Source organism: Dipodomys ordii, unplaced genomic scaffold (genome assembly GCF_000151885.1).
Source record: "Dipodomys ordii isolate 6190 unplaced genomic scaffold, Dord_2.0 Scaffold14, whole genome shotgun sequence".
Taxonomy (NCBI): domain Eukaryota; kingdom Metazoa; phylum Chordata; class Mammalia; order Rodentia; family Heteromyidae; genus Dipodomys; species Dipodomys ordii.
In genome coordinates, this window is record NW_012267230.1 from 9184156 (window position 1) to 9328334 (window position 144179).

The 144179-nt window shown below is 43.6% G+C and overlaps 2 pseudogenes; one reads left to right on the forward strand and one right to left on the reverse strand.

Annotated features, from left to right (window-relative positions):
• Positions 1-33559: 33559 nt before the first annotated feature.
• LOC105981860 lies at positions 33560-64254 on the forward strand (annotated as a pseudogene).
• A 43144-nt stretch (positions 64255-107398) lies between these two features.
• LOC105981861 lies at positions 107399-107934 on the reverse strand (annotated as a pseudogene).
• Positions 107935-144179: the final 36245 nt, after the last annotated feature.

Sequence of the window (144179 nt, forward strand, 5' to 3'; positions counted from 1 at the left end):
GTGTTTCCCCAAAGCAGTCTGGGCGCCTTTTTCATTCAGTCCAAAGGACAGATTCCTCATGGCCAGAGTCTAAGGAGCAAGGTACTTGGCCCCAAATTGGATAGAACTCTGTAATTCTTGCCTGATAATATGAAGCCAGGTAGAAGGCGCTTAAATGCTTTCTTTTCCTCTGTTGGAGTTTATCACCAAGAGACAATGAACACCTAGATTTAGGTGTGATTTTTTTTTAATCTTTGGGTAGTTGTGCAAAGGGGTTGCCATTTTACACAGCAGTTTATGAATAGACACTATTATCTTGATCAGTGTTTCCCCTTTCATTCCTCCCTTTCCCTCACTCTTAATTTTGTAGGATATACATCGGAATCTCGACCGCATTCTACCCCTCTTCTCCTCTTCATTCCTCTATCTGTCGTTTTCCCCTTGACTCCACCTCACCCCTTTAGAATACCCACATCCTGGTGTTTTATTTTGCTGTAGTTTGGAGGTTGCCATTCTAAGGAATTACACTATTTGAGATCTCCCTTGAATCTACTGTATTTCAGAAAATATATTTGTATACAATTGCACACCAGCCAATGTCTTCACTTTTGACTTTGCCAGCTGAATCTCGCTTCCGCATAAAAGGAAGAACATAGATCCTTTGTCTCTCTGGATCCTTCTCCCCCCCGCCCCCAGTTTTTCAATTTCTTTAAAAATGGTTCAATATCATCCTTTCTAATGGTTGGATAAAATTCCATTGAGTATATATAACACATTTTCTTGACCCATTCATCCATTGAGGGACATCTGGACTGATTCCCTATTTGGCCATAGTGAATAGTGCTGTAGTAAACATGGTTGTGCTAGTGGCTTTACTGCACCCTGGTTTATAACCTTTTGAGTCAAATTGCTGGGCCATAGGGTAGTGGTTTTTTAAAATTTTTATTAATATCTGTAAGTAGTTGTACAAAGAAGTTTCAACTCAACATATCAGCTTGTGAGTTCAAGGCTTCTTGATCAAGGCGCCCCTGTTGGTTAATGCACAGCTGTGAAGCACCATATTCAATCTTGTCCAGTGTCCACTACTGAAAGTCCTAGACTTAGTCCTTTATTGTCTCAAGAGCAGGAGATTGAGACCAGGTGTTGAGCATGAAATGGTCACTGGCTGTGACTCACTTTGGTTTCCTTGCATTCTGTCTTTGGGGAAGATCAAATTAGTGGGCAAATGTTAACTTCTCCACCCAGCACTGCTTAGGGATGCCTTTATTAATAGTGAAACTGAGTATTAAGTTGGTGTAATGGCACCCTTAATGGATTGAATCTGTAGATGGACCATTTCTTCTTTCTGTCTTATTTTGTTGATGATTTGCTGGATACTGAAACCCATCCAAGATCTCATAGCTTATAATCCTCAGGGAAACCCCAGATACCTTGGAGGTAAAACAGACATGAGATGATTGTATGGATTCTGAGATGTTAAGCTCTGTAAAACTCTGAGCCTCATGCTTAAGACACAGTAATCATTCATTCAAAATATATTTTTTCCTGCTTATATGGTGCTGAGGAATCAAACCCAGGGCCTCATGCATGCAAGGCAAGCACTCTACCACTGAGCCACCTTCCCAGACAAGGACTTTAAAAAAATTATTTACTTATTTATTTTTTAGTTTTTGGTCGGTCGTGGGGCTTGAACTCTGGGCTTGGGCACTGTCCCTGTGCTCTTCAGCTCAAGGCGAGCGCTCTACTGCTTGAGCCACAGCTCCACTTCCCATTCAAAATATTTTTAATCAAGTTTATATAATACATACATATATAATTCATGAGTTTTTTCTTTTTATTGTGCAACTGTGGTTGCATAAACCTCATCAACCAAATTGTCCCTAAAGCAATTTTTTGGGTATATGTGTGATTGTCAAGACTTACTTAGGAAGTTAAAAAGAGTGAATATTGACTATTTCTTTCCATTATTATCACAACAATGCCAATTTCTTTTGAATGATTCTGATTAACTAGGAGATGGGGTATGTATAATGGAGTTGGGGAAAAAAATCACAAAGATTAATATTTCAAGATATTATCTCATCATAAATGAATGTATCATAATTTGCTTAATCACTCTTCAATCACTGGACATTTAGAATATTTCCAATTTTTAGCTATTAAAATGACATTGTGATTAACATGGCTAAAATCCCTTTCATAATTTGGATGACTTCAGATAAATGACCAGAAATAGAAATTCCAGATCAAATAATACAAAATAACAAAAGCATGCAAAATGTTAGTTCACAAACAAGGCTTTAAGAGTTTCCTCTCCTGGGTTAGATATAAACTGTACTGCTCTATCAGGTAGCAAAATTTTAAGCATAAGACTCGGGTCAGATTCTTAAGAATATTGCTGCATGTTTAATTGTCTGGATGCCTGTAATATTCTTAAGTGTTGACTAGGAGATACCTAGTAGTTTTTATTGTGTATGTGCTGGTAGTGAGGCTTGAACTCTGGATCTCATGCTGTTGCTTGGCTTTTTTCCACTCAAGTATGGCAGCTCTCCCACTTGAGCCACACCTCCACTTCTGGCTTTGTGTTGGTTAATTGGAGATAAGCATCACATGGACTTTTCTTCCTGGGCTGGCTCTTTGAACTGGGATCCTCAGATCTCAGCGTCCTGAGTAGCTAGGATTACATCCATGAGCCACCAGTGTCTGTCCCTGCTAGCTTGTTGTTGTCTGAATTTCTCTAACGACTTCATTCTCCTATTAAACAATTAGTAAAACTCAAAAAACTATCCAGTCAAAAAATATCACATTTTCCAAAATCTTTGCCAAGAATTGATTCTTGAGGTAAGAAGACAAAAACAACCAAGATCATAAAAGTAACAGGAGAGTGAAAGGAAGGGAGAAGGGGAAGGGCAGAGGGGAGGGAGGAGGAAGGATAAGAAAGGGGAGAACATGATCCAAGTACATAACTTGCATGATTGCAATGTCTTGATGAAACCCATTACAATAGACAATCTAATAGACACCATGGTGAAAAAGAATAGATTAGAGAGAGTGGCATGGAGCAGGTAAAGTTTGGCCAGGAGACATAAATGCTGGCATGTATAGCAGGTAGTGATGGGCTCTTGGTGGCATCAATTGCCAATGCTCAGTATGTCAATCTTCACCAAGGGGTGTAACTTCAATGAAATTATAATTCACTATGGACACATCAGTGTCTTTATCATGTTTTCAAATGAGCGATAGAAGATCAAAGCAAGAACCAAGAACAGAGCTCTTCAATCCCAATGGGACTTTGCCGGGGAAGGAGAGGGTTGTCCATTGTAAGTTGCTGGTGTCATGGAGTACCTTTTGCAGGGGCCGCTGTAAGCCCAAACAGACCATGAATACCAGATTCTTGAACAAGGTGGGCTTCATAAACCAGGCATGAAGGCGAAGGAAGGTTTCACTGGCAATGGGTAAACGCTATCATGGAATATTATGCACAATTCTGTCATGCACTTGGCAGAGTGTGATTATGTATCAGAAGCTTTAAACGCAATAATGTAGGATATGTAAATGGGTAACCAATAACCGTGCTTCTTGAGAATTGCTGGAAGCTCTCCTGACTTGATCTTCCTTTTGCAAAGCACCTACGATCTGTGAATTATGTTTTTTTCTGCCTTCTTTGACGTTCTTCTTGCCTTATGTGGACCTCTGCTGGAATGCTTGCTTCTCTGAGTTAAGAGAACTCAATACCAAAAATGACAGAAAATGTGGTCTCTGGAAAATATAAAAGCTTAACATTTAATTTAAACACGGAACCGTCATCCACCGAGTTGCTATGGAGACCCTTCCTCCATGTGCTCCGTAACGTGTCTGCTGCCAATTATCCAGAAATAACTTTTCTATTTCTATGGAATCTTCTGGGTCTCACCTACTGCTGCTTCTATATTCTGTTTTGGGCTTTGCTGAAAGGAGGCGGGCTTTCATTTCTATTCCTTATAGGCAAGAAAAGGGGGGAAAAAACTTTTAACATGTCCAAGCTGAAAAGGATCCCCTACTGAGTCACTTCCTGTGTAACACCATTACACATCCTTCTTAACTGAAACAGATGAAAGTTAAATTTTTCCCCTTCATTTTTTAACAATACAGTGGGTTTCGACCTTGATGGCTATGGTTGGAAAGAGCATTATGGGTTGATTAAATTTTTCTTAAAAAAATTATCTTTATAAGTCGTTACACAAAGGGGTTTTAATTCCACATGTTAGTTTTGATGAGTACAAAGCACCTGAACCAGTGTCACCTCTTCCATTATTCTCCCTGATCTCTCCCAGCCTCACCCATCCCCTCCATTATATCAGGTCCATTTTCACATCTCGTCATTGAATATTATGATTGCACTTGCCCATCCTTCCTCTTACCATTACCACTGGTCTTCCTTCCTTCCTTTTATCTTCTACCTCCCCTGACAATATGTGTTTCAGCTTCCTGGTATTCTTTTTTTTTTTGTCGGTTATGGACCTGAACTCTGGGCTTGGGTGCTGTCCCTCAGCAGCTCAAGGCCAGCACTCTACCACTGGAGCCACAAATCTACTTCTGGCTTTTTCTGCTTATGTGGTGCTGAGGAATCGAACCCATGGCCTCATGCATGCAAGGAAAGCACTCTACCACTGAGCCATCTTCCCAGGCCCCCTGGTATTCATTTTGTGAGACTGTGAATTCCTTGTTCAAAGGACTTAACACTACTGGAATCTTCCCCTGGGCACAGTATGCTTTTAGTCCACTTATTTATGTATAGATGTCTATGTTATAGATTAATGTGATATTATTTTTTAAATTTTATTTTATATTATGGGATCTCTGGTCTCCTTCATCCCCTTTCCCAGTAATTTGATAAGTCACTCTTTTCCCACTGGACCTGCCATTTCAAAGTCAGTTAAGGGCTGAGGATGAGATTTGCCTGCTTCCTATATCTTGATGTGGGTCATCTATGTGTGGCTGGGAACTGAAGAGTCTTTTCTCCCAACCATTAATCCTCAGGTAGGCAGATCTGAAAACACATGGTATGTGAACACTAGGGTAGACTCCATGGGTGGCTCTGCAGAAGAGCAGGCTTTGAGTGGGCTGTGAGAATCCCTCGCCCCTCCAGTGGGTCTCTCTGTGGGCCAGCAGCTTCCTGTGCATTGCTGACTGCTGATAACCTTTTGGTGGCTCACCACTGCTTTTTGGAGGCTCAAGCCAAGCAGTGATCCAAGTGACTTGTGGAGAAGAGTTTAATCACACAGATAAGGCCTTGGAATGTGAACTTTCCCCAGATGTTCAGCAGGGGTGGGGAAAATGAGGGGGCTATATAAACACTTTGCCCAACTTAGAGGCCACTGCAGGAAAGGAAATGGAAAGGTTGTTTGGCCCCTTCTCCCCCTCCAATTTTACTACTGACTCAAAGTTTGTAGGTAAAATGTAATCACAAAGGCTTGCCTACCATCTGGGAACAGATCCAACATCTGTATAACATGGACCAGAGCTGAACGTGTCACTGGCTGGGTCTGAGATGAGGGCTAGCAAAGGGAGGATAATGAGGAAACTCTCAGCCTCCTACTGTTTCTAGGTCAATCTCCATCCTTCAGATTTGCAGATTTCAATTCTGCCAAATCATTAAAACATCCTGGACCAAAATCCCCAGAAAGTCAGCGGAAAAGAATGGGGTCAGTAAATATGATACTTAGCTGGGTTTCCCTACTTTAATGTATGTGGTATCTATTCCCTCCTTCCTTCTTTCCTCCCTCTTTCCTTCTTTCCTCCCTCCTTCCTCCATCCTCCTTCCTCCTTTTCTTTTCCCCTTCTGTTCCCAGGGCTTGAACTCAGGGCCTAGGCACTGTTTCTGAGCTTCTTTTCTCAAGGCTAGCTCTCTACCACTTGAGCCACAGCTCCACTTCCAGTGTTTTGGTGGTTAATTGGGAATAGGAGTCTCATAGACTTTTCTGCATGGGCTGGCTTCAAACTGTGATTCTCAGGTCTCAGCCTCCTAAGTAGCTAGGATGTCAGGCGTGAGCCACCAGTGCCTGGGTCACTCTCCTTGATCCTTTAGTTGACTAGAAATCACCATGTCTCTTAAGAATTGCCAGTTTCCTTCTTTCTTCCCAAAACTTGATAGTGTAAAAGATTACCATTGAGTTGCTCTGAGGAGTTGAAATGACCTTGTAAAGCTCAAGGGAAGGGACTTTTTGAGTTGTGATATTATTGCCTAATAGTATTTTTTTGGCTGGGGGGTCAGTTGTGGAGCTTGAACTCAGGGCTTGGGCACTGTCCCTGAACTCTTTTGCTCAAGGCTAGCACTCTACCACATTGAGCCACAGCTCTGTTTCTTGCATTTGAGTGGTTAATTGGAGATAAGAGTCTCATGGGGACTTTTCTGCCTGGGCTGGCTTTGAACTATGATCCTCAGATCTCAGCCTCCTGCGTAGCTAGGATGACAGTCATGAGCCACCTGTGCCAGGCACTTAGTAGCATTTCAAGAATTTTATCCTTTCCCCAAATTCAGTCTCATTGATACATAAGCCTGTACACATAGGGCTGTCCATTGCAACATCATTTAAAAAGAGGCAGTTGATCATCTCCATTGTCTAATAAAATGTCTCCATTAACAAATGGAAAAAAAATCTAAGTGTCTTACAGGAGAAAATGGATGGAATGACAGGGCACTGGTATTATGGAAGGCTGCGTTGGCTTACATGGGCTAGAGTAGAGGATTTTTTTGTGGTGCTTTGTATTGAACTCAAGAGCCTACATACACAGAGTCAATGTTCTACCACTTGAGGTTATGCTCCTAGCCCTTTGGTGGTAGTGATTTGTTTTTGAGATAGGGTCACACTGACTTTGCCCAGGCTGGCCTCACCTTTGTGAGCCTCTAGCCTAAGCCTCTCAAGTCCCTTGGGAAGAGAGGAGCATTGCATCATAGGCATGACTCCATACAAGAATACACAAGGGCTTCTGTGAACACAGAGGGCCGTGAGCCATCCTGCTGGCAAACGATTAGCATGTTAAAGTCACAGAAGGGTACAAGGGGCAAAGACTCATCTCTGAAGAACATCAACAGCCTCCATGAAGACAAGGGGCCTGTCCAGCGGCCATGGAGAAAGGGCTCCACAGATCTGTGATTCCATTGCATACATGACGAGCCCACATCTCTACCAGCAACATGGTGGTGCATTCTGGGAAGCGCTTCCCTGGCTCCCAGCACCCCATGGGTAAAGCATCTTCTTCACATAAGAGCTGTGGGGTGTGCCACAGAACCAGTCCTCAGGAATAGACCTGGATGATGGATTGTGGCTGGAGTCCAATGACTGAATAGAAGATGAAGGGGAGGACCTGTGCCAGGAAATGTTTTCCTAACTCCTCTGTGTGACCAGTTTTTCATAAGCTGCATATTTGCTGAGCATCCTACATTCAAGTCTGTGTCCAGGTGACCTCCTAGTAATTCCAGTCTGGTGATGGACAGTTTGAAATATTATTCCTCTTTTCTCATATACCCATAATATTTTTATTATATTCAAGTAGTTGTACAAAGGAGTTGCCATTCAACAAAGCAGTTTGTGACCACAGCATGTCTTGATCTATGGCTTATTATTCCTCTTATACCACCCCTAGGGTCTGGAACTAAAGGGACTCATCACTTGCCTTGCAAGATCAGGAGTGGTGAAAAAAATAATCATAAAATCAATTTCTCAATCTGGCTGTGATTCTCTTGCTTCTCACCTAGGCTGGGACCCTTGCCAGGACTCCGTGAGCACCTTAGTAAATTCTAGGAGGTAGTGCTTGCTTGCTGTAATTAAGGTACGCAGAAGAGGTTTGCAGTCCTCTGGGAGAAAGGGAAGAAAATGAGATAAAACAAACAAACATGTACCTCTAAGATTCTTCCTCAGCTTGAGGGTTACAAATAGGCCAGAACTATGGGAAGGGGAAGCTTTGGTTTTTGAGTCTGGGAATACCAAGAGGAGAATTTGCCTTTATTCTCTTACTACACCCCGCCTTAATTAGAAGTCTTGTTGAAATTCTTTTTCTGGTTTTGTCTTTTGAAGATAACCTACATTAATTTCTGATGAGGAAACTCATCTTTCCCTGTCTGCCTTGCAATAGTTTTTTTTTAATTTTTCCTCTAAACACTCCAGACATTTAGTTGGTTAAGTCTTGGTTTATGCTGAGATTTAAAGGTTAGCCTTGGAATAACTACGTGAAATATTTGTCCATATTTTTTTTCATTTGCGTCCTCAGTACTGACTTACCTAAGATTTCTCTCTTTTCCTATATCTAAACTCAGCCTCTTTCTTTCTAGGAATGCATAGAAGAAAGGATGTGGGAAATGTATCCAGTCAACAACAATTTTCTATGGGCACCCATCAGCTATGTCGATTGCTATGTAGCAAATGAGCACAATGAAGTGACACGGGCAATGCATAAATGTTACCCCACATTTCCCGGTGGGCCAGGAGTTCAGGGACAGAGTAATCAGTTCCTCCGCTCGGTATCTCATTGTGGCATCTGAGGTCAGGCTGGAATCTAGGTTCTGAGCCAGGCTGCCATCTTTCTTGCATGCTTCTCAGCGTGTTCTCTCAAGCTAAGGGGTTGTCCTCAGAATTCATTTGTTTTGCTGTGGTTGGGTGGGTGTCCTGGTTATTGGTTAGTGCCTTGGGTCCCAGATCCTTGCTAGATAACTTCTTCAAAACTCTGCGCAGGCATCTGCTGGGGGCACTCACTTCTATGACTGTGTTGAAGGCTGCACCTTCCTGGAAGTGAAACTCCATCATAACACCAAGAGTGAGGACCACAGTGGGCACCATGGTGGACATCTGTCTCCCTGCTAGGCAGAACATGCCAGAACTTTCTCCTGATCACCTATGTGCTGGAAAAGCCAGAATATATCAAATAGACCTTTAAAAAATTGTGTCAACAGCCATAATGTACACAAGCCAGGATCATTTGAAAAAAAATCACTACAAGAGTTGTGATTTTTAAATGGATAACATAACAGAACACAACGAAGGAGAAAAGGAGTGATCGGCAAAGAAAGGTTAAGAAAGAAGATTCCATGCGGGCTCACCAGCAAGATGAAAAGTGAAGATGCAAGAAAGAGGTTGGCATTTGAGGACCAGAGAGGAGGCTGAGGCAGTGGGAGCAGTGTGGAGGAGGAAGTGAGATCTGAGAGACAGACTGGGGACAGGTTGCTTGGGAACCTGAAGCCAGGAAGCTGGTGGCTCACGCCTGCCATCCTAGCTGCTCAGGAAGCTGAGATCTGAGCATTGAGCTTCAAATCCAGCCCAGCAAGAAAGTCTGTGAGACTCTTTATCTCCAATTAACTAGTAAAAAGTTGGAAGTGGATCTTTGGAACAAGAGATAGAGCACCAGCCTTGAGTGAAAAAGCCAAACAAGAATTCAAAGTCTGGAGTTCAAGCTCTGGTAATGCTGCACACGTGCACGTGTGCACACACACACACACACAGCCATGAAAAGAAGCTTCAGCAATGGGAAGCTTAGGAGTCATTCCAACTGGGGAGAAGTATGATCTGTTTTGTTTTGAGACCATTCTGCATGGAAATCGAATTGCAGAAGATCAGGTAAAACAAGCAGAGTCCCCAGATTGGCAACTCCGAAGAGAGTTCAGGAATCAGAAGCTGATTAGATGAGCAGAAATGAGGATAAAGAGGAGATGTAGGTACGGCAGCCAAACAGTAGGACATGAGTTGCTAACAGGTAGAATGTTGTATGGCGGGGGAATTTCAATACCAAAATATTCAGAACTGGAGATCATCCAGTTCAGTAAAGTAACAGACTGAGAGAGAGCTCTGGCTTGCTTTCCCTCATACACATTTTCTCTCATTTGGGAACATAGACAAAAAGGAAAAAAAATATCATGGGCAGAAGACCATGGAGGAGGTGAACCAGGAGAAGGAGAAAGGGTGAGAGCAGAGATGTTTGTGGTGTGAGTGCTTTGATCTGTGTGTGTGAAGATAAAGTTGTGAAGAGGCAATGTACTTTGCTTAATCTTGCACAGTTTGAGGGCACCACAAGGCAGGCTCTGCCTCCAGCCTGCCATTCCCATTCTGTCTCTCTCATTCTTGAGTGAAAGGACCAGGAGAAGAAGGCCGTGGACAACCTTTGGAGAGAAGGTTGGGAGTGTCAGGTTTTAGGAGGGTCTAGCTAGCTCGTGCGGGCTGCTCAATAAACACGGCTCAGTGATTTCATTATGGCAAACCCAACTCTGGTGATACTTGGAATCATGATCTGCCAGGGTGGATCCAGCACTGGGAGAAACCAACCAGCTCCTCACTAAGATGTCAGAAGAGAAGAATTGCTCTTCCCGGAGTCGTTTTCAAAGGTACTTGTCATGGATTTCTAGATTCTGACTGGGATTTGTCTTGTAAAAACACCACTGTGTGATAACCAAAGGAAGAGGGCAAAGAGCAAAGCACCTTGCTAGATTTGGAGGTCATTTATGAATTTAATTTTCCATTTGCAAAATCAGGTTTGAGGACTAAGATGACCCATGGAGTCATTCAAATGGCCATAAAATCAAACTTGCTTGTTGCCTGACCCCCTCCCCTGCCAGAGCAGTGTCCTAAGGCAGACAGAAACATTTGCATAAACACCAGACTAAATGATTGGTGCTTATTAGTCCACAGGCTCAAGATAATAGTTTTATTATTATTTTTTCTTTTAAATAGCTGTAAATTATATTAACACAGACAGGGCCAGTGAGAACAGAAGTGCCTTAAACTGTCAGAGCGAAATTAACAGGCTTAAATGGCTACTTGTGTCATAGGGTATGTATGTATGTATGCATTTGTTATTATTTTGTTGTTGTTGTCGTTGGCTGAGGGGCTTAAACTCTAGGCCTGGGTGCTTTCCCTGAGCTCTTCAGCTCAAGGCGAGCATTCTACCACTTTGAGCCACAGCGCCACTTCTGGTTTTCTGGTGGTTCTTTGGAGATGAGAGTCTCATGGACTTTCCTGCCTGGGCTGGCTTTGAACCACGATCCTCAGATCTCAGCCTCCAGAGTAGCTCGAATTATAGGTGTGAGCCACTGGACCCAGCCTTATTATTATTTTTTTAATCTTATATCAGCTCAAAGCCTCTTGGTCTCCAAAGAAACATGATGAGATGTCTCTGAAGAGAAGCACTTCAAGGAGGATTGCTGTCTGTGCAATAGATTGGGAACTACTGTGACAACATAAGGGCCATTGAGATGTGTTTCCAAGCTTTCTGTGTTCCTTGGGTTTTTCAGCTGTGGGAAATTCTGCCATGCTACAGTTCATAATCATAGCAACATGTACATGCTAACAGAAAGGATAGATGGATCTCTATCTAGGCATTGACTGTTTTACATGAAATAGATCATTTAATTCTTAGGATAATCTTACTCTGCAGATGGCTGTATTATCTCATTTAAAGGAAACACATGCTTGGATTGGTTAAGGAACTACTTTCAGGACAAATAGTGAATGACAGAGCTAGTATTTTAACTCAAATCTCTCTCTCTTTCTCCCTCTTTCTGTGGGTTCAGTGCATTTCATCCCTCTACCTATCATTTATTCTTTGCCATCACTGTAATTATATTTATAATTACTTTTAATCATGATTAACATAGCATATTATTATACTAATTACTATGATATTTTTTTTTATCATTATTTCCTTTTTTGTGTTTGTGCAAGGTCCTGGGGCTTGAACTCAGGACATGGGCATTCTCCCTGAACTTCTTTTGCTCCATGCCAGCACCCTACCACTTGAGCCATAGCTCTATTTCCAGTTTTTTTTTTTTTAAATAATTTGTTGAAGAGTCTTACAGCCTTTCTTACCAGGCTGGCTTTGAACCATGATCCTCAGAGCTCAGCCTCTGGGGTAGTTTGGATTACAGGTATGAGCCACCAGAGCCTGGCTTCTTGTTTTTTTTTTTTTAAATTGTTAATTTTCTTGTTTGTTTACTGTGTGCTGAGGATTAAACTCTGGTCCTCCAACATGCTAGAAAGGTGCTACACCACTGAGCTGCATCCCCCGCGCCCCCCCACCCCCCCCAACTTCCGACCACTTCCCACTGGATTTAGCATTTTTGTAGTCTCTCTGTATATAACTGCTACCTGAGATGCTTCAGACCTTAAAAACAGCAGATTTAACCCTACTCATCTCTTCTCCTGGTCAAACTACAAATGGAACTACTGACTGATATGGCGAACATCTTCAAAACAAAAGAAAAGCTCACTGAGTGCAGGTGTTGAACCAGCTCATGTTTAATTGTTAGAGCAGTTAAGTGATAAAGAGAAGGTCACAAGAGTATTCCAGCTTTTTTTTAAATGTCCCTCACTGTGTAGAACTGGGGTAGTATCAGGATTTGTGAGAGGAAAACTACATGTAAATACTGGATGTAGAAGACAGAGCGGGGTGTGTTCAAAATCACAAAGGAAAAAGATCTCCTTTCCCATTTAAAAATCTCAACAATCTGTGAAGTCTGGTGACAGAAAAGAAGTCCTGGAGCCCACGAGGTCTCCTTAAATTTATGTTGGAGGTAATCATCATTATGGAATGTGATCTTCTCAATGAATCTATCAAAAAAAGAGAGAAAAGTAAGATGTGGAGTTTTTGTAATACAAACCTCCCATTTAGGAGAGAGACAAAGGGACTTTCTGGGCTGATGAAAGGGCTTTTGAGGATGCTTAAGTCTTGGGTAGTAAGCTTTGACAATCAGAGATTATAAGTGGAGCAAGGAAAACTGGGGGGCTGTCTTTAAGTAATTGAAAAAAAAGAAAATAACCACCCACTTTCAATACTCCTCTCTCATGTTCTTTGTCCTCCTTTCTCTGCTGGAGATGACAAAATTTGTGCAGATCAAGACTTCTGCACCTGGCTGATGTATTTTCCTCTACAGTACAGATTAGGAAATCAAAGACCAGGGAACTTAAAAATGTTACCATATTCTAGACTTTCACATCTGTGGACTCCAGGTGAACTGCCCAACCTAGAGATCTATAATTGAAACAGGATGCTCAGACAAGTCTGCGGCGCTAAATGCGCAGGAATTAGAAACAACCTGTATCCATTTAAAGGTATTAAAGAAGATCAAGGAGTCGCACCCCCGAGGATGGTATTAGTGGATTTTGGATTATGCTGGATTTAAATCTGAAGACGTAACCCTAACAAAGCCCTTTTTTTCCCCTTCGGAAGAAATGAATCTAATAAACACTACCCATTCCAAGGAACAGAGGACAAGAAGAGAGCTTAAGTACCTTGTGCCACTAATATGTGCCAAGTCTTGTATGCTCAGTGTGCAAACGTGACATGATACTTTCTCGCACAAGTGATGGAAAGATTTGGAGCATTCCTTTTCAAACCTTGTGTTCTTCCTCTTCTTCTTTTATTCTTCCAACTCCACAGCTAGTGAGCCAGTCTTTGCCAGGAATTCTGAATGGAGGGAGGAAAGAGATGGTGTTGGCATAGAAGAGAGCGACCAAAGAGACTATGGCTGCAGAGGGGGGCGTGAGGGGCGTGGAGAGATCAGAATTTTCCCTAGAAGCTGAAGAATGCTGGCCTTTTCCCTCACCCATGATATTTTCATGTGTCCTTGTTTCCTCCACCTCTCCTCCTTCCTCCTCCTTTGTTATATTCTCCTCCTCTGTTATAGTCTGAAATAAACCATATCAAGCCCTGATCTACCAACTTCTCTTCATGTATACGAGAAAAGAAGAAAGTGATTTTAGTGATTTTAAACTACTGACATTCTAGGTTCTGTTACAGTCAAAACTAATACAAGTCCCTTACCCGCCCTCCACTGAACATTCCATTATTCTTTCCACAAACTTTTTAAAAAAAATATATATTAAGAACCTTCTATGAGGTTGGCACTGTACTGGCTTTCTGGGTATAGGATGATAGCTATACATCCAGTGGCAATGTCCAATGGGAAATAATGCTACTTCTTAAACCACTAAGTAAGTGTGAGTGAATATATATCAGATTAAGCTGGGATGACAGGCTCTGGCCTGTCACCTTAGCTTCTCAGGAAGCTGAGATCTGAGTAGCTTGGTTCTATGCCAGCCCAGGCAGCAAAGGCCATGAAACTCTTATCTCCCATGAACCACCAGAAAACAGGAAGTGGTGCTGTGGCTCAAAGTGGTAGAGCAGTAGCATTGAGCAAAAGAGCTCAGGGACAGTGCCCAGATCCTGAATTTAAGTCCTATGGCCAACAAAAATTTAAAAAAATATTAGTAAGATGAAGACTTGGAGTACAGTGGGAGTAAGATACAGGGTAATGAGATTTAAATGCTGGGAATCCCAAGATCTTTTGAAGATGAGTGACGTGTGATACAAGGTGGAATGGAGAGACGAATCAAGACAGAGAGCTTCTCCATCTTTGGCATGGAGGTCCATGCTTTAAGGCTTCAAGCCTTCCCCATCCCACATGACCACTATGGCACCTTTCCTCTTTGACCTTGTCCAACACCTGGGAAGGAAGAGAAGGCTCATTCGTGTGTTTCAGCCAGCCTAATACATTTCAAATGGGCCTGTAGAAGTAATCTTTGGCTGCCTCATAGATGAGATCTGTATAGGCTTAAAATAACTTCTATCACCAGTGTCACTCACTGCCAAAGATGTTCTTAGCCAAGAGCTGCCATTCATTGGGGTGGGGGGAAAATCCACAAAGCTCTCAGTAGTTTAGGCATAAAGGCAGATGATGAGAAAGAATTCAGAACCTGATACCTTCGTCCCAAAATACCTACTGCCAGGGTATATCGTTCACATGGCTACAAACTCAGGGAGGTCGGAGAATACATTTGGGCAAAGGGTGGGAATAGACTGATTTCTGTAGGAAACTGCTGCCCATTCAGTCTGTTCTATGAATATTTGTCAACTCCCTACTCTGAGACATTCCCTGAGCTCCAATGGTTAGAAAAGCCAGATCTGTCCCCTGCCCTTCTGAAGCCCACAAGGAAGCAGAAATTGAGAGCATACAGAGAGAGGGAGAGAGAGAGACAGAGAAGGAGAAGGAGACAGGGAAAGAGCATGGCGGGTGGGAGGAAGTTACAGGAAAAAGGCAGAAAGAGGACATTAAAGAAAACATTTTTATGGATCTTAGTTAATCTCTGCAGAAACTAGGAAAGACATTATTATTACCATTGTCTTCATTGTAGGGCTCAGAAAGTTGAGATAATTGTTCCCAAATGGTTTTCAAAGTAGCAAAAACAACCCCATAAACAGAATTCTCATCTAGGTCAGCCTGACTCTGCCACTTAATCGGCGGTTAGATGAATGAATGTCTTCTTATCCATTTCTTAGTTTACTGTAAGTGAGGGTTCGTGCTGGTCTCATTTTTCTCTCTCTCAAACCCACCATCAATCTAAGTACCCCAACCATCAGGAGATAAAATCCACTTTACTATGAGCTGTAATCAAATACAACGAAGAGGGCAAGCCTGCCACTATATAGATTTAAAACATTTAACCCAAATCATTTTGCCATGGCATTAAAAATGATCAGGCTATCTACTCCTGGTAACTTCATGTGCCTGTATTTTATGGCCATAGTTGTGGCTTTCATGTGTAGGCAGATGGATGTGAAGAATCATTATTGATGGTATAGTCCATTATTTGGGAACTTTGATTTTCCCCCCGATTGCAAAGTAATGGAAGCAATTTTTAATAATGCAGTCCAATCAGATGTCTGTAATAATAGATGAAACCAGCGCATTAAATTCTAGTCACTTTTCCCAGTGCTTTTAAGTATATCATTTCATCTAATCCTGGCACCGCCCTTCTGACATGCTTCTGATTAGCATCATTTCGTCTTACAAAGGATTCCAGCTCAGACAAAACCGCACACCCATTTTTTGTGGGCAATACTATTTGTAATAGTAAGAGAGTCAGCTTAGGTACCCCTCAACTTAGGAGCAGATGAGGAAATGTGTAGATTCCCAGAGGAATATTATTCAGCCAGAAAGAGGAATGAAGTTTGGCCATTGGCTGGGAGGTACATAGAACAGGAGAAACAGCATGACGTTCAGATATATGGATCATCTAATTCACTTGCACATCATCTTATATATATATATCACTGCCTTTTGGTGGCAACACTTAACTCCTACTCTCTTGGGAAGTTTCAAGTATATAAAACGATGTTATCGACTGTTGTCCCCACTTTGTGCCATCCATACTTGGGTTTCTCAGCCTTTGCAGTGGCTTCCACCTCTGTACCCCTCACTCCAACCACTGTTTGTTTGTCCTGAAGATATTAGAGAAGAAGGGGCCACAGGAATCAGGAAAGGCTCATTCCAGGCCCAATCCTGTCCTCCTTTTTTTTTTTTTTCCTGTCCTCCTTCTGGCCGTGTGACCCTGAGTAAATCATCATCTCCCATCACCGGGAGTCAGTTTTTCCCATCATTAAGAAATAAAAGGATATGGCTAAATGAAGTATTATTATTATTATTCCTCTGAGGGTGCTATTTAAGTGAATACAAAGTATTCCCTGATGTCTTCTCCTTGTTGACTTCTCATCATCACAGAATCATGGAAAGCTCTCATTATACAACACAGACTCCGCCATCCCTATTCTCGGGGCAGGATCCCTGGAAGCAGGGAGAGGCAGGGAACGGCGAATGGCCCCCAGGTGATTTCATCTTCAGGGAACTTTGAAAAAAAAAACACAAAAAAACAAAACTGCTCCACTAATTGGATTTCATGGCCGATATGCTTTGATGTGGTATTTGTTCTAGTTAAAATATTTACCCTTAAAAAGAATCCTGGCTGTCCAAACCCACAGCGGCTCAGTGTGGGTTGAGGCACGATAGGGTGAGGAGGAAGGGCTAGTGGAGAGCCTCCAGCGAGTCAGATCACCTCCTCTCCTCTAACGGGTGGCCATGACTCCACGTGTGTGTTCACTTCCCCAGGACTCGATTTCCTTGTCTGTAATGGGGTTAAAAAAATTGTACAAAAAAGCCGGGCACCGGTGGCTCACGCCTATAATCCCTAGCTACTCAGGAGGCTGAGATCTGAGGATCACGATTGGAAGCCAGCCAAGGCAGGAAAGTCTATGAGACTCTTATCTCCAATAAACTACCAGAAAACTGGAAGTGGTGCTGTGGCTCAAGTGGTAGAGTGCTTGCCTTCAGCTGAAGAGCTGAGGGACAGTGCCCAGGCCCAGAGTTCAAGCCTCACTGATGACTGTACGAACTTCACTGATGACTAAGAGAGCGCTTTAGCATTTGCAACATGCCTTGGCACCTCAAATACCGATTTTTCCATTGGATCCAAGAAGAAATGTTCATTTACCCCATTTGTTCAGCACTCAGGCCCTGAGAGCTGCCCCTGAGCTTTTTTGCTCAAGACTAGCAACATTTGAGCCACAGCTCCACTTCTACTTTTTTGGGGGAGGTGGTAAATTGGAGATGAGAGAGACTTCGCTGCCTGGGCTGGCTTTGAACTCTGATCCTCAGATCTCAGCCTTCTGAGTTGCTAGGATGGTGGGCGTGAGCTGCCAGTGCCCAGCAGTTAATCCCGATTTTACAGGTCTGGAAAGTAGATTTGTGCAGCTCAAGTTCAGAATGCAGAAGTGAATTTATTGGTAATTTGTAAGTGATGGAAATGAAATTCTTACTCGGGTCTCTACTGACCCTAAAACTTTTGTTCCTGTCATAGGCGAGTGGGGCAGGAGCTAGTTAGGCGATTTGGTTATACAAGCGGCCCATGCAAGAGTCTCTGTGTTCTCAGTGGTTGCATCCTCCATGTTGGATGATTAGATAGATTAATTAATTAATTCCTGTTAGTAGTAGAACCACCTCTGGGTGGCACATTCCTCAGGTGTAGGGGGTGAGTTTGCTTCTTCCTTCCTCATTGTGGCTCGGTTCAAGGGCTCTGGGCAGATCCTTCTCTTGGAGGTTTTTTTTTTTTTTTTTAATAATTCTCTATGTTCCTTTCCTGGCTGCATCAACTTTGATATGCGTTTCTGGTTTGATCTCTTATTTATGAGAGGCAGTTTTCACAGACAAATAGAGTAGCAGGCTTTTCCATCCCAGCAGCAAATGTTGGATTTACTTCCTGAGCAGGGAGCAGGGAGCCATGGTTTGACTCCTCGGTACCCACACCTGGATCCAGGTGCAGAATTTGTGCACTGAGTGGGGACATTTAGTGCATCCACCGTATTTTGCATCCACTGCAAAAATAGGCCAGTGTGTCTGCACCCAGGCCAGGCTCGGCGATGGGGGCTGGGGACCTAATGCTTTCCCCCCTCCACCACCTATTCATATATTGAAGCTCTAACCCACAGTGTATCTGTGTTTGGAGATCAGGCTTTGCTGGAGTAATGACAGGATAATGAAATTATAAGGATGGGGCCCCTCTCGACAGATATTGTCCCCATAAAAAGAGAAAGGGAGGAGATAACACGAAGGCAGCAGTGGATTCATCACAAAGATCGCCCTCACCAGAGGCCAATGAACCTGGAAAACATGGGCGCCAGACTTTCAGCTTCTGTAAATTTAAGGGATGGGTGTCTGTTACTTGAGCTTCTCCTGTATGGCATTTTGTTATAGCATCAAGGACAGTCAAAGACAGAGACATGCTGTCTTTGGCCAGATGAGCCAATCCAGATAGCAAGTTCCATTTAGACTTTGCAAATGTAGACACCCGGGCAGCAGCCCCAGCAGAGTGAAGCCTTACCTGAGTGGGGGTAGCTGTGAGCCATTTGGGTTGGGCAGTTTGGGAAACGTAACTCTGAAGAACAGGAATGTCTGGAGACTCGTGCCTCCCTTCTGAGTTTTGGCATGTTTATTATAATTTAGACATCCTCAATTCACTGTATTAGTTCTTTTGAAAAAAAAAGTATACTTCAAAGTTGATGTGATGGTGAATTTTATGTTACATGAACTTACTTCAAGTTTAAAATGTAGTCAATCATACTTATTAATCTACAAGGGTATAGATTGATCTATGAATAGGTTAACCAATGCATTAATATATTAATCTATAAATGTAAATCTATAAATCTAAAATCTATAAATCTAGTCTATAAATACATAATAGATGTAGTTGTACATAATATATAATGTAGTTATATATTATATTAATATCTAATTAGTACAACATATAATAATATACACAAGTCTATTTATATAACTATACTATATTAAAAATACACATATACTTCTGTATAAATATGTAAATATATAGTATATACTTATACATGTATTTATAATATAAGTATAGTTATAAATATAACCTATAAATATATGTTAATTCTATTAACAAGAGTATATATTATAAATATATGAAATATAGTGTGTATCAATACATTATATATGAATATATTACATACCCACAAATTACATATCAATCTATTATATTAATGTATATTCATCAATTAATAAATGATTTTAATATAATTTACACTAATATTCTGTGTCATAGAGCTGTGGTAATGAATATCAGTATATGCTAACCCCCAGTAGGTCTTTGAAGATAATGTCAAGGACAAATAAACGTTGCAGGAAATCAATGAAAGCATGCAGCGCAGTGCTATATGTTGTTGTACGTTGTTTATGGAATTTACACATGGCAACAGTAATCCCTCGAGCAAATGCTTGGGTAAGAAGATGGTTCACCTGGTAAAGAGCAAGCTGTCTACAAAGCCTGGATGGAGTCGGGAGAGGCAAAGAGGAAAATTCCAGTGTTACTGAGTGTCATTCTACGTATTAAATACAATCTGACTCAAATGTCAACAAACATTAACTTTTAATTGCTGAGGGTGGATGTGTAGGCATTGGGTTAATTATGCCCTATACCTTTCTGTATACATTTTCTCCTTCAAAATAACGTTTGGATTATGCACATAGTGTTCTTGGAAAACAAAAAAAAAAATTGGTCTCAGTTGTTTGGGAAAGAGGAGGGACTGGAGGAGTAGGTGTGAGAGGTGGTAGGAAATTTATTTCCACTCCATGAAATTGGGGGCCACTGCCTAAAAGCTGTGCTTCCCCCCTACCCCCCACCTCCCACCCCCATCCCCCATTCAAAGGTGGTGCTAGGGGAATGTGCCCGCAGGGGTATAGCAAGAAGAGGATTAAACTTAATTATCATAGAGAAGAATCTCAGGCACAGACTTTGTGCTTAATGATTATTAACTGCTTTGGGTACTACGGATGTTACACATGATATATTTTCTTTTTATTATACCATCTGTTTTGTTTGTATTTTTGGAAGCTTATTTAAAAGAAGCTAAATTAGTATAAGCTCTTCTGATTTCTGGAAGTATTTGAACTTTTTTCCTAAGGTGGGAAAAACTCTGTATTCATTGCGTTCATTGACTTTGCGGTGCTTTTCTCAACTTGTGCATGTGTTTGCAGGTAGCTGAGCACCAACATACACAACACACACAACACACACACACACCACCTGTCAGCCATCCATGTATCATTATCTATTCATCCATCTCTCTGTGTGTAGAGTGTTTGTATAGTACTTGCTTAAGGAATGTACATTTCCACCAGTAAGTTGGCCATTCTACACCATATGAAGCACAGAACAGAGCTGCTTGTGTTTTTTGCTTTAGAAACCAAAGCTCTAGAACATTTTATTTGTAGTGGTCTGAGAGAAAGGCTTTGGTATGGAGGTAACCTGGGCTTTAGCGTGGATAGAAAGGAAGGCCTCACACTGGTAATCAGCAGCTTCAGCTTGCAGGTGTGTGCTTTGTGTAACTCCTACATTATTGGATTTTTTCCCCCTACATTGTTTTAAATGGGATTAATGAAAAAAAAATCCTTAAACGGTGTTTGACTTCGGGCATCCCCTCTTGTCTCTCTGTTTTTTAACCTAAAGCATAAAGGTTAATGTGATGTTTCTGTGAGCCCTAAATGAGAGATTGCCAAGTGTATGGTTGAATCCATGATGAACACACTGAACAACTCAGTGCCTTGTGAATTTTTGACCGCAGCCCTTCATGGTGGGGAGTCACTTTCCAGTCTGATGAACTGAGAAGCTTTGCTGATGGCTTTTTCCTTCCCCTTCAGAATCCAATAGCTGCAATTGCTGATGACCTCCAGATGTCCTGTGGAGGAGCTGTTCCTTCTGAAAGCAACAGCTTTGGGAAGCTGTGATACCTAGCTTGGGATGGGGTATGCTGGATTTGGCCCAGAGTTGAGCTCCGAGACCTTGTGTCCTTTGGGATTTCAGACCATGTGTCCAAGGATGGTAGGAGAGATGGCCCAGATTCTTTGCTAGTGGGCAGGACAGATGTTAAGTGGGACGTCAGAATTCACAGCAGGGAGGAGGCCTCCCTGCAGGATCTGTCATGGAGGGTCCCTGTGTGGGAATCTCCTCTTTGCCTCTTAGACTTGTGAACTGGTATGTATATAATGTGGTTGAGCTGGAAGTCAATGGATTACTTGTCTTTGTCTCATTCTAGCATGAGATCCAACACAGAGAACAGCTCAGTATGAGCTTGTTAAATCTGCCTCTAAACAACTATCTTCTTTCTTTCTTTCTTTCTTTCTTTCTTTCTTTCTTTCTTTCTTTCTTTCTTTCTTTCTTTCTTTCTTCCTTCCTTCCTTCCTTCCTTCCTTCCTTCCTTTTCTTTCTTTTTTCCTTTTTGCTGGTCTTGGGCCTTGAACTCCAGGCCTGGACACTGTCCCTAATCTCCTTTGGCTCAAGGCTAACACTCTGCCACTTGAGCTACAGCACCACCTCTGGCTTTTTCTGTGATTAATTGGAGACTTACCACCCAGGCTGGCTTTGAACTGTGATCTCACATCTCAGCTTCCTGAGTAGTGAGGTTGACAGGCATTTGCCACCTGCACCCAGCTACTACTTTTTAAAAAATGATTATCAGTTTTGGTGTCAGTCTTGGGGCTTAAACTTAGCACGTGGACACTGTCCCTGAGCTTTTTGCTCAAGGCTAGCATTCCACCACTTCTGGCTTTTTGGTTTGTTTGTTTCTTAATTGGAGATCAGTCTCATAGACTTTCCTGCCTGGGCAGGCTTTGAACTGTGATCCTCATCTTCCTGAGTAGACAGGATGACAGGTATGAGCCACTGGTACCCGGATTACTTTTTATTTTTTTCAATATTTTAATTAAAAATTTCCAATGTGTGCAAAAAATAGGACAATTATATAATAAACTTCTAGGCACTAATCTTGTGGCTTCTATAGTTATTGACATTTGTCGATCTGGGTCCAGATCTTCTCCCCAACTTTTATTTCTATAATAATTTAAAGCAAATAAGATATTCTAGCATTTCACTTACAAGTACATTAGTATGCATCAATAACAGATAAAGAACATTTAAAGGCCACACCGACATTTGACAATAATTTCTTATGTATCATCTGTTGCTTAGTGAGTATTCAACATTCTATATTTGTCTTAGAAATATATCTCTGGTTATTTTTTTCAGATCAAGATTCAAATAGTCCTTACATTTTAACTATAATAGTAGTGTAGGACAATCAGTTACGATAGTGAATACTCGTGGCATTTACTTGTGGGGAAAATCTGCTCATTTGCTTACAGATGCCCCATATTTTAGATTTGACTGATGATAATCATATTTTTCTTTAACATCTTACTTTATGCTCTTTATTTCAAACTATATGCATCCTTAATATATATCCAAAGGCATTACTTGTCTTCTTACGGTTGAAAATAGTGATTACCTGTATTCATTCATTGGAGTTCTCCTATTAAAACCCATTTGGTGACTCTGAAATACCTATTTACAAAAAAGCAGAATAGAGGCTTCGTTCTCACTTAATTATTAGTTTAAATTAATGATCTGGTGACCTAGCAATGTCCAAAGTTGATAAGTTGCTTCTTAGGTTTGATATCGAGAAGTTACAAAGTCTTGCATAAAGGATGTGTTTCAACTTTTGGTAGGCACATTTTATGCTCAATTTGTTCTACCTCTGGCTAGTTGACCCCCTTCACATTTTTTTTTGCCAGACCTGGGGCTTGAACTCAGGGCCTGGGCACTGTCCCTGACCCTCTTTTTACTCAAGGCTAGTGCTCTACCAAATGAGCCACACCACTACTTCAGATTTTTTGAGTAGTTTATTGGAGTTGAGAGTCTCACAGACTTTCTTGCCCAGGCTGGCTTTGAAATGTGATACTCAGATCTCAGCCTCCTAAGTAGCCAGATTAACTTTTACATAAAACACTTTTTTTTTTTGTCAGTGCTGGTGATTAAACCCAGGGTCTCATGCATGCTGGGCAAATATTCTACGATTGAGCAAAGCTTTCATGTAGCAGGCAAGCTAATAATCAGCTTATGACTTCTGATTTTTTTTGGGGGGGGGGTCCAGTCGTGGGGCCTGAACTCTGGGCCTGGGCACTGTCCCTCAGCTCTTCAGCTCAAGGCTAGCGCTCTACCATTTGAGCCACAGTGCCACTTCTGGCTTTTTTCTTTTTGCTTATGTGGTACTGAGGAATCGAACCCAGGGCCTCAGGCATGCAAGGCAAACGCTCTACCACTGAGCCACCTTCCCAGCCCTGACTTCTGATTTTTTTAAAATCTCCTCTGTTTCAAAATACAAATAGTAGCTCCTCTTGCTTATCTCCTAGTTAGCCCTAATATCTAACATTGCCCAGGTCACCATAATTATTTTTCATAGGGAACTCCATATGGGGAAACTACTCATTGCTATTAGGCTGGTGACACCACTTTAATATTCCATGCTTAGAAATACATATTGTCTTAGGAAAAAGAAAATAAGTCTTGAATCCAGGCTGATATATTCTTGACTCAGATAAAAGTCACTGCTTTAAAAAAAACTTATTTTGATTTTATATTTGCATGTGTTTTCACTTACATTAAAAACCTAGGTACAAAATGACATAAGCTTTGTGTTTATCTGATATCGATTTATATGTATGTGTAGGGATAATTTAAAACTTTATTAACATAAAGATTAATAGAAATCATTTGTTTTTTTTCCTCTTGGCATACATCCTACTTTGAATATAAGAGTCCACATATTTATATGGAAGCCGCTTAGGTTTGGTCTCTGTAGGCCACTCCATACACAAGTTGAATCCTCAGTTTTCGTCTCTCTTCTGGGTTTAGCTCTAAGGACTTCATGTTGTATCCTTCAATCCCTTCAATCACAGAGGCCCCTGAGCTATGGTGTGTATGAAGATTTCATTACAGAGTCATGATGGATCAAATCATTATCCAATTGATTAAATTCAATCTCCATTTCTTCATTTCCCTGGACTTCCAGTGACTGAAAAGCCCAACCCTCTACTTACCTGGATTTTTTCTTTCCTGCTGAGCAGGGTCCATCCCAAAGCCATCTAGGGGGTGGCCATGTGTTATTCGACATGCTCTACCACTTGAGCCACGCCTCCAGTATCAAGTTGCATGGATTCTAATCCAACTGATCTGAGTTGGGCTATGGGTATTGCTGTTACTGAAAATGTCCTTGGGCAATTGCTTGATAGTTGATGAGGGGTGCAGTTACAAGTGTTCATGGGTGTGTGTGCGTGTGTGTGTGCATGTGTGTGTGTGTGTGTGTGTGTGCATTCATGTATTCTCTGCCAGTTGAGAGGACTCTGAAGAAATGACAGGGTAATAGCACCAAACCCTCCTGGAGTCGACATTCTGGTTTCAGGTAAATCTGGAGCCTCTTAAAATGCCAGAAACTACAGAAGCAGCGAAAACCAGCCTCTACCATGATGGGGGACAGGTCAAAAGCACACAGAAGTCGATTGAATGAACTTCTGCTGGCTGAGGCTGGATGAGCTGTGCAAACTAAGCATATAACAGAGCTGGATGATAGCTCCGGATGCATACAATATTCACCAGTGCATACTGTTTAGGTAAATCATTTAATAATAAATAAAAATTAAAGCTGAGGAAGCAAACCTTCCATAAAGAAGAAACTTTAATTTGTAATGGATAGTCTTTCTTCAGGGAGGGAGATACCAATCCCCTCTGCCTTCACTGTGGGCTGCGTGGGGAAACCTGGAAACCATGTTCAGTATCAGGACCAAGTTTACCACCACCAGCCATAATTGAATGCGGATGATGTGGACCCTTCACTGCACAGCATGGCACTGTACCTCAATGTGTTTCTCTTCCAATAGACTCAGTGTCTTCAGGAGACTGAATAAATGAAGGGTTGGAACTCTACCAAATACTCGACTGGTACTGTTTAAACTCTCAAGATGACCCCAGACAAGTTAACCCTCAAGATGACCCCAGACAAGTTAACCTTGCCAATCAGATTCTAAGGAGACATGATGATGAGATGTACTTTTCCTGTATTATGTACACCTGTACATAATGCAGATGTTTTATGCCTGCGTGACATAATAAGCTTCCCCGCATGGGAATCGCAGCCCTGAAATAGGATGTTCAGTGAACATGGGGGTAGCCTGAGCAAGCTAAAAGTCAATAATGTGTCAATATAGGCCCATTAGTTGTGACAAATGCACTGTGCTAGTGTAAGATAGTAATAAGAGTACCCACGTGCAGGCTATATGGAGACTCCGTCTTCCTTCTATGACTTTTTTGTTCTGTGAATCCAAACCTGTCCTAAAATGAAGAGTTTATATTTAAAAGAAAATGCTTTTCTCCTTTGCAGTATCTCAGCCAAATGGAAAAGAAGAAAATGACTCATTATACCACACAGTTCCAAAACGCATTCACTATGCTTCCCAAGTAGAAATTGGATTATCTAACTGTTAAAATGGAGGTGTGACTTTCTAATAGACTTAACATTTTTCAGGTGGTATTTACATCTTAAAAGAGGCTCTTATTTACTCAAATCTCAAAATATAATACCCAGGAGAGAGAGGTTTCTGAGCGGAGCCTTTTGAAGCTGTGTGTCTGTGATTGCCCTAGGCCATCCACAGAGGGCGGGGGAAGAATAACACAGAGTGTCACCGACTTCCCAACAGACTTCTGAGTTCTGCGTAGCAAAGATGATGGCATTTGCATGATGTGCTTAATTAAAATTTCAAAGGACTATCAAAGTAGAGACAGAACTCGGTGCATTAGAAGGAAGATGGTGACTGATATCAAACAGAGCAGAGTTTAATTATGAGGGCTACAATTGCACCTTCCTAGCTTGGGCCTTGCTGTGTAATTGCTCTGGCTCCTAAGTAGTGTGTGTGTGTGTGTGTGTGTGTGTGTGTGTGTGTGTGTACGCACGTATGCTCTAATGCCTGTGCATGTGTGTGCAACAGTATTAGAATTTGAACTCAGGTCCTGAGTGTTTGCTATCCCTTAGCTTTTTCTGCTCCAGATTAGCACTCTAACACTTGAGCACAACTCCACTTCTGGCTTTTTGGTGGTTAACTGGAGAGAAGAATCTTACAGACTGGCTTCAAATCATGATCCTCAGATCTCAGCCTCCTGAGGAGTTAGGTTGACAGGTTTGAGCCACCAGTGCCTGGCACTTTACCTTACAAGGGATAATGACAGATGTATTATGCCTCAGTGACATAATACATACTAAATACCAAATACAATAGCCAACACGGAGGGGATCTTTTAAAAGATGATGATGATTGTGCTTTATTACTAGCAGCACCACTACCACTATTATCACCCTCTTCGCCATTGACTCTTTCATTCAAAGTGAAGGACAAATTATTCAGTATCCCCAAACTTCATTTGACTCATGTAAAAGGTACAGGGATGGTGGTGGCAGCGGTAGTGTAAAAATTCAGGTTCTGTGCAAAGTTATGTGATGATTGCCAAACAAATGCTTTTACTAGGGAGTTTTCACTGGTGGGTGACACACATGTTTTTGTTTATTTCTACATAACCTATTCTATCTATCTACCTATCCAATCTTTCATTATCTATCATATCTATCTAATCTGTATCCTTTACTAACCTATGAATCTATCTGCAAATCTGTTCTGTCTCTGTTTCTCTGTCTCTGTTTAATATTTAAATGAACAAATCCAAGTTCTCCTAAACCTGATTAACAAAGCAGGGCTACACAGGAATGTGTCATTATTAATAGTGGAAAGGAACGCACATGAATTCTGATCCCTCATGAATTCTTGGTTTTGAAAAGGCTCCGGGAGTTGTGTTTCAGAGGAAGTTCTCAAATAATGCATACAAATGAAGGGAGCTTTCACCTGCAATAACTTCAGGAAAACATTGATTCGTTTTGAATACGACTGAGATGGTGGGTTTATTTCATCCTGCCTCCCCCCAGCATAGTGAATTTAGAGTATAAAACCCAAGGCCAGGAAGTTGTCTTCACTTCAAGGTTTTGCCCCCTGATAAATATATTTTTTGAATTAAAATATTCTTGGTGTTTTCTGACTGGCGGTACTGAGGCCAGTAAGAAATCATTAGTAATTCTGGACGCTTTGAAGGCTGGAGCTAGACATGTTTCTTTTATTTTCTCTTACATCTATCCATATTGTAGTATCCTTACAGAGCAGTTGGACAATAAATATTGAAACATTTATGGCCACAGCACAGTGATTAAATATGCTTTGTTATTCGGGTCCTCTGTCTCTCCATTGACACCTGCTTATGATCACACACAGACACCCGTTTGCTTCCTCTGTTCCAGCCACAAAACACGCAGACAAAATATTCAGGTTGCCTGCCTGAGCTCAGCACTCAGATCTCCTGGATTAATTAGGAATCGAGCGTGGAAAATGAAGGAAGAGAACCTGAAGAGAATGTCTCCTAGGAATTGTAAAACTAGTTCGCTGAGGGTATACAGGAGATCTCATGCAGTTCAAAGCCAGGCATGGTGGAGGGGAAGGGCGAGGAAGCTCAAGTTTGTCATCTTAGCTACATAGGAGGCAGAGATTACAGCCCAGCCCAGCCCTACTACCACAACCACCAAAAGGAAAATGTTTTCAAGACTCCATCTCAGCCAATGGCTGGGGCATGATAGCAAGAAAATGTCATTTCCAGCGACTCAGGAAAGCATAATAAAGACTGGCATTGCCTGGCATAAAATAAGACCCTATCTTATTTAAAAAAAATACCACCAGGCACAAATGGCTCACATCTGTTATTCTAACTACTCAGGAGGCTGAGCTCTGAGGATCACAGTTCAAAGCCATCCCAGGCAGGAAAATCCTTGACACCCTTATTTCCAATTACCCACCAAAAAGCTGGAAGTAGATCTGTGGTAGAGTGCCAGCTTTGAGTGGCAAAGCTAAGGGAGAGAGGCTTTGAGTTAAAGGCTTCACCCAGGGTAAGATTGATTGGAACATAGTACACCTGTGTGCATATGTAATAATGAACTTCCTTCCTGTGTTACCATGATAAGCCAATAAAAAATATTACACACACAGATGCTGGCAGTGTGTGGGCCTAACAAGTGTGAAGCCCTGAATTCAAATCTCAGGATCACCAAAAATCAAAACAGTTTTCATGGTGACTTTACCTAGCCATAACTGGACAGTTGGTTCAAAGGACATTTTTTTCCCCTGGATGATGCCATTTTCTTTCCTTGGGAATTCTCCAGGCATTTGGTGGTTACGGAACCTACAGATGCCTGCACCAACACCCAGCAGAGTTGGCATCTGTGGTTTTCAGAGCGTAGGCTCTGAGCACTGAGGCCACGCCTGCCTTCATTAGATCTTGGCTGTAGTTCTTCCAACGTGCAACTTTAGGAACGCTATTTCATCCTACCGTGACTTGGTTTCCTCATGTGAAGACGAGGATGGTAACGTAGGCTAGTCCTCATGCACAGCTGCGAATGAAGACTCTATAGTTAGACACTAATGAGATGTTTAACTCGCTGCTACTTAGGCTTTTGAGTAAATGTGATAGGAGACAATCTGTTGTATTTAGATCCTGACAAGTGTGTGTGTGTGTGTGTGCGCGCGCCAGTCTTAGGGCTTGAATTCAGAGCCTGGGTGCTGTCCCTGAGGTTTTGTTTTTCAGTGCTCTTCCACTTGAGCTACAGCTCTTCTTCTAGCTTCTTGCACATTAATTGGAGCCAAGAATCTCATGGACTTTCCTGCTCTGGTTGGTTTTGGACTGTGATCCTCAGATCTCAGCCTCCTGAGTAGAGCTAGGGTTTACAGGTACCACTGGCACTGGGCTTAACCCTGATAATTTTAAAAGCAAGGCCAATTTCAATCTTATTTCAGGGAACCAAAGGATTCTGATCTTTCCTGGCACTTGGGACATTTCTCTTGTTCATTTCAAGCAAACACTCATGGGATCCTACATCAATTCTTGGTTTTTTAATTTCTCCCTTAGTTGTATTAGATTTTTTAAATGCTTTAATTATGCAGAATAGTGAGTCCTAGTTATGTAGATAGGCAATCACCTTTGGTGAATGTATTCTGTTTTCCTCTTTCTCTGGCTTCCCATTGTGTCTGGCTTCTGTCAATCTCTGACTTTGTCTTCGTCTGTTTTTTTTTCTGTCTCTCTCACACAAAAATAAGACACGTGTGTGTGTGTGTGTGTGTGTGAGAGAGAGAGAGAGAGAGAGAGAGAGAATGCATGCTCATATAAAGATCTGATTACTTCTATTTCAACTCTCCTTTCCCTTTATCACAGGAGATGATACACACATATGATCACATATATATATACACAGTATATATACATATCTATATATATGTATATATATATATATATATGCTATAAACCTTGGAACTCAGCCAGGATTAGGATTTCTCTCCATGGCTCTCTTTCCTGTAGATCTGTATCACAAACCTGCTGGTGTTTATCTGGAAAAGGGTTCTGTTTGGGAGGATTTCTCTTCCTACTTGAAACCAAAAAAAAATCTCATTTAACATTATCCATTTGCACTATCATCTTTCTCTCTATTTTACGACTCAGACCTGAGGTCAGTCACCTTTCCTTTCTGCTTTTCAATTTTCTTCCAGGCTTTTATTTCCATTGACAATCTTAGTTGTTACCTAGCAATTTGAATCATGGTGTTCGGCCTCTGAGATTTTTCTAGAGAATAGCACCCTTGATAATAAGCACTTTGGCCTGCATTGTTTAGTGATGAGGGGGAGAAATAAAGAGCAAGTCTAATCCTAGTATCTGCTTTTGGGTAATTCTCCTATTAATTTTCCTCAGAGCTGAGGACCCGTTTACTTCATTGGAGGGAAGGATTCTTGACACAAATGTTGTTGTTGTTGTTTAAATCAAATTTGTCCAGAGTAGATTAGAAATGGATTTTTGAAGACACCAAGCCAATATCAACAAGACTGTCATCTTGAGGGATGCTTGATGGGTTAAAAAAATATGTGTGTGTATGTGTGCCCATGTGCCCAGTAACTTTTTGACCTCTACAATCTATATTTGGAAACTCTGTCCCACACAGGTGACATATTCAGACCACCTTGGAAAAACCCATTTTTTAAAATTTGACAGTTTTAATATGTTGGGCATTCTGTTGCTGATGTTTTAGATCAGATTGGGTTGGCAGTATGAGCTTGCAAACTAATGAAGAAAATAAGGAAGAAAATTAGCTTTGAAGTTGTGAGTTAGGTGCAACCAGAAGGTAAATGAAGAAGGTACCAGAGTCTAGAAATAATTACCATCATGGCCCTAGTTCTCCATTAGGACTGACAAAAGACCTGGGGCTCTGACAGTTAAATTAAAGCTTGCAAACCTGGGAAAAAATGAGCTGCAGAAAGCTTTAATTCTGGTGACATCCTGATACATAACAGTTCCCGTGGAACTTGCCAGGTTTATTCCATTCTACGATGCAGGGGTTAGGGTAAGGTGGATGGGAGAAGGCAGAGAATGAATTTCCCCACAGTAGACAATGTTCACAGTCATGGTCCCACCAACTGGCTAGGAGAGCAGGCGCTCCTCCAATAGAGTTCTTTTGTTACATAGCTCTAGGTAATGACAAGAGCCTTGTCCAATGGAATTCTTTCATTACTCAGCTCTATGATAATGACTAGAATCTGGGCTTTGAAGTCAGGCTGACAAGTAGGGAAAGAAACCCAGCTCCAGCCCTTCCTTAATGGCTGTGTGCCTTTTGGGTTAATAACAAGCTTTCTGAGTTTGCTTGCCTTCAAAATACGGATAATAGTATAAACGATTTCTATTGTTGTTGTTGTTGTTTTGTGGTTCTCGGAAATGGACCTGGGGTTTGCAAGTGCTCAGTCACTTTGGGCCATGACCATAGTTTTTTTTTTTCCTTTTTCTTTTTTTGATTTAGTTTATTTTTCAGGTAGAATCTTCTGTTTTTGACAAGGACTAAATCCTCCTTATCTCTTATCTCCTGTCTAGCTTCGATTACAGGCATGCATTATAACCTCTGGCCTTTGTAGGCCATTTTTCTATGTGACTTTTTTTTTTTTTGGCCAAAGGGGTTGGCCTTCCTGAAATAACCTGGTGACATCCTTACAATGAAGTCTTCTAGTCTAGTTGTTAAACATTCAGGTCACACAGAGGATCCACAGAAGCTGTGCTGTTCAGGTGGTTTGGCATATCTTCCAAGATTTCCTGATGCATTAATATTTGTCCCTTCACTTGGTTTGTAATTACTGACCTAATGGATCAAAAATGGCACCTGCTGAGACCTTTCCATGCATGCTTACACTTTCAAATTACAGCGTCCATCTGTTGACTTCCCATCTGGAAAAAGGGGGTACAATTCAAATAAAAAGAAATGAATGCCACACGTCTAATGAAAGAAGAGATAGACTCTTAGCTTATGAGTCCTACTTTGAGGCATCTATTGCATAAAAGTAAAAGCGCAACCAGGTGCTGGTGGCTCATGCCTGTAATTGTAGCTACTCAGGAGACTGAGGTCTGCCGATCATGGTTCAAAGCCAGCCCGGGCAGGAAAGTCTATGAGACTCTTATCTCCAAGTAACCACCAGAAAACCAGAAGTGATGCTGTGGTTCAAGAGGTAGAATGCTAGCCTTGAGCTGAAGAGCTGAGGGACAGTGCCCAGGCCCAGCCCCATGACCGACAAAATAAAAGTGCAGGCAGGGTAGGGTGGTATCTGCTTGCTATCCTGGGTACTCAGGAGGCAGAGGTAGAAGGATCATAGATTGAGGCTGGGCTGCGCAAAGAGTGGGAGACCCTGTATGAAATACAAACTGGAAAAAAATACCATCAAAAAACCCAGAAGGAACTGAGGTGTGGTTCAAGGGGTAGAGCACTTGTGAGAGGCCCTGAGTTCAATCCCCAATTTTTTTTTTGTCAGTCATGGGGCTTGAATTCTGGGTTTGGGTGCTGTCCCTGCACTCTTTAGCTCAAGGTGAGTGCTCTACTGCTTGAGCCACAGCACCACTTCCGGTTTTCTAGTGGTTTATTGGAGATGAGTCTCACGGATTTTCCTGCCCAGGCTGGCTTTGAAGCACGATCCTCAGATTTCAGCCTCCTGAGTAGCTAGGATGACAGGCATGAGCCACTGGTGCCCAGTTCAATCCCCAATCCTAAATGAATGAATGGAGGAATGAATGTCCTGGTGCAGGCATAAAGATAAATACACTTGTATGTATACTATAGCATTCCTGTGAATGATCAAACAAGGTGGAGACAGTCTCAGTATTGTTGACTGATGGAGATGAATGACCAGAGGTTTGGTGGTTCTGTGGAATACCCTATTATCTTTGGTGGGACTGAATTACGTCCTATTATCTGAGCAAGTTGCATGCAGCAGGAAGATTATCATGATTCAATTTATTTGGTGGGGGGGAGTGGGGGAAGAGCCTTTCTGTATGTGACTCTATACATTTTCATATGCTTGTGCAAAAACAGGGAGAAAGTAGAGAGTCATGCTCTTGTTTCTCTGGTGTGAGAGGGGCCGGCAGTGAGCAAGGAGGGAGAAAGCTTGGCTTTTCCTTGGCAGAACTCTGCTTCTGATTTCTTGCTGTCCATTTGCATGTGGCAGCTGGGTAGGAAAATCTAGGAACATCCATGGTCCAGGTCCTTTCCTGCTGAATGGAGACCCAGTGACACTGAAGGGAAGTTGGGGAAGTATAGAGAAGAACACGAAAGCTGCTTTTGTCCATTTCTATTCTGGATTGACTTAAAAAAAATGTGCTGGAGATGGGTGGTTCCTCCCTTCCCTCTTATCCTCCAGATAAGCATATATGCTACAGAGTCTGCGTGTGCAGACCGCTGATCACAATCAGGGTTTCTCTGTCTTGCCAGCCTTGATGTTTTGGGGGCTGGCTGGGTCTTTGTGGTGGGCATCTGGTCTGGAATGGTTGTGGAATGGGGTCCTAGTACCCATGGATGCTGGGAGTGATCTTCTCACAGTGGTGTGAGTACCGCCCCCTCGTGGACATCCTCTGAACTACACATGTTCTCTCTGGATGCACCTGTTCTAGACACCTACGGTGGAGTTGGGGGCGGGCAGGGTGTAATTCATTTTAAGGAAAGTGGTTGTGTTAGCATCCTGCCCCTGTGACAAAACAGCTAAGAAAAACAACTCAAGGGAGTGGGGGAGGAAGGTTTGCTTTGGCTCGTGATTTTGGAGGTCTCGGTCCCTGGACATCTGGCTTTAGTTGTTTCTTCGCCCGTGTGGAAGTCCAGTGTTGAGAAGCATGTGGTGGAGTCGCATGACCACCTCATGGTGGATGGGGGTTGGTGGGAGCATGAGGAAAGGGCTGGGACAGACTTTCAGGGCTCACACCCAGTGGCTGCTTTCCCCATGAAGGCTCCCATCTCCCAGGGATGTCACCGAATTACGAGTCCATCAGTGGATTCATCCATGGAGGAAGGACATCCTTCAGCGCTGCTGCATTGGGTGCCAGGCTGTCGGCACGCCAGCCTCCGGGCACATTTCAGATCCAAACTCTCAACACTGGGTCATGACATTCTATATTACTCATTCCCTGTCATCTTGTTGACACCCGATGTTGATTTCGGAACATCTCCCAATATAGAACTTCATCCATGTTTCCTCGAAACAAGCCTCTCCTGGCAGGTATGGTGGTGTATGCCTGTAATCCCAGATATGCAGGGGAGGCATAGACAGGAAGATCACAATTAGAAGCCACCCCTAAACAAACAAACAAAAAAGGAAGACCCTGTGTGAAAAAGAACTAAAGCAAAAAAGGGCTGGGAGTGTGGCTCCAGTGGTAGAGTGCCTTTCTAGCAAATGCAAAGCCCCAGGTTCAAACCTCAGTACTGACAACAACAACAAAAAAATCCTTCCTATTTCTAGAGAAGTGTATGTATACTGTAGAACATGTTTGACCAACCGGGGGAAAGAAAATGTGAACACAGACCTTGAGGGTTAGATTCAGCCACATCCTCAGCAGGATGTTGCTTGGGACAAACCCACTGAATTCTTCTGGAACCTCTCCCTGAAATGAGAACGGTCATCACTAAGCAAGTGAGTATACGGACAAATGACTTGCTACCACGGAAACCATGGAAAGAGAAAACCATTATATGGATATTATCATCTATTATTTATTATCTGTTACTTGATGACAGATATCCTCCCTGGACACGTTTGAATTCATGGGCTGCAGAATTAAGAGAAGCAGTCAAGTTTCTGAGCAAGTTTTGTGCAGCAAATGACAGCAGTGTTTACCGGTTTGTATTGCAAGTAAGGAAATCTTGTTCCCAGGGTTCTGGCATCGAAGCATGCTGGAGAGATGCTGTGTTTTATGTTTGGTGGCGAGCGCAAGGCCTGCAATATCAACTGTAGGGTTAGACAAGAAAATGATGCTTGATTATGGTATTCCTCGGCCAGTAGTGTCAGCACAATAATTAAGGGGGTAAAAACTATCAAGTGGAGACTGAGACGTTTTCCCTTCTGACAATTCCTCCTGCTTTTGTAAAATTGTAAGAACCCAGCAACTCCGCTGTACCTGTACTGTTTTTTATCAGGCACTGAAATCCTTGTCTCAGAATCTCTTCCATTGTACCAGTCGCGATAATGTGGTCTATGGTTGTAGACATCTTCCCTGCGGCCTAAAGATTGCACAATGGTGTAATCAGAGCGGCATGTAAGCTAATTATCTATGGTGGAGTTTTGATTCATATTTGGCTTTCTAATGAGAGCTTTCAGAATTGAATTTTGTAATGCTATGTGGGTGGAATTTCTTCTTGTATGTCTCTATGTATACACACATGCGCGCACGAGAAGGTGAAGCAAGTCATGTGTAGAAAGGTGTCTGGAAAAATTGTGAATGGTCTCCATTCAAATGCTGAACTTCTTCCTAACCAACATGTGGTCCTACAGGGACAGAAATGGGAAAGTCTGGGTTTTAGCCGGGCACCAGTGGCTCACACCTGGAATCCTAGATACTCAGGAGGCTGAGATCTGGGAATCTCGGTTTGAAGCCAGCCTGGCCAGGAAAGTCCTTGAGACTGTTATCTCTAATTAATCACTCAAAGGAGCTGGAAAGTAGAGCTATGATTCAAGTGGTAGAGTTCTGTCCTTGAGCAAAAGGCTCAGGGATAGCATCCAGGCCCTGAGTTCAAGCCCCAGAACTGGCACATACAGATGAAGTCTTGGTTTTGCTTTCTATCTTTCAATTTCAAAAGCTATGTGTTTATGGAATCATGTGTGAGAAAATAAAAGAGACTACAGGTTGGCCCTACAGTCTTATCAGGACATTATAAATACTATTATACCTGGAGACAGTGACATACTTGATCTTGCAGTGACCAGAAATGCTTAAATGCAAGTCACCTAGGATTTGAACTACCTCGTCTCTATGGTATGAAAAGAACATGCAGATCAGCAATGAACCATTTAGTGAGTTCAAACCATTTAGTGCATTCATTTCAGTGTGCTGATAAAATAAGAATGTCCTTCTGGTCTCAGCTGGACTATTCCTTATTAAATAAGATTTGGGTCTGTAACTATTCGATATCAAAGCAACTGTTTGGGGTTTCTTTTCAGTTGTTATCCATGGCTGTTAAGATAGCTGTGGGAAAAGTCATTAATTAAATGACAGAATTAATTGATCTGATGTGGTCATTATGATGCTAGCAAAAAGCAGTTCACACACAAGTGGCAGTTTTGGGATGGTAGTTGTTCTCAAGATGTCATAGTAATCTCTCCTCAAGATGTCATAGTAATCTCTCCTCAAGATGTCATAGTAATCTCTCCTCAAGATGCCGATTTCACACATTTTTCTTACTGGTAAAATTTTTGGAACAAAGAAATTGTGAGGTAAAGCTTCACAAGACGTGGTCTTGACGAAGAAGTCACAGAGTTAACATCAACAACCTTAGTAGCCAAAGCAAAAGCAGAAAAATGAGACTGCATTGAACTGAAGAGCTTCTGTGCAGCAAAAAGAAATCACTGACAAAATGGAAACGTGCAAAAATATGAGAAAACATTTGCAAGCTCTATGCATGCCTGTGGAAAGAAAAAAAAATTGGTAATTTCTGAAATACACAAAGAACTCCTACAGCCCAGTTACCAAAACAACTCTAACTAAAGTCCATTAGAAAATAGGCCAGAGAGTTTCTCCAAGGAAGATTTCGAAATGACCAAATAACCAAAACAGAAAACCTTCCCGGTTACCAGTAATGAGGGCAGTGAAAAATCAAAGCCACCAGGAGATCCAGGCTCAAACCTGTCAGCATGCTGAGATCAGAAGAAGATAGTAAATGTTTATAAGAACAGAACGAGGAGGACCTGGAGCCTTTGTACACGGTGGAGGGAAATATGGAGGTTTCTTCCAGCTTTCTGTGTGGCAGTGTGCTTTGTCCATGAAACACAGCAACTCAGAGGCCTTTCTGCATCCCCTGTGTTTGTTCTGAGCACTTTTAGTGGAGTGTTCTCCTTCTGTTGCCTTGTCCTAGCTCATTCTCAGAGAAGCCGTGTTCCCCTCATAATTCCAACTTGTGTTTTGGTGTTGTGTGCTGGGGACAGAAATACATCTTCCCAGGCTTTCCCTGGAGGAACCAAAGGCCAAGGAAATGGATTGCTTAAGTTAGTGGTAGAGTGACGATTAGAAACAGGAACCTTTATACCAGTTTTCTTTCTCTACATTGGATGGCGCTTTTAAGGTTCATATCAAGCTGGGCGCCAGTGGCTCACACCTATAATCCTAGTTACTCAGGAGGCTGCGATGCGAGGATCATGGTTTGAAGCCAGCAGGGGCAGAAGAGCTCCTCTGTAAGACTCTTATCTTCAATTAACCAGTCAAAAACCAGAAGTGGTGCTGTACTGCTCAAAATATTAGAGCGCTAGCCTTGAGCAAAAGAAGCTCAGGGACAATGTCCAGGCCCTGAGTTCAAGCCCCACAGACCAGAGACCTCTGACTGTTTTTCAAAATCAGACCCTGCTACTTCTTCATAATCCTCGTAAACTCTGATAATACCTAACATTTCTTGGTTCCCCCATACCCACACCCCAATCTCCTACATCTCCTGTACTTTCAGATAATTGGTTCCACCAGTGTGGTGAGGAAGTCATCCTCCTCTTGTTTCAAATGTCACTTCCTCTGGGAAGCCCTCAAGGCTTGCCTTTGTTTCCCTACTTTTGAGCCGACTCCTTCTTTTCCTATTCATCTACAAGGTGAAGATTCATTTTTGAGAGTATAGATTTGAGGTGTTTTGTCTTAGGCACAGAAGGTAGTAGTAGCCACATACAATAAGGGATAGAATTCGGTGGCTGGACCACGGCAGCCATTCCACTCTGCTCACGCATCTAAACACATTACCGCTGTCCAGCCTTACATATGCAATGAAATGGTGAACACTTTAAATGAAAGCATTGAACTCTGGTCGAAGGGGAGACAGGAGAAGGTCTGATATCTTTGTCCCATATCTACAGGGATTCTTTGCACAACCTGAAAATTACATTCCTCTGGTCCTGTCTTGTTTTGGAGCTCTAACTCTAGGGATTTCTCCCTTCCTGCTTCTTACCTCTCACAGACTTTTATTTTTTTTGAAATAATGCCGCTTTATAGCAGCAACTTCTTTAACTGGAGGCTCTCTCTCTCTCTCTCTTCCTATCTTCCTCTCTCTGTCTTTAGCCAATGGCAGGTAATTACAGCATGAACCATGATAAGCAATCACTTGAAATAAAATATTAGATGCCATGATACCACCAACTCATCAAACAATTCCTGGCACTGGGAACTTTGTCCCTGGTTATCACTTTTCTGAGGAATTAGCTTTCTTTGCTTCTCTTTATGTCTTTGGAGAATTCTTCATTCCCAAAACTTCCATTTCTAGTATTCTTGTGTCTTTCAAGTACAAGGCATTCTAGTTTACCCCTCTTATCCCAAACTAACCTCTGGTCTATTTTACCTATCCAACTTTTATAACAGCATTTCTACTAAAGGAGAAATAGGACTTAAAAATCCTATCTATCTTTATGATTTGCATTTTATTCTTATAAATGAGAGTTAGCTTGTTAATTTGCAATAACAGTTGCTGAAGTAAAGTTCAAAGTACCCTTTAAAAGCAAATTATAGCTTTTTCTCTCCTCCCCTCCAGATCACCAAACAGAGATCAATTTCCTATACAGGAGTTTCTTTCGCAATGATCTTTTTTTCTTTTTTCTTTTTTTTTTGTCAGTCGTGGGGCTTGAACTCTGGGCCTGAGCGTTGTTCTTCAGCTCTTCAGCTCAAGGCTAGTGCTCTACCACTTGAGCTACAGCACCACTTCCTCACAAGGATGTTATACAGAGGAGGACATAAAGATTTATCTTCCTTCTCTCCAGAACCAAAGCAAACTCTTGATTTATGTCAGCTCTTCCAGAGGCCCTGAGAAATGTCAGATTGTGTCTTCATTATCTTCTTAGTGTAAAGAAGAATGTTAAATAGAAAAATGAACCTTCCGGCTTATTCAATGCTAGCTTCCTGTTCCACTGATAGCTCGGTGTGTTGCAGATAGCTGTAGCAATGGACAGTAATCCCCACCCATCCATGTGTGTGCACGCATTGCCGGGACTGGACATGCAGCTCTGGACGGAGGAGACACCCCCTGGTGGGGGAGGCCTGACCCACTTTCACAGTCCCTTCATTCCCCCTGACACGCATGTCTGCACTGTGCTTTCTTGTCACCCGGCAGCCAGCAGCGTGTTGTTACCTGTTGACTTGCTAATGAGTTAAATCTTTCCTGCAGCACCCTGGCACTTTACATCGATATGTGAAGACATCCTTTTACCCCTGTTGGGAAATGAGAAAATTATTCTCCGAGTGTTTCACGATTACCCAGGAAAACCAGGAGATCCTTGTTGTCATTATTAGGCTGTGAGTGTCAGGGTGGGCATTGCTAATATGCTTGAACTTGAATGCTACTTATTTTCTTTTTGGTGCCATTTTGGGTTTGAACTTAGGGCCTGGGCGCTGTCCCTGAGCTTTTCTTTTGCTCAAGGCTAGCACTATACCACTGGAGCCACAGCTCCCCTTGTGGCTTTTTGTTGGTTAACTGGAGATTACAGTCTTAGGGAGTTTTCTGTCCAGGCTGACTTTGGACTCTGGTCTCAGCCTCCTGAGTAGCTGGGATTACAGGTGTGAGCACCGCCACCCAGCTTTTGAAGGCTACTTTTAGCTACTCTTAATGTTTGGGATCACTTAGATCTTTACCCAAACTAGATTCATTTGATTTTCTTTCTAGTTAGACAAATATTCTCCACAGAAGTTGGCCAAAAAATTGAAATTAAAAAGGATAACAATAATGTATTTAAAAGTCATCCCATAATCTCTCTGCAGAGTAACCTCTATTAATTCTTGGCTGATGTCCTTCCAAGTCTTTTGCCAGCCCCCATTCACTTGGCAAGAAGTAAGTGAGCACTTCCCTGTAGTAAGCAGAGCAGTTAACAGCAGTAGAGAAGGTGGCCAACCAGGGTTTGCCCTTTCTAATTAGTGGAAAGGAGAAGAAAAAGAACAAATAAATACCATTCTTGAATGTACATCCAAAGGAATGTAAATCAACATACAATAGAGACACCTGCCCACTCAAATTCTGTAGTCGCCATATTTACAACAGCCAAGCTATGGTATTCTACGGTTCATTCTTTACAATAGAATATATAATTTATGATATATTATAGGTATATATTATTGGTTCTTCTGGAGAGCTGTGGCTGCTGTGCAGGTTTTCCTTGGGAAGTGCAGGCTGGTTTTGCTCTACTATGTCCAGATAAGCTGTTGCAATGTTGCGGGAGTGAGGCCCTGCCTGACAGGGGCCTTGTTTCCCCGGGGTTGACGTGCATTCACTGGTTCCTGTCTGAGTGGCATTTCTCCCTTCCCAGACTAGCCAGAGCCATTGATCTCTGAGTGCAGCCGGCTTCCCCAGCCCCAGAGTCAGCTATAATTAATGGCTGGCACTTTGAAAAGGTTTCCTGAGCTGCAGCAGAGTCATGAACGTTTGTAAACAGGAGTTAGTTGGAAGAAAAGGTAGAACTTTGTAAGTGCCAGCCTGTTTTCCATCACACGTATTTGGAGCTTCACAGGGATTATATTCCATATATTAATATAAATATCCCAGCACTCTCCTTTGTACCTGCCTTCAAAAGAGCAAAGGAAACTGGATGCTGGTGGCTCACGCCTGTCATCCTAGATACTCAGGAGGCTGAGATCTGAGGATTGTGGTTCAAAGCCAGCCTGGGAAGGAATGTCTATGAGACTCTTATCTCTAGTTAACCAGCAAAAACTCAGAAGTGGAGCTGTGGCTCAAATGGTAGAGCACTAGCCTTGAGCAACGGACTCAGGGACAGCACCCAGGCCCTGAGTTCTAGCCCCAAGATTGGCACCAAAATAAATAAGCAAATAAATAAATGGGCTAAGCTTTTAGTGAAGGAATGCAGTGAATCCTTTACTTTTTCTAAAGTAAACTAAAGCAAAGAATGTAGGAGGTGCAAAATAAGACTAGTTTGTTTTGCTTGTCACTTAATGTCAAGATAGGTGTATGGTGAGACTTTAGTTAGTTTAGTCCTAGGGCTTAAACTCAGGGCCTGGGCGCTGTCCCTCAGCTCTTTGTGCTCAAGGCTTTGAGCCACAGCTACTTCTGGTTTTCTGGTGATTGATTAGAGATAAGAGTCTCATGGACTTTCCTGCCCAGGCTGGCTTTGAACCACAGTCCTCAGATCTCAGCCTCCTGAGTAGCTAGGTGCCACTGGCACCTGACTTTCTGAAAATATTTTAAATGCAGTGTGTGTTGGTGCCTGGGCTGAGGATTGTCAGACTCCTGATGGAAATTTGTCCTTGATCTCTTAGTACTTCCATGGACACTCAGGTTCCTCCGAATGACACTCACTAGGGGCAGGGAAGATCAAGTGATCAACCCCAGCAGCAGGAAGAAGGTCATTCAAATACATTGCCAATAACAGAAACTCAAATTAGGGAGACACTTTCCATTGCATTTTTTATGATGTGTGTCTTAGGCCCTGTCTCTATTTGCAAAGAGAAAGGCAATGAATATTTAATCCTGGCACAGTGGAAGGAGAAGGAGGAGGAAGCCTGCAGGCTCTGTTGAGGTTTTGAATCTTCAGTAGTTTTTAAAATGGCAGGCTGTTGTTACCTTTTGCTTAAGAGATGGACTTGTTATTACTATTTGCCTTTGACTTTGGGCCAGAATTTTTTTTTTTGGTTTTGTTTTTCCTTTTTGTCCTGAGGCTTGAACTCAGGGCCTGAGTGTTATCCTTTGAGCTTCTTCACACAAAGCTAGAGCTCTCCCACTTGAGCCACAGGTCCACTTTTGTTTTTTGTTGGTTTGTTTTTGGTAATAAATTGGAGTAAGAGTCTCCCATAGACTTTATCCAAATCCAAGCCTAGGCTTGGCTTTGAACTCTGATCCTCATATCTCAGCCTCCTGAGTAGCTAGGAGTACAGATGTAACTCCTTGAGTTTTTGATATGCCCACAGCCTCCATGCTCAGAAGGCATATGTGTGGTTTAGTACCCCACTGCCGCAACCTTTGCATTGCTGCTAAGTTTACTTTTTGGATTCCCTTTATACACTGCACCTTGCAAATAGCCTAAAATTGGTCCCGAAGAAGCAAAGAGACATTGCAACAAAGTGAACTGAAAGCTGGAATTCTTTATACCTGCATAGAACACTTGACAGAATTGCCAACCACCTCCCCACAGATTAACTTGCCAACATTTTGTGACATTGCCTGGGTATTTTTGTACCTGGTGTTCAGGTGAGGAAATTAAGCCTGAGAGTACTCGAGTGACACCCCGAAGGGCATACATCAAGATCACAGAATCACCTGGCACCTTCTTCCTGCAGAAGCAGGGGATGGATCGGGGCTTACACATTCTTGGGGTCCCCTGTGTTATTAACTTCTCCAGGAGGGGGCCTAGGAATTCACATTTTTCTACAAACATTCCCTATGCTCTAAAATACGATTGCTTAGGTTTGGAAATTTCTGACTTATAGTAGTTATCCAACTCATAGGTTCCTAACCTGACTGTGGGGCTGGTTTAAAAACATCTCAGATCTTACAGCTTTGTGCAGGCTGATCAAATGCACATAGTGACTTGGATGGTTGATTTGGGCACTGACCTCTCAGACAATTAAGTCTTCAAGACTTATATTTTGCATTGCCGGGCCTAGTAGTACTTACCTGTAATCCCAGCTGTTCAGGAGGCAGAAGGAGGAGGATCGTGGCCTGAGGAAAGCCCAGGCAAAAGCATGAGAACCTACTTGAGAAACTAAAAGCAAACAGACTGAAATGGACTGTGGTGTGGCTCAAGAGGTAGAGTGCTTGCTTGGTGAGCATGAGGTCCTGAGTTCAACTCCCAGTACTGCCATGAAAAAAAAGGGAAATTAAAAAAGAAAACAAAGAAAAACCTACAGTTGTTCTTGGTGCACTGGCCCCTGAGAGGCTAATGGATTACCCACAAAAAGGCAAAACAGACTTAAACCATAGATTTGTGAGGTTCACATCTCTGAAATTCTAGAGCAGAGAGAAAGATGGACATTGTGGCATCAGTTGATAATCATCTTTCCAGAACGAGATGTTCTTTATGCTATTCTTTTCTAACAAAAGCAGATCCAAGGAGAGTGTATTCGTCCATTTTCCATTGGCAGAATGAAATACCTGAGGCCCAGTGACATATAAAGCAAAGAGGCATAACAAAAAGAATTGCAGGTTCTAGGCACTGGGCAATGTAGCTCAATGGTTAGAGTACCTGCCTAGAGCATGCACAAGGCTCTGGGTTTGATCTCCATGGCCCATATAAAATGATCAAAACAGGCAGGTGGGAGGCAGACGGGAGACAAGAAGCATCACGTGCCTGTCTGTCTTGTACCAAATGATTTCACGGACCTTACATGACCTGTGAGCTACTCTTCTTAACCTGCATGGAAACAACAAATTCTCAATGAGAACAAACCCTGTATTGATTCTTTATGACTCTTCGGTCCTATGACCTAGGGTCTGGGTAGGGGCAGGGATGAGGATTTTGGAATTCAGAAGAAAGTCTTCATGTGTGTGGCAGAAGTCTTGGGGAATTGGGACAAAGGCTCAAGGTAAAGATCGCAGAAAAGTTTGTTCTTGTGATTTTACTTTATTTTTGGTCTAGCCTCTCTGGCTAATTGGTTCTCCAATGGACATGCTTGGAACTGAGCCTGGAAAGGGCTCGGACCTGCAGGGCCTGTCTCCTGGGGTGGTTGTCAAGCTTATCTAGGTATGATAAATGAAACATCGTACTTAGCTTATTAGTTAATTCATTACATGCTCATCCAATATTTACAGAGGGGCTTAGAAGCAACTCACAGGTGGACAAGGTAGATGAGATCTTTTCCCCTTGTGGAACTTAAAATCTCCCAGGGCAGACAGACGTGCTGCCATTAAGCTAATAATACGTGAGCCAGATGTTACAGATGTGGTGGACGTCTTCATTGGATGTTGCCTCCATTGGTTGGTGTATCCAGGTGCTTGCTGCTTACCTGCTCCTGCCCGCATCCTTGGGTGATGGCTTACATTGGGAAGCTAGGCTTACTTCTAAGTTTTTAATCCTCTCCTCCAGGGCAGCCCTGGGTCAGGAGCAGCTGGCTTTGGGGCAGGGGTGAGGACACAAGCGATCAGCTCCCTCACATAAGGCAGGGAAGCAGCTTACACCCAGAGCCGCCAAAGAAGGTGACCCCAAGAGAGTAAGGGGAGGGAGAATGGTGTGTTTGCTGGAGGCCAGAGAGTTTCACGTTTAGTTGGAAGAGCCTGGTAGACATTTAAGAGTTCAGCTGCCCGGTGAACAGGCAGTTGATTATGTGTGTCTCCAGTCAGGACAAATGTCTAGGCTGGTGAGAAGTCCCAGCTTCAGGGCATTGAGGATGGAGGAACAAGGAAGTAAATATAGAAAGGAAAAAAAAAGAAAGAAACAAGTTCAAGGACAGAGCTGTGGGGGTCTTCCAAAAGGTAGCAAACGGACTATGCCATAGTGTTGATTTATATTCTGATTCTTGCAGGGAGCAAGAGCCGGCTTTGTGTAAGAGCAGGAATGGATGTACTAGAGAGGGTGTGTGTGTGGGGGGGGTGTGTGTGTGGGGTGTGTGTGTGGTGTGTGTGTGGTGTGTGTGTGTGTAAGAGCCAGCTTCCAGCTTTGTGTAAGAGCAGGAATGGATGTACTAGAGAGGGTGTGTGTGTGTGTGTGTGGTGTGTGTGTGTGTAAGAGCCAGCTTCCGGCTTTGTGTAAGAGCGGAATGGATGTACTAGAGAGGGTGTGTGTGTGTGTGTGTGTGTGTGGTGTGTGTGTGGTGTGTGTTGTGTGTTGTGTGTGTGTGTGTGTGTGTAAGAGCCAGCTTCCGGCTTTGTGTAAGAGCAGGAATGGATGTACTAGAGAGGGGGGTGTGTGTGTCAGACAGAGACAAAGAGAGATTGAAAGAGACAGAGATATGATCTATCCAAACATGGAATTGTTTTTACTGTTTCTCTTTTCAAATTTTTGTGCCTGTCCTGGGGCTTGAACTCAGGGCCTGGGCACTGTCCCTCAGTTCTGCTCAAAGCTAGCACTCTACCACTTTGAACTACAGAGCCACTTCCAGTTTCCTGGTGGTTCATTAGAGATAAGAGTTCTAATAAACTTTTCTGCCTGGATTGGCATGGAACTGCAATCCTCAGATTCAGCCTTCTGCGTAGCTAGGATGACAGTCATGAGTCCCCTGCTCCCAGCTGACTGAATTCTTAGTCCCTGCAGGACCCTAGATTGAACGCATCGTGTGCCTCATTCGGGTCTTTTGTACAGTATCTTGTCATCTCAGGCTGCCGTGTCAGGACCACATAAACTGTACGACTTGTGGACAGCAGAGATGTGTTTTCACAGTTCTGGAAGGCAGGAATTGGAGGTCAGGCTGCCAGCCTGGCTGAATTCTGGCAAAGTTGTCTTTTTAGGTTTTTCTTTTTTGACTTCGCACAAGGCAGAAGACCAGGATTGGGATCCAGGGATGAGTCTAGCTTTGCTTATCAGGGCACTAATCCCATTCGTGGGGTAACACCCCAGGTCCTCATCTACTCATCTTAATCATCTTCTAGAATTTTCAAAATATGAATTGGGGAAGGGCAGTAGAAATCACAGATACCTATTACCCAACACACATAAAGTCGAGAACTGTCGAGAAATGAGAGAGCTAGGATTTGAACCCAGGCCTGGCTATCCGTGGAATCAGCATTATTAGTACTACTACTACTTCTACTACTATTATAATTTTTTTTTCAGGTCTAAACTCTCCCTTCCCCCTTCCACCAGTTTGAAAAATCCAAACAGACTTCTTTATCCAGCTGCCATTATCTGAGTTGCTCCACGAACAAAATACTTTTGCTGTCAATCCTTCGGGTCAAAACCCAGCTGCCAAGACTTCCCCTTTGCATTCTAGTTATCTTGTTTTATGACAAGTGGTTTAATATCCTGGCAACATCAGCCTTGGCTTTTTTTTAACTTGTTTTTTAAAAAAATTTCCCCCTTGCTTCCTGGAATTTGCAAGGAAAGGAGAAGCGGTTTGAGTTCATTATCCGAACCTCTTGGCCTGCAGCATGGAAGCCAGGATCAGCATGGGCCCCCGTGGCACGCAATCCCTGTAACAGAGGCAGATGTAATGAGGCTCCCGTGTGGCACGGGGCGATGGGAGCACTGTCTTTTCTGTCAGGATTATGGAAAGTGCTTCTCCCTTCCCCATGGTCCAGAGATCCTGGAGAAGAAAATGGCTTCCTGTTCCCAGAGGCTGAGCTGCCAGGGAGTTCAGATGCTGGCTGAGACCTGGAATGAGCTTTCGTGCAGTTGCTTTCCTGGGAGCCATTTGACAGGTTCCACGTGAGCCTGCGCCTCGTGCAAGCCTGAGTAGGGAAGGAGGGAGATCGCTTCCCTTCCACTTGCCTTTAGGAGAGCCTGGAGGACCAGGAGGCGAGGGTGGGCCCCTCCAGGGGAGATGTGCCTTGCAAGTCTTCAGCCTTCCGGGCTGCTCTGAGCTATGGGCCTGGGTAGCAGCTCCATGTCTTCCCCAACTTTTCTTCTTAACTCAGCTGCCAGGCTTGCTTCATGCTTCACGTTTTCAGGGAAAACCATCCTCCATCCTTAGACAAGGCTAAATACTTTTTGATCCAGAGTTTCATAGCACACGTATCATGGCTATGTTTCCTTCTTTTCTTCCTTCCTTCCTTCTTTTAAAAGATTGCTGTGTGCATTTAAGGTATATAATGTAAGACATATATGTATGTATTATGTATACATACACATGTCTTACATGTATGTAAGACACGTATGTATTATGTTTCACTGTATAGGTTTCATTATATATACTACATATATTTTACTACATATATAGTTCACTACATATAAAACTATTTCACTATTTATATATAGTGATATATGTATAGTAAAATAGTTACTGTAACTGCAATAAACTAACAGAATGCTTGGGTACATGATTACCTATTTTTCTCCATTTCAAGAGCAGCAATAGCTGGGTGGGTACTGGTAGTGGCTCACACCTGTAATCCTACCTACTCAAGAGGCTGCAGTCTGAGGATTGTGGTTCAAAGCCACCCCAAGCAGGAAAGTCCATGAGACTCTTATCTCCAATTAGCCAGCAAAAAGCCAGAAATGGAGCTGTGGCTTGAGTGAAGAAAACTAAGGGACAGTGCCCAGGCCCTGAGTTGAAGTTTCAGTACTGGTCCACAGAGAGAGGGAGCTGTAATGCAATTATTTAGCAAAAATCCTGAATAGAATACACTATTATTAGCTAGAGTCCATGCTGTCTATTAGATCTTTGACCCATTCAGCCTGTTTTGCTATTTTATACATGTTTCATCTCCCCATTCTATAGGTACACCAACACTTTTCCAGTTGTAATTTGCTTCACAGCTCCTAGAGTCTAAAGAGCTCCTTCAGAAAACACTTGAATCAATACAAAACACAATTGTACTAGTCAGCTTCCCGTTACTGTAATGAGACATGGAGGCAGGACACATTATAGGATAAGAGGTTATTTGCTGGCCTTAGATTGTAGGCCCTCGGGTCGTATCTCTTATGAAGGCCTCTGGCTGGCAGAGACTCGTGTAATTCCAAGAGACACAGGGTAGAGGGAGGAGTCTGCCTGTGAGTAGGATGGATAGATGGCTTCTTACCTGGTCACCAGGATTCAATCCCAGGGCCTCCATCCTAACAACCTTGTCTCATCTCCTAGTCCAATCCTAAAAGCCCGTCTCTACGTGCCATCATCAGATTTAATTTATGCCCTGGAATCCCGCTAGCTATGGATTAAATTTCAACCCACAGAGGACCCTAAAGCACACTACAAAGCGCAGCAGTGACTTGCATGAACACACCCCACGATTTTATTTCATTTTGCGAATGCAGGAATTGGTCAAATAGTAAAACTTACTCTGAGAGCATCTTCAAGAACTGAGAATTTATAGGCATCAAAAAGAATGTCGGAACAAGCTTGCTGGGTTAGATACAGAACTAATTGATGGCCTACAAGGCACTAAAACCAATGCCTTTAGGTTATTTTTTCTATTGCGTGGGGAGCGACAAGGTTTGGAGTATTTAGCTTCTAGCCAAAAGACTGAAGAGCAAAGCCAATGCAGACATGTTTTTCTAAGAAAATTCAGTAAGTACTGTCAAATAATGCCCTGACATGACATTGAACATCACACTGTGCTCTGTCCAATCTATCATCAGTCTATCTATCCATCCTCTCTATCAATTATCTAATCATACTAGCTCTCTCTCCATCTAGCATATATTTCTGTATCTGTGTATTTGTATGTGTTTGTGTATGTATTTATCATGTATCTATGCATGTATGTCTTTGTGTATGCATGTATCCATCCATCCATCATCCTATCCAGCCATCCATCTGTCCATCATTCCGTATGTTCATCATTCCGTCTGTCTGTCATGTATATGTGTATTTGTGTAAGTATCATCATTTTATTATCTTGGCTTTATTTCTAAGTTTGGATAGCCCTTCTTAACAGTTCATATGTTTCTGGCCCCTTTTGAATCATAGCATGGAGTCCTGTGCTGGTCATAGAAATTTTTGCTGTGGTCAGGATCTGGTAGGGAACTTATCAAATCTTGAATCAAAAGTACAATGCAGCAACTGATTTAACTTCGGGTCCATTTTGGGGGGGAGATTGAATTGAGCAGGTGGGGTGTGAATTAGGTTTGTTCCCTTTGTATATGGTGGACCTTTCAGGTTTTCTCTTGGAGCTTTTTCCCCGTCTTGTTACCAATACATGCTGTCATTTGCAATATCATTTCTCCAAGTCTTTAATTCTAACTGTGCTCCCTGCAGTTCACTGCAAGGCTGACACTACATGGAGCTAGGTCAGACTCCACAGACTTAATTCCCAGGCCTATTTGGCTGTTGTGTGTGTGTGTGTGTGTGTGTGTGTGTGTGTGTGTGTGTGTTTTAAACTCACCTTCACCCTTGAGTGACACCTGTAGCTCTTTTTTTGCTTTGGTTTATTTTTCAAATAGGCTCCTATTTTTTATTTTTTTTTAGCCTGGGCCCAACCTCACATAGTGGTTTGCCCCTACCTGTGTCTATTGCGCAGCTGAGATTACAGGCATGTTCCATCGTGCCCAAATTCTCCGTGCTTTTTTGTTGCAGGGGCAGGGGGTTGTATTGGGGTTTTGGACTTGGGGCCTTGCACTGGCTAGGCAGGTGCTCTATCATCTGAGCCACATCTCCAGACATTTTTTGAGATGGCGTCCTGCTTTCTTCCTAGGCAAGCCTGGTCTGCCATCTTCCGATTTAGGCTTCCTACTGTAGCAGAAATTCCAGGCATGTGCCTCTATGCTTGGCTTTGTCTGTTGAGAAGGTATCTAGTGAACTTTTTGCCTAGGTTGGCCTCAAACTGCAACATCAGAGCCTCCCAGTTAGATGGACTTACAGGTGTGAACCACCATGCCCAGCTTTGCTGTGCTTTTTTTTTTTTTTGAGGGCAAGTCCTTGTTATTAATACATCTATTTCTGGCACCTAGTATATACTCAGTAAATATTTAGTTGAATGACCAGAACACATTATAAAGCTGCTACATGTGCATATGTGTGTGTGTGCACGTGCGCACGTGTGTACCAGCTGGATAATGTTTATCATTAGCCTGAAGCATTGGCTAATGTTAAATTTAAATTAAAATACACTCTTGGGTGACTATGTCTTCAATTTCATGGTTGATTCCTTCATGATTCGCTTATTAAACTAAACCAGGAGTTGCAAACTAAAATACCTCCAGGGGCTTGGAGGGAAACATACTGAACATATGATCAGGTGTAACTGAAAATACCCCAGTGCCTTCGCATGGATGGAGACTTTTTTTAAAATAATAATAATAATTATACATGTAATAATGATAATAATTATATATGTGTGTTATAAAATGCAAACACTCATCAACATTCCAAACTAAAGTCCAGAAATCTGAAATAAGGTCTAAAGTATGAATATGGGGCCAATAAAAATATACGTAAAGACTAAATTCAACTCTCAAGCTGTTGGGTCTGAGAAAGAGAGCTAACTGCTTTACACCTGAAATTGTATCTTCCTTTGCAATGAACATTTAATTTATAATGACTAATTTGGATTAACACCAAATACCACTTTTTTAAAATCGGGGAGCCATAAAATAGGGCACTGATGGGATTCAGTGAAGAATCTGTTTTTCAGGCTCCAAATATTCTTCAGATAGCCGTTCTGGAATTAGACTAGTGTTCACGATGTGCCTTTCCATTTTACTAAGTATAACAGATGACTTGGTTTTCAGGTCATTGGTCTCTTATGCACGTTGCACACGGACCCTTGAAACATTCTTCACTACGCCCTCTGACCTTGTCCCATGGAACCGACAAATGATAGATATCAGTATTCATAAGAAGGTTGGCCTCATGCATGCTCATAATTCTGGATCATTGTTCTGGGCTGAGCCCTCTCAGTTTAGATGCTGTTAGCCAAGTGTGTTGGAGTTCTCTGTTGCCTTTCCTAAGGTAGAAACCAGACTCCTCCCTTGGAAAAATGAGCATGTTTACCCAAACCCTAAAATTTCCAACCAGCAGAGATCTACTAGCAGATTTCTTTTCAAAGCACAAATGAAAGAAGAAGAAGAAAAAAAAGCATGGCTATTATTTGTGCCTAATTGACCCTAGACAGTGAATTGATAAAATGTCATATAACATTTTAAAAAGCACATGATTTTCAAGTAAACTCTGAGACTTAGCTAAGAAGTGCCATGTGGTCTGGGATCCTGCCTCTCTGTGGGAAAATGCAGAATTCTAGATACCAAAGGGAGAAGACTGGGAGAATAAAGGAGGGGGAAAGTGAGTGGAGTGGAAATGCGTGGGGGTACTTGCTGACAGCAGAGATCTGGTCTCTTCTGTGCATGCCTATAGATTTGTAGGGAAGGGGATAGGAGGCTTTATTGAGAGTGGTTTTGAGACCACACTCTAGTTTAAAGGGATGGAAACTATATCCATTAGTAATGTCTGCTATGGTCCCAGGAATAGGAGCTGGCAGTAAGCATGCACCCTATGGCCTAAATAGTATATAGGAAAGTCAGTTCTCTTACGGAATTATTTAGTTCCATTGTGCCTGGGATAGTTCCAATTTATGCCTGTCTATAGATCAGGTAACTCCTGTGAACTATTCATAGTCTTGCCTTTTATTTTTGAGGAGATTTCTTGCCTAATTGCCAACAGTTCATTATTTTTATATTTATTTATTTATTTTTGTTGGTCATGGGCTTGAACTCTGGGCCTGGGCGCTATCCTTCAGCTCTTCAGCTCAAGGCTAACGCTCAACCCCTTGAGCCACAGGGCCACTTCCAGTTTTCTGAGTAATTTATTGGAGATAAGAGTCTCACAGACTTTTCCTGCCTGGGCTGGCTTTGAACCATGATCCCCAGATCTCAGCCTTCTGAGTAGCTAGGATGACAGGCATGAGCCACCGGCACCTGGCTTATTATTTTTATTTTATCCCTAAACATTCCTCCATTTGTACTATTGGATGTCATTCACTCATTATTCACCATCAACTTCCTTTTCCCTGGCTCAGAGTTCTCTCAGCAGCCTACTGAAAGCATCTCAGCACAATCTCTCTCTCTTTCCCACTTTTAGAAATGAGAATTGATTCTTTGTTCATTTTGACGTGTCTGTGTATGCAGACAAGGCATCTTGATCAGATCCACCACCACCTCCACTTCCAGCCCTCTCCATCCTCCCCTCCTAACAGTAAGACCCAGCCATGGAAGAGCATTTTGTTCTGAATCAATTAAATGGGGCCCTCGATAGGAGAGCCCTTTTCAGTTTCACTCCACCTTCTGTTTTCCAGTTCTTTTCTAACACTTTTGCCTTCTGTTCTTGAGTGAGAAGGAGCTACAAATGACCTGCTTCAAGACCAAATAACCGTTTAATAGAGTGGAGATTCATTAGGACAGCGCTGGTGGCGGCTGTGGGCTCGGGAACACAGGAGCGAGCCCAGAGGATTTTCAGTTTTCTTCCAGCTTTCTGACCTCAATTTACAAGGCAGAATTAAGTTCCAGAAATCCCAGAACATTGCTGAAATAATGAAACTATTGACTTTTAATCAGGGACCAAATCATGGGGGGGTCGGGAGACCTCTAACCTTATCATTTAATTCTTTCTTTTAAAAGGGAATTCCAACACGGGCAGATGTGGATGTGATTTCGCTTCATTTAACAACTTACACAGTTAAAGATTTTTTTTTAAAGCACATGTTAGGCGCCATGTTAGTGTCAGGCACAAGTAATCCCTGTTTTCAGGGGGAGAGAGACAGAGACAAAGATACACAGAGACAGAGAGAGATCTACACAAGAAAGAAATAGCAAGGAAATTCGTGGTAATTATTTTTTTAAAAAGAGAAAATGACCTGACTTCTCACTTTTGCTAAAGCAAATGGATCCCAATTTAAAACACAATTTTCAGACTTTCCACCCCCCTCTCCATCCCTAAAACCACACACATGAGGCAGACAATTTCATTTCCACCTCTTTTGAAATGGACTTTAATCAGTTAAAAGCCATGGGGTAATGACCTACAGGCTTATTATTGCTTGCTTATTATCCATGATGTCAGGGATTTGGGGAAGTAAAGAGAAATCGTCTTTGTTTTAATTCTTCTGTCTGGATGGAGTTTGATTTCTTCCATCATTAGAAAAAACGTTCAGTAACATCTGCTTAAAGGGCGAGAGAGGGCAGGTCCTGAGCTCAGATGTCTTGGATTCAAGCTGTTGTCACACACACACACACACAAAAAAGAAATGGAGGTAGGGCTCATGTGAGAGAGCACCAGTCTTGAGGGATAAAGCTAAGGGACAGCCCGCCCAGACCCCGAGTGCTAGCCCCAGTACTGGCACAAAAATAAACCAAACCAAAACAGCAACAACAACAAAGCACAGGATTGCAGGTCAGGAGGTGTATTAGGTTGCTTGGAAAGTGGACATGGCTTTCCTGGTGACTGAGCAGCATCAACTGGGAGCAAAGAATTGCTTTGCTGACTCCTAACAACATGAACTCAGGCAGATCAGATCTTCTGGCCCTGCGTTCCTCCTCTTCAAAATAGTGACTCTTAATGACTATCTGTGGAGACATTCGTGAGAATATGAAAAGAAAAAGTGTATGCGAAGCATTGAGCCTCACACAGTATGGCTCTCAGAATGTGGTCAACAGCACTGGCATCATTATTTGGGACCATTGCTTTGTGGCAGCCTGCCTTGGCTTGTGATGTCTAGAGTAGAGCTTGCACTGGAAGTTCGTGCACATGGCCAGTTGAGGCCTGTCCTCCAGATGCACCAACACTGGAGTAAGAGAAGTAGGAGAGGGTCACAGAGGCTGAGATGGAAGGAAACAGGTCCCAGGGGATATCAAGTCTAAGCTTTAGTTCACTGTGAGCTTCACAGCTGGAGTCATAGGACAGACTTTGGCCTATAAGAGGGCCAGGAGCTAAGCTCCCTATCTCCAAGTCAATCATTTCATGGTAGCTGGCCACTCATAGAAGGACAGAACTTCCCAGGTGTGTGTGTCTGGGGGAATGGAGCAAGGGAAGTCTCCATCAAAAGCATTCTAATCCCTGCATAGTATTTCCTAGTAAGGCTGCACTAACACTCATCTGCTCTCATCTTGCTGTTTGTTCTTACTGTACCCAATTTCTTTCCTTTATGTTCTGCACTTGGGTACAGAATGTTTTATTACGGGAGTCGTTTTTGGTCAAAGGTTATACCTTTTATCATTAGATGATAGCTTGTTTGGGAAAATGTATGCTTTTGACCTTAAATTGCGTATTATCTGACAGTCCTGCTACGAGCATGCTTTTGATCCCTTTCACGTTCATCTAGTGTATTTTCACCTGGTCAGTGATTCGCCATTTTTTCCCTCACATGTTTTTAGGCATAAACAACATAAACCTAGCGTTGTTTAAAAGTCCTTATTGGAAGCCAAGTGCTGCTGGTGGCTCACACCTCTAATCCTAGCTACTCAGGAGGCTGAGGTTCTGAGGATCACGTTTCAAAGTCATCCTTTGCAGAAAAGTCCCCTTGAGATTCTTATATCCGATTAACCCCACTCAACACCGGAAGGGGAGCTGTGGCTCAAAGCAAAAGAGCTCCCAGGCCCTGAGTTCAAGCCCCACAACTGACTGACCAAAACCAAAAAAAAAAAAAATCCTTATTGGAAAGATATTATCTCTTTTAGGAGACTGTTAGCATTTAAAAACTAAGAATCCAAAAGGACCTCAAAGTCATCAAACCTCAAAGAGAATATTATGGTGGGTTGCAGGTGACGGTGCTAGCTAGGCCAGGCTAGCTGGATGACAGCCCATTCCCTGCTGCCCTGGTCCCCTGCAGCTGTGACAGAAGCACATCTTCCTGCAAATGCTAATTGCAAACATGCACTGATCCTTTCTTGATTCCCCCCCCCCTTTATCACTTTTTCCTCCTAATTTGCAGGAGACTGCAATGATTAGCACTTGTCTAAACAATACGGCTTCTCCTGGCATCTCTGAGGAAGTCTTACTGATAACTTTTCAGTGATGTTACTTTGGCAAAAACACAGTTCCAAAGCACTCCCCTCCCCGGCCCCCCTCCAAAAAAAAAACCCTGGACATTGTTCAGTGGGACCCACGGTTTTGACACATTCCTAAAAGTGCAAATTGAAAAGTAAATTAGAAACCTCGTCTCAAAGCCTGGGACTCCAAAAGCAGTGCCTTACTGAGGTACTTGATACAGCTCATCAGCGGAGATGGAAATGGGAAGGCAGAAGTGGTTTCTTACTAGTGCTGAAGAACCCAATTCCATCTAGGACTGCTTCTGCTTCTGTTAAGAAATCATATCCTCAGCAGCAAATGAAATGTTTGAGGGGAGTTACCGAGCTCTTGATGGCTAACATTTATTAATTTTCTGCTCAGTGTGGGCACTGCAGTGGTTAGCATCTATGTCGGCCTGCCTCTGTTCCTGTGACAAAATACTTGGGAGAAACAAGGTAAAGGAGGGAATATTTTGGTCCCTTGCTTTGTTTTCATGTTTTTTCCTTTCTGTTGATAGCCATAAATACCACGTTGACTATTATACCTCCAAAGCCTTGTATGGTAGGCTTGTATTTCCCTCTTCATCGATTAAGGAGGCCAGCAGGCCATGTGGGTCCCAGGGGCCAATTGCTCTGCTTCCTGATAGTTTGATAGTATGCTCACCTCAGGTGGATAGATAGGTGGCTTCCATCAGCATCATCTGAGGCAGTGTCTTTACCTCATCTCAATTCTCATGTCTTTGCTTTTGTTTTGTTTTTTGTCAGTTGTGGGGCCTGAACTCTAGGCCTGGGTGCTGTCCCTCAGCTCTTCAGCTTAAGGCTAGCACTCTTCTACTTGAGCCACAGCACCACTTCCCAGCTTTTTCTGCTTATGTGGTGCTGAGGAATCCAACCCATGGCCTCATGCATGCAAGGCTAGCGCTCTACCGCCTGAACCACAGCATCACTTCTGGCTTTTTCTGCTAATGTGGTGGTAAGGAATCAAGCCCAGGGCCTCATGCATTCAAGGCAAGCACTCTACCACTGAGCCACCTTCCCAGTCCAGTTCTCAGGTCTTACGAGAGTAGGAGTTCTACCATTGCTTCTCCACTGAGCACCAGACACAGGCCATGCCAAGAACAAGAAGAGGTGCTCACAACCTTTGCTGCAGAGCCTATGAGCCCAAATAGCCAATGGAAACTTTAGTGAGAGAGGTGTCCAAGGAAGAGACTAATGAAAATGGAGCATGTAATTGAGTTTCAAAGGGTGCGGCAGGGGTATATGTGTGAGTGTGTATGGGGGGGGTGTTGTGTGTTTGTCTCTTTTCACTCCCACCAATTATTGCCATATAAGGGGTCTAGTCTATTGCTGTAAGAACTCCCAATTCAAGACTACTTAGAAATTTGAATCTGTATACAAAATTATTTAATTGAGGCCCATAATCCTAACATTTTTTAAACATTTCATGGTTCAAATTGGCACAATCTAGCTTGGTTTGGCTAGTTTTCAATCTTTGGGTTAGATTTTTTTTCACACAGCTGGAAGGAGTCCCACTGACGTATGGTTTTGAGTTCTTATTCCTGTGGTTAAGGGAGGAGAGTAAAGTTAAACCTGTAACTGGTTACAGGTTGATTTCTGATCATTTCAGGTATAGATGGTCAGCCTTTTCCCACAGCTGTCTTAGTTACATTCTCATTGGTTCTGAACCGATTGCATATACATACTTTGTCCAATCACTGTGGTGGAGAGAAAGAGGTGCTCTTATTGGCTGACCCAGAGTAACACACCCATCTTGGGTCTAATGAATCCCACCAAATCATAAAAATATGGGAGTGGTTGCCTAAAGAAAGAAGAAAGACTAGACACTTCCCACAAAATCAGTTTCCTCTCAAGGCTACATCAGTCCATAAATAATCCCAGGTAACTACACCTGCGGAGACACCCTGCATCTCTCTTTTCTGGATGGTGGAGATAGCGTCACAATGGCAAGCAACAGAATCACATCTCCTATGATGCAGTAAGCTCAGGGTTGTACTGGCCCCAGGATAACGGAAATACGGGGTATTTGCAAACTCCTCTCCAGAGAGGTTACAAAACACAGAAGAAATGTAACAGTACCATCAAGTAATCATGTTGCACACTGGACTTTTTAAAATGCACTCCTTCCCTTTGATCTTGTTCTAATGGATAATACCCATGGTATTTGCCTCAACCTAAATCCCTCACAAGCTTACTAAGCAGGAAACCTGCACCTTCAGAGAACAACAGCCCAGAGTATCAAACATTAAGGGCCCAATTATCTCTGTTTCTTGATACTTCACCTTCTTCTGCTCCCCACCCCGCTTCTAATTCAGGGAAGCCGGGGAGGGTTGCATATTCATGGATTTCAAATGCAGCTGCTGGTTAAAATCTGCTCACTTTGTTATGGAGGAATTTAGGGACTCTGGGGAGGCCTCTTGCAGTTGATTGATAGTGAAATGTCCTCTTCAGGGGCTGTTCTGTTCCTCCTAGTGTGGTCCTCCGGATGCCAGCAGCAGATGGGTGCCCTGGGGTGAGCAGTGTGAGGAGCTGAAAGTTTGGCTATTGATTGGGAAGGGAAGAGCCTGTTACTGCCTACTGCAGAACTGTTTTAAATTAGATTCTCCCCACCATTCAAAATTGAATATAATTACATACATATAGCCTATGTTTATCATATAGAATATATATAACAGACACAATATCATATATATAGAGACAATATATATAATACAAGTAGAAGAAATACATGTTATACATTGAATGTATATCATATATGATGTGTCATATACATGTATCTCTCCTATGTATACCATATATAACATATATGTATACCATATATGGCATATATAAGATCTATGTGATATACTGATATATAGGATATATATATAGGATGTATAATAATGTATATGACATATATGGGATGGATATGATATCCTATTGTTTGTTGTAAGTTAAATCTCTGTTGCAAGAAACAGAGAGGCCACATTTTTTTTTGTCAGTAATGGGGCTCGAATTCTGGGCCTGGATGCTGTCCTTGAGCTCTTCAGCTCAAGGTGAGCGCTCTACCACTTGAACCACAGCAATTTTCTAGTGGTTTTTGGAGATAAGAGTCTCACGGACTTTTCTGCCCTTTGAACTGAGATCCTCAGATCTCAGCCTCCTGAGTAGCTAGGATTACAGGCATGAGCCACCAGTGCCTGGCTATAAGCCACATTTTAAGTGGTGGAATTGGAGTCTTTATTGGAGAGCCAGCGGTGGCAGGTGGACTCTCGTCACCAGGACCTGCAGCCCCTCAAATACACTCAACACTGTCAGAAAACCGAGCCATGAGAGCAGGAGAGGAAAGAAAGAGCAGAAAAGCAATACCAACAAACCACATCAAGCCCAATGGAGAGCTGAAGTGGGATGCCATGGTGACTGGAGGAGAGACAGCAGACACAGGAACATGAGAACATGAAACTGGCGTAATTGGAACCTGGGGTGGTCCAGGTCTAAATAGGGTCAGGTCAAGGGGCAGGGTCACAGGAAACTGGAGAGTCTCCCAAGTTTAAGGCACAGGACTGACAGGTCCAATGACAGGTCCTCCAAGTCCTGGCCCCCCATCTCTAGGATGGGCACACCCATCACCTGGGAGATGGGATTCGCCTTCCTCCATTATGAAGAACAGATGGCTCCAGTTAAACCCAATTCCCTATCCACCATGTGGCCAAGATGGCGCTGGCTAGACCCAGTCTTCCCATTTCTTTATGTGTATCGGACACACACACACACATACATATATTTATATCTAATATATATCCTAATGTGTGTGTGTGTGTGTATCCTATATAGAGCAGTACCCTGTATCTGTTTATTAATGACTGGAGATTACCATGATTCATTTAACTACTTTCTTACTCTCAATAAGTATGTAGATTTCTCATGATGTAAATGTAATTTTAAAAAAACAACAACTTAGATGTGGAATACAAACTCAGACAACAACAGGAACATTATTTTTTAGGAGAAATGATTTGCCTAATCATACTGAGCCTTCACAGTTGCAATCCATTTTTAAATATTAGTGCTTTGTGCATAGCAATTATCTAATTGTTGAATGAATAAGTAGATGAATAAGTAGTCATTGAACTTTAGGTGTTTGATAAGGCAACTGGCCCACAAAAAATCATTCAATAAGTGTTTGTAGAATAAATGAGTGAACTCAGGCAAAAAAAATATAAATATTAAAAATAGGCATCCATGTCTGAGATATGTCAGAGACAGACTCCAGAATATAATTTACTTCTCCCCCTTGCAAGCATCCAAGCCAATTACCTACAAATACTTCCCAAAGAGAGGGCTAACATCATACTTTGCTCTCAGTAAGGTTTCAGGAAATTAATTGTTCCATTTCTTAAAGACCTTTTTTCTGTACCATAATTAAAGGGGAGAAAAACTATCCACCATAGCAATTATCTATAATTACTAATGAAAACAGGTGTCTTAAATGCCTTTTCAAGTTGAAACATGAATGGTTCATTATCATAGCAGGCAACTCCCAGTATCCAATTTTCAATGGGATGTGGAGAGCAAACAGAATGTGGAGGATGGAGGGTGGGGGGGCACAAAGGAAACAGAAGCTTCCTGGATGTTGTTCCTTAGAAGAAACTTGGCAGAGGGGCAGAGGTTGACAAGCTTTTAAATAAGCAGCTGAGAGCTCCTTGGGAATGCAGAATAGTGTGTCATTGAGAGAAGTATAAAACAGCGGCAGCAGAGAGGAATAAAAACCTTTTACTCCCAAAGTCTTTTCATGGAGAGAAATTAACTCGATCAAGCCATTGGCTTGGAGGTCACAGTGAGATTCCTTTCTCCTCTTCTATTAAAATTCCCTCCAGCTCTTGATTTCTGTGAATTTGTGAAAATAAAAGGCCAGACTTAAAAAAAAAAACCAACACTTAAACACTGTAGAAATTAGAGTCTATGAGACTGGAGACATGTCTCAAGCAGTAGAGCGCCCTTCCGGAGTGAAAAAGACATTGGAATTGGATCTTTTCTTCTCTCTGCTTCCTGTTGCAATGCATGCGGGGAGGTATAATTTAGGAACAGAAGTGTAAAGCAAAAAGCCTGCAGAGAGAAGTTGAAAAAGATGATGGTACTTGAATTGGCCCAGCTGTCTAGGACACAGTATTCAGATGTTTGGGTGATGGACACTTTTATTTGCAGGGGGAGGGAAGCATTGCAATCCCTGTATTTTAATTTTAGTTGAAAATAGAAGCAATAGTTCCTTTTATTTTGTCCTTCATACATACCCTGGAGTAGTAGAGAGGACTGTGTGTGTCAGAGCCATCATTGAAGATAAAGCTAGTTAAGAACTTGGCCCTGCCCCTTCCGGGATGTTGTAATTCCTGCAGAAAGCTGTTTCCCAGAAAGCTGTTTTATGGGAAGTGTTTCCATGGTCTGAGGTAATTGAGGAAAATCACATAGGCCCTTTCCCTCTCGGGAAATTCACTATGGAAATAGACATATTATTCAATGGAGTCATATAGCAGATAAGTCTTCTTAACTGAGTTCACCCTATCTTTCTGAAAGCCATTATTTGGGCCAGGACTCCTTTTATATCTCAGAACTGTTAACATCATACTCTCTAGAGCTTGTTATTTTTTTAAATTTTAAACCAGACAAACATTGGCTCAGAGTTTCTAGTTTTCCCCGTCAAGTTGTGCGTTCTTTCAAGTGTGGAAAAAAGTTAAGAGAAATGGAACCAAAGGACAACATTTTCTCAGTTTACCCAATGAGTGGTCTTGTGGATGTCTCTTTCTCTTCTCTAGCAGGGGACCGGGTGAATTTTCCACAGAATTCTCATCCTGCCTCCCTTAAGATGTTAGATAAGGCATAAGACATCCAGTTAATTCCACATTTCTCATAGTGAAGGAATCATGTGTTGCCCATACTTATACTGTTTTTTTTTTAAATTTGCTTAATTGGGTGACCTTACCATTAAGATAGATGTACCCTCCAAGACTGACATGTCATGCAACCCCATCCTTCTAATTCCCCAAATTGGTATTCTACTTAAAGCCAGGCTGGTCAGAGCATTCCCTTCGCAATTCCCTATTTGGTGCTAGAGCAAAAAGCATTGCCTTACATATCACAAGGCAGAATGAACAGTAGTAACTGGGGACCCCAATATTTCCTCCATGTGGGGAGAAAGGCTGTGTAGAATGTGAACATAAGCCCAGATCACCCCATACAGAGAAGCAATCCAAGAGATGGAGAGACATACAACGCTCACACCCACAATGGCATCCTTGGCTCCGTTCCATTCTCAAACCAGTCCTCTGTTTAACGCGTCAGATCCAATCCATCTGTACACTTCCCCTTCCCTCTTGAGCTAATTTGTAAAACAACCAATAAATAAACACACCTATCTGGCACTTCCTTTTTTTTTTTTTTGCCAGTTGTGGGGCTTGAACTTTGGGCCTGGACAGTGTCCCTGAGCTCTTCAGCTCTAGGCGAGCACTCTACCATTTGAGCCACAGCACCACTTCTGGTTTTCTGGTGGTTTACTGGAAATAAGAGTCTCACGGACTTTTTTCCTGCCTGGACTGGCTTTGAACCGAGATCCTCAGATCTCAGCCTCCTGAGTAGCTAGGAGTGAGCCACCTGTGCCGGGTTGCTGCTTCTGCCTCCTCTGCCTCCTCCTCCTTTTGCTGCTACATTCTAAAAGGACTTCACTCTTACTTAGCATCTAGTCTATTTCAGGGCTTGGTGCTAGGCAATCCCGTCAGCCCATCACCTGGATCCAGGGCCACTCATGTCCCTGCCTGGGCAAGCTTAGTGACACAGTGAACTCATAGAACCCATAGGAATTCAAAACATCCCAAACTCCCCAAAGCTCATCATTGCTGGGATTGCTGAGCTCTGAATCTGAGCATTGCCTGCATGGTTTGCAGACTTCAGCACATACCATAAGCAAGTACATCCAAAGCAATATAAAAAGGTTTCTGCAAAGAACTCTTTTTTTTCCCCCCTCCTGGTAGCTATCAGTGGGACAAGGAGAGGCTCCTGTCCAGTGTCCCTGCTCTGCCAGAACGCTTAACAGCGGAGTCCCTGTCTGACAAGAGCAGGAGGACAAAGTCTTGGGAGCCTCTCTGGGTGTGAGGCTGGACCTCAGTCGAGTGCAGGAATGCAGAGTGGCTTATGGAAGAGCCCCCTGACTCTGTGACATTCACCAACTGGGCAAATGTTAGGGGACTGGCTGAACGCCGCCAAAGAGTCTGCTTATCATGGCAGATGTTTATTCCTCTGGCATATGTATGATATCCTAAGAGAGAATGTTAGGAGAAAATGACACCAAAACAATGCTGGTTTTTTCTTCTTTTTTTTTTTGTGGGTATAAATCAAGACTTCCTCCCCCCTTATTTCAGTTTTTATATACTTAGATATTTTTCTTGCAACAGGATTGGTGTTTGCCTGAATAATCTAGTCTTAACTCTTCTGAAAATATTTTATCTTATAATGATAGAAAAAAAGAATGAGGAGAAGGAGGAAAGGAAGGAGGGAAAGGAGGAAGGTAGGAAGGAAGGAAGGGTTGGTCAAGATTTTTCACTCCATATCCCCAGACTTTAGCATGAGATGTGGAACAATAATGTTTGTAGGGAAAATTATTATTTTTTTAACTAGCCATTTCTCAAATTCTATTCCTTCTTTGAGAGTCCCTGGAAGCTGTATGGCCTCCCCTAAGTATTTAGTGTACTGAAAAAAATCAATCATTTTGTGGAATTTATTCCCTTACTCCTCTTTCTACCAAAAAACTAAATTATGATAGAAGATTTTTTGGCTATTGACACCCTCATTGGACCCTATGGTTATTGCATGTGACTTATCCAGCCAATCAACAGCTTCTACACTTCTCTAGCTAAGGTGATTGATTCAAGGGTAGATGAGTGACATAAGCCCATCCAAGCACAGTGATTCTCGGGTCTTGTGTGGGAACTCCAGAGCACACAGCTCTTTTCCTCTGGACTCTGCAGACAGGGATAAGACAACTTCAGAGAAACAGCTGCAAAATGGCAAACTCTATTTTCACTCTCTGGAGAAAACCATACCTGAAATCCACCCTAATTCTGGACTTTTCTTTTATCCCAGTCAATAAACAATCCCCCCCCCATTCATTTTAAAGCCAATTTGAGTTTTTCATTCCTTGGAAGTCTTATACATACAGCCCTACTTTCTTCCTCAAGAACTTTTTTTTCCCCGTTAGCGTTAATGCTTAAAAATTAAGTCAGTCCTTCCAGCTGGAGTGATTGACTTTAGCTGAAAGTGCAGGCTGCCTTTTGATCTTCTGGGAATTCTCCCTTCCTTTCCTGTAATCGGATCTGTCAGCATTTATTGAACGCTCACTTTGTTCTGAAGCACAAAGCCAGATACCCTGAGACGGCCCAGTAATAACGGAGATTCCATCTATAAGGTGCTGGCAGGATAGCCAAGGTAGAAGGAAGCCCTGAGCCATGGCTTAGGGAAGGAATCCTTATTCTGCCTCAGATGAACTGTGTGTCTTTTGGGTCATCACTGCCCCTCTCTGGGCTTTTGCTTCTCCTCCACAATAGTCTCTCTAAGATCCTCCCCTGCGTAGACATGCTGTATCTCTGCACATTTAGACTCCACGGCCTCAGGCTTCCTTCAGCAGCCAACGGTCTTTAAGGAATTGAAAATGCTCTAGTTGTCGAAGATGCAACAGTTTACGGAAACAGATGCAAATGTGCTTATCTTGGAGTTTATATTCTGGTTGGGGGACTTCGGATAATAAATGGATGTCTTGTAAGATATACAGGTCCATTCTCATGGTTTGCAGACCTGTCTGTATTAGACAGGTCTCCTGCTAGCCCAGTTACCTGTTAGCCCCCCATTAATGCCTGTGGCACTGTTGCAGCCTTGTACAGACACGAGCAGAACTCTGCAGGAGTGGAGTCAGGCGGTGCCCCGCCCGAGATGCCAGGAGGTGGAATTGCTCTCCATCTTCTACCAGCTTTACTACTCCAGAGCTTTCTTATGTGGCTAAAAAGTTTTATTTGTAGATTTAAAAAAATATAAGATCATCTTGTACAAACAATCATTATTTATTTTTTAAAAGTCTCATGGAAAAACATGATGAGAATGTATGTCTCGAGATATAGTAATTTTTTTTATCGTCATTGTTTGCTTAATTGTTTTGTTCTTTGGTGCCACCATGAGGGTTTGAACTCTAAGCCTTATTTGGTCCCCAAGGTGTTTTTTGGTTTTGGGGTCTTTTTTGTTTTTTTTTTTTTTTGGAGGAGGGCATGGATGTCAGCACTGGTGTTCAACCAATCACTTCCGCCATGTCTCCAATAGCAGCTTTTTATTAATTAATTGAAGAAATGACTCTCTTGGATTGGTCTGCCAGACTGGATTTGAACTTGGATCCTCAGATCCCCACCTCATAAGTAGCTCAAATTATAGGAGTGAGTCACAGACACCTTCACGTTACATAGTTTTCTTTTCCACCTTGAAAAGTAGGTTGCTGGCCTTCCTCTCTCTGCCATCTTGGAGCCTATGGAAGCCTACTGGGGACAGGACTTCTAAAAGGCAAAATGTCTGGAAGGAAGGCTGTGATGCAAGACCACTTTTGCTGGCTATCAATGAGGTCTCTGGAAGCAAAGGGGGAGCACACGGCTCTCTTTAAAATTGAAGGTGATAGCGATTTCTAGTTGGACAAGAGATGTGCTTATGTTTATAAAGCACAACCCCCCCCAAAAAAAACCCCACAGTGACTCCTGGTGACAAACCTAACAGAACCAGTCGTCTGGGGAAAGGTAACTCGTGCCCATGGAAACTCTGGCATGGTTCGTGCCAAATTCTGAAGCAACCTTCCTGCTAAGGCCATCAGACACAAGATGTGTGTGATGCTGTAACCCTGCAGAATTAAAACAAATGGAAATTAAATAAAGAAAATCTGTGTTCTTGTAAAATACACACGCACACACATACATACAGCACACATTACTGAACAGTGATGTTCACCTTCACGTATTTTCTGTTCATGAGCTGTTTCAAATCCCTCCAGTGCTAAGGGGTCATCTAGAATTTCCAAAACACAAGAAAGCTGCAATGTGCATATTAGATAAGCTTTGTTCAGCCTTGAGTTATGTTGTTGTCGACCACAGTTCAGTGTTCATGAATGACGATATATTAAATAAAAGGACTTTGAACAGAATCACACCATAAACAAGGTTCTATATTGAGTGGATGGAGCTGGGGAGGGAACCCTCCCATGAGGAAAGGCCCAGGCATGGCTAATAGAGAGTTTGTGACGACTGTGCAGAAAATCACAAGAGGTAGCCATACACCGTGCCAGCCTGTGATAAGAGCTACGGAGAGAGAGCAAAGCAGGGAAAACAAGAAGAGGAGTCTGGACTTAAAAGGGTGCTGTGTGCATGCTCTTTGTGTTTGAGCTACTCCCGAGTGACTGGTCTGGCTGGTCAGAATGAAAAAGGGGTGCAGAGGGGAAGAGATAAGGTGGAGGAAATATCGGGGGCCATGCCCAGTAGGGTGTTGTGGTTTCCTGGAAGTCTGGCTTGGTTCTGATTGCGATGGGAACTGGTCGAGGTAGAAGAGAAGTATGGTGTGTGTCTGTTTTTGTTTTGTTTGCAGGGTCTTTCCAGTCTCAGTGTTGTGGACAGGACAAGAGCTGAGAGGTGGAAGATTGGGGCTAGTGTGTGTGTTGGGGGTGTCCGTGAGGAGGCGGCAGTGGAGGGGACATGGACAGGTGGAGGCTCACGGTGGATCTTAAATATCAGAGCAGCACGAGTTGTCGTTGGCCTGTTGCCTGAGCAGAGGATGCTGGGGGTTTGAAAGGCTCTTGCTTACTGCGAAAGTCCTTGAACTTCAAGCAGTCAATTATCCTCCAAGTTCTGTGACTGCACCTTGGCCTGGTTCTCTCTCTCTCTCTCTCCCTATCCTCTCCCTCTCTCTCTCTCTTCCTCTCTCTCAAGCCCTGTACCATGTTCCTCCTGAGAGGGAGCTATAAATAAACTGAGATCTCTCATTGGGGAAACAGTGCTTGGAGCCGCCTTCCGGATACATTAATAATTACCCTCTCCTCGCCCCCAAATTAATCTTGTTAGGAGGCAGCTTTGCCACCAGAAGGAGTCTAATCACCATTTAATCCCAGGGCTCAGATATCCTTGTAATCACCAGGTGGAGCTTCCTCTTAGCGGTCACAAAGGGGCACTGGGCCCCTCTGACATCACCGACAAACTCTTTCCCAGGCAAATGCATTGCAGTGACTTAGGGGAGACGGTGTTTGTTTTAAAAATCTAATTACCTGAATTCTTCATGGATGGAGCCCCGCTTGCATGTAATTTGGACAGATTGGGTAAAAAAAAAAATCAGATTCAAAGAGAATGCAAGAGATTTGAATCCAAGCCTTATTAGTTCCTTGGAGATCATGGAGGAGAGGAAGAGCAGCATGTGGAGCCTGTGTTTCATTCATGCATGCATGCATGCATTCATTCATTATTTCTTGGACATCGGCATGGCAGGTGCTGTTTCAGGATGGTGCTGAATGCCACGTGATCCCTGACAGACTTACAATCATTTAAATAAGATGCACAGAAGTGGTGCACAGGGCGGAGCGCAAACTCTGGAGTCAGACTGCATTCAAAACTTCACCCCAGTGGCCTACTAGTAGTTGTGGGATCGCAGGCGAGGTGTTTAAAGCTGCCTGGCTCCTCATTTTCCTTACCTAGAAAATGGGAAACCACAAGTATGTGTGGGTCACAACTAGTTTAATTAAATGGCAGCGATGAATATGTTGGTGGGAGTCTGGTGGATAGCGCTTGCTGCGTGAAGCAAATGGGTGTCGGCCAAGAAGTGGGTCGTCACTTTATTCCTAAATACAGGGTGTCCTATCCTTCCCTTTACCTAAGTAGGGTGGAGACAGAGGCCTACAGAACCAGAATAAGAGAATGGGAGCCTAGTTGAAAGCCTTACCAAAAATGGTCACAGGGGCCCGGGAGCTGACTACCTCCACCCATCCTTCCCGCAGATCGCTTGCTTTGTCTGAGATACGTGTTAGGGAAGTTGTCTTCTTGTTTATTCACAATTGTTTATTCTCTATGTGTGCCCATGTATTGTGTGTGTGTGTGTGTGAGAGAGAGTAGTGGGGCTTGAACTCAGGGCTTCTCAATCTCTTTTGGCTTTTTCACTGAAGGCTGGCACTCTCCAGCTTGAACCACATCTCCACTTCCAGCATTTTTCTGTTAATCTGGAGATAAAAGTCTCTTGAACTTTCCAAGAATTTTCCTGTCAAACTTTGTCCCTCAGCTCTCAACCTCCTGAGTAACTAGGATTCTAGGCATGACCACCAGCACCTGGTGGAATTATTTGTTTAAAAATTATTTTATTGTTATTATTAAGCTGTTATACAAAGAGGCTACCATTTTATAAGTCAGGTAATGAGTATACTTTTTTTTTGCCAGTCCTGGGGTTTGAACTCAGGGCCTGGGCACTGTCCCTGAGCTTCTTTTGCTCAAGGCTAGCATTCTGCCACTTGAGCCACGGTGCCACTTCTGGCCTTTTTCTGTGTATGTGATATTGAGGAATCGAACCCAGGGCTTCATGCATGCTAGGCAAGCACCCTCCCACTAAGCCACATTTCCAGCCCCACACTTATTTTTCTTTTCTTTTGGACAGTGTCACCCTTTCCTTTCCTTTCCCTCAGTTTCCCCCTGCCATCCATGCCCACAAGTTACATAGGTCATTTTCCACATAGTGTATACTGAGTAGCATGATTGCATTTGTTCACCCTCCCTCCCTGCCTTTCAGCAGCCCCTCTCATTACCACCACCACTACCACCACCACCACCACCACCAGCAATAACAAAACGTGTTTCCATTTCCTGGAGCTCAATAAATATTACTTTGAAGTGTTCACAGAAGTTACACCTTTGGGTTCTTCTCCTTTAGTCTGACAGCAAGTGAATGCCTTGAGTCCTGTACAGTTTATCATGTCCAGTTATATGTAGATCTAGCTCCCACCAGTGAGAGAAAACACGTACAGTTTTAGTTTATGCTTACTCAACCTCATGTACCCTTTGTTTACCTGCAGTATAAGGGACTTAACCAATCTTCCTTGGATTTAGATGAAGAATTTTACTTTTCCTTCCGTTGGATTTCGTTTTCTTTTTTTCTTTTAGGAAAGCTCCTAAGGTGGTTATGCCAGCTTCACTCATCATCAGTAGAAAATAAAGAGCTTATATTTGAGAGTTAAGACTAATGCTTGTCACCCAGACCGAGTGCTGGGAAGCAACTTGTATACAGGTAGAATATTCTAGAGGGTGGCAATAACTAAAACTTAAGTGCTTATTATAACTAAGCACCCTGCTAACACTGAATAGTTGTTGTTTACTATTTAATCCTTACAACAACCCTAGGAGATTTTTATTTGCCTGCTTAGCAGATGTAGAAATGGAGGCAAATAACTTTTAAAATTCATGCTCTGTGATTTCGTTACCTACTTTTTTAGACATTGGAACACAGCTTCCCTGGCTCATAAAAATCCCAATGAAATAATTTGCAACTACTGCGAACACTCCAAATCACTACATGGCTACAGGGTTGGCAGTTTGTCTCTATTCCTAGGAGCAGATTTAGCATGCAGAAAAAAAAACATTCTGTCAGCCCTGAATAAGTGAATAAATGAATGAATGAATGACTTCAGGCATAGAACTTACAATCTAGCTCATGTATAGCTATTTAAGTTTGCTTTAAGATGATCAAGTTTCCTTCATTGAACATCAAAGGCAATACTGAATATTTTTTAAAAGAAAAGAAAATCCTCCTTTATTGAAAATGTAGTTTTGGAAGCATCCTTGCCTTAGGGATCTGGGGGGCCATATACCCCCCAAAACCCATTCCCCTATGGAATTATTTAAAAAGCCATTAGTTAGGTGAGAAGCAGCTGGCAAGACATGTCCCTTGGCCACTCTGCCAGTACAGCATCTTATAAGGACCTGTGATGCAAGATGGGAGATTGGTGGGGGGGGGAGGGGAGGGAGGTTGCAGGGGGAGGTAGGGCTGGAATTTCAAATCACTGCATTTGTATCGACTGTCCATGTCCCCAGGGACCTCAGTGAGAGTACCACCATCAAAAGGAAGCACAGAATTCCTCAAGATCTGTATTCAGGTTAGAGAGTTGACCTGGAAGAGTTGTGCCATGAGCTGAAGTCTCCAGAAGGTTCAGGGCACACAAGAGTTCAGTGTTCTGAAGTTAAAAGAGAGAGAACCTTTGGTTTCACCTCTGGTTCACTTCCTTCATGTCTGAATTCCTTGTTGCGTGTTGGAGGGAGGGGTGTGAGGCTTTGTCTGTGGAATCTGGATGAAGTTGGGTGGTTTAATTAAGAAAAAAGAAAACCATACCTTTTTTAGACTCAAAATGAAGTGGAAGTCATAGCTCTCACCACCAACTACCAGCGACGTGTCTTCAGACACGCTTCTTAACCTTTCTGAGCCTCAGTTTCCTCAACTGAGGAAACTGTCTAATGACAGCGAGCCCTATCTGACCATTTTTGATTACTTAAGGGCCAGGGGAAAAAAATGCCATGAGTTTTCAAGTTTGCATCTCATTCTCTTCTGAAAGTTCCTGGTGCATACAACCAACACATCACGATAGACCTAGTTCGGAGTTAATACCAATTTCATATCAGAAATGGGATGCTTGGAGGGAGTTGAAAACCCAACTCCAGTTGCTTTAACTGGAAGAGAGATTTCACAGGTGCTCCTCCATTTCAGATGGAGTTATGTCTCCATCAACCCACAGAAGGTTGCAAGCATCATCCATGGGAAATGTGTTGAACGCACCAGATGCACCAGGCATGATAGTTTAAGGTCATGCTATATTATTATAGAGCGTTGGATCTTTACCCTCCCTTAACATGGCCTACAGCTTGCTTTGTGGGAGAACCTACTCTGCCTGTTCAATATCTAGCAAAGAGACCCAAATTGAGAATTTGAAGTATAGTTTCTATTGAATTACAAGTTTATTTTCTATAACAATAGAGAATTAAAAGCATTTCACTTTGTGTATGTGTGTGCGCATCTGCATACACATGTGCATGTGTCCTGGGGTTTGAACTCAGAGCCTGGGTGCTGTCCTTGAACTTTTTTTTTGTTGAGACCTGGCACTCTATCACTTGATCCACACCTCTACTTTGGGCTTTCTTGGTGGCTTCTTGGAGATAAGAGTCCCCACCTCTGCCCAGGCTGTCTTTGAACCATGATATAGCCACCCATAGAGCAAGAAAGACCACTGTCAGCCCCACCCATCATTCCCTTCCTGTAAACAATTAGTACTGCTTATTTCATTGGGTCAAATTGTAGTCAATCTCCTGAATCAATCAGAAGATCTTCTTGCAGTATGTGGGTTGATTTAAACCAATCATCACCCACCTCTTGGAGCTGTGGGTGGGGCTGTGTGTGAGAGGCAGACTTACCCTGTGTAAGGGGAATAGAGGCTAAGGTATTGATCTGGTCAACACGAGCAGTTTCTCCATCACAGGTACAACTGACATCTAGGGTCCTAGAGTTCATTGTGGGGGTTTGCGCGTGCATTGTGGGTGATTCAGTGACATCCTCACCCTCCACACAGATGCATGCCGGGCTGCTCCATTATTCGTGCCTTTGGATGATGCTAACTGACCTCTGGTGGACAGAGATCATCCTTAATTGCAAACCACACCTGTCTTTTGCTCCTTGTGTGACTCCTGTTTCCCAATGGAGAATTGTTCCCACAGGGACAGAGGTCAGCTGTCAGGAGAGATGAGAGCCAGTCTGGCCTTGTGAAGTAGGCATGGTGATGCTCACTAAGAAAAAAAAGAAAAGAAAAAAAAAGACTCTTAAAAAATAAGACTTAAAAAAAATCCTCATTATTCTCTAACACCCCAGGCTGTAACCACCTCCGGAGCTCTGATGTGAGTTCAAATACCAGTCTTACCAACTGTAACTTGGAGAAAGTTACTGCTGCTCTTACCCTCACTTAATTCAGCTAGGGAAAAAATGACAATAATAGATTCACCCCCTTGGGTTGTTTCGGGGATGAAGGACTGAAGGCAGCCCAGTGCTGAGGATCTTAGACTACAGATGGCCATGCACTACTACAGACCTCTTCCATAACATCCTGCCACGCCCCTTACCCCTGTGTGAGACGGAAGAATGCAGAGGGAATATAGATCTGAAAGAGAGTCTTCCACCCTCCCCCCCAAAAAAAGTCAAAAGGAATCACAACTGTAAAGATGTGAATAATACTAAGTTGTGGGAGTGAACGCCTCCCTCTGGTCAGAAGTTGATGAAAATCCCAGAGCCCCAGGCCGCTCAGTTCCCTGTGGAGCCAAACCTCAGTCTCCATTTCTTCACAGACATGAATGCCAGACCTTTCATTTCAAGAAGCCTGCATCTTATTTTCTGACTACTTCCCTTGCTTTGCTATGATTGATTTTCTATTTAAGAGCAGAAAGAAAAAAGAAAACAAAGCAGAAGCAAAATGCATCCTAACCTTTTAGTAATTGTATTTCTGTTTAGATCAGTCAGGAAGCAGTATGAACTCCTGTATGTATGTGTGTGTATGTATGTATGTACATGCTGACACCATGATGTGTGTCTGTGTGTTGTGTATACAGAGTAGTGAGATTGTGTGTGCATCGTTTGTATGTCCACACCCCTACTTGGATTTGCATTCATTCATGTATGCGGGCCTGACTCATGTCTTCAGATGTCTGCGCATCTCAGGATGGATGGGCAAGCCAAGATAGATGCAACTTGCAACTTTCCCATAAGTTATAGGTATGTGTGGCTTCATGTTTGTGTCTGTGTGTTCATTTGTGAGTGTGTGAGGGCAGGCTTACATAAGTTTTGCATTTGTATGTATTACATATACATAAGCACACAAATAGATTTGCTTACCTTTTATAAGTATGCTCAGATGCATAAGAATACTTACACATGTGTTAATAGGGCTGTGTCAGATCAATATTTGTATTGAAAGTTTTTTAATAGAAGTTCATGCTAGTGAATAATATCAACTGTACAGCTATGATGCTTGGGTATATTTGACGAGGAGTATTTGAGGGGTGTATATGTATGTGTGTGTGTGTGAAAAAGAAAAGGGAGGGGGAAGCTCTTCAGTTGATTTTTATCTTTGTGCCCCATTACTTGGACCAAATATTTTCTTCTCACAATTCATGATGGAAAAGAAGCAAGATCGTATAAACTCAGAGAGAGAGCCAATTAGTTTCTCCGTACTCCTTCACAGTGAGCACTTACTGTTACTTTATTTTTCTTAAAGAAAAGTATTTTTCAAAACACAGTGAGGAAGCTGTTTTTACAAGTGTCCTTGTTTGTCTGAAATCCCCAGAAAAGCCTGAAGTTAGCAAAACTAGCCTCTTACCCCTAAATAGCACTTTGTTTATGTTTAGACAAACCTGTGTAACTGAGAGAACATGCTGGAAACCTCTGGCGTGAGCTGTGTCTTTCATCGTTGACTTGTGCTCAGGGCTTGTTGCTTAAGCAACGTGAAACATGATGATGAGGGTATTTTCCTGGGGCTGGATTGGGGAAGCTGTATTTGAACACTGTGATTTCAGAGAATGCAGATCATAGGTTAGAACTGGCACCGTGCTTGTACCTTGTCTAGTTTAACCTTCTTGTTGCCTGGATGGGGAAACTGAGGTCCAGGATAGGAGAGACTCTAAGGGCTGGAAGGAGCCGTGAACATTGTAGGCAAGATTCTTTTGGAGCTTAAGTATAGCCAGGGGATGTGAACCCTTGGCCTTTTCTCCCCGGTCTTTAGCCACCCTGCTTCCTTTCTGTTCCTCCAAGCTGTCTCCTGGAATATTCTAGACTTTCCTGTGGCTCATTTCTTTTCATCATTCTCAAACCTAATACCTGCCTTGCAGGGAGCTCTTTCTTCTAGGCACCTGCTAAATTACTCTTCATACTCTACTAAGCTTTTGCTAACAGATCACCCTATCTTTATGTTTTTTTCAACCTATGGTAGTTAATTCTAGGTGTCAACTTCACTGGCTAAAGAAGTGCCAGACAGCTGAGAAGCCATCATTTCCAAATGTATCTGTGGATTTTTCCAGAAGAGATTTTGGCTTAAATCAGTAGACTGACGTCTCGTGCATACAAGTGGGTGTCATTCAATCCACAGAAGGCCCAGAGAGGACCTAGAGAAAGAAAGAGATTTTTTTTCTCTCTCTCTCTCTTCTTGGTCTAGGACATCCTGCCTTTGGACATCGGGGCTGTTTTCTTTGTTCATGGATTGAATTTTGGCACTGGTATTTCTCGTCCTCTCGTTTGCAGATGGCTGGCCGTGGGGCTTCTCAACCTCCATGAGTCGGTGAGGCGATTCCCAAAATAAATCCCTTCCTATATATCTAAATATATCCTAGTGGGGCAAAGATAATGTCGCATAGGAAGCTATGGTTCCACCCAGAGAACCTTGCATTTTCTTTGGAAAGAGCCACTGGCGTTGTAGAAGTTATAAGTGACAAAGTCTCTCTAAAACAGGTTTAAGCAAAAAGGGTATGTTATTGGGGGCGTACATCTGGGAAGAATGTAAGTATAAGAAAGAGGGCTGAATGAATAGCCATGGGGTGGGGGGTGTCTTTCATCACCCTTTCTACATCTCTAATTCAGGTGGCTCCATTCCCATAACTGGCAAGGTAGTCACTGGCAGCACCAATTTTCTATTCAACCAATTTGGCAAGAAACCATCTTCTCAGATTTAAATTAGAAGTCTCAGAAAGAAGTCTGATTGGCCCAGCTTATGTCACATGTGCTTCTCTGAGCCAATCATTTGTAGCTTATTTGAATAGGCATCTCTGATTGGCTGTATTGATTCATGTGTGTATTTTTATTGTCACTTTACCATTGATTGTTGCTTCCTGGGGTATTTATATACCCAGTCCCCAACTATCCATGGCTTAGGACAGCTTCTAGGAGCTCTTATTCTTGGATACTTCTTGCCTGCCACCTGTGTGGCTTCGTGGCTTTAGGGACCAAAGAATGTCATCAAGCCTTGGAATGGAAGTTATAACTTAGGCTGATAATGTGCTGAGTTGGGAAGAACAAGGGGAGGGGAGCATTATGAGTGCCTAGAGCAAGGTGTGTGTGTGTGTGTGTGTGTGTGTACATGAATTCTTTGTGTATATATACAGAAACATCTACACACATTAACATGGTATAGACATGTACATGAATTCTTTGTGTATATATACAGAAACATCTACACACATTAACATGGTATAGACGCCTGATGTCTGTTTCTTAATATGAATCAACATCCCCCCCTTTTTAAAAAAATATCCCTTTACGTAGCTCCTGTCCAAAGGTGCTTCTTTATCACCCTCCCCAAAAGGCTGTGTTATTAAAGTTCTGTGTAGAATCGTGCTTTGCTGCCCTTAAACAACGAGATGATGATGTCTGGTGAGAGAATTGCTCACTCCTGATTCAAGGAGTGGAAGTGGTTCACGGGCCATTTTCTTCAGGAGTGATTTTGGTGAACCATGTTTCTGTCGTTGGAACTCTGCAGCGTAGGGGGTGGGGAGGGGGACTGGATCAGACGCCCTGATAGGTGATGGCTTTGCATCTTGTCTCTTGCTTTGCCGGTCCCCCGCACCATCCAATCAGTCTATCAGGAGCATTCAGATCTGAGGCCTTAAGAGCAATCAACACACTTGGCAACAAAGGTTCCCATGGACGTGGGCAGATCTTTACAATTTTTCCCCCTTCCCCAAAAGACACAGTTGTTATTGTTGTTTGCAGTATATATTTTCCTGACAGTCGTGGAGATGTGATTGATGAAATGGTTTGTTAGAGACTGTCTACTTCAAGTGGCTGGATAATAACACCATTTTTTTTTTCCTTTCGTGGCATCCACTGAGTGTTCTGAATGTAGCTCAGGTCTATAAAAGCCTGGCCAGGGGGAGGGAGAGAGGGAAGGAAGGAGGAACTAGGGTGCATTTTGGACAGCAGAGGACATTCAATGTCAGCGCCAGCTATGTCTTCTCACCTGAGGAATTGCCACAGGATGATGACGATGAGAGAGGGAAAGAGACAGACAGACAGACACAGACTGAGAGCGAGAGAGAATGAGAAAGAGAAGGGTAAGAAGGGGGAGAAAGGGAAAGTGGGAGAGACACAGGAGAGAGAGAGAGGGAGAGAGAGAGAGAGAGAGAGAGAGAGAGAGAGAAAGGGAGCTTTTTAAAGGCAATTCTAAGTGCTTGCTCAATCCACCCCAGTGAAGATTTTCATGATTTTCAGCATTGTTTCCTTACCCTCGATAGCAGGCAAGTGTGTGTGTCATCTTTGAAGAGCCTTGAACTCAAAAGATTGAAAGACATTTTAGAAGACTCTCCTAAGCAAGACACATTTTGAAACAAGAGTTCTTTATTTCATCGCCAGCGTTCACAAAAGAAGAGAAGAATCATCTTTCCCCTACTTGCCACCAAAGGATTATCTTCTGTTATTTTGATGCACATTTCCTCCCCCCCCCTTTTTTATGTGTATGTTATCTGATAGTGTCTCACATCACATTTGTTTACCCACAGCTCTTCCAGCTGTGTTCTGGCCTCCAAAGTCCTTACCTGAATCACCCAGGAGGTGCTGGAGATGGACAGCCTTCAGTCTGGGCTGGGCTTATGTCAGAATCCTTGAATTTTTGTCTTCAAGGTTAACAACCTGTGCACCAGGGAGTTCACCCTTCACTTTCGCCTCCGTCCCAGATTGCGTTCCGAGCCAGGGATAAGTCAGTAATGACATCTGGGTTTCATTATCTTGGTGCTGACAGGGAGATAATGAGTCAAATTGGCCCTGCTTATGAAATGAAGACCTAGAAGAGAATTATCATCAGACTCCTCGGTGGGGAGAGCCGGGAAAGGGGATTTAAATTAAAGTGATAAGTGCCAATTCGGTTGGCATCCAGACAATCTCTGTTAAGTCTTGCTCCTTCTTGCATGTCAGCGCTAACTGAGACAAAGCAGGTGACTGATAAGCGGGAGAGAAGATAAAACAAGGTGTATGTATTGTCGAGATTCATCTCCGATAGTTCTCTGAGGCCCAGGGCCGCACATTGTACGTGAATTGTTCTACTTAGACCATAAATAATCCGACATCGCAGCCATCTCCCCCTACTTCCTGTCTCTAGTTTGCAGGGAGACAATTGAGTCCCAGTGTAATGAGGTATGTCCCACATACATCTCTGGGTCCCAAATCACCTCCCTCTCCATGTTTACGGAAGTCCCTCCTCTCTTCCTTCCACTTTGCTTAGCCTCTAGGGGAGATGAAGAAAGGTTAGATTACATTTCCACATGGGGTGGGGGCCTAGATTAAATTTCCTTGAGGCCTTTTCTCCTTTCTGCCATGAACTCTAGTCCCTGTCCCTTACCATCTGTGTGACTTTATTGAAAAAAAAAGTCACTTGGTCTCTCCGGACCTTGTTTTAGCCACCCAGGAGAAAGGAATGATGATAACATCCATGCAATAAGGTTATTTTGAAGATTTAATAATTTAACTGTTATGTGCACAAATCTGGGTCCAGTGTATAAATAGTATTGGCTGGTTTTTTAAAAATTGTTGCTGTCATTTGAAAAAATATATTGTTAATAGTGATCTGCCTAGAAAAGATGATAATGATGAAGGCATTTGTGACGAGAGCTAATCGTTTGTTAGTGAATTTACTCAGGCGCCACAGTGTCATTTCATGTGTTGTTTTATAATTAAGAATGCTTTGGGATAGAATGCTTTTGAGTGCAGTGACAGAAATGGCAGGTTCAGATACTTCAAATGTTCAGGTCATTTGTTACTCTCTGGAACAGGAAAGATGGATGACAAAGGTGATCAGAGCACCCAGGGTGTGTGTTTTTGTTTTGATGTCTCTCTTCTGTTTTACCCCATGTTGACTTTACCCATTGGCTAGGCATCAAGTGTATGGAGAAGTCCTGCCCGTCAGATACAGACCAGACAACATGCAGAGAAATAGGAGTCTGTTGAAAGGATGAAACTTTTCCCAGAAACCCCTTGCCCTTGTCTCATTGGCCAAAGCACTATCCCATGGTCAGCCTTGAGCCAATGAACTCCATGGGATTCCTTCTACACGAATCAGGTCACTGTTGGAGTTGAGGGTCGGATCAGTCTACTTAGGAGGGATGCCCCAAGACCCCCAGGATTCTGTGAAGAGGAAGAAGGGAAGGAAAAGTGGATTGGGGGCTGGAAAACAATCAAGGGCTGCTTCCTGGAAGTTTGTATTAGTCCTTTTTTTAACAGGGAAGGAGGAAACTGAGGGCTGAAAGGTAACATAGTTTCATGGCACCATCAAATCAAAAGTGAGACACAGATCTGACCACATCTGGGAACAAGATATATATCATATAGGATCACACCAGAGGTTTGTGGCTTATGGAGAGAAGATTCCACCATTTTCTTGAGCATATGCTGTGTGCTAGCATTTTGTAGACCTATTACAAAAATCATATTTAATTCTTTTTATCAACCCAATGAACTAGGCATTTTACAACCGTTTAACAGTGTTGAGGGAGTAAACTGAGGCTCAGACAAGGGTTATGGTTAGCTAGAGACCACTAAACTAACCAAGTAGCAAAGCTAAACTTTGAACCCAAATGGGCCTGGTTCCAAAGCCCCAACTTTTTCCTATAATCTCCCCCCAAAATAGAATGTCCTTCTCACATCCCTCTATTTTGGGGATGCATATGAAGAAACATCCAACTTTTAATGAGGATCCTGATGCATTTCAATTCAATGACCCAGTTTTTTTTTGGTAAGCATTTTTATTTTAGAGACACTTTCAAAGCACATGCCCCAGTGAACTTTTTCCTTTTTTTTTTCCTCTTGTATTCAGAGTTCTGACCTCTCCTTCCCACCTACCTTCACTGAAAGATGTGAAGATTAAACATGGTAATTGGCTGCTCATATGCCCTGTGGCTCTCATGGAGCCAGGAGGGTAGAAATGGCTCCGCACTGGGTATGATAGAAGAGCAGAACTCCTTTTTTCCCTTATCCACAAGTAAAGGGTGAGGTGAGGTGAGAGGGTGGTCACATGACAGCCAGGCCACGCCCAGGTCTTGAATGGCATAACCTGGGCAGCTCTCCTTCAAGTCTTCTAAAAACAGGATCAGTGGTTCTGACCGGTGGGGAGACAGTGACAGATTACCAGGTGACATATTCATGTTTAATTTTCACAGATCAAAAACAAAAATGATGACAGTTGGCAGGTGACACAGCTTTTTGAGTAGAGGTTTGGAGTTGAGCTGTGTGTGACTGCCAATCTTGGGCAATTCCTATTGCGTTTCCTGGATTATAAATTTCTACATGGCGCCTGCCAAAAGATTCTTGTTTCATTTGAATTCCTTCCCCCTAGTCTATACCAAATTATGTTAGTAAAAGATCTTCAGGTTGCTAGTAATAGAGAGTTACTCAGATTCGCATGAACAAGAGGAGAGGATTTATTATATGTTACTGAGGTTTCAGAAGCACACAAGAAACCAGGACTTAAATTCCATGAGGACTTTTTTTTTCCCCCAGCTCCTAAATGAGACTTTCTCTGTGTGTTTGCATCGTTCATCTTGTCATTTCTGACTTCCTTTCCTTTCCCCATTTGAGAAAAACACTAGCTTCTAGGACCTCCTCTTTACATTTAATAGGACCAGTCATGTGGCTAGGCCACTCTCTCCTCCCCCCTCTCTTCCTCCTTCTGTCTTTCTTCTCTTTCCCCTGACACCTCCAGTCTTGTGTTTTCAGACAAGAGATTTAATTAGTTTGGCAAACCTTATTTCTCACTGTTGGTGAGAGTGCATACCATTGTAGCCACTACTTGGGAAGTCAGTAGGGTGGTTCCTCAAAAACAACAACAAAAACTAAACATAGAACGATCATCTGGTCCTGGGGTACCACTCCTGGGTGTCTACTAGAATCAATCAAAGGGATCATACAGTAGAGCTGCACACCCATGTTTATTGTGGAACATTCAAACCATCAAATCAGGGCCTTGGCCTTAGTGCTCACTAGTGGGTGGGTGGATGGATGGATGGATGGGGGAAATGCACACAATGCATCTATTAAGACAGAATTATGTTATTTGTAAGAAAGTGGATGGAACTGAAAAGCCATCATGTTAAACTAAAACCACACTCATAAAGATTACTACCCTATGTTGTCTTTCATATAGTAGGGGGTGTGGGGGAGGGAAAGAAAGAGAGAAACCATTAGGGAAGTAAGAAAGAGGGCCAGTTGGAGGTGATAAGTCTAGATAAGAGACATAATAGTTGAGACAACCGTGTGTCTGGTGTACACTCAGTTTACCTTATATGTAAGTCCAAAAATGTCACAATGAAACCCACTCTGTTGTACAAATAATGCATGTAGATCACTAAGAAAACTGGGTGAGTTGCTTCAACACCCAATCCTGGATTTCCTAACCCTCACAACAGAGCTAAGAACCAATGACAACTTTGCTTACTACAGATTGTAACTCAGCAAAAAAAAAGTCATCCAGCATTTTCCAGACATTGATCATCCTTATCCAATCTACTCACTCTAAATCAACTCACAGAAAGGAGTTGATCATTTACCTCATCAGGAGACTTAGAACCTGTGAAATCATGATTTTCACTTGTTAATTGTTTTCCCTAAAATGCATCAAGAGGACTATTTAAAAAAAATTCTCTTATACTGCCCAAACAAATCTTACATGCCTCCTGTGACTTGTGTCATCATACTTGGGTGATATTTTCTTGATATTTGTAGGGGAGCTTTGTGAGTTGTTCCACAAATTCAATGTGCTGTCATCCATTTTTTGCCTGGGCAGAGAAGTTGCTGTAACTACCTAGAAAGTAAGGGGCCAATGACACTAGAGTGGCCTTCCCTGGGGTAATTCCTCTGCTCTTGAAGCTTGTCTTTATATCAGGAACAGCCTCTTGAACCTGTTACCCTATTGCCTTAGGACTTCAGAGAGCTGTTTCCAGGATGCTCTGATAGGACCTCCAATGGGGGATGATGGATTAAAAGAACTCAGCGAATTGAAGCTAGAGTGTGCTCGACTCTTAACAAGATCTGTCTGAGTTTCTGTTATTTTTCTTCTAATGATTGAAAACAGGAATTACTCTAGAAGAGTAATTCCAGCACAGCTTCTCCTCAAAGATGGTGGTGTGAGGGCCAACATCCTTGGAGAGCCTTGTTGATGTCTGTAGCATGCCTGGTCTGCCTGCCTGTGGTCAGAAGGCTGCTGGTCCTCGTGTCTTCTTGACATGAGGTCCCCAGACAGCTGCTTCATACTTTAAATCAGTGGTTCTTATTCTGTGTGTGGGAGCAAGCGTTGGGTAAGCATAAAAGGGGATGCTATCATTTGTGTGTATATGTGTGCGCGCGCGCACTCGCATGCGTGTTTGTCTGCATGTTGGTTCTGGGGCTTGAACTCAGGGCCTGGTCACTGTCCCTGAACTTTGTTTGCTCAAGACTAGCGTTCTACCACTTAAACTGCAGTTCCACTTCTGGCTTTAAAAAAAAATTTTTTTTTAATTTTTATTATTTTTTTTATTGTGAAAATACTGTACAGAGGGGTTATAATTACATGGGCGAGATAATGAGTACATTTCTTATCAAGCATTGTAGCCTCCTCCTTTGTTTCCCCTTCCCATCCCATCTTCCCCCCTGCCCCCCCAACCCTCCCCCCCCACCAAAGTTATAAAGTTCGTTTTCAACATAATGACTTGTATGTCTCATTGTTGCAATGGGTCCACCTGTATCCCTATTTAAACAATTTGTTTTTCCTCTTCCCCTCCACAAATTATAACATCACAAATACAGTGAAAGCAGGGGTTATACCATGGGGGAGGGACATACAAAGCAACAAAGAAATCATCTGATAAATGTGTTAGAAACAATCGCATGAAAGAAAAAAAACATTTGAATACATATCTTAGGGTTCACTTCTGGCTTTTTGATGGTTAATTGGAGATGAGTCTCATGGTTTGGAACCACGATGATCAAACCTCAGCTTCTTAGGTAGCTAGGATTATATAAGTGAGCCACCAATGCTTGGCTCTGGAGTCCTATTATTTAGAGTGAAATCCTGTCTTAATTGAGCTGTAGAATTCTAGGCCAATTCTTCATCTCCATAATCCCTGCTTCCTCATCTGTGAGATCAAGGTTCTAGAAACATTGGCCCTTTCCTTTTAGTGTGAGGATAGAATGGGACAGTATGAGTTCTGGGAGCAGTGCAAGGCCCACAGAAAATGCTGGTCCATCTGTGAATTATGACATGCATCAATGCTCTACTGTCCCTTTAAGCCTTCTGTCTTCTGGATGGAAAAGTCTGTTCTCTCCATGCTCAGTAACCGCACTGCTGCTCACCTGTTTAGGTCCAGAATGAACCTTTTCTTCCTTCACCTCTCATATGTAGGTCAGTTGTGTCACATTCCTCTGTCCAGGAGGTCATCCTGGCCCTGTACAGATGATATTATCAACATGGAGAACAGGAGTTGTACCCTAAATGCTGAGAATTACTTTCAAATGATGGGGGATCCATGCCAGAGATGATATTTCTAAGCAAAGAATTGCTTTGTCTTCCATCGGCCGACTCTCCCTCGCAGCTTTTATTATAAGGTCAGCCTAGACCAGGTTAATACAGCTTTCAAAATAATAAAGAGGAAGGATCAGAATCTGTCTACTCTCATTACGTCTAGGACCTCGCTCGCCTGGTATTCAGATATGTAGAAATCACCGTGAAGGCAGACAGGGCAAACTAGGTGAAAGGAGGGAGCATGAGACTTCCCGTGACTGGTCCTGGGGACAAATGGGGTCGACATCGTTCATAGCGCACTATGGCTAATTTGTCTACAGATGACCAAATCCCAGAGAAGGGGGCTGGCTGTTGGGGTGGGTGGGGGGAGGGGGAGACACTGACCGTGTCACTAGGGTGGAGACATTTTCAAGGTTCTTTTCCTCTCTGTGACCTCAGACATCTGCCCAGAAAGCCAGGTGTCCCATGTTTTCATTCATTTGGGGAATATAGCCTTTAAGCATACACATGCACCTACATGATATATGGTCAGAGCATGAATGAATGCAGCTACCGTAGTGGGGGGCGGGGAGAGATGGAAGGACAAACAATACCATAACACACGATACCTAGGTATGCAGAAAGCATAAGGAAACTCATCAGAAGCTATTTACTCCAGGGGTGGAAGAGATGGGGACTGGGAAGAGAGAAATCCAGGGATGAGGTGACTCTCACTACATTATGATATGTGCCCTCATGAGTTACCATGGGGAGACCCCTTTGTACAATTGATGCCCACTGAAGAAAATGAATCACAGTGAAGCAAAACAGGCCATGGGTGGGAGCAGAAAGGTCCTAGCTGTGGAGGGGTGGAAAATGGTTCAAGTCCTAGATATACATGTATGAAAATAGAAGATTGGAATTGTTTGAAGGAGTGGGGGAAGGGATGAGGGCTGGTGATGGAGAGGGTGAGTGTGATCAGGGGTATGCTGTGTGTATGGAACTATCCGAATAACCCCCCCCCAACACACCTGGTATAGCTAATATATGCTAATTAAAACTTTAAGACAGAGCCCTGCCGCAGTCTTCCAAGGGGCTCTGGGTTTATGTTGGTGCCTGCTGCTTTCTCCTTCCGCCATCTCCTCTGGGCATCATGATGTCAGAGGAAGACAATTCCTGTGCAGTCCTTTTCTTTATATACAAATAGGATGTTTTGTTATTGTAGAGTTGATGCACAGAGGGGTTCCAGTTACATGAATCAGTAATGAGTACAATTCTTTTTGAACTGTGTCTCCCCTGTACTGTCCTCTTGATAACCTGCTCCCCTCTTATGAAATAATAGCAGAACAGTCTGAACCATTTTTTGGGGGGAGGCGGTTCCCAAGGTTGGAAGATGACAGGGAGCAGGAGGATTCCTGCCCGATCTGTTGTGGTGGTGGTTTCCCAGTTCTGTTAGTAGGTTGCACAATATCTTCCAGGGTATGTGTGGGTTGCCTGCAAAAATCAAGTTCACAGCCAGCCTCTGATTCCATAAGAGGGAGTTATTGCTCAAGCTTTTTATTTATTTTTATTTGTATTTATGAACCTACCTTTAACAACAACTCTGATGGATAGAGGCTTCTACGAAGGAAGGTTTGTTTGGGTTTTGGGGGACAAGTGATATTTTAGTGACTCATCCTATGGGTGTAGGAGAAGATCTGCTAAAGGTTAAGAGAATTTAACATACAGAATGCTGAAGAGCTAAATGGCAAAGGATCTAATATGCCAAACCCTGCACCAGCCATGAGGGAAGTCCATTAGGAAACACCCACATTAATGCCAGCCCCCCTCCACCAACAAATGCTATCACAATCCCTGAGGGCTCTACCAGAAGCTGGCAAGGTATTCAGTAGCTTTTAAACTTCTCTGGGTGATTGCATGGAGAAGTCATTGTGCAGAGCCCCTGACCCAACCCAAGTGGAGTTCATAGGACAGGCTTTATCCCCTCAAGAAAGTGAAGAGAAGCCAGTGGCCCACGCCTGTAAATCCTAGCTACTCAGGAGGCGAAGATCTGAGGACCACAGTTCGAGGCCAACCCCAACTAGAAAAGTCGGGGAGAATCTCTTGTCCTCCAGTTAACTGGCTAAAAGCTAGAAATGGAAGCGTGGATCAAGTAGTAGAGTGCCAGCCTTGAGCAATAAAGCTGAAGGAGAAGTTCTGTGTTCTAGCCTCAGTACTGGTGCACGAGTGCACGTGTGCATGCACACTCTCTTTCTCTCTCTTTCTCTCTCTCTCTCTTACACACACACAGAGGAGAGAGAGGTAATGTAAATTAACACACACACACACGATCCAGGATGTTAGATATACCCACTGTTCTAGAGATGAACACAGTGCAAGGGGTTTGTAGAGAGTGGAAAATTCTATTTCCTTGAGAGAAGGATGAAATATATCATGGATATGTCAGAATCCTTTTGAAGAAGTCAGGATTTACACAGGAGCTTGTGTGCTTTTTTGTTTTAACACTAACATGGCAATTGCAGTCGACAATTTGGGGGAAAAGGAAATTAGCATGCGGTGTGCTCCCTAAGAGAAAGGTCTGAAAGACGCTAGACATTTCCTACTATCAGATAAGAGAATCACTTTGTGCAGGGTGGTCTGCCTCACCTGACCGAACCTGGCCAGGTTAACCTAACTGCTTTTGACCAAGGAGATATGAGTTGCGAGAAAGCTCCCCTTTTCCCTGGGGTGGGGCTGAGAGTTGGAACTAAGTGGCGGAATGCAGCATGTGTACAAGGATGCCCTGCCTAGGTTAAGAGGTGACAGAGAAGATCTTGAGGCACAGAAGGCCCCCTTGTGCTATGAATATATTCTTAACATTTGTAAGCACCTACGGACCCCACAGGGTTTCAGGCCACTAGGACACCATGTGTGCTACAAGTATATGTGCATACGTATGGTCCTCACATACACACAACCTCTTCTTCTGGGCCTTTCTATTGAGGAACTTGAGTTTCATGATGATAGCCTACCTTGAGGGGATTTCTCCTTCTCCAGAACTTTCCATTGGCTGGTCACACCACATCCATGTTGGGGGTGTCTCCCATCTTGGGCTGTGGTGGCATTGGGCTATATTGGCCCAGGCTAGCAGGCAAGGCCCAGAGGAGTGGTGATGGGGTGGGGGCTCTGCTACCCCTGAAAATGGGAACATCTCCCACCAACCTTTCCCACACAGCTTGATGTTAAGCCTCTGGATTTGCACCCCTCCCCCACCTTGAATTAACTTCATCTCCCGCCGCTCCTGGGTGTTCACTTAGTGTGCTGTTGTTGAAGCTCTGGTGGCCTTGAAGTTCAAGACCTTCCTCAATTTGGATGGTGAACTGGCATGGGAGACCAAAGGGATAGATAGTCCTGCTTGACTAACTTGCAGCCCATTCATGGATTGGCGATATATCCAAGAGGGAATCCAGGCCGACCTTAGCGATAGAAATATAATTCATGAAGGCTCGTGGCTTGCTACAAATTCTGCAGTTATGGGCAATGACGTTCATGTTTGGAAATGCAGTGGAGGCCACGCCAATCAAACCATCAACGCGTTGCCAGATTTGTTGCAGGCAGACCTCTCTCGTCACTCACCATCCTGTGAACCAGGGTGGCTCGTCGTGGGACCAACAAGGCCCCTAAAATCGCCGAGGTCTTATTCTGCTCTCCAGTGGCTAACTGTTAGGAGAAATCTTGGATTCTTTTCTGACATGTACACTCCACCCTTAGGGCCCTTCAAAGGCTTGACCTGCGTGTGCGATTAGTTCTTATAAGAAAGATAATGTGTGTTTTTTTTTAACGCAAAAGGGATATATATCCCCCCCTTTGTTTGGTGGCAAAGGTATGTGCTTTGATTTAAATATATCACCCCAAAAGAATGTGTTTGGAAACTTAATCTCCTAGGCAACAGAGTCAGGGGGGAGGGCAAGGGGCGGGGGGGGGGCTCTCCGGTGAGACAATGCGGGGATTACAACCAGTCTCTTGCCACCCACAGGGGGCTCCCTAGGAAAGGGTGTGTCCAGTGTCCATCCATCTTCCCTTACCCAGCTTCCCCCCCCCAATCTTGTGCCATTCCACCGTCTGCCATGGTACCCTGCAGTGTGAAGACCCCCACATCCTGACTCTTCTCTCGTGGACTCTTGCAGAACTCCAGAACTGCAAGAGGTACACGAATGTTCACTATGCATCACCCAACATGTGGTATTCTCTTAGGGCTGCACAAAACAGGCCCACGATGGCGTTCTATGGATCCGCTTGTAGAAAGAGGGACAGAAGATGCCACTGTGGAAGAGAGAAGGGTGCAGAGTGGGGGATGTGAAGCAGCCCAGGTTCCCATTTCTGCCATTGCAGGTGTGCTGGGCAGCTGAGCCAGCCGGGCAGGTGGTGGAAGCAGACGAGTCTCAGTCGGCCTCTAGTGGGCTGAAGTGCAGGGAGGGGAAACCAGCTAGATGGGTGGAGGGGGAGGGAAGAGAGCCAAGAGCAGAAGAGGGGCTTTTCTCTTCCTGCTTCCTGTTTGGGATCTGAGAAGAAAAGTGTGTATATGACATCTTCCTTGCCCCTCACACATACTGCAAGACATCCATCCAGAGGTACACTGTGGGTAAACTGAGTCATCAGAGCATCTCCAGCCAGCCTTGGTGCTGGTGAGGAAGGGAAAGAGCTGGGGTCTTGCGGGGTCCTTTGAGGGGGCTTGTGTGCTAAGAATGATGAGGATTACTGAGCAGAGGGAACAGCCATCCATGGCGATGGCCTGGGGCCCTGTGGTCTACCTCAGAGGAGCAGGAAGAGCAGAGAGGAACCTGCCATGGGCTGGCAGAGTAGAGAGTTCAAGTTCACCTATCCCTGGCTTCCTCTTGGCCCCTCCAGCAGGGTGCTCAGCAAACAGGCAGTAAGGGGCGTCTCCTTGGAAACCAGAGAAGCCAGGTACAGTGATGGAGTTTAATGGATGGCTCAAGCAGGCCCCTACCTTCCCTGCCACCACAGAGAACCAGGTCTTCTGCCTCCAGATCCCCATGGAAATGCCCAACGAGGAGGGAGCAGAAGGCCAGGGGAGCCAGAGGGAGTCAGGGGGAGGAAGCCCGCTGAGTTCTCTCCAGAGATAGTTTAGAAGCTGACATTAATTAGGCTGATTAAACTCATTTTGAATTCTCACCACTACACCCCCCTCCCCCAAGGGTGGAGATTTGTATCATCAGACTAAGGAGACCTACACGATGCATTTTCTTTGAAATCTAGATAAAATGGGGGAAATCGGTGACTCAGTCACGTTCGTGTCTCAGAACTACACTAACTACCCACCAAACTGGGTGCCCCAAAGTGAGTCGGAACCCAAGGTGTCCGCAGGGATCATTCTGCTAGAGGCTCCAAAGGAAAATACATTTCTTGTCTCCCACTGGATTCCCGTGGTTGCTTGGACCCCAGCCCCTTTCCTTGGCTCCCAGGGCTCCCATCTCTGCCCCATCTTCTCTTTGGGGCTCTCTTTAAATGGATAAAATAGAGCAGGGCATGGGCCGTTCACACCTCTTAATCCTACTTACTCAGGAGGTTCAGATCTGAAGGATCACAGTTGGAAGCCAGTCCACGCAGAAAAGTCCACTAGACTCCATCTCCAATTAACCAGCAAAATATGGAGTTGGAGGTGGGGCTTGAGTGTCAGGATGACAGTCAAGAAGCAAGACAAAGAAGCGCTTGGTCCTGAGTTCAAAGCCCCATACTGGCAAAATGAAACAAGAAAAGAAAAGGAGGAGGAGAGGAGGGGAAAGAAGGAAGGGAGGAAGGGAGGGAGGGAGGGAGGGAGGGAGGAAGGGAGAAAAAAGAGATTAAATATGTTATAGGCAACTGATAGAAAATGGGGAATTATAGGACATACAGGAATTATAGGATTAGTGTTTCACGAGTTAGGAGCACAGGGGGTTTAGTGTGCCCTCCTCTGGGAGCATCTACTTCTCAGAATGTGTGTAGGGACGCATCCTTTTGACTCTACATGTGGTCCACTGACCACTCATATTAACATCACCTTGCTCTTCGACATGTACAATTGTAGATCTCACCCCAGACTTCCTACATCTAAATCTGAATTTTTAACAAGCTCCCACGTGAGTGAGAAGCTCTTGGCTTTTCTCCTTGCAGCATCTTTCTGAATTTCCATCCATGGAGCTTTGCGCTGATCACTATAACAACCCATATCCCATAATGATCCAGGAAGGTGTTAACGCACAGCACAGGAGGAGCAAGCTGGCAAACACAAGCATTCACTTCCCAGTGTATAAGAGTTATATTTCCAGGAGTCTTCTTGAAGTGGAATCAATTACTTCTTTTGAGTATACCTTAATTACTTATTATTTCTTATATTTATTTCTTATTTTACTTATTATTTACTTGTAATTTCTTATTAACTTGTTTACTTATTAATCCCAGACAAATCAACAGTCATATCTGGGCATTTTCTAACCTCTTGTTAAATTTCTGTCACTGGGGATTCAATTTAGGTTCCAATTAGATGCACTTTCCAAAGCTCAGCAAAAATACGAAGAGGACATGAATCTTAGGAATGGAATCGTGCCCTAGTCACCCGATAGCTTGATCGCCAACAGAAAGCTTTGAAGTCACGTTGTAGTCTTCAGCATTGCACAAATAAGCACCCTTAGGTGAAATTACTGTGAGAAATCCCACCTATTTTCTTTCCACTCTTGGAGATTTATTGTACATTCCAAACAATTTATGATTCAGTGGTATCCTGTAGAGAATAAGCTTGTTTAATTTACTGTTTCCGTTAAATTTTTACTACAGAATACCCTTCATGGAGGCACTGACCTCAAGGGGCTCAGCTAGAGAAATTCTGTGCCAGGATTCAGAGGGATGCACAATGGCCGGCAACATGAAATGAGCTGCCACACACACTATTGATAGAAGACAGGAAATTATGCTCTGAGAGGCTTGAAATTATTTATTGCTCAAGGCTGGTGCTCTACCACTTGAGCCACACCTCTACTTCCAGTTTTTTTTTATTTTTTTGGTAATTAATTGGAGATGAGAGTTTCACAGACTTTCCTGCCTGGGTTGGTTTTGAACTTTGATCCTCAGATCTCAGGCTAGGATTATAGGTGTGAGTCACCACACATATGACATAGCCTTTGATTGATTTATTTTACTGTATTTGATGTTGGAGGGGAAGGGCAAAAACAAATCATTTAAATAGGGATACAGGTGGACCCATTGCAGTCGTTATGTTGAAAAACAAACTTTACAACTTTGGCTGGGGGTAGAGGGGCTGGGGGGAGAGTGGGTGGGAGATGGGAAGGGATGGGAAGGGGAAACAAAGGAGGTATTTTCACAATAAAAATATATACGTATTAAAAAAAGCAAGATTACTTGCCACATGTCATCCATCCCTGTAAGCTGATGGCCAACAGTAATTATCACCCCCATTATCACCCCAGATGAGCAGAGTGAGACCTAGTGACATCACTTACCCTAAGCCATTCATATAGGTAATGAATGGGGAAATAAGACTGGAACCTTGGCTCATAGGGAAGCGTTCATCTTCAAAAGGAGTTGGCAGGCAGTAACTCCGTAGAGACCATCCTTCATACTGGGTCTTTAATAGATGATATCTCATCCCCCTCTTCTTCCTTGATCTCTTTAATAATTTTCCAAATAGAGTTAATTATTAATAATTTTCAGAGTTTTCAGGGGTGAAAAATGCTCAAAGTCATCGGGTATATTTCAAGTCATTGGGAAACCAATTTGCGGGGCCTGAACTCTGGGCCTGGGCGCTGTCCCTCAGCTCTTCAGCTCAAGGCTAGTGCTCTACCACTTGAGCCATAGGGCCACTTCCGGCTTTTATCTGCTTCTGTGGTGCTGAGGGATTGAACCCAGGGCCTCAGGCATGCAAGGCAAGCACTCTACCACTGAGCCACCTTCCCAGCCTAAGGAAACCAACCTTTTTAAGGTTGATACATGTCCCTTTTTAAGGGATGATACACATTGTTGCCTATGGTCTCCCTGCCCAAGGCTTTATACCAGGAGGTTCTAAAACCATTGGTGGTCTAGTTACAAAAAGCGGTCATGTTATTAATGTCATTCCTGTAGAGAAAGATGCAGGACCTGGCTATCTTATTTAGCTTCTCCTGGTAAGGGCAGGGGACAATGAAGCAGGCATTAATCTGGGCTGCCCGATTCCAGATCTGACCTATATAGCTCTTAGAGCACATATTTTTGCACTTCTTTGTTTTTGTTTGTGGGGAGGATGGTGCTGGAATTTGAACCCAGGGGCTTGTGCAGCTAAGCAACATACTCTAACACTGGGCTACATCTCAGCCCCCCCTTTTTTTCATTGCTGACTGAAGAAGCCAGCTTTGAACTTGCTGCCAAGGTCTTCATAACTATGAAGGGAGGCAGCTTTCCCTCTTGGTAACATCCCCCAGTTCAAGGCAGGTTATGCAAATATTCCCCTGCACTTTGCATGGTGTGCTTACCTTTCCACCCCAGTCTGATTTCCAATTCTCGTTGGCCACAGCTAATTTGGTGCCGGGGAGGGTCAACTGCACAAAATCTTGGAGATCATTGGAGAAATCCCCCATTTCCTCCTGGGTTTATGTCAATTATATCCTTGATAATGAATTGCTCATCAGCTTCTGCCAAAGTTGGAAGTGATTACCTCGGCAGGTAGCAATCATTTTATGCAGTTGCCACAATTATCAATCCCCTTCAAGATGATTGGGACACAGCAATAGGGACCAGACGAATGCGAGAGAGAGAGAGAGTGTGTGTGTGTGTGTGTGTGTGTGTCTGTCTGTCTGTCTCTGTCTGTCTGTCTGTCTTAGAAACTTGGCCAGAGAGAAATTATGGGTTCCCCAGGATGCAGATTGCTTAGCATGAAAGGAGCCATTAGAAAATGCATCCATTTCTGAGTCTCTTCTTTTAGGAATTAAATATATGTTATGCACTGAAAATGTTAGATGGTTCTGGAACATTTCATGGGTTCCATCTTTCTTCTGCCCATTCACAAACATGCAGACACATGCATTCTCTGACTTGAGTGTTGAATTTGAATTATTAATGCTGGTGATGGCATGAGAAATACATATTTCCCCACCCCGAGAAAATAATTTGACACCATATGTGTAAAACATTGAAAATTTGTATACTGTTTGTCCATGTCATTTCTGTTTTGGAAGTTTATCATAAAGAGGGGGAATAAAACAAATGTCAAGAAAGATTTCAGTATGCAGTGTTATCTCTTGTAGCAAAATATTAGAAAACACTTCAAAGTTCAATAAGAGCAGAATAGTTAAATAAATTATGGTTCATTAAATGATGGCATATTATGCAGCCATTAAAAGTCATGTTTTTGAAGCGTAGTTAATGACACATGGAAAATGTTCATTATAGAATGTCAAGTGGATGAAAAATAAACATGGAGTAATTAATTAAGCATCCATTACATAACCCTGCAGGGTGGATATTTTTATCTCCATATTATAGAAAAGGAAACAAAGGCTCAGAGAGTCTAGGTGACAGTGTGTGTATGTGGTGTATGTATGCATGTTGGAGGTGGAAAAGAAAGATTTATATTGGATTGAAAAGCACAAAATTACTAAGCATGAATGGAATGTTGAGTGTGATGGCATATACCAGTAATCCCAGTGTTACAGAGCCCAGGACAAGAGGATCATGAGTTCAAGGACAGCCAGGGATACAGAACAAGACTTTGCCTCAAATACAAAACAAACAGAAGAGAATGTTTTTCTCTTCATTTGTAATGATAATTTCCACCATCAGTATGCATTATATTTGCAATTATAAAGAAAAAGAATAAATATCATTAAAATGTCCCAGACACCTAAGAAATAATTGCAAGAGAGCATTTTATAAGAAATGAGATGAATCACTTCAATCCTAGCCTACTGACATTCAATCTTGAGTACAACCTGCTTGGCCACCCTGGCTTCTGTTCAGGGCTGATTTAGGTATAGCTGCAGGTTTGCCCTAAATTGGGGCCTAATTTAGGGGCCCAATCTCCCTCCAGATGACTTCCCATTACCATTCCTTGTCTCACAATGAAGCACCCATAAGACAACCACACTTTAAAGAGTTTCCACTTGGAGGGTGCCAATCAATGGCTCATGCCCATAATCCTAGCTACTCAGGAGGCTGTAATCTGAGGATTGTGGTTCAAAACCAGCCTGGGCAGAAAAGTCCCCTTGAGACTCTTATCTCCAATTAGCCACTCTAAAACCAGAATTGGTAGTGTGGCTCAAGTGGTAAGCGCTGGCCTTGAGCACAAAGAGGTACAGGGACAGTGCCTAGGCCTTGAGTTCAAACCCCACAACTGACAAAAGTTTCCTCTCTAACAGCATCATTTCTTCAAAGTATGTCCAGGGATCCCTGACATGGTGATCTTGATTACAAACATCACTTCCTGGACTTTTTTTTTTTTTTTAGTTTTCCCAAGTCAGAGGACCCTGTACCTGCATCTTCAGTGACAAGAAAGAAAATAAACAGCACCATGCTTAACCCAGCAAGAGGTCCTGTAGGACAGATATCTGGAGACAGAAAAATCCCTCTCATCATCTTAGGTCAATAACCTTCTAATGGGATCCTGGCTGTGTTCCTTCCCCTTTTGGGGACCTTGACCTTGGGGAAATTACTTCCTTCCTCTGCACTTCATTGTTCTCATGTCTGAAATGGAACAACAATAACAGTGGTTGCGATGATAAACACTATTATTATGGTTGAATCTACTTGATAGACCAGCAGTAGGGGGCGGGGCGTTGGCTCAAGTGTGAATGTGAAATGATTGCTCAAACTTCAATTTTGAAATGGCTACAGATCCTGCATAATCTAATCTCTCCCCAGAAGCACTCTGGCCTTAGTTTTCAGTCCATCCTCTTTTCTCACTCAGGCGCTCTCTTTGCTTTTTCCTATACAGGCAGCACAAGGGTGTTGAATTGGCCACCCTCTTGTCTTGGTTATCCACAGGTCTATGTCTACCATGTCCCTTCCTATGAGAACATCCTATTGAAAATGTTCACCTTTCCTCCCTTCACATCACACTACTTTCCCTGCTTTTTTATTGTTCATCGAGGCCCTCAAGTGATTTGAGTAGTTCCTGGCGCTGCTCAATAAACAACTCTTGGATAAGTGCATGGCTAGATGGGTGGATGAATGATGGGTGGATGGGCATGTGGACAGATGGGTTGGTGGATGGATGGATCCAGGCATGCATGCATTGATGATAGATACATGGACACATGGATGGACAGGTGATGGATGGATGGGTGCAAGGATGGATGTTTGGATGGATGAGTGATGGATGGATGGGTTTGTCAATGCATGGGTGAGTAGATGGATGGATAGAAAAAAGAACTTAGCAAATCTCTATTCTTTCATCCCCCAGGGAATTGATAGTTACTTACAGTGCAATGGATTAAAAAGTTCTGATACCTGCTTATTTGTCTCTTACTCTATCTGAGGGCTATAGCTAATATCTTAGAAATAAATGTTCATTTTCCATATACTTTTGGCAAAACCCCCCACCCTTCTCAGGTCTTAGAGATGTATATAGATGACCTGGACTTTTCAATACCATAGTCAGTGCTTAAGTACCTAGAGATGCTTCGGACCATTAAAAAGAAAAGTATGTCTCTAGAAAGCACGAGTTAAATGCCTTTCTTTCCCAAGATACATGGGTCTAGGCTCTCTAGATGGTACATAGAGTGGATGGATGGTGGTAGGTTGGTAGCAACAGGCTGTAGTTGCTACTTTCACCTCACCGGAAGAGCCTACTCACCTCCTGGTCTAATGAAGTTTCTGAAGAAGTAAAGCCACAATCCTTTCTGGGTTTCCTAGAAGCTCTCAGGAAACAGCAGCACAGCTTAGGAGGTAGGTGTTAAATGCTTCCTAATACTCCACTGTTTTACCCCAGGTCACTGTGGGGTAAAAGGAGACAGTATAAAAAATGGTATGGTTCTCTGGAGAGGGGACCAGGTGGCAGAGAAAGCCTCTGAGGCTCCTGGGGCATCACCATTTGACTTTAATGGTTGTATTTGTCATTCTGCACAGTGAGGTGCAGGGCGTTTTCTGAGATTTCAGAACAGGATGCTCCTGCCCTGTTCTTGGGTCTTTTTCAGGTAATTACCCTTAAGTTCTTGAGCAATCATTCGGTGGCACAAACCAGAAAGCAGAAAGGGGTGGGTAAGGGAACAGGCATGGACCATTCAGGCTTTCTCTAAGAGAGAGGGAGAGAGAGGGAGAGAGAGAGAGAGAGTGTGTGTGTGTTTTCTCCAGTCCTGGGGTTTGAACTCAGGCCCTGGGCACTGTCCTTGAGGTGTTTTTTTTTCCTCAAGGCTAGCACTCCACCACTTTGATCCACAGCTTTTTTTTCTTTTCAGTAGTTAATTGGTGATAGGAGCCTCAGAAGTTTTCCTGCCCTGGCTGACTTCAAACCACAATCCTCAGATCTCAACTTCCCGAGTAGCTAGGATTATTGATATGAGCTACCCACGGTACCTGGCCTTTCTCTAATCCTTAAGCATGGATCAAGAGGGAGCTGGAGAAATCTAGGTGTTTCTGGAGACTGGGACCCTCATCTACAAAGACAAGGCAGTGGTGCAATCGTGGGATCTCGTTGCAGAAGAGCTTGATTCAGACCTTAGGTCTTATATTTTCCATCAGTGTAGACTTGCATAATCTATTGAATGTCTCTGTGACTCAGTTTCTCAAAGCCCACAAGAAAATGATCACATTTCTGATTGCATGATGTGAGAACAAGGGATAATCAGCTGGAGATGTTAGTGTTAGTTGGTACAGAGTAAATTATCAATGCATGGCGAAATGGCCACTTCTAGTTCCCCGAGGATTGGCGGCCCATAGGCTGTGAATACTGGGCTTTTTCATAACCTGATTCCGATCCCTGTTTCTTATTTCTTCTGTCTTACTGGTTACTTCCCACCCCCATCCCCTCCACGGGCAAAGATCTCCAGTGATGGTGATAATTTCCATAATCTTGTCACCTTAATTGCTGCTGTCACTGTAAAGTATTGAAATTAATTTTGATTTCTTTTTGTTTCTGCTTAGCACCTCGAATGTGACTAATAGGATTATTTTTGGCTTTGGCTTGGAGCAGGGTTCCCAGGAGCTTGAAGAGCAATGTTGGCCTGAGATTTCCATGAGGGACTGCTTTCTGGCCAGAGCCCCTCCTGGTAATGAAAATCTCAGGGCAGAGGGTCATTCAGTTTGTGATCATTTTGGCCAAATGGCACATACATGGAGCGAGCTTTCTTGTGCATTGTACACGTGAAATCTACTGAAATTTGAGTTGTCAGGAAGGAAGCCGAGTGTCTCAGAATGGCATTGCTTGTGTGAATTTCAAGAACTAACTGTAATGGTATCTTTTATAGATCAAATCGGGCAACCAGTGGGCAAGTAGCAAAACCAGGATTCAACTATGAATGTGTTAGGCTCTGGAGCTAATGTCTGCTGTGAGGCAGTGGCCTGCTTCTACAGATTCACTCCAAGGATTTTTAATATCTAATATGGGGGGTATTTGTTTTCAGTACTTGTATCACCTTGAGAAGGGAGTGTTTTCCTTCTTTCTGATCATTGATAGTGTGCTTGCCTTTCCAGGCTTATTTCTAACTTCCTTCATTCTCTCTTTTTTTTTCTTTCTTTCTTGCTGACATCTGGGTATGTCCTATCACTTTGTAATTCATTCTCCCCAGAGGAGATTCAGTGTCACCTTATGAAATCATAACTAAAATCTCATGACATTAACATGCAAGCTTAATAAACCTGAATGGCTTTCCACTGCACTTAGGATTAAAGATCAATGTCTATAGTGGATTTTTTTAAATGGCTACTTTAAAATTTTATTATTATTTTTTATTTTTTGGTCAGTCCCCCTAGCAAGAGGGCTGGCCCTTGTGACTTATCTGACCCAAAACAGAGCATGGTGAGAATGATCATGTACAGCAGCCAAAGCTGAGTCCTTGGATCCACACCCCTGCTTTGTTTGGGTTCTCGCTGTATGAGCCCAGAAGCTGGGCTGTGTGGAGGCTCGAGCCAACCATGCCTTCTGCCTTTCCACTCCTGTTCAACACCTAGGTGATCACATCAATGTGACTGAACCCAAGAAATACCAGCCAAAGACCTCCTGCCCAGAAGATTTCTAGAATTCTGAGAGATGATACATTGTTATAGTGTCAGGCCAAGTGAGTTTCAATGAGGTCTGTTACTCAGCTACAGAAAAGAAAGAAATCCAAATACTTAGAAGAACTTTCACAGTGTACTCACCGACTTCATTCCTGTTCTAGTATTAAACTATGTTTATATATTATGTTCCAACCAAACTGACCTCCCTTAAGATTCTCAGCACAGAAAGCCCTTTCTTGATCACAGACTGTCCTCAACCTGGACAGTCTTCCCTCATGCTTGCTTCATGCTTGCCATGCCCATCAGTTCCCTTCAAGGACCCTCATTGCCCTCAAACACCTGAATCTCCCTCAACATAAGACTTGTATTCCTCCTTAACATCTCATGGTTCCTTCCATCCTTCCATCCTTTTTCCTAATGGACTTCTGTTGTTTCTGTCTCCATGTAAAGATTAGGATTTTTTCCCTCCTCGAAATCAAGATTTCTCACCTTCTGCACTGAATCATGGGTTTTGGGACTATCCTGAGCATTGTAGGAGAGGTGGGAGTGCCCTGATCTGTGCCCAGTAGATGACAGTAACACCTCTTCACTGCTACTTTTTAGAAAGTAAAAGTGTCTGAAGGAATTTCCAAATATTTCCTGAGTGAGGAAAATGCACCCCTGGTTGAAAACCACTGCTCAGAATGGAGTGGGTGGGGCTTGACTTGACACTGGAAGATGATGTTGCCCCAGTTAGACAGCCTCCATTGTCAACCTTCGCCCCTTCCTCCAGCCAATGGGTGGCTACTATTAAAATCGCCACCCCCCAGGAATGTTAGACTGAGCAAAGTGTTCCACCCTGTTGCAGTTTCCTGATGAGACCAACCTAGCTTCCCACAGCTTCCCGAAGCTGCATTTCCTGAGCCCAATTCTTTTACTTCTTTGGTTCTTTTTAGAGCTGTCCTACATTCGTCCAGTAAGCTCCCCAATTTCTGTGATTTGCCACCAAAGGATCCTAACTTGTACATCCTCCTACTCATTTTCCAATTCTTAGGGTACCAGTAGTAACATCTTCCCACCTCATCTTGACTTCTCTCTCCCTCCTTCTTCTCTCCCTCTGTCTGTGTGTCTGTCACTCTCTCCATGCACTGAACCCCAAATATCTTCTCCACTTCACCTACCCACCTGGTTCTCTATCCTTCAAAACTCAGGGCTAAAACTATTGTATGAATATTCCAGACACCCTTGACTGTCCTGTGTATTCACACACACACACACACACACACACACACACACACACACACAGAGTTGTGTTTGTCTGTACATCTGCCTTCCTGCTGTGGAGTTCTGCTTTGGGGGTATTCAGAGTACCCAGATCCTTCTCAAGTCACTTCTCCTTGCATGGATGAGTAGGTGGATGGATGCACTGACCCCAAGCAAGGACAGAAGGTTTGAGAATTGTCCATCTTCAGGACTGAGAGCAATTGTGCTGACTTGTCCCAGAATAAACCTTTCGTAGGTCTTGTGCTCATATGTTCAAAGTGCCTTGGGCCAAAATCAAAGAGTTATTTCTCCAGATGCACAGAGGACAAATAACACAAAGTCACTGTGACCTCTGAGATTCTACTTTCTTCAAAAATAACATGCTTTTATTTCCCCCTTGATTATAAAAGCAGTACAAATATATTGTGGAGAATTTATATAATGAGAACAGGCCAAGAAGGAGAAAGTAAGAATCATGTATAACCCCAGCACCCCACAATAAATATCAACTTTTATGAAGTCCTCCTCATCTTTTCCCTCTCTGTACATAGCTTGTAGAGTTATTTATTTATATACTCCTTTTGTTACATGCTCTCTTCCATTTGATCTTAAAGAATGCTCATTTCTAGCCAGGTACAATCCTAACTAGCTAGGAGTGAGAGATGGGAAGATTGTGTTTTGAAGCCAGCCTTTACGGGGGGGGGGCTGGGCAGAGGGTGAGGGGGAGAGTTTGAGATTCCATCTTAACAAGTGACTGAATACAGTAGTACATTAATCCATGCTACAGGGGAAGCACAAATAGGAGGCTCACAGTCCAGACTGTTCCAAGACAGAAAGAAAGCGTTTAACTTAAAAGATACCCATGACCCAAGTATTACATATTCACCTAGCAAGTGTGAACCCTGTGTGTGTGTGTGCATGGGTGTGAGTGAGCACATGCACATGCTTGCTTCCTGTTAATGTGTGGATGTTTTCATGTCAATTGTGTTGTTGCTCCTGTGAAAGAATTTTAAAACATGTCCTAATTGTTTTCTTTCAAATGCATAGACATACATTGATGCAGTGATCTTGTTAACTCCTGACTTTTGGAACATATGTATTATCTCCAATTTTCATTTCCTCCCTAAGGAGGCAGTTGCATCTCAGAGAAGCAAGGGCCATTTTTCTTATTCCCTTACTTGTCAGCACCCTTCGTTTTGAATAAAATCTCCATACTGTACAGGATAACGGGATAAGACCATCTCTTCCTATGTTGATGGCCATTGTTTGGAGACCATTGCAAAGATGTACTGAAGCAAGTGGGTTTTGTTCTAGTGGCCCTGTTTTAATTAGCAATGCGTGATGATTTTGCTTAATAAATGTTATTGCTGGTTATTGAGGTGAGTGTATCCTTGCCACACCTGCCATGGACAACTTAGAAATGCAGTAGATGAGAGGGAAAAACAATCCTTCCTCCTCAAACTTAATGTTGTAGAAGAAAAGTTGGAGGCTAGTGTGGTATTTCAATCTTTCTAGGTAAGCCATCTTAGGTGTTCTGTTTTGTTGTAGTTTGCTACACCTGACTATGTGGAACAAACTTTCAAATTTGCCCTTGAAATTCTAAAACAGTTATGAGATTATTTCTAACGAGTGGCATTCATGGTAGCTATTCAAATGATGAATTTGGGTCATCCAGAAATGTGGAAGGTATTTTTCCATTTTATTTCTCTGATTTTGTCCTATTTTTTTTTAAGGGTTGCTTTTTAGAAACACCAGTTGGCGGCATGCTGGATCTCTAAATTTGGTTCCCCACATCTTTCATTTTATTGATGATGATTTCATGTCATTGTTCTTTGACTCTGTTCTGAGCAAGGTTTTTGCACTGGTCCTGCACAGCATTGGTTTTAGGCCCCACGGTTCCCCATTGGGTTCAACATATAACTCCATTTTGCTCTTACATTTTTGTATTTCCATAGCTTTTCTTCTCTACCTTTTATACATTTTTTACTCAATCTCTTTTTTAAAAATATTATTCCATGCTTTTATTGCTCCACAAGTATTTATTTTCCTTCATCAAATATTCCTCAATCCCTCTGGGATTCTCAAAGTGATATATATTTACTCTAGAAAATTAGAAAAGAAAGGAAAGTATGGGCAAGAATATGTAAATGACCATTATTCCATTAACTCTAAAAAAACATCATTGTTAAATTTGCATTTCTTTTTCTTTCATCTTTTAAAACAAAACCGGAGTGTCTTTAGTATGCACTGTTTTGTTTAACTTTTAATTTGGAAACAATTATAGACTCATAGGAAGTTGCAAAAAAGAGAAAAAAATGACAGCAGAATCTCTCAAGTACTTGGCTCAGCTTTGTCATGTGCCATTGAATATGACCTTGGCACAACATCAACACCAATAACTTGACATTGGTACAATACGGTTTCCCTGGCCACAGATCTGATTGAGCTTTGACCATCATTTAACACAAGGTCCTTGGTGTACGTATGTGTGTGTGAGTGAGTGTGAGGAGTGTGAGTGTGAATGTGTGTGGTTTTGTGCAGTTTTATCCAACATATACAGGCATGGGCCAGACAAAACCCAAACACAGAATTATGACATCATCAGAGAGCGACTCGCCCTTGTGCTACTCCACGGCTCACAACCTTTACCCCATCCACAGGCCCTGGCAAACTCCAGTTTGTTTCTTCTTCAGTCTTCCCATTGGACAATCAGAGGGCACAGAGTCTTGATTGGAGAGAAGGAATAAGTTCAATTTATATATTTATTTTGGAGATCTGTTACAAAGCCTGGTGAAATGGCTAATATTTGAGCATAGTACATTTCCAGGTCACTGACAGTACATTTCCAAATGCTCTCAGAAAATTCTTTAAAAACATTTGAGATCATGACTCTGTTAATTAGCTTGATTTAGTCATGCAAAACTCTTATCACTCTGTGCCCCATAAATACATATGCAACTATAATTTATCAATGCCTAATTAGTACATAAACAGAATCATACAGTATGTATAAAGCTGATAGCCTTGTATAGTGTCTGCCACCTGCAATCTCAGCTACTCAGAAGGTAATGATTGGGAAGACCACAGTTCAAGGCTAGCCCTGCAAAATTTTAGTTAAGACACCATTTTGACAAACAAGATAGGTATGGTGGTACACATCTGTCAACCCAACTACCCAGGAAGTATAGATAGGTCCAATGCCAGTCCAGACCAAAAAAAAAAATAAAGAGCTGGGGGCATGGTCCAAGTGGTAGGGCATTTGCATAGAATATGAAACGCCCTGAGTTCAAATCCCAGAGAAAAGGGGAGGGAAGGAAGAAGAGAGAGCAAGAGGGAATGAGGAGAAAGGGAAGGAGAAAGGGAGAAATAATTAAGCTATTATGAACGTTTATGCATAGATTGAGATTCTATATTACACATTGTTTTAAAAATCTCATTTTCAAAATATGATACTCTAATGTAAGCATTTCTCCAGGTTATTGTTTAGTGTTTGACAACAGTTTTAATGACTGCATAATATTCTACCATATGGATGTAGTTCCATTTATTTAACCACTTCTCAACAAGTTCATGTTTCTTTGAATTTTATTGACAGCCTACCAGCTGCTTTTTAGAGGTTTTCTCCTTTTTCTCATAATAAATCTTTGAAAATGTGTGCACTTTCTATGCAATTTTAGTGCAACAACACATTTCAGGTATGATAAGAACTTTGTTTTCCTATGTCCCAGATTGCTGGATTTTAATGCCTCTTTAATTCTCTCAGAAATGGAGACAGGGTTAGGCAAGGTTTAGGGGCGTGCCCCATTGGCCTGGGAGTCTTCTTGAATCTCTGTCCCCAACCTCCTGAGGGGTGGCAGATGAACCTACCCCCTGGCTGCTGTCCAGAGTGCTGAAACCTGCTGGCTGTAACTAAGTGTGGGCAGAGGCCCACTCTTTGTCTCATTCACATGACAGTGAGAATCTATCCATGATGACTTAGCATGGTGTTTCGAAGCAGCACATTTAACATGATCCAAAGTACAGAATTTCCACTGCTCCAATCAGCTTCTGCTTCTGTGTGTGTTTGTGTGTGTGTGTGTCTTTCTGACTGTGTATAATGCATGCTCTCAATCCTGAGCTGCCCTCCGCCTCTTTCCTCCCACTTTGCAGTTCATATCTTTGCACCAGAGGTTGCAACAAGGTCCTACTGTTCATTCCCTCTTCAGGTCACAGCTCTGGCTGTCCCAACCTCCAACTGGCTTTAATAAGAAGACTGAATTGTGGAGATGAGGTCAGTGCGGAAGTCATAACTTCATTAGAACCCATCTCCTCCACACCAGAGCCCTGTAGATCTCAGCTATCAGGGAAGTTTCCCCCTTCCTTATCTTGCTGTGCTATCTCAGGTGGACAAGAGAGAATTCCTCAGCTGGTGGCAATTTCTTCAGGAGTCTGTGTGCCAGCCTTGCATCTTGATGCAGCTTGAAATTATTTTCAAAGAAATGGGGTGCAACCCAGAAGTCTGTAATAGCTTTGTCATCTCAAAGAATGCTATGGTGGCGGCGGGGGAGTGGGGAGAGAGCAGTGTCTTATTCTCCTCTGAGTGACGATGACTATCATTTCTGTAATACTTCACTGGTTCAAAAGCACTTTCTATGCATTATCTCAGCCCATTCATCCAGTGTTTGAGTACCGGTTATATAGGCCAGGCTCTGAGAATAACACAGCCCCCTTCCCTTTTCTGTCCCTTAGAATTCTCCAGTGGCTTCACACAACATTCAGCATAAAACTTCTATCACATCCCTGGCTCCTCCTCCCTTCCCCCACCATCCCCTCATCATATCCACCCCCCCCACTTCTCTTACAGAGCCAGCTACCCACTTCCCATCCACAGAGAGCAGCTACTACCCTGGAATCTGCTTATGATTTTGGTCTGAGATGTTCTTTCTCCATACTCCTGTAGTTCACTGAGTCTTGTCTTTCTAATCTCACCTCCCGTGTTCCCTCCTACCAAGATCAAAGGAAGCTGCTTAAGCAAATATTGGCAACAAAAGCATTTCCCTCCCCACCCCCAACCCCATGCCCCAAACCAAATCCTTGCTTGTAGCTGAGGTCATGAGTGGACTAGGAATTAGCAAGGCCTCTACCATGAGTCAGGCCCTAGGTTAAGCATTGTGAACACAGTGGCAAAAAGCTTTCACGTCCCTGGCTTCTTGGCATCTATGTTCTCTCTTCTATCAGCCCATCTTCAAGTAGACAGGACCTTGCCAAGAGATGGGTAATAAGATGATGTCAGCCTAAGAAGGGGGATGTGGTAATGCTTACAATTCCCTTGCCAGGAACTGCCATTTGTTTCTCTCCTCTGATTTCTAATCTGCTCATTTATAAGCTCAAATTCTAGAGAAAAAAAAAGAAAATAAAAAAACAGGATTAATTTTCAAAGTGACCCCGCCATCTCTGTGAGAGCACCGTTAACCTTACCTACTTAGGAAACTGGCTAGCTTCCCGGCCCCTGATCTAGGAATGATTCACCCTATTGAAGTGAAGAAACAGAGGCTCAAACACACTGGTCCCAGTGTTTACCCACAGAATGTTCCACAGGAGGCTAGATTTGACTTTTGCTTCCCCCCCCCACCTCCCTCCTCCTGAGGAGATGGAGGAGGGCTGGTTGCCATGGTGATGCAGGATGCTGACATCCTTGCCTTGTGCTTCCAGGGAAGGTTTCCTTTTGTTCTTCTTTCAGGGTGGAGGAGGGATGGGATGGGTTGGGTGAAGAATGGAACCTGGACTCCCAGCTAGGTAGATGGCCTCCAATCCAGAGGCCACGGGCCATGACTTGAACTCCCCTATCTGTGGGATAAAGCCCAGCACTTCGCCTCCACCTCGTTAGCCTCGGCTTCCTCCTCAGAAAAAAAGAACTTTGCTTCACAGAGCAAAGTGAAGTTGCTTCTGCAGAGCAAGTAAAGTTGTTCCCGTAAGTGGTGAGGTGGTTACTTACCTGGGATATAGCAAGGTATTGGAAGTTGGCTAATAGAGTCTTATCACAGCCATTGTCACTACCATCCTTATCACTAGGAGATTTTCTTTTCTTTTTTTAAATTTAATTTAATTTTATTTGTGAACATAGTATACAGAGGGGTTACAATTACATGGGCAGGATAATGTGTACATTTCTTACCAAGCATTGCAGCTGCCTCACTAGGAGATTTTCAGTAGCTTCTGTGTAGATGACAGAGCCAGGGCTCTGGGACAAAGAGAAAAGAGGCCCAAACCTCACCCAGACATTTATTTATGAGCTGCTGAACTCACTCATGTGCTCATTTGGATCCACCATTGATGAGCGCATAAACTCATGCACCTGCCTCAGTTTCCTTATCTAGAAAGACAGAGGTGATAGCACCTCTCTCCCCACCCTACTTCTCAGGGTTATTCTGAAGATTCAGCAAACTTAGTTCAATTCAAGCACCTGGCACATAATAAGTACCTAGCACGAGAGTTAGCTGAGCCTGGGTTTGAATAGAGATCTAACAGCAGGGTAACTTCTGATTGTAGGATAATATCCATTGCTTAAAATCTTTCAAAGGCACTTCATACTCGAGGAAAAGTTTTAAAAAAAATGGAAAAGAAAAGAAAATGGCAACATTTTCCTCTCCCAGTGAAATAAGAGAGTATCTTACAACCTGTTTGAAATGAAATCAATTCCTCAGGCAGGTCTGAGATGACCAGCACCAGGTAGGCCCAGGCAGTCCATTAGCCAGTTGACAGACATTGGTACATCTTTGCTCTCAAGGTTACAGGCATCTCATTTCCCACTCTGCTGAGAGGTGAATGCCTCAAGTCTCGGGCAGCAGGACCATGTGAGTCACTTCTGTGCATCATAATGCACGCATCCTGCGTCAGCCTTCCTGTGGCCTCCTCCCAGATCACCCTGGACAAAGTCCTGCTGTTCCTCTTCCTTTTGGCAGGCACAGCTGAAGCCGGCATCCCCAGGTTGGTCTCTTCGACCTGCCCCTCTGTGTGTCTACCATGTGGTACCGATGCTTTGTAGGTTCGAGGTTGAGTCTCATCAAGTCCATTGGTTTCCCATATCTCTTACCAGCCCCATGCATGACTCTGGACATACAGCCCAATTAAAGAAAACTTGTTCTTGAAAATCGTCCTCCCTATCTTATGCCTGGGGGATGTCAACGGGAGGGAAATGTCACATCATTCTCAAAGCAGATAGCACATGTCTCTGGGGTCTGCCTTGGTCTGGCTACAACTTGGCCTCTGACTTACACTGTGGCCTGGGCAAAGCAACTTAACCATTCTATATCTCAGTTTCCCTACTTACAGTGTATAACCTGTCCTCTCATAACAGTCAAAGAGGGATTAAATGTGAACGCATCTGACTATGAGGGCAAGATTTCAGGCATGGAATTCACGATCGGTGACGGCAAGTGTTAACTGTTACACTCATCCGTTTGTCTTCTTTTGGACTGTGAGATCCTTGATAGAGTTAATGAATGTTATTTGGCATTATTTTCCCCAATGCCAAACAGGGCACCAATGATAGGTGAGCAGTGATTGTTTGTTAACTAAGTAAACACCTAAGCTGGGGTTCCAATGCTGCCAACTATAAGCTGTATGGTGTATGGTCTTGGGCAAGACAGTCAACCTTTCTGAACCTCTTTTTCATCTGGTGTTTAAGAAAATGTATGTTCTGCCAAGATGGGGTGTGTGTGTGTATGTGTGTGTGTGTGTGTGTGTGTCTGTGTGTCTGTGTGTCTGTGTGTCTGTGTGTGTGTCTGTGTGTGTGTCTGTGTGTGTGTCTGTGTGTGTCTGTGTGTGTCTGTGTGTCTGTGTGTGTCTGTGTGTCTGTGTGTCTGTGTGTGTCTGTGTGTGTCTGTGTGTGTCTGTGTGTCTGTCCATCTGTCTGCCATGAATGCACCAGAACTGAGATTTGAACTCAGGGCCTGGATGCTGACCCTTAGATTATTTTTCTTTATTTTTTGCTCAAGGTTAGAACTCTACTGCTTAAGCCACAGCTCTACTTTTGGCTTTCTGATGGTTCATTGGAGATGAGAATCTCATAGACTTTCCTGCTCTGGCTGGCTTCGAACCACCATCCTCAGATCTCAGCCTCCTGAATGGCTAGGATACAGGTATCAGCCACTGGTGCCCAGTTCACTCTACCAGAATTTTTAACTAACTTCATTCCCTTTAATTCACCCTACAAGTACTTGCAGTGCCCACTATGTGTGTGACTGAGAACATGGACCCTACCAGAACATTCTGGAGGCCCAGGAGCCTTATTAGGTATAGTAGCACTCTCCATATGGAAGGGGTCTCTTATAGAAAGACTCAGTACTAAACTCCAGAGTGAACTTAACCCTGGTATGAAAACCATGTAGATGACAGAGATAGACAAAACATCTCTATTGATTTTGAGATCCGAGGTCAGACAGGCAGTCCACACAGTCCCATAATTCAATTTGAAACTATTGTCCTCAAACCCGTGCTTCACATTGTGAGACAGGAAACTAGAAATGATTCCTTTCCCCATAGGCTGGGAAGGTGTAACAGCCTCAAGGCCATGGACATTTAATGGGGAGGGAAGAAGAGTGTGTGGGGAGAGGGGGTGGAGGTGAGAAAAGGGGCTGGCCATTGGGGTCAAGTTCACGAGCTCATAGGCCCTCCCTCGGGGCCTATTATATTCCAGATGGAAAAGTTTGAACAGAGACTGTATTTGTTCCTTGGATGTAGGCCAAGTTCACGTACTGACCTTGCCGCTTCTCCTTGCTCTCATTGAATGAGATCAGTTGCTTGAAAAGGGATCTTCCACTCTGGTTCTAAATTATCCCTCACTCTCTCCCATTCCCCCAAATCAATTCCAAACTGAACCATGCCCACTCCCCTCCCCCCTCCCCCATGGCAGTGAGGAAGGAGATAGAAACCATTCCTTCAGGAGAGGCACACAGAAGACAGACAGACAACTGTCTCGGTGTAGAATGTAGACAGAATGGCTTCCGGTCCTTAGCTGGACATTTCCTGTGTACGGGGCACTGGACTGAATGATATATACTCCGTAGGTGGGTGGATGAGTGGGTGGGGGTGAGCTGGATGGTTCTAGAAAAACCATTCTTCCCATTTTTCTTAGTGGGCAAAAATCAAAGTAGAAATGATCTGAAATAAAAGAGCCATCTGATACTACTTTGAACTTAACCAAAACATTAAAGTTGGTAGACGGCGACTCTTGGTTGTAAGTGACAGAAACACAATGAGTTTCAGGAAGTAGGAATATTGGGGTGACTCACGGGAGGCATGTGAGCCCCGTGCCTGGGCCTGCCCGTGTCTGAGAGGAAATTGGGACTTTTCCAGGCTCACATGTCAATCTCTTCTCTCAGTCCATCTTGTCTCTGAATTGCTTTTTCATATCCAATGTCTCTACCCAGACTGGCTTTCTCCATTCCTGTGTGGAAAAAATCTCACATGATACCTATGTGTCCATGTGAAAGAAGACACAGGTATCAGCGGTTCTCAAGCTGATCTGGCATACCAATACAATCTCTAGTTCCCAGTATCCCAATCTCAGACCATCCATAGTGGATTAACATTTTTTTCTACCATGGCAGTTTCTAGAATAGCCCTCTGGGGTGAGATGGAGATGACTGACAAAACTATCCAGGCAGATACAAAGTATGAGGGTGGAAAAGGTTGTTTATGATAGCCGGTTATGGTACCACACACCTGTAATTCCAGCTACTTGGGAGAGCAAAGTCAGGAGAATCACAAGGCCAAGGCCAGTCCAGCCAAAGGTAATAGAGATACTCTGTCTCAAAAAAAAAGAGAAAAACAAGATAAAGCAATGAAAACATCTGGAAGGGTATATGGCACAAATAGTTGAATGCTTGGCTAGCATGTATAAAGTCCTGGATTCAGTTCCTAGCACTGAGGAGGGGGGGACAGAGGGAGATTCTGATGTGGAAACTGAGCCTCCAAGAGGAGAAGTAAACTCCCTCAAAATCTCCAGTGAAATAAAAGTGGAGATAAAAGTTGTGAAATAGCCAGAATCTTCACCCCTTGGCCTCAAGCTCATTGGTAACCATGTCTCTCTCCTCCGCGGTGTCCTTTCAAACTTAGGGAGAAGTTTGGAGAATAAAGTTAGACAGCCAGCATCTTGTAGAGTTGGGTTCTAGTCAGTTTGAGGGTGCTTGCCAACATCTCTGAGTCACTCAAACCATCCTTTAAAAAAGAGAGAGAAAGAGAGAGAGAGAGAGAAAAGGCAACCAAGCCAGCTCTAAATGATTCATGATACCCAGCATGCATATTTATAGACTCCGTCCCAGGGTGAAATCCACTCGAGGTTCTCTCTGCACACCCCCATGCATCTGGGAGCCTCTATCAAGCACTTGGAAGCAAGAAAGACTATGCCACTAATTCACCCACACGTGCCTGCAAGGGGATTTGAACTCTCCATGAACTGCCACCACCACACGGAGCCAAACCCTTAAGTGCCCATCTGGGAGAGTAGAGCTCCAAAGTGCAAATTCTGCTCCTGCCCGACACCAGACATTCTTTTAGTTGGGTTTTTTTTTTTTAAGTTACACCTCAACCTCAGAGCACCAGCCTCATCCATTTTCTATCTCTCCTCCTTTTTTTCTCTCTTTCTCTTCCTTTCCTGCCCCCCTCTCCTCCTCCCTTCCCTCCCATTCTAAATGTTATTTGCTGTGATAATTTGCAAATCCTTATACCAACCAATAATCTTTATTCCCTTTTTAAAAAACCCTCTGTACAGTATTCTCACAATAAAAAAACCTCCCTCCACCCTTTCCCTCTTCCTCCTTCCCATCCCTCCTTCGTCATTCCCCCTTCTTTCTCCCTCTCCCTTCTTCCATCTTTCCTCCTTTCTTTCTTTTTTTTTGTCAGTCATGGGGCTTGAACTCTGGCCTGGGCGCTGTCCCTCAGCTCTTCAGCTCAAGGCAAGCGCTCTACCACTTGCGCCACAGCGCCACTTCCCATTTTCTGGTGGTTTATTGAAGATAAGTCTTTTTTTTTTTTTTTTGCTGCAAAAAGCTTTATTTTCATTTGGTCCAAGGCTTGGGAAGGGCTCCAGGATGGTTAGTTAGGAAGTTTCCCAATGGCTAGAGGCAGAAGCTCAGGCGGAAACCCTGATGTCCGGCAAGGCAGAGATGGCCCCTCAAAGGCTGCTGGACTCTGGAGTTTTCTAGTCGTGTTTGAGAGTCGTGTTTGAGAGGCCCCTGCTGGGCTTGAGGGGCCGCCCCCAGCCTGCGGAGGTTGGTTAAGTGGTCGCCCATCTTCTTGATGAGCTTCACCTCTTCATCCAGGAAGTGGTTCTCTAGGAAGTCACAGAGATGGGGGTCTGTGCGAGCAGAACCATGAAGATCCACAATGGCTTGGTTCCGGCTCTTCTCCAAGGCCAGGGCAGCTTCCATGGCTTCCACGGTTTTGCCCCACTCATCCTGAAAAGGTTTCTGCACACCCTGGTTCTGCATCTTCAGGAGGCGCTGGGCCCCCACGCCCTCCAGAGCCACATCCTCGCGATTGAAATAGTAGCCCAGAGAGAGGCAGGTGTAGGAGGCCGCAGATGCACGTTGACCAGGCCGTTGATGGCAGCCTCCACCTCGGTGGTGTAATTCTGACGAATCTGAGAGGTCATGGCTGGTCGTCAATACAGTGCTAACCACAGAAAAACACGGCGTTGGTTGGTCCTGGAAGCAGGCGATGGGCGAGAAGATAAGGGTCAGAGGCAGTGAGTGGAGAGACAGTTGGTGGAAAGGAGGAGTCCCTGGGTCTGTTCTGTCCAAACACTGTTGGAGCAAGACACAGATCCTCGGGACTGGTGCACACTTCTGCCTAAGATAAGTCTTATGGACTTTTCCTGCCCAGGCTGGCTTTGAACTGAGATCCTCAGATCTCAGCCTCCTGAGTAGCTAGGATTACAGGTATGAGCCACCGGTACCCGGCTTTCCTCCTTTCTTCTACCTTTCCATCCATCAGCCATCCTTCCATGCATCCATCTATCCATCCATCCATCTATCCATCTATCTATCCATCTTTTCTTCCTTTCATCCACATCCATCCATCCATACATACATACATCCTCCACTGGTTTATTCAACAGTGGTTTACTTTGTCCTTTCTCTGTGCACAGCAATAGAAGACTCTAAGGGCAGGTGGTGGCTATACACTGGGTCTCAAAATACTTCCAGGCTGGCAGAAGGCAGAGACACTCAAATGGCTGTGAGGAGCAATGTATGAGGTGTGAGGTTGGGGCAGGGGAAGGGCTGGGTTAGCATGGTGGGTGCAGCTCCCAGTGGGGTTGGGGCTCTAGCCTCCTACTGTCCAGCTGCTGCACATGAAAATGAATGCTCAGGAGTAGGCAAAGAGGAAATGCTTCAAAGGATGGACGACTGGTCTTTCATTGCAAGGCTTTGAGGATTCACAAAGGCAGTTGTTCAGCCTCAACTTTGGTGTCTTTCCAACTCTTTGGTGTCTTTCCAGCTTTGGTGTGGGATGTATGTTTAAGTGAATAAGATTAGGGTCGTTCCTAATTGCTTATAGAAAAAAAAAGACTCTTGTTTATGGGCTGAGAATGTTGTTTTCCAACTAATTAGCTTGGTGGGGCTGAATGAAGAGTTGTTTCTGACCCTCCTCAGGCAATTAAACTAAGTGTTCCTATCCTGTCTTACAACACCACCACCCCCAGCACCCCTTCTCCACGCCCCCCCCCTCCTTCTGAGTTTCTGCTGCCAATGAACAGCACGCCAGGAACGGACACACATATTGCTCTTCTGGTTTTTGGTTTTTGCTTTTTTTTGTTTGTTTGTTTGCAATACTAGGATTTGAACTCAGAGACTTGAGCTTGCTAAGACAGGTGCTGTACCTCTTGAGTCACTCTGCCAACCACTTTCTGCATTGGTTGTTTTCCAGATAGGATTTTGCTGTATGCATGCCATCATGGACTGCAACCCTCCTATTCATTCTTCCCTGGGGTGTACCACCGTTGAGATGGAAGCTTAGAAATATTTTTTTAAAACTAGACTAGGCTTGAACCTCCCAATTTCTGCCTCCCAAGCAGCTAGAATTGCAGGCTTGAGTCACTATCTGGCATATTGTTCCTTTTTTTTTTTTTTTTTTAGAAAAGGTCCTAGGAAACAGTGAGAGGGAGCTCTGTTCTTTTTTGTGTATCGTCATAAGTCATCACTCTGTTTATGATGACTTTGCATAGTAATGATAGGAACCTGAGGAGTTACTAAAGGAGCTGTGTGCACCAATGCTGGGCTGGTCACCCACACTTATTGAATATAGAGTTTTCCCATAATCCCTAGGGACACCATCCTACAGCCATAATCCCAGCATTGAAATCCGGAAGGACCAAAAGTCCTCCAGCCTACAGTCCCAAAAGATCAAAATAGAATTAATTCTTGGAACATCAACAATAAAAAATACTTGTTTTGCAGGGGTAGGAAGGAGGTTATGGGGCTTAAACTCAGAGCCTGGGCCGCTGTCCCTGTCTCTCTTGCTCAAGGCTAGCACTCTACCACTTTGAGACACTGTTCCACTACTGGTTTGGTGGTGGTTCATTGGAGGTAAGAGTCTTACAGGGACTTTTCTGCTTGGGCTGGCTTCGAACCACAATCCTCAGATTTCAGCCACCTGAATAGTTAGGATTACAGCTATGAGCCACCTGTGCCTGGCTTAAAGAAAAAACATTTTTTTGAAAGACAGTTATCCTTAAAAATGGTATTTATTCAAGAGATATAGAAGCACCCCCCCATCCACTTTAATACAATAAAATATGTGACAGGACTGCTTTTTTCTGCAAGCCTGAACATTCAGGTCCTAATGACAGCTGTGTGGTTTCACAATTATGAACAGAAAAACCTATCAGTGAAGTGGTCAAGCTAAATGTCTCCATGCATATCACAGTGTTTGGCAATTGTCTGCATCCAGGATTTTTCTAACTGCAGTCATGTGCAAAAAGCCAAAGAGAACAGCCTCTCTTTCACAAAATTGATCAATCTTGAAGTCCAGGACGTGACTATGTTTGTAAGCATTGAGTCCATCCCAGCAGAGGAAATTTCTGTTCCAGGTCCCAGGAAATGCCAGCTCCTGGTCAGTGTTTATTATCTCTAATTGGATGGTGCCTCACTGCACAAAGGGAGAATTTCTTGACCTGATCCTCTCAAATTCCTATACTCACCTCCTATGGAAACATCAGACACACCCAACACCATAACAACAACAACAACAACAATAATAATAATACAGGTTTCTACATACCCCTTCCACTTTATGGAATCAGCTGTCCTATTTGCAATTAAAAAATACCCATTGCTGGGCAGGGAGTGTGGCTCAAGTGGTAGAGCGCCTCCTGAGCAAGTATGAGGCCTTGAGTTCAAACCTCAGTACCAGAAGAAAGAAAAAAGGTAAAAATTCCTTCCCTTGAATTTGTTTTTCAGTCTTTCTTACAGAGCCTGAGTTCTTGTTTGTTTGTTTGTTTTGCCAAAGGGAATTAGGGAATTTCAGGTGTCAGAATTTTCAACATTTGGGTGTTTTCATATTTGAGAATTGTGATTTTCAAGATGTCAGACCTTAGAGATTTTGATATTTTGGGATGCCAACGTAGAACTGCTCACTCTTGGGTTTGTGTGTCAGTTCCCAGGCATTGTCCAGAGACACTGGGGGTCATCCAGCCAATAAGCTGTGGTTTGTTTTTTTTTCCTGGGACTTGAACTCAGAGCCTGGGTACTGTCCTGGTACTGTTTTGCTCAAGACTGGCACTCTACCACTTGAGCCACAGCTCCACTTCTGACTTTCTGGTAGTTAATTAGAGATCAAAGTCTCATGGCTTCCATGCTCTGAACCTCGATTCTCTGATCTCAGCCTCCTGAGTAGCTAGGAGGACAGGTGTGAGCCACCAAGCTGAGCTGAGGCTCTTACCATCCTCCACTCCTACATCTCCAAATGGCTTCAACCCAAGAAGACTAAGAAGTACTCGAGGAGATACAATTTAAAACCGTATGTTATTTATAAGATTTCCCTCTATTGGAGGGAGAACGAGTCTTCCATGATGATCCAGTTCAAGCCTAAATTTCACAACTGTGGGCAATGCAGCAGCACTAGGGATACAAGGGTAGTGGGAAGGGGGGTGGGGGAGGGGGAGGGGCAAGTGATGGAGACCAAGTTTAGCCTAGCTTCACAGCAACAGCCTCTGGCCAAAGCAAGAAAGGAAGCTTGGTTCCTCCTGGTGTGCCACCTTCTGCTTCTGTAAAGACAATGCCGATTTGAAAGTGGGTGTTTTTTTGTTTAGCTTTCCAAGCAAAGCCAAATTAAAACTCCGCTTTCATGCAATCTTATGTAATCTTATGAATAATGGGACATTTGCAGCTTAGCCTTTTCCTTCTTCTCTTTTTCTCTCTCTCTCACTCCCCCTCTCCTCCCTTCTCTCTCCTCTTTGTCTCCCTCTCCTGCTCTCTCAACCCTTACTTGATCTCAGCCAAAAGGCCAAGAAACAATTTTTATAAGGTCCTCATAGATCATCATAGAGATGAAAAAAATGTTTAAAAATGAACATGCAGTGAAAGAAGACTCATCATCATCAGAATTTGGTGTTAGTGCTAAGTCTTGAATGGAGGGCCTGTGTTCTGTCCCTTAGCTTTTTCACACAAGTCTGGCATTCTACCACTTCAACCACAGCTCCATGTCTTACTTTTTGGTAGTTAGAGGAAGATACGAGTCTTGTGGATTTTTCTTGTTGGGCTGGCTTTGAACTATGATCCTCAGATCTAAGCCTCCCAAGTAGCTAGGCTTAGAGGCATGACGCACAGGCACCAAGCAAGAGTTGTATGTTATGTTTTGTTTTGCCAGTCCTGGGGCTTGAATTCAGAGCTTGGGCACTGTCCCTGAGCTCCTTTTGCTCTGGGCTAGCCCTCTACCATTTGAGCCATAGCACCACGTCTGGCTTTTTCTTTTATGTGGTACTGAGGAATCGATCCCTGGGCTTCATGCATGCGAGGCAAGCACTCTACCACTAAGCCACCTTCCCAGCTGAGCTGTATGTTTTCTTAGACTCTTGGAGCCACTGCTCTAAGCCACCCCTGTTGCAGAGCACCCTTTGAACTGTATTTTCAGAGAGGCAGGTGAGGCTTCTTAGTCCAGTTATAGCTCAAAGCCTGGCATATTCCTACAAGATTTTTGCATCTCTGCACAAATAAATGGATAACTATACTCAAGAGTGGGCGTGCGTGTGTGTTGTACGTTTGTACATGCGTGTCTTGGAGATTTAAGAGGATAGAGGTATACCCAGAAGAATTAAAGGTGTTTTCCCCTACACAGTAGAAGCATTCCAAGAAGAAATCTGGGTGAGTCCCCTGAATACAACCATGTAACTCCATGAGGAAGCTCCTAAACCCTGAGCAGTGGAAACTGAACTTTGTGGACAGTCCCTACAGTAGGAAGCACAAGGACTGGGGTGGATTGGTGGGGGTAGAGGGCAGCGAATAACACCCATGGGTGATTCAGGATCTTCTGTACATGTTTTCACATAAACAGAGCATGCTGTCAAGGTTCCTGGCATGTTCCTCCTGGAAGGGTTTCAGATGGAGATGTGAAAGTGTTAACCCTAGAACAGAAAATCCAAGATCCAGAGTGTCCAGCGGTCACATCCAGCATCTTCCTGCCTTCCTGCTGTGTGTCCTTCTCTGGGTGTGTGGGGGGGGGGTCTCCGAGTCACTGTGTATATGGAGCTTTGTGCAGCTTTGTTGGGGACCACTTATCGTAAGGATCAGAGCACGGAAGCCCAGCCCACACATCCCTCTCAGCCCTCACATTGCCCCTCTCAGAGTTTGCATTCCCCATAAAATCCAACATCTTTGGTTCTTTGGAAACAGGGCATTTCTTTCCGATATCTGGGTTGCAATTCTGGGCCCTGGTCATTTGTTGTGTTCATGATGGTGTTAGCCACATGAGGAGGCTTGAGTGACAGTTCAACTTGGCTTTGTCCTCTCCCTGCATTTGGCTTTCATACGAGCTCACCCATAGCGGGGTATTTGGCATGAAGAACATTTTAGGTTCAGTGACTTTTGCTCACCTGGGACTGTGTGCTCTAAGGGTGTGATGTCTCCTCAGAACAGACTTGGTTGTGCTAAGGTAAAAAGCAAAGCCTGGATCTATTCATGGGTCCCCCCAGGGAGGCTGGTTTCTTACCCATCCAAAGTCCATTGCTGGTTATGTAGCACGGCCAAGTAACCACATCACCGTTTGCCCAGGGATCCAGTGTGCTGCTATTGTGGGATCATCTTAGTGGGGGGCAGCCGGGTGTCAGCACAGGGAAAGCGAGCCAAGGAGGGATGGGTGGAGACTTCTGCCTGTGCTCCGCTGTTACGGACTAACATTGATCGTCGCCGGAGTGCACAGGGGCTGGAAGGAGGGTCTTTTGTGTTCCTAGGAAGAAAACAAAAGATAAACGTTGGTCATTTCAAACACACTGATATTTTCCAAGTTTGTGCCACGTAAAAAGACAAGGGTTCAGAGGTGAAGAAATTAGCATTGTAAATATCTTCAAGAGTTTATAGTGTATGTAACAGTTTATACTATATATTAGGAGGTTATACTGTATGTAGGAAGAGTTTATGAGCACAGTACCTCCCTCGTGCCTCTTAATTCCAGCCCTGCTGTAACCCATTGTCTATGCCCCATGTCTCTGTCAGCTGATCAATTCGAAAACGCACAGAGATTAAAAGCTCTTACGGAAACATTTCAATGATGAAAAATGCAAGGTTGTAGATACATAGCTCATCTTTCCATCTTTAGGAGGACAGTTCTACATTGCATTCCACGTGAGTCTTTCAATTTTCATTTCTGGTCCTGAGGCTTTGAACTAGGGGCCTGGATGCCATCCCTGAGATTCTTTTGCTCAAGGCTAGTGCTTTATCTCGTTAACCATAGCTCCACCTCTGGCTTTTTCGTGCTTCATTGGAGATAAGTCTTGTGAACTTTCCTGCTCGGACTGGCTTCGAACCATGATCCTCAGATCAACCTCCTGAGTAGTTAGGATTCCAGGCATGGGCCACCAGTGCCCCTCATCCATACAGAATTTTAAGGGGTCCCCAGGTTGACCCCATGCCGTGACTGGCTCACTACATTACTTGGATTTGCTTTCACATTTCCTACTGCCTCACTCCTGTCTAATCTTCTCTTCCCTAGGAGATCTTCAAATCCTTGTCTCCTTTTAATGGAGAAACAAAACTAAAATATGAATGATATTTTAAATTTGGAAATTTGAGAGTTGAACTGTATTTGGTTAGCACATCTCCTTCATTACAGGATTTATTACTAAGTCAGTGCCAGCACCCTGTACATCTACTCAAAGACGGGAAAGAAATGTAGTGCTTTCCAATCTTAGATTATGAGCTTGTGTCCTCAAGTTGACTTTATAGAATGAGTACTCCTTGAAATGCATGATAAAGATGTTTGATTTAAATGCTTCTTTTAAACAACTTTTCTAATTTTGGAATAAAGGAAAATGAAAATGTTAAATTCTTAAAGATACGAGAGGAGTAGATGGGGGAGAAAAATAATCAAGCTACCTCAAATTTTTTTTTTGTTTGTTGTTGTTGTTTTGGTCAGTCATGGGGCTTGAACTCTGGGCCTGGGCGCTGTCCCTCAGCTTTTTAGCTCTACCACTTTTAGCTTTTTAACTCTACCACTTGAGCCACAGTGCCACTTCTGGTTTTCTGGTAGTTAATTGGAGATAAGAGTCTGATGAATTTTCCTGCCCAGGTTGGCTTTGAACTGAGATCCTCAGATTTCAGCCTCCTGAGTAGCTAGGATGACAGGCGTGAGCCACTGGTGCCTGGCCAGCACCTTGTATTTATTCTACCAAGTTGAATTCATTGGTGACAAAATAAGTGACTTGTCCTAAGCAGATGTTCCATGACAGGTCTTAAGGAGTCACTGGTAAAATTTCATGCAAACTTCCATTGAAAGGCGGTACCATGTACTTTTTTTTCCAGTTAAAAGAGTAAACACTACTTCCCCGCCCCTTAGTTATTGTGCTGGATGGTGAAATTAAACCCAGCAGGTCAGTACCTCCCATACAGACTTCTGGAGCTATCTCATGCTCTGGTTAATTGTGTCAGCCTGTAGAGGCTGATTAGCATAATTAATCTCACCTAGGGATTACCCTGAGGAGGATGGTGTTCTAAATCGCACAGGTGGGATGGGGTGAACGGAGATACTATGTCTATATCCAAGAGGCAAAAGAAGCTGTAGAAAGATCAGAGGGAAACAGCCAGATGAACATGGACCAGGCTCTATGCAATGGGAGTAGAGAGCACAGGAGGGGGCCACTTTGCCTGTTGAAGTTCAAAGGTCAGGATGTCCCACGTGTCCTAATACCGTGGCAGACTTCCAGACTCCTCTCTCCAAAGGAACTCTCCAAGGACCAGTAGTGTGTCTTTGCCTTGCAGAATTTTCCGATCACTTGGTTCCCTATAGTAATTGGGACATCTAGTAATTAGGAGTATAGTGAGATACTTAGAATAAGATGGGAGTGGGGAAAATGAATATGAGAGCACAAGAGGATGGAATAAGAGGAAGGAATGGAGATATTATATCAGAAGTTAGAGGTAGATGAAGGTTTGGGCAGATGGATGGGTCAGTAAATAGAAAGGTAGATAGAATGATGTGTCATCTTACTGTTGGCCTCACTCTGGGCTCTTTGCTTTATCGAGACTATCTTGTTTAATTATTATGACAACTCCTCACAACCAATAAAAATAACCACAAATGACTCTTTTTTCCCTTGCATAAGAGGAGTTTCATTGTGACATTTCCATATGTGTATACAATGTACACCATCAACCTTACCCTCTCTGCCACCTTAGTCTGTGCTTTACCCTCCCCACCCTCGCCAAAGATCTACAACTATTAAAAAAAAAAAAAGGAGAAGAAAATAGATATTCTGATGCATCCTCACTATGGCACACTGAGCAATTCTGGTTTCCTCTCTGAGCCCCTCCCCCTCCCCTGGGAGCCAAGAACCCGGGATCTGAGCTTGGTAAATATTTGTTGATTTACTGGAAATAAGTATGCTTAGTTTCTAGCCATAAGCTTTCTCTGGAGTGGAGCTTACCTCCACCCATTTGAGGGCCTTTTGAAATGTAATAACATCTTTTAAAAATGAGCTGGGTTTTTTTTTTGCCATAGATGGATATTTTTCAGTATTAGGTGGAAAAGGGAATAAAAATCACATCTCTTTAAAGTCTGACAGGAAACCAGAGGATAAAACCCTCTCTCAGGGTAATGGTGGGAGAGAGGAAAGGGGTTCTGTTGTGATATTAGTTGCTGTTGAGTTTCTAGGCTCTTTTAAAAGAGAGATCAAACACTATCAACTAGAGTGATACATACAACAGGAAAATTTCAGGAGCGTTCACAGGGAGCAATTTGTGTCTCAAAATCTTCCTCCCTTCACTTTTCAATTACAGGATTCTTCTAGTGGAAAAATGAACTTGGTATTGGGTGAGTGAAGGGAGGGAGGGAGGAAGGAAGGAAAGAAAGAAAGGGAAGGAAGGAAGGGAGGGAGGAAGGGAGGAAGGGAGGGAGGGAGGAAGGAAGGAAGGAAGGAAGGGAAGGAGGGAGGACAGAAAGAAGGAAAAGAGGGAGAAAGGAGAGAAGGAAGAAAGGATAGAGGGAAGGAGGGAGAGAGGAAGGAAGGAAAACATGCGTGGTGCTCTAGGATTGCACATGAGAGTGGAAGGAAGGAAAGAAATAATCCACACTCAGTTTATCTTGGCACCCTTGGTGCCACCCAGCAGGGAACCACCAGACAATATAAGCAGAGATTAATTTTCCCAATCAGGGATTGGGAATTTTTCTTTTCTTTTCCGTTTTAGTAAAAATTAAGATTGAAATTTATTTTGGCCATTTCCTTTGCCTCTGTTGCTCTTAAGTTAACTGCATTTGTAGCACAGAGACAGTCATAAATAATAGGTACATAAATGGTTCTATGTTACAATAAAACTGCTTATAAAATCAGCCAGTGAGCCACATCTGACCCATGGGCTGCAGTTGGCCAACCCCCATGCTAGTTATCTGAAGAGTATCTTTTCTCCTGGGAGGCGAAGGAGAAAGCCAGAAAGGGCTATGAAGTCAGATAGATAATGAGCCTGAACTTAGCCCTGCCTCCGTAGGTGAATGGCCTTGGGATAAGTTACTCACTTGATTGAGGCTGTCTCTGCCTTTCACACAGTTGCCTAGCATCCCTTTCTCCTTGCCTCCATTCTCACCCCATTGGTGCTGGTGAGGTGGTCTTCATTCCTGAATCCAGAGACAGATGATGTGACCCGGGCCATACTAACCAATGTACATCATCCTCCCAGGTTCAGTGATACTGGTTATCCAGGGTGAAGATCAAGGGTCTCGCTGAGCACTCTAAAGTGCACAAAACTGTTCTGTAGAGCACAGCACTAGGCATCTGTCCCCAAATGTCACTCTTATTGAGGGAAAGCATACTACCATAAAGTGAACAATAGCATTGTATTTGATGAAATATATGTTCAAGAATGTGGTTTCCATTATCCTTCAGGCAAAATCTTTGATCATTTTAGATCCCTAAATATGAACATTAGAAGTTTACTCACTTATTCAAGGACTTGTGGGGATCTTTATTTAGAGTAGGTGTTGTGTGACTCATGCCTGTATTTTCCTTAGATAAGGGAGGGAGAGAAGAAGTGAGGGAGGGAGGAAAGGGAGAAAAGGAAAGAGGGAAGGAAGAGGGAAAGAAAGAGGGGGAAAGGAGGAAGGAAAGATGGAAGAAAGAAAAGGGAAGGGAAGGAAGGAATGAAGGAAGGGGGAAGGAAGCAAGGAAGGAAAGAAGGTGGAAAGGAGGAAAGAGGGAAGAGATGAAGGAAGAGGAAGGAAGTAAGAATGAAGAAGGGGGGAAGGAACTCCTGGGAGAGCACTCACAGGCAGTCAGTATCCACACTTTATTCTGTATTATTACTACTAACAGTAGTCAGCAGGAAAAATTTTCCAGTTGGTCTATTCTGGGAAAAGGAATCGATGGTTCGAAAATGAGGGCAATCATTCCAGGTTGGGACAAAAAAAACCCCAAACAAACACAAGAATAGAAACAAAGTTCCCCAAAGAAGGCTGCTTTACTCAAGGTCTTGAGATCTGCCAATGGGATGTTTGGTTACATCCATATCTACCTTTATTAATCCCAATGTGCCAGGCAGGATTCTTACCTAGAAAGATTTCTTCCTTTATAATGGAAGTTCCAGAGTTAACCGAATTACACCCATTTTAAAGATAAAGTAACTGAGGGGTTGAAATTTTAAGCAACAAAGCCGCTAGATGATTCTCCCATATAGAGTTAGTCAGGTGAGGGGAAATAAGCCTGTGCATTGAGTCTAGGAGAGTCCAGACTGTTGTAGTAACTAGCATTCCCTTTGGGCAATGGCAAAGTAAGTAGGAAAAACAAACATTTTTTGAAAGAACGGCTTTGTCAACAAAATAGTGAAGTAATGAAGTAAAAGTCCATGTCAATGAGATTGTATAATTCCAGAAGCTGAGATTCAGGAGCCTCTGCCATTGAGACTTGTGGCCTAAAGGCAAGAGATCTGACGCAACCGTCGAGACTTTGCCCACTGATTACTTGTTCTCCATTTTCTGATCGACCATGGTTCTGTCCCAGTTGTAGCCACAGAGCACTGCCAGGCATAACTGGTTAAATAATCTGCTAGGGAAGTATTTTCTTTAAGGGGCAAAAGCAGGAAGGGTCTTGGTCCTGCACCTACACACGGGATTTATAAGTGTTTTCTATTCCTCCCAACCTTGGATCTCCAGAGCAGCAAACTCCAACCAGTGTCATAACCATCCACAGACCCAGGAATCAGAGAGCATGACCTTCACCAGACTCTGTGGTGCTAGATGGTCACAGAAAGCCAGCAGGTTTAAGGGGAGTGAGCAGAGAGACCCTACCCCTCTCCTTGATAGGTGTGGCAGATTATTATAGGAAAAATGGAATGGGAAAACATGTTCTACCATAGTGGTATTTTATGAATTAACTAAGATAAATTATATAAAGCAGTTGGCTTGGGACCTGACACAAAGAGTATATTTTATAAGTATTTTTAAATGGATTGATAAATGATCATTTCATGGTTGCTGGTTGCTAACGGGGAGAGGAATCATGCGTTTATAAATTTATATACCACTCATGTCTAGCCACTGACAAGACATATAATAGACATTCAATAAATGTCTGTTGGGTAAGTCATGACATGATGGAAAGAAGGATGAGTGAAGACTGTCCTAACACAAATGGTTATAATGGGAAATTTTGGAAGGTTGTATTTATTGGTAGTTGAGTAGCCGGGACAGAGAGATTCAAGAGCAAGCAGAAGATGGGATGCTCAAACCCATGAGCATGACCAGAGGGAGGCTTCCAGAATGCAGGTTGAGGACTGACCGTGAGAGCTAGATCTGCCTTAGTGTGTAGTAATGTTCAATAAGTACACAAAGAGGTAGACAATGGAGCATTGAAGTACAATACCATCCACAGAAGCCTAGCACTCAAACCTGACACCAATTTTGATTTCCTGTGTGTGTGTGTGTGTATGTGGGGGGGGAGATGAAACTATCCCATGTTGTTAATTATCTAAAAGATAATTAACATTCACCATGGAAGTGCTACACTCATGACTACAGTTTATTGCAGAGAAAGAATACAAATTAAAGTATGCTGAAGGAGGAATACTGGGGCAGAGTTCAGGGAAAGCTCCAAATACCGATCTTCTGATGTCTTCTTCCTCTGGACATATAGACAGAAGGACGTTGCTAGCATCCATATGTGGCAATTCTCATGGAATACTGACCACCACGGAAGCTTCCTGGAGTCTAGAGTTTGAATTGGGCCTCCAATGATGCCTTCTCCAGAGGTAGAACTGATAATGAGTGGTTGGCCATCCATCTTTAGCTTTGCCAGATGGAGAATTGAAACTGAGTAACCCAAAGCCTCCATCATCACACACTCCATGGTCACTCACCCTCCATGGTCACATCAGTCACTCCATTACCATTCACACTCTACTGTCAATCACACTCTATCATTACTCAGACTCCATTGTCAATCACACTCGATCATCACTTGCTCTCCATTGTCAGTCATTCTATTGTCAGTCACACGCCATTACTCACTTTCTATCATCAATCGCACACTACCATCACTCACACTGTTCAGCTGTCCAATGACCAGCAACTCAAAGCAAACAAAAACAGCCAGAGGTGACACATGACGGCAGCCAAAGGTGAAGACTGGCTCTCTTTTGGGATCACATTCATTCTCTACTAAAGATAGTCCCCAACTTAGGGTGATTTTATTGACAGCGTCTGTGGTGGTACAAGAGTCCTGTATCCTGTAGAAACAATACTTCAATAGTGTATGATTTTCTTTCTTTTCTGTTTTTTTCCCCCAGTGGTATATAATGCAGTACTCTTCATGATGCTGGGCGGAAGAGACAAGCGGTGTCCGGCACCAACCAGGTGATCATGAGGTTGACAATCGAATGCCCTGCAGTATGTTGTGTTGCTCAGGTAGGGTGTTCAGCAGCTTACTTGTATCAAGTATATTTTTGATCTGTGATGCCTTCCCTTTACAATGCATGTATCAGGATATACCCCCATACACAGTGGCCTTACTGAGTGGGCCTTGGCATCTTGGATTTCCCTAGTGAATCAGCCATTTATTTCCTTGTGAAAAAAAAACTGTGTGTAGTACTGTAGGAAAAGGCTTAGTTACTGAGTAGACTCAAATATGAGCAATAATGGGGACACTGAGAAGACTGGAGTTGGAAAAGTGATCTCCTAACTGGACAGAGGGGTATGGCAGTGGGAAACAGGAATGCCAAGGCATGTAGTCTATGGGGGTTGGGGAAGAGCAGAAGGCTCCCAGTTCCTATTCCAAAAGGGCGAGTTGAGAAAATCCAACCCTGTGGCCAGGATGGGGTGACAAGTCATTTAGATCCACAGGAGATAGGCAAAGAACAATCACTCACCAAAGTTTATGTTGTTGTTGTTTCTTAGCACTTACTACATCTGAAATGATCTTGCTTAGTTCCTTCGTTTAGCTTTTGTGTTTCCCAACAGAACACGGGAGGGTATTGCCTATCTATTTTACCAAACTTTCCTTCCTTCCTTCCTTCCTTCCTTCCTTCCTTCCTTCCTTCCTTCCTTCCTTCCTTCCTTCCTCCCTCCCTCCCTCCATCCCTCCCTCCCTCATCTCTCTCTCTCTCTCTCTTTTTTCTTTTTCTTTTTTTATTGTCAGTTGTGGGGCTTGAGCTCCAAGTCTGGGCACTGTCTCTGAGCTCTTTTTGCTCAGAGCTACTGTCTACCACTTTGAGCCACAGCTTCACTTCTGGTTTTTTAAAGTCTCACTGGGACTTTTCTGTTGGGCTGGCTTTGAACCATGATCCTCAGATCTTAGCCTCCTGAGCAGCTAGGGTGACAGGCGTGAGCCACCGGTGCCTGGCACCAATCCCTTCTTGTTAGCAGTCTCTAACCCAAGGTAAACATTCATGCATGCATTCATTCATTCAGAAAATCTGATTCCAGCCCCATGCCACAGAAGGATGGTGAAGTACAGGGCTTTGGTTTGTCAGGCAGAATCAATATCCAACAATGTCAACAATAGTATCCAGCTCCATGTCAAAGTCAGTTCCTTTCTTCCAGCAGGAAAATGCTGTACCATATCCAGGGAAAAAGAAGGCAGCTGTTAATGCATTTGTCCTTTTAGAGTCACTTAAAAGCTGAGGGGTAATTGCAGATGCAACCTTGCTACCTTTCTCTGTGAAACTCCACACGGACTTATTAAAGCATCAGCACTTAGCCTCTTGTTTTTGCATCTTAACACATGAAGGCCCTTTGGAAAGGGTTGGATGAACATAATTATCAATTTTCACATGCACATTACCATTCAGCTGGGGCCAAGCAAGTGCCTCCTGCACTCAGGCTGTTGACAATGGCGATGAGCATTGCCGGTCTCCACTCTGTGAAAATTGGTGTTGGTTTTTCTTGGACACCATTTTGTTAAATCAATTTTTTTTACATAAATCCCAATGAATGCAAACATGAAACCAAACCTGAAGTTAATCCAGGTAGCAGCGAGGAACATAATAGACTATGACTTTGCTTTCTGGGGGTGTGGGGGGTGGGATTTAAAGGTCCATCCTATTTGGGGGAGCATGAACTGACAGGATTCAGAGGTGGGTTTCTTTCATTTCCTGGAAGACCAATTGAGACAAAGGCTGGGGCGGGGGATGATACAAAAATATTGAATAGGAGGAGGATCTTTTGTTCTGGAGAAGGGATGTAGCCTGAGTTACGTAAACAGAATGAATTTGGATAAATGGATTATAAAGTTATAATTATGTGATTATATGTATATTTGGAAATATTCAGCAGGAGAAATTGAATGGACCGAAATAGTAGAATGAGAACATAGGCGGGGAGATTTTAAAAACATAAAATAGAGGTAGCTGATTATGTTTCTTTGATGGCATTAGTGAGATGAGCCAATAATACAAGTAGAATCCAACCACGTACAAAGGAGGAGCACATGGGCAAATCTCCAAATGGCTTGGCTCTAAGTCTCTCCTTCCTTCATGGTGTTTCCATTTAAAAACCCACATGCCTAGAACATATAGTAATCAGGATAGAGCCATATAGTAATCTGGATTAAACCGAGACAGCTCCAATTTTGGAAAATACCCAAGATGGAGCCTAGGTAGAGGTGATTCTACTTTCTATCTCTTCCTGGTGCTCTTTAGCCACAAAAGGAAGCCACAAGGGCAAGACTGAGCTTGAATCTAATTCCATTGCCTCCCAGCAGTGAGATGTTGAAGACATTATTTTCTGACTCTCTTTGATTCTTCCCCTCCTCCCCATACCCCGCATCTGTCAAATGAAGTTGTCTTAACATGACCACAGCCATACCCACCTGTGTAGTGGCCGTGACAGTCCATGAGTTTGCAAAGTGCCTGGCCCATAAGAAGTTCTCCTCACATAGTTTTGGTGGCCGTATTGAGTGCTCTGGAGAGAGGACCAATGAGGGTGAGTCTGGATGGGGAGTGGAAAGGTGTTGCTTCACATGCATTTCCCACTCCCATGGAGAGTGTTTTCGTTCTTATTCCTTTGCTTGGATCCATCCTCCAACCCTTCTTCTGTGGTTTACATTAAACTACTTCTTCCTTTCAGTTCTCTGAATGAATCCACAGCTACAGAGAAGCAGGGTCTAGATACAATAGTTCTGCAAACCGTCAACCTTTGCTCACTTGTGCCTGGTGGGTCACAGGCATCCTGTAGGGGGAGCCATTCCCTTTTTTCCTCTCAGGTCTTTACCACTTTCCCGTGACAAAAAGAAATTTCCATCCTCTCCAAGTCGGATGCCTTGCTGAACTGTCCTTGACTTTCCCCGGTCCTCCTGGGACAAGGAGATGAGACAGTCTTTATGGATAATATGGGGGACAGAGTTCAAACCCAAGTTGGACCGATTTTAGCCCATTTTAACAGGAAAGGATTGTGACAAAGATATGGACACCTACCCTTCCTGACACTTCTTAGTTCTTCACTGGGAAGAATGAGCTGAGCTGTGGCCTTTCACAAACCCAGTTACGTGACAGAACTAAAGCTTCCCTTCCTCTTTGGTCCTTAGCAAGGGACAGAACACATACCATGGCGTAACACAACCATTCACAGTGTTGTACAAGTTCGTGGGCGGTCTGGATACTTCTGCCATGTTCTGTGAGCTCCTTGTGCATCACCGTTCAGCTGAAGGTGGGCTGGGGCTTGGCTGGAGTATGGTGACCTTGGCTGAGAAAGGTCAGCTCTGGTGCACCTGACTCTCATTCTCCAGCAGGCTGATCACAGTTTGTGTGTACAGTGTCCGCAGGTGTCCACGAGGAAGAGATCAAGAAACCCTGCAGGCTTCCCAAGTTTATGATCACTGGTAGTTTACCAAACCCGTGGCAGGTCTGAGCCAGAAAACTAAAAACTATAAACAACAAGCGAAGGGTGGTGTATAAAGGCAGGTTATGAATTCAGGCTATGAAGGCCATCAATCTCTCCCAGCAAATTGGAACAACAAAGCTCATATAGGTTTTGGTGTATACGGTCCATATTGAATATGGGGAGAACAGATCATTTTTTCCTTGGCCAGGCTAAGGAGGCTTTCCACGGGAGGACATTCTTGATGTGAGCCAGGCTTTAGAAGGCGAATGTGCATGTTGTGAGAGGAAGCAGGATTAGACAGGAGTGGAGCAAGACTCCAGCGAAAGCTCAGCTGCCCTACACAGCTGGGTGCACTGGAGGAACTGAAAATAGCCGTGCAGAATGATCACAAAGGTGCGTGACCAGGAGAGGTGAAGTTGAAGAGGTTAGGTCCCACGAAAGAGCTTAGGTTTTTCTCATCCCTTCTCTCACAAGTCATTGAAGGTCTTCATGCCACCGAAGGAGGGGATCAGCCTTTTGTTTGGGCAGATAACCCCTGCCCAAGACAGAGAGTGAGAGGAGAGCCTTACACACCCACCGGATCTGTTAAGTCAAGAGACTTTTGTTGTCAAATAATGCTCTTTCCTACGCCCACCCTGCTTTGTGTGGCTCTATTGTTCCTCTCAGGAGCACAGCTAAGAGGTTCTAATTCACAGACCTGGAAGCCGGCTCCTTTCATAATTGTCAGACAATAACATATCTGGGCTTTGGCCACAAGAGAAAAGAGACTACCAGAAATAATGGAAGGAATAAAGGAAGCAAGCCCTCCCCTCCTCCCTCAACCCCCACCACCCACCATCCATCTATCCATCCATCCATCCTGGTTTGAGGCGCTTTCTTTCATATCCATCCTATAATTAGGCTGGAGAGAAATGAGTTACTTAATCCATGCTATTTCACACACCATTGTTAGCATTGCTCAGTCCTGTCTCTATTACCCCCGTACATGCTCCGCTCTGTCTCTTAAGAGTTGAGAGCAACAATGAGGCTTTACATATCTTCAGGAAGCCAGCCCATTCTTTCTGTGAAGGAAAAATAGTCCCAACCCCAGGTTACCATAGACACGGGGAAGGGTTGTCACCAAGCTGCAGCACACCTACCTGCCAGTGACATGCAGAATTAGAGGTATTGGGGAAAACCAACTTGATGAAACAAAGAATTCCTTCAGAAGCTGCTCACATAGCTCTTTGCAGAAGCAACCTCCTTGGGCTCTGCTTCCCTCCCCTTCCTCCCGGAAGTCAGGTGAATGGATCTGACTCCCAAGATCTTAGTTAGAAGAAAAGAAAGTAATCAGCTACATGCATGCCTCAAATCCACCGGCAGAGCCACAATCTTCCTCAAACCAACTTGGCAGCTTCCTGAGGTTCCAAACTCGTGTGTGTGTGTGGGGGGGCACATGAGGGCACATGCAAATGCTGATCCTGGAGCTTGAACTCAGGGCCTGGGTGCTGTCCTTTAGCTTTTTTACTCAAGGCTGGTGCATTACCACGTGAGCCACAGCCGGCACTTCTGGCTTTTTTTTTGGTGGTTAATTTTAGATGAGAGTCAGATTTTCCTACCCAAGCTGCATTTGAACCTCCATCCTCAGATCTGGGCCTCTTGAGTAGCTAGGAGTAGAGCTGTGCACCACTAGCACCAGGCTTACCTTCCAAGCTTCTTGACATGCCTACACGTGCCTGTGTCTCCAATCATTACAGTCACACTCCTTTCCTTTCAGGTCATAAATATGTGAAGCATTTTTCCCCCCACTCTGGGAGACCATTGTCCCCTTGTGTTGCCACTTCTTAGAATTTTCTCCCCCTTAGCCACTGCGTGGCTGGCTCCTTCTTGCTCCCCAATTCCTGGTTTTCGTGGAGATCATACCTGCCTTTTGTGTCTAAAAATAATCCCTCCATTCCCAGTTATTTCTATTCCATTATTTTGGCTGTTTCCAGGTAATTGTCATCATCTATAATTACCTTTTATTTACTGTTTGCTTCTTTACGGCTGATCTCCCCCACTAGGGTGCAGGCTGTATAAAGGCAGGTGCATGATAGATGTACATGCTTGTCTTTGCTTGCTTTCTTCTAAAGCAGATACTGAGTCAGAGATCCAAGTGGCTTATTTAGGATGAAGGATATGGGAAGTGAGGCAAAGAAGGGAAGGCAGACAGTAATCCAAGTTAGCGGCGGCGGCAGGGGGCGGGCGCATAACTGGAGTCTGAACATCTTAGAGAGATGCAGGAGCCAGTGTGGGACCCACCACTGCCAAGGCTCCCCCACCCGAACAATGGGAGAGCCAAGTAGTGAACCCCGCATATTCTACCAGAGGCTGTTCCTGGGAAGAGGGAATTCCCTTGCACCTTCCCTTCCTCTGTATCTAAGGTCAGAGTAGGCTCTGGCCAGGTTCCAGAAGATTGAGATGAGAGTTGTGGTCAACACAGCGGAAGTTATGTTCACAGCACTGATAAGACTTAAAAGGAAACGGAAGGATGCCCATGACATGTTTTATGACGCTCCGCAGATACTTGTTGCCATGAAGGCCCAACTGCAGGTAGTGCGTGAGCCTCCAGAAATCCTCCAGCCTGCTAGGGCAGCCAACGAGCATACATGAAAGAACGCACCAGTTTGGGGCTCAGGAAAGGCTGAATCCAAACCCCATCTATGTGGCTAGAACAAATTTCCAGGCCTCTCTGAATCATGCATGCACCGCCATGAGGGGAGAATGATTCCCACCTCATAAGAGGAGGCCCCTTCATTGGAGACTTGTGAAACCTGAGGTCACCATGGAGGGCCCCCAAAGGAGTCCAGTGTGTTCCGCAGAGCAGTGGAGGTGGCCAGAGATCAGTAGGAGATGGAGATGGGTCTGGCTGAGAATCATATTCAGCTATCCCTAGCAAATGCTCCCCAAGTCCTAGGCCCTGGTGGGAGGTATTTCATATATTCCATCCTCACCTACACAACATAATCTGATGAGGTAGGTTGAATTAACTTCCTACCCTCAACTTGGAAGGCAAAAAAAAAAAGAGGAAGGAGAATGTTAGTTTGCTGAGGTCACATAAGAAGAGTAAGTAGAAGAATATAGACTCAGAGTAGGAAGTATCGTTGAAATAGCCATGCAGAAAAGAGACAATGGAGCCCTGCCTGGAGTGTCTACAATAAATAATATATAATTATATATTTAATATCTATTATATCTCACATAATAATATGTGTCTCACTATATGTATTACATGTATTTGTTGTTATTGTTGAGGTAAAATTTGCCTACAGTGGGATGTCCACAGATGGGACAATCCAATGGATTTCCCCTCTATACACAACCATATAATTACCACAGAGTCAAGATATACAAGGTCTCTCCAGAAAATACCTTTGCTTGCATCTGTAATCCTAGTTATTCAGGAGACTGAGATCCAATTATCGTGGTTTGAAACCAGCCCAGGCAGTAAAAATCCATGAGACTCTTACCCAATTCAGAACACACACACACACACACACACACACTCTCTCTCTCTCTCTCTCTCTCACACACACACACCTGTGACTCAAGTGGTAGAGTACCAGTCTTGAGTGAGAAAGCTAAGGCACAGTGCCCAAGTTCTGAATTCAAGCCCCAGTATAGATACAGACACAGATGATTAGATGTTTAAAGTAACATCTTTCTAATGTATCAAAGGATGTAGAAAATTGATGCATGATGTAGAAAATCTAGACAACAAAAAGACGGAAAGATTATTAGATCACTTAAAATCTTGAGGCCTAGAAAATACAAATCTCCTTGACCATTTGGCCAGTCCTTTGCTGTCACAAGTGTACATTTTTCACCTGAGACCATGTTGTATATTCAATTTTACATTCTGTTTTTTAAATGCAGCATTAGGACATAGGCATTTTCCCCAGATGAGTTCATTAGAAAACCTCACTTGCTGTGGCTTCCAATATTCCAATAAGGAAGTACTTGTTAATTCTCTAAGTGTGAGTTGTTCTTTTAGTTTGTTTGCAGGGTTTCAGAGTTGGGAACATTCCCTCCATCCCCGCCCCATAAAATTCTGTCTGAATTTTCAGATTCTAGTCAATGAAGTAGAAGGTCTTGTGCAAACTAAGTCATAGTCTTCAAACTTTTTTTTTTCCCCTGCCTGTCCTGGGACTTGACGCCTGAGCCTGGGTGCTGTCCTTGACCTCCTTTTTGCTCAAGGCTAGCACTCTACCTCTTGAGCCACAGCACCACTTCCAGCTTTTTCTGTGATTAATTGGAGGTAAGAGTCTCATGGACTTTCCTGCCCTGGCTGGCTTCTAACTGCAGTCCTCATATCTCAACCTCCTGAATAGGATTACAGGCAAAAGCCAGAACAGGCAGTGCCTGGTTCTTCAAACTCTTCGTTGCGATTGTGAATTCCTCATAGCTATTTTCTGTTTCCCAGAAAGTATCCATTTCTGTTTCCATCACCGGGGCTCCGCAAAGATACCCCTTGTACAGCACACTCGGCATTGATCATTACTGTTAGGAAGATTATCCAGAGAAGTGGCAAAGAGCTCTTGAGTTAAAAGCTCTCTTTAGTAATCTACTCTGAAGAACAATGTCACCTTAATCCCCAAAACGCGCACCCCCCCACTTGCCTTTAAGGCTTAGAGATTCTGAACAGGTCACCTTTGGAGTCAGTTTGGTTCAACATCTGGAGCCATCCTTGAACAGTAAGCAGGAAGGACAAGAAGAGGCACCGGTGACCTGCCTTGGAGCAGGGTCACAGATGGCTTCCGTTACATAACCCCCTTCGGAGGAGAACATTCTGTTCACCTCTCCTCTCATCACGGGCATGGCAAAGGCAGAAGCTGACAGGTCAGCCTGTGACTGGAGCAGCTTTGTGGGGTGCGTCCGCGATGCCTGGAGGAGCAGGGAGCGGGGAGAACTGATCATTACAGCAGAGGGCACAGCTGAGAAAAACAAAACGATCAGGGCCAATCTAACACTTAGGTCAGACTCGATAATGGTCTTTGAAGACATGTTCTACTATTTAAAATTACCCTCCCATTTCCCCGGGGAAAAGTGGCCTTTTACACTAGGATAAATGGTGGGGCTATGCATGCATGTTCTCCAGGGAACGCTTTCCAAATTTGCTTCCAGGAAAATCAGATGTACAGAAGGTACTTCTGGTGAACTTTTTCTGAAACTCAGAGGAGTGAAGCCCAGTTTTGGTAATGTCTGGCGTGGAAGAAGTTCACGTGGACGGATGTGGTTTGCTCTGAACCCGAGCTCAAAGGACTCCTTGGAGCATGGTTTTCCTTTGTAGATTCTTCTGTCAGTGTCTTTGGGTCCCACCGTGGTTACCATGGCCTGACTGTTTCCGCATCTCTTGTCGCCAATCCATCAAAAGGTTGCTGTTGTGAATATATTTTTAATATCTAGGGGTGGTAAAAAAAACAACTAAGAAATTATTGTGTGTGTGTGTGTGTGTGTGTGTGTGTGTGTGTGTGTGTGTGTGAACGCAGTCAATATACGCTGGTGATTGGATGCACCCCAAGTCTCAGTAACCTGACACTCTGGCTGGGCTCCTTTGCTTTTGTTCTGTGATTTGCAATTTGTAATGCATGTTCAGTTCATAAAGAAAAGGACTGCAGTATCCTTGGAGATTAGATTGAAGCTAAAAAAGAAAGAGGCAAATGACTGAAGGCTGGGCATCTCAGGAAGTGTGGATTCATCCATAGGTCGTAGGGCGGTGGGGTAGATGGTTGGTCTTCTTGTGTCCACCCAGACTGCCTCTCTTACCTCTGGGCCACGTGTCCCACCATTCAGCCACACCATGAGGCCAAAACCGGAGTTTCTGCACGCATCTCAGTTGTTCAGATACTGAGGGTATAAGATGCTAGTCACTAGTGCACACAAAAGCCAAGCCACCGCTTTCTGGAATTCTGTGGATCTGGAAACATCTTCTGTCTAGATCTGTTCTACACCACCATCCATCATGATCCACAGCATTTCTCCAGTGAAGAGAGGGTCAGAGACAGTGCTCAGGCCCTGAGTTCAAGCCCCAGGACCAGTACACATGCCCCCCCCCCCACACACACGCACAAATCTGCAAAGAGGTCAGTGGTGACTGAACACACTCAAGTCAAAGGCTCACAGATACCACGTTGCCTTCATTATTTAGGAATGGGGACAATACAGAAAGCAAAACACAAGTGGACTCAGTGCTTCCTGAGTCTCCAGAGTAATGGACACATGCACACATTCACACACATGCACATGCATGTGTACACACACATGCACACACACACACACACACATTGCTGTCCGTCACACACACATTTCCTTACTTAGCCCTTACAATCCTCAGCTCAAAATCTCATTCTCCTGAAACTTACTTGTATCACTTTACTGACAGAAAAAGCAAATTACCTTCCTGTCCTGTTGATCTGGTTTGATTTGCTTCCTTCAACTCACCATAGTAAATCAAATTTTTGCTTTTGTAAACTACAAACACTTGGTTTAAAAAAAAAATAAACACTTATAAACTACAATTTGTTCCACTATACTTTCTATCCTCGGAGTCAACACTGTGGTAAACACTTAGTACATGGTTTTAGCCATAAACCTGCCTCCTAATATGTATACATATACACGTGCAGGGGTGTGTTTGTGTGTGTGTGTGTGTGTGTGCGCGCGCACGTGCGTGTGCGTGTTTTAGTTACAGTAAGTATTTAGCACTGTATGCTCAGTGCTACGCACCTTTTTTTCCTACTCCTTTCTCATTGGAGAGAGAATATCACTGTTCTTCCACGTTATGAGCAAGGAAATAGGGGTCCAGAAAAGTCCAACAATTGTCCCAAACTTGCACCTCTAGTAAGAGCAAAGTTACTGGGGCTGGCTTTGACTCTTGTCAGATAACAGAGATGAGTTGAGAAGAGTCTGAGCTCACTAATGAACTGGTGCCTGCCCTGGGGAGACCGTCACATGGAATCCATGAATTTAATCTACCCTGGTCATACAAATGAGGAAGAATAGGAGTTAAGACCATGTAAAAGGGAAAAGGAGGTGAGTGGCATGATTCTGAATGCCCTGAGAATAGCATCCCCTCTTTCCTATCACCAATACTTTCCCTGGGACGTGCTCACCTGTTCTTTAATTCCCTCTACAAGTATTTTATTGGCAGCCATGTTCCAGGGACTATGCTAGGAACTGACATTCAGGCATGAACAGAAAAGAATACAGCTTTTTCTTTTCTTTTTTTACCCTTACAAAGCTTAGCAACTAAATTCACTTCAATTTGGTAATTTGGTTCTCTTTCAGCAGACGTCTTCTGAGACACTCCCCCCCCCCTTTGGGGCCGGGATTGTGCTAGGCACCAGATGCAAAGACGAATGGGAAGAATCTGAGCATCTTGATGAACTTGTAAGTGGTGGAGGAGACAAGCTCAGAGCAATAATTAAAATGGAAAAACAGGTGCCCGGGAAGTCTTTACTCAGCTGCCTAAAACTTCCTGGGGGTGACAGGCAGCACCAGCTTCTTGGGAGATCCAAAAATGTTGGGTCTGCCAACAGGGAAATGAGGAACAGCTTTCTGTGTGTCATACACGAACAGATTGGTGGTGCGGGATCCTAGGGAGAGCCAGTCACTGATAGGAGATGGAGGTGAAGAACATGAAGAATATGGACAACAAGCCAGGTGCAGTGGCTCATGCCTGTGATCCCAGCTACTGAGGAGGTTGAAATCAAGGTGAAGCGGGCCCTGGGCAAACAAATTCATGAGACTCCATCTCAACAAATAAAAACTGAGTGTGGGGGTATGCTTCAGCTAGAGGATTGTGGTCCAGACTGGTTCTAGCCACAGGAGTCCCTATCTAAAATTGAGCAGAGAGCCGGGTGCCACTGGCTCACACCTGTAATCTTAGCTACTCAGGAGGCTGAGATCCGAGGATCTCAGTTCAAAGCCAGCCCAGGCAGGGAAGCCCATAAGACTCCAATTAACCTCCAGAAAACCAGAAGTGGCACTGTAGTTCAAAGTGGTAGAATGCTAGGCTTGAGCAAAAAAGAACTGAGGGATGGCAGCCAGACTCTGAGTTCAAGCCCCACGACCACCATCACCCACCACCACTACCAACAACAACAAAGCCATGACTGATGCCAAGATTATCCAAGAACTGACAGAAAGTAACATCAAGGGGTATGAAAATGAATAAAAAGCAGGCCTAAGGAGAAGAATGAAAGGGTGTTAGTGGGTGGTTTACGATGCGTGGCATTTGGTTAATGTTAAGATTTCCCCAAAGTATCATGTAAGCCCCAGAACAGGTCCATAGATGAAAGTTTTATTTTCTTTTTGAAAACAATGAGTCCCTATGAGCTAAATAAAAATATTGGGATTAGGGGCAGAGTGAGGGTGGTAATGCGGAGTTGAGTACAAGGCCATGCAGTTGCTCAAACGGTTATGTCCCACCACAGTGATGAAAATTGCCCAATCATTTATGGATGTCTGCTGTTTGAAAGATTAGAAGGAGTTTAATGCTTTCTTATTCCTTAGATCCTACCTTGGATGGAGGGAGTAGAAATCACATGATCCCTGTTGTACAGATAGAAGGAGAATGAAGAGGCCAGTCTCCACACACACATACCTTTCAGACAGTAAGGAGGCCAACGAGAATTCAAATGCAAAAAGCCAGGCACCCGGGACTCACACCTGTAAATCCTCAGGGGACTGAGCTCTGAGGATCCTGGTATGAAAAGCCAGCCCAAGCAAGAAAGTCTGTGAGAGGCTCTTATCTCTAATTAAGCAGCAAAAAGGCCAGAAGTAGAGCTGGGGCTCAAGTGGTAGAGGACCAAGCCTTGAGCGAAAAACCCAAGCAAGTATGCTTTGGCCCCAAGTTCAAGCCCTAGTATGGGCAAAATAAATAACTCAAACTTGGGGACACTGGCTGTAAGACTAATTCATCGGGTCTTAGTAACATTCTCTTTGGGGTAGGAAAAAAAATTAACATTCTCCTCCCGCTGAAGCCATCCTTAGGCCGTTGGCCCAAATTCCAGGAGTTGTAGAATGTCAGCAGCCATCAGCCACTCACCCTTCTATGCCAAATAAGGAGGCTAATGAAGAGCAGAGGGAGATATATTACATAGCAGGAGTGTGCATGGGAAGATAGTATTTTACTCCCTCTTCTGAAGGGGTATAGGCATTTGCCTCAGGTTAAACAGGGAGAGATCAGGGCAAGGGAAGAGAAGGTCTGCATAGTTAAAAGTCCTAAGCTGGGTGTTGGTGGCTCACACCTATAATCCTAGCTACTCAGAAGGCTGTGAGGCTGAGATCTGAGGATCCTGGTTTGAAGCCAGCCCAGGCAAGGAAGTCCCAGAGACTCTCATCTCCAATTAACTATCAGAAAGCTAGAAATGGCACTGTGGCTCAACATGGTAGAGCACTAGCCTTGAGCACAAAAGCTCAGGGACAGTGCCCAGGCCCTGAGTTCAAGCCCCAGGACAAACAAATAACAATAACAAAAACCCACAAAAGACAATAGTCACGCATGTGTCAGAAGTGGTCAGGGCTACGTGGGCAGAGGTGGCACCATTGGTGTCTGACTGTCCTGTATCTCAGGACTGCTCAAGTTGGCACTTACTACACTGAGCCATTGATGGCAGACAGGTGGTTTATTCCTGTCTGGCTTCCAAGATGGCGGCCAAGGGACTGCAAGCGAGAATGGCTCAGGGCAAAAGACACAGATGCAACATGGAATGGGGGAGGCTGGACCACCTAAGGCTTTGACTTCCTCCCCATTCATTCATGTGCCTACGTCAGGAGTATGTTTTCTAGTAAAAAATAAACTGTTTACCTAACCGCCTGTTTCTGGCTAAAGTCTCCCAGGTAGATTAGGGTTAGACTTCCTCTATTTGTCCAGGGCCAACACCTCTAATCATCAAGATTATAAAATTAAAATTTCTTCAGTATAGATAAAAGACCCATGAGAGTTGGAACAATTAGAAATATTATTTATGCCTTTTAAAAAATAGGTATTTTTATTGTTGTTATAAAGGTGATGTGCAGAAAGGTGACAGTTACATAAGTAAGATAATGAGTATGTTTCTTTTTGGGCATTGTTACCCTTTCTCTTGCTCTTTCCCCTTCCCATTCCCACACATAAGTTGTATAGTTCATTTTCAACATAATGTCCCATGAGTCTTTGTGCCTTTTATTATATATAATGTTATTAATATATACTTATATAATATATACTAATATAATATATAACATATACTAATATGATATATAATATATATATAATATTATATATTCCCCCCCCCCCGAGAATTTCCTTAGAAGAAATAGTTTGTGGTCTCAAAAGAAAAGAAGTGTCTGGAAGGTGGCTTTGGCTGCCCTTCCTCTCAGTGAGTGATGGCAAACCTCTCCCTCCCTCCAGATGACCAAGGCAGCCTGGAGGAGGTGGGGGGCAGAGGGCAGAGTCAGCTGCCAATTTGGTGTTGATTTGGTTCGCAGAGTGTTGCATTTGGGGCAGTTTCTTTTCTTCGCAACTTTTCCCCCCTAGAAAACGCAAGCATAGTACCAAGAAATCCAATGGAACCTTCTCCTTTCTTTCCCCCAGTGGCGCATCTGTAGCGCAGTATGGTGACAGGTTGTTTTTCTGAGTTAGTTCCCCAAATGAACACGATCCAAGTAAACATCACTAACAAAAGCATAAGGCCTTCGTGGGGAACGTGGAGGAGCAGGTGATGTGATTGCAGGACAGCTGACTAATGGCTGCCCGTGGTCAGCAGGCCAGAGCGGTCCACATCAGTTATGGTCCTGCCATGGTGGAGGGGGGGGGCTTGGCCCAAACTCTGGGGGGCCGAGTTTGAGTCTGTGGATGCGTTCATGGCACTCTCCAGAAGGGGAAGTTCTGAATGACCTTGGGGTCCCTCTGAGTGACCTTGGGGATACCTCTCCAGCACCTCCTCTTGAGTGTGGAAGTACATGGTGTCACCCCTACACAGAGCTCGAGGCCCAACCACAAATGGGATTCTGAACAAAATGCAGATCCCTCTTGTGTGGGATTCAGTGACTCCAAACCTCTGGCAACTTCCATTCTTTCCAAAGTGCTGGGAAACTGTTGCATCTCTCTGACCCTGGGAGATTGCAACAGTTTCCTATTATTTTATTACTGTGCATTTTCTCCTCTGTGGTTCACCTCGAACCTTCCCCAGACCTAGAAAGAGAGTTTCCAGCACCTTCCCACACCTTGTTCTTCAACTGCCTCGATTTTTTCTTAGTTCCATGAAGGAAAGAACGTTTATTCCTTCCCTGCCCTCTGCTGTTCCTCTCTACTCCCTTCTCATTTTGATCTGATTATGGTGAACTGGATTCCTAGTTCCCCATTCCCTGATGACCCAAGATCTGCAACACGCCCATCACCTCTGCTTAAATGGAACAGATAGATATTGGAAAGGAAATTAAGGCTGAAGAGAGACTGTTACCAAATGAAGTAGGAAGCCAACAACCCATCCATTTTAAAACCTGAATGTCTTCTCTTCTCTCTGAGTTAGAGCCAGGCCATGGTACAAGTCTCCTTCTCCCCTTTTCTTCCTGCAAGAGAGAATCTTAAAGTCCACTATCAGCACAGATCTGAGCAGTTGATTGAAGCCAAATAGACATCAAAGGAGAAAGCCAGGGTACTTTGGGATTAAGGGTCCAGGGATTAAGAGAGGGAATAAGAACAACATGTTGAGGGAGAGCTTTCCTTGTAAGGAAAGGGAGCCCCAAATATTTAAAGTGACCCCCATACTAATAAGAGGTTGTGGGTTGCCAGGCACTGGTGGCTTACGCCTGTCACCCTAGCTCCTCAGGAGGCTGAGATCTGAGGATTGTGGTTCAAAGCCAGCCTAGGCAGGAAAGTCCATGAGAATCTTTCTCCAGTGCACTGCCAGAAGTGGAGCTGTGGCTCAAAGTGGTAGCATGCTAGCTAGCCTTGAGCAAAAAAGCTCAGGGTCAGCGTCCAGGCCCTGAGTTTAAGCCCCACCACCAACCCAGAAAAAAAAAAGAGAGAGATTGTGTGCAAGTTCATAGATTATGGGAGTATTGCACAGAGCCTGAGAACTGGCTTCTATTTGTACATGAAGGCCCTCAGAACATACTTCCTCCCCCCACATTAACTCAGCCTCCAGCAGCACTTCATCTCCTCTTAGCCCCAGCTGGTAAATCCCTGAGATCACTGCTCTTCTAATAGAGAGTCTAGAAGGTCAGGGAGGCAGCCCCGGCTCCCAGCTGGGCCTTTCACAGCTGACCTTTTGTTTCCACAGTGTCTCTGTGCCAAAAGCAAATCCTTATTTCCCAAGGATGTCCTTGGAATTGGGTTTAACACAATGCTGGCAAGATGGAAACCCAGACTCAACTTTGAGGAGTTTCCAGAAGCTGCCCAAAGCCACGGTTCATCCCAGTGTCTGCTAGTTTTCTTTACATTAAAATGTACTGTTATTCCCCCCACTTTCCAAGTACTTTGCAACAGAAAGACAAGCTTTCCTGGAGGGAACCTTTTCCTGTAACCCTCTCTCACTTCTTCCTGACTCCCAATCAGGGTCAGAATAAATGGGACCAATTGACGGCTTAGTAGTTCTTCCCCACCCCTTCTCTCCCTTTCCCTTCCTCTTCTCTTCCTTTCCCTTCCCTTCCTCCCCTCCCCTTCTTTCTTTTCCCCTTTCCCTTCCTTTTTTCCTCTCCCCTCCCCTTCCTTTCCCTCCCTTGCCCTCTTCTTTCCTCTCTTCCCCTTCCTTCTTCCCCTTCCCTTACCTTTCTTTCACTCTCTTCCCCTCTGCCTTTCCTCCTCCTCTTCCCTTCTTTTCCTTTTCTCTCCTCTTCTTCCCATCCGCTTTCCACTCAGGCCACTAAGACAGTGGCAGGAGTTGAGTCTGTGAGTTCACGATCAACTTGGACAGCATAGAGGTGGGGAAAAAGCCCATCTCAAAAAAAGTATAAAGATTACTCTCTTAGCAAATTTCAAATACATACAGCACTACAATGCTATAGTTGCATGGTAAGCACTAGTTCCCTAACTTACTCATCTTCAACTCAGAGGCTGCCCATTTCTGCCATTCCTGACTGAGCCAGGAATACATTTCTAAACCCAGCTACCACTTGTCACAGTCTGAGGCCAGGCTGAGCCAAAAGCAATTCTATCTGACACACAAAGCAAAAGGGGCTGGGGGTGTAACTCAAGGGGTAGAGCTCCTGCCTGGCCAGTGGAAGGCCCTGAGTCTAAATACTTCCCTCCCTCCCTCCCTCCCTCCCTCTCCCCCTCTCCCTCTCTCTCTCTCCCTCCCTCTCTTCTCTCTCTCCACTTTCTCTTCCTCCCTCTCTTTCCCTCTCCTTCCCTCTCTCTCCCTTTCTCTTCCCCTCTCTCCCTCCCTTCCCTTTCCTCCCTAACCCCCCCCCCCCACACACACAGTTTCCCTCTGCACTATCTGTCTATCTGTGTCTGGTTTCTATCACTTACCACAAGGGCCCTCTGATGTGTCCACACAGAGCAGGATTTTAAGTGTTTGCTTTCTGAAGTCAGATGTCCCAGGAATGACCCACATTTCCGTTGTTTTCTTTTAAAGAAATCATCTTTGGTTTTCTCATTAGCAAGTTAGGGGTGATGGAGGTGGTGGAGGGCACCTCATTTTGTGGAGCAACGAAGACAGTAATTAAGTTGGCGTTTAGTCTTTTCTTTCCTAGGCTAACTAATCCCAATTATTTTTAACCTTTTCACATGGACTTCCCCCTCCCCCTGACTTTTAATGAATTTTCAGTGCTTCTGTTCAGTCCTCTAAGGTTGTACACGTTTCACAATTTGCCAAAGTTTCTCAATAGCAATAATGAAATGATTACTATTTTCTCCCGGCTGTAACAGCGTACTTCTCTACATATTTTTTTTTGAGAAACATCTAATAACAATGATACACCTAATTTCCAGCTACGTTTCTACAGTACATTTCCACCCAAAGCATCAGCTATTTCCTCTCCTTTTGCAGCTTTAGGGCTTTATCTACAAAACACACTGAATATTTAAGATTTGTTCAAATAGCTTTTGTGGTTCTTCCCTAGATGAGAGCATGCTGGTTATTGTAAGAGATTAGAAAATAGATTCTCTCCCGTCCTTGTGATAGAAACACTGTAATAGTGAGCCGGATGTAACTGGTTTCTCTCTTTTCAGAAGCTACTTTGTGCCTAACACATACTTAATCTCTTTGAATCCTCCCAGGGTCTGCAAAAATTACCATTTCCACTTCCTCCCTGAGTGAAGAGACAGAGGGCCTTAAAGAACAACTTCACACTTAATTAAATGGTAGAAAAGGTGCTATCAACCCAGACATGTCTTCTTTTAAAAACAGTGCAGTCAGTGGCCATGGATACTGGTTCCAAGGTACCCACAGACAGGAAATTCTGAGGCCCCTCTGTCCCTTCTATAAAGTGGGGGTTTTGTTTCCATATAACCATCGCATAACTTTCTATAGACTTGAAATCATTGCTAGATGGTTTAGATGTAAATCATTTTTCTATTATATTGCCTAGAAGAATCATGACATGTAAAAGAAAGTCTATATCATTTTTTCCCCCAAAATACTTTTTTTTGGTCAGTTGTGGGGCCTGAACTCTGGGCCTGGGCACTGTCCCTCAGCTCTTCAGCTCAAGGCTAGCGCTCTACCACTTGAGCCACAGTACCACTTCTGGCTTTTTCTGCTTATGTGATGCTGAGGAATCAAACCCAGGGCCTCATGCATGCGAGGCAAGCGCTCTACCACTGCGCCACCTTCCCAGCCCCTCCCCCAAAATATTTTTGATCCCTGGGCCTCACATTGAGATTCCATTCTTCTAATCTCAGTTATGCACCAAGGCAGAAATGGGAACATTGTAGTCCAGTGCTAGCCCATTAAGATACTAGCTCAAACAACAACCACTTAGCCAGGTATGGTGGTACATATTTATCATCCCCGCTGCATAGGAGGTGGAGCTAGAAAGATTGTAGTCAGAGGCCAAAACAAAAGAGGAAAAGACCCCCTCCCCTTGAAAAATAAAGGCATAAAGGTCTAAAAGTGTGGTTCAAATGACAGAGCGCTTGCCCGGTAAGCATGAGACCCTGAGCTTTAAATCCATACCACTACCATAAAAGAAAAGAAAACAGTTTTTTAAAAAATCTGGGGCTGGTTGAATCTGAATGTGGGGAGGCTTTAGGCACTCGGGGGTGTGGGGCAAACAAATTAGCAATGCTGAAGGCTTTGTTCACAGACATAACCCTGCATCCCTTTCCCCTCTGAGCCAAGAATCACTTGACAAAGACCAGGCTGATATTTGACCCAACTTCACACATGCTGTGTCTCCCCATAGCCAGTAGAGATGTGCAGGGAAGCCCATCAAAACCCATCCAGATCTGAGCAGGTCAGTTGCTAGGACCCTGTTCAATAGAGCTCTTGGGGTAACAAGTGTGGAAGGGGATGGGGAGCCCCTGGGCCGGTGGTGCAGCCTTTCACCAACAACATACTACACCTCTGCTTTCCATTCCTTGCTCATTGAGTCCCTGGAGCTCTTGATAATGCCCCCCTTCCCCCTGCCTCCATGCTAGATGGCTGAGTGTCTTGATAATAACGCCCCTCCCCTTCCTCCCCGTTAGATGGCTGAGTGTCCAGTTATGCTTTAAAGTGCTTCCAATTGAGTCTGGACCAGATAGATGCTGAGTGATCCGTGTACACATCCTGCTGGAGCAGGACAAGGAGGCTGGCTAAAGTCCACCTCTGGGCTGCCCAGCGGTTCATCCGGTAACCATAGCAAACAACATCTCCAGATGTTACCATGGCATTCGCTTTTCCTTGAGCGGAAAACAAAGGTATCAGAAAAAAAAAAATTCTTTTTCCCCTCCACCAGAGATTATCCAGGTTTCAATCAGAGCTGAAGCAAGGCCTTTAAGCAAGCCTAGGAAGGATTAGCCCAGATGTCCCAAAGCAATTAACTACACAAATGGGCCAGACAAAAGGCCTCTCCGTCACAAGTTCAAGGTCATTGTCAGCAAGACTAGAAACTGACACGGCAATGGGAAAGGAGACAGAATTCTAAAGTGTCCTTGCTGATCTCGGTAGCTTCTTTCTTTCTGTTTTTTCCCCCCTCCCTTTAATATCAAATTCATATTGAAGTATAACAATACAACAAAGCCACTGACTGAAATGAATTTTTACAAATATGCACACAGGTGTGCTGGGAGATGCAGGCTGGGCAGAGATTTATCACTTAAGTTTTGCTTTCCATTCGCTTTCCAACTCACTGCCCCTGATGAAGAGTGACAATATCTAAATGTTTAAAAATAAACCATCTGGGCTTTGAAGAGTCGGAGAGGAGGGGACATGTGGGATTTTGTCTTCATATTTGGCCATGTTCCCCCAGAGTCAGGGTAGCTGGTATATTAAACCACTCACTGGTGTCTACCATTTTCAACTATGTGGCAATGAACATGAAATGTTTAGGGACTTAGAGCTGGTGGCTCACCCCCGTAATCCTAGCCATTCAGGAGGCTGAGATTGGAGGATTGTGGTTCAAAGCTAGCCTGGGCAGAAAGCCCATGAGATTCTTAACCTCCAATTAACTACCCGAAACAAGAAAGTGGAGGTATAGATTGAGTGGCAGAGGGCCCAGCCTTGACAGAAAAAGCTAAGGAACACCACTCAAGCCCTGAGTTCAAGCCTCAGTACTGGTATGCATGTGCACGTGTGCACACACACACGCATCTCATGGTGGACTAGATATCACTGGCTACCAATTAGAGCTGTCAGACATAGCTTTCCACCCTTCCTTGTGACATCCTTTGCTGGCATTTGCCTGGTGCTTTGTTGAGGAACGTGGCTGTGTGAGTCTGTTTTATCTTCCTGAGCACATTTCAGATTCCTTGAGGGGAAGAGTTCTTGTTGAACTCCTTTGAAGTGTTTTCAGTTCTCCTGGTCTCATGATATATTCTTATCTCAATTATTGATTCAAAGAATGGGTCTATATCTCTCTTCGCAGGCAGTAAATATTGTTAGAATAATAGAAGCTTCACTACAGAAAACAAAAACAAAAGCTTGGTGTGTGTCTGCAAGCGGGTGTTTTCATTAATTACCATAATGAATCCGGTAAATAGAAAAAAGAAATTATGTTTGAAAAAAAAAGAACAAATACCTACAGGGCTGAAATCTTGTCTCACAACACATGTGCAGTTTTAATGCTTTTTTTTTTTCATTTTAAAGAGGGATTATTAATGAAGCCCCAAAGGCATTCTGTGCTTACAGTATATTTTGAAAAATACCAAACTCTTCCCAAATGGAGGAGAGTCGGACTTCTTTGAAATCACATGAGTGGCTTAAAGGGCTGGTTCCGTGCCACTTAGAGGTACGTAGGTGATACTCTGCTTAGAACCCAGAATGGTGATTCCTCTTCCCCTTTTTTTCTTTGAGACAGCATCTCCCTTGGTAGCTTAGGCTTGCCCAGAACTCCAGATCCTCTTACTCTAGTAAGAGGATCTGGGTACTGGGACTACAAGCATATGTACCACACCCAACCTGGCAACCAGTTCATTAACTCAAAACCCACAAATGGTGCTGTGGCTCAAAGTGGTAGAGCCACAGCACCGTTTGTGGGTTTTGAGTGGTTAATTGGAGATAAGAGTCACACCAGGATTTTCCTGCCCAGGTTGGCTTCAAACCGTGATCCTCAGATCTCAACCTCTTGAGTAGTTAGGATTATAGATGTGAGCCACCAGTGCCCAATGTCCTTATAATCTTGTTTTTCTTCCTTACTATCATTCATATATCCAGAAACACAAACCTTGTTCTGTTTGCTTTCCCTCTCATGCGCTTCTAGGTCCATCATATTTGTTGTTGGCTTCAAATGCCTTTCTTAAAAACATCAGCAAACAAGCAAAAAAAGCCCTGATCTAAGAGACCTAGTATGTTAGATTTTTGGATCCTGTCCATCTGAGGGGGAGGAAGAAGAAATGTCTTTTTTTCGTGTCCCTCGAGCCTTGTGCAGAATGCAGATTCTAGAATGTCGCCCTCCATGCCAAACATTTCACAGCAGCTCGGCCCCCAATTTCCTTCTTCCTCGCTCAACCCCCCCCCCTCGCCATAAGCCATTCTTGGAAAATAATTCTCACTTTCCATTCCAGATGTGCAACATCTGTATATTTGCAAACTGGCAAAGAGTCACCTGTCCACTTGGCCCAAGGGAACAGCTGCTGTGCTTAGTTTAACAACAACATGGGTGTCCTACATTGTCAGGGCAGAGAAGAGGAAGGGGGAGGCCAATGCTTTTTGTCATTATTTGTGCCACTTTGTGTCCTTTCAGAGACTATGAAATAGATTCCTAGCATGAGACTTCACAGAAGTGGGTGCATTGTGAAGACAAGTTGTTATTTTGACTTGGTTGTTTGAGTCCGGTACCTATTTCCTGACAAGGCTTGATGTTCAAAGATGCTGCCTGTGCGCTCAGTGTGGAAAGATGGGTAGCTGAGTTGGTTGGGAAGCCGTGGTTTAAGATGATGGGCTCTCAGATGGGCCGATCCGTGGGCAAAACCCAGTCTGCCCATCAAGTGAGCCAGTGAGCATTGCATTGAAAAGCAAAAACAAACCCAAACCCTGGGAACTGAATGTCAGGGTTTTGCTGCTGTTCTTCTCTCCCTTGCTTGCTTCAAGCTGTTGCTTTGAAGCTGGTTGTTTGTCCTGATGAGGCCTGGGTAAAAATGAGTTGCTTACTGGAAAATAGCACAAAAGAAATTACATATTTGAGTTCGTGAACATTTATAGATGAGCAAATTCAACTCCTTTTCCCACAAATCTCAAATCTCTCTCTCTAAGTTTTTAAATGGGATTTGTTTGCACTCTCATTTGTTTTTATGTTTTGTGTGTGTTTTTTTCTATCAAGACTGGCACTCTACCATTTGAGCGACGGCTTCATTTTTGGCTTTTTGGTAGCTCATTGGAGATAAGAATCTGATGGAGTTTCCTCCCAGGCTGGCTTCAAATTACAATCCTCAAATCTCAGCCTCCTGAACAGCTAAGCTTACAGGCATGAGCCACCAATGCCAGATCTTTTTTTTTAAATTGAATTATTACTATTTTCTCCATTTGATATCTGAGTATTTGCTCTAATCCTGGCATTAGCAAACAAAATAAAATATTTACCACCTCCTTTCCAGGGGTTCCTATGTTAACCTAACCACTTTTCATTATGACTTTTACCCTTTAAACAATTTTTTTGAGATAGTAGATTTGTTTGTTTGTTTTTAACTCCATTTCACAGATGAGAAAATGCAGACTCAGCAAAGGCTTACCCACCCAAGTAACAGTAGTGAATGGCTCTTTGGGAATTGTCCCTGCAGAGCTCCACTCCCTCCCTTTGCCCAGCATTCTAAAGTCTCAGAAAAAGGCATGCTTAAGTAATGACGATGCCAACTGCTAAATAATCATTCCCTAGATTTTCAGAACCCACAGTTGGTGACCTTTCGCTACGATAAGGACCAGTGAACCTCTCTCCCTCTTCTTTAGTTCTGTGCATCCACAGACAGGAAGCCAGCCAGCAGATCTAGGGCACAACTTCACAGAAAAGTCATGTTTGTGATCAGCCCGGGGTGGGGGGAAATGAGGTCAGTGGTGCTGATCTAGCCAGAATTAACAACAACAACAAAAGAGAGACCCACATCCTGGGTGATGAAGTCCCCACTCAGTGTGTAGACTTCCTGCTCACTGTTCCCCACTTTCCCTCCCTCTCTCTTACCCCATAATGTTGCCCCAAGTTATAGAGGATGGGGTGCTGTGGTTGTAGCATCTTCTCAGGATGCTGGTCCTTGAATTATTCTGACTTCCTTCCCATTCATGCTCATCTTCCAAGTATTGACTTTTTTGGAAT